At 47.9% G+C, this 138,973-nt stretch overlaps 8 protein-coding genes across 10 annotated transcripts; 4 read left to right on the top strand and 4 right to left on the bottom strand.

The window, feature by feature from the left end:
- Positions 1–8,225: 8,225 nt before the first annotated feature.
- Ppp1r3f (protein phosphatase 1 regulatory subunit 3F) lies at positions 8,226–23,813 on the bottom strand. Of its 2 annotated transcripts, none has more exons than XM_076918866.1 (4): positions 22,760–23,813; positions 13,630–13,682; positions 13,249–13,328; positions 8,226–10,170 (listed from the first exon to the last, which is right to left on the bottom strand). In XM_076918866.1, the coding sequence occupies exons 1-4, from the start codon at positions 23,758–23,760 to the stop codon at positions 8,896–8,898; spliced, it is 2,409 nt and encodes an 802-aa protein (XP_076774981.1). In that variant the 5' UTR covers positions 23,761–23,813; the 3' UTR covers positions 8,226–8,895. The 2 variants fall into 2 exon arrangements, with proteins under 2 accessions (XP_076774981.1, XP_034341762.1); XM_034485871.2 differs by having other exon boundaries at positions 8,226–10,167; positions 22,760–23,812.
- Positions 23,814–29,167: 5,354 nt separating this feature from the next.
- On the top strand, positions 29,168–43,312 carry Foxp3 (forkhead box P3). The gene is made up of 13 exons (XM_076918890.1): positions 29,168–29,225; positions 35,316–35,395; positions 35,896–36,123; positions 36,636–36,740; positions 36,836–36,974; positions 37,338–37,425; positions 37,500–37,604; positions 38,398–38,485; positions 38,613–38,693; positions 40,959–41,109; positions 41,773–41,849; positions 42,260–42,361; positions 42,527–43,312. Exons 3-13 carry the CDS (start codon positions 35,917–35,919, stop codon positions 42,668–42,670), a joined length of 1,287 nt encoding a protein of 428 aa, XP_076775005.1. The 5' UTR covers positions 29,168–29,225; positions 35,316–35,395; positions 35,896–35,916; the 3' UTR covers positions 42,671–43,312.
- Positions 43,313–43,433: 121 nt separating this feature from the next.
- Ccdc22 (CCC complex scaffolding subunit CCDC22) lies at positions 43,434–55,099 on the bottom strand. The gene is made up of 17 exons (XM_034485592.2): positions 54,936–55,099; positions 53,787–53,964; positions 50,372–50,504; positions 49,324–49,430; positions 49,131–49,197; positions 48,852–49,030; positions 47,038–47,232; positions 46,346–46,408; positions 46,091–46,210; positions 45,509–45,628; positions 45,316–45,432; positions 45,113–45,214; positions 44,923–45,030; positions 44,589–44,684; positions 44,306–44,365; positions 44,151–44,225; positions 43,434–43,793 (listed from the first exon to the last, which is right to left on the bottom strand). The coding sequence occupies exons 1-17, from the start codon at positions 54,983–54,985 to the stop codon at positions 43,680–43,682; spliced, it is 1,884 nt and encodes a 627-aa protein (XP_034341483.1). The 5' UTR covers positions 54,986–55,099; the 3' UTR covers positions 43,434–43,679.
- A 1,845-nt stretch (positions 55,100–56,944) lies between these two features.
- Positions 56,945–84,480, top strand: Cacna1f (calcium voltage-gated channel subunit alpha1 F). Of its 2 annotated transcripts, XM_034486243.3 has the most exons (48): positions 56,945–57,014; positions 58,649–58,904; positions 59,789–59,894; positions 60,110–60,249; positions 60,496–60,638; positions 60,720–60,872; positions 61,474–61,670; positions 61,773–61,876; positions 63,372–63,562; positions 63,794–63,886; positions 64,003–64,096; positions 64,236–64,262; positions 64,412–64,572; positions 65,548–65,773; positions 66,515–66,722; positions 66,817–66,937; positions 67,059–67,140; positions 68,229–68,274; positions 68,799–68,850; positions 69,536–69,692; positions 69,852–69,981; positions 70,571–70,630; positions 70,779–70,885; positions 70,973–71,060; positions 71,521–71,628; positions 71,709–71,761; positions 73,213–73,359; positions 74,620–74,821; positions 74,915–75,073; positions 75,813–75,923; positions 76,153–76,236; positions 77,087–77,107; positions 77,301–77,429; positions 77,722–77,787; positions 78,038–78,129; positions 78,828–78,987; positions 79,219–79,346; positions 79,599–79,695; positions 79,887–79,989; positions 80,250–80,351; positions 80,459–80,589; positions 80,770–80,913; positions 81,197–81,366; positions 82,001–82,108; positions 82,215–82,342; positions 82,428–82,540; positions 83,727–83,924; positions 84,169–84,480. In XM_034486243.3, the coding sequence occupies exons 1-48, from the start codon at positions 56,990–56,992 to the stop codon at positions 84,397–84,399; spliced, it is 5,952 nt and encodes a 1,983-aa protein (XP_034342134.1). In that variant the 5' UTR covers positions 56,945–56,989; the 3' UTR covers positions 84,400–84,480. The 2 variants fall into 2 exon arrangements, with proteins under 2 accessions (XP_034342134.1, XP_034342135.1); XM_034486244.2 differs by lacking the exon at positions 77,087–77,107.
- Positions 84,481–87,687: 3,207 nt separating this feature from the next.
- Syp (synaptophysin) lies at positions 87,688–102,268 on the top strand. Its single transcript, XM_034485544.2, has 7 exons — positions 87,688–87,836; positions 88,970–89,035; positions 90,109–90,233; positions 93,252–93,450; positions 94,134–94,325; positions 97,750–98,080; positions 100,848–102,268. The coding sequence occupies exons 1-6, from the start codon at positions 87,801–87,803 to the stop codon at positions 98,074–98,076; spliced, it is 945 nt and encodes a 314-aa protein (XP_034341435.1). The 5' UTR covers positions 87,688–87,800; the 3' UTR covers positions 98,077–98,080; positions 100,848–102,268.
- A 1,210-nt stretch (positions 102,269–103,478) lies between these two features.
- On the top strand, positions 103,479–112,173 carry Prickle3 (prickle planar cell polarity protein 3). Its single transcript, XM_034485618.2, has 9 exons — positions 103,479–103,635; positions 104,744–104,829; positions 105,672–105,855; positions 108,166–108,279; positions 108,572–108,709; positions 109,272–109,475; positions 109,571–109,757; positions 110,558–110,857; positions 111,413–112,173. Exons 1-9 carry the CDS (start codon positions 103,594–103,596, stop codon positions 112,036–112,038), a joined length of 1,881 nt encoding a protein of 626 aa, XP_034341509.1. The 5' UTR covers positions 103,479–103,593; the 3' UTR covers positions 112,039–112,173.
- An 88-nt stretch (positions 112,174–112,261) lies between these two features.
- Plp2 (proteolipid protein 2) lies at positions 112,262–115,544 on the bottom strand. Its single transcript, XM_034485620.2, has 5 exons — positions 115,310–115,544; positions 113,938–114,093; positions 113,737–113,832; positions 113,203–113,293; positions 112,262–112,826 (listed from the first exon to the last, which is right to left on the bottom strand). The coding sequence occupies exons 1-5, from the start codon at positions 115,403–115,405 to the stop codon at positions 112,807–112,809; spliced, it is 459 nt and encodes a 152-aa protein (XP_034341511.1). The 5' UTR covers positions 115,406–115,544; the 3' UTR covers positions 112,262–112,806.
- A 3,242-nt stretch (positions 115,545–118,786) lies between these two features.
- Magix (MAGI family member, X-linked) lies at positions 118,787–125,198 on the bottom strand. The gene is made up of 6 exons (XM_034485730.2): positions 125,040–125,198; positions 123,953–124,099; positions 121,539–121,621; positions 120,506–120,742; positions 120,247–120,415; positions 118,787–119,347 (listed from the first exon to the last, which is right to left on the bottom strand). The coding sequence occupies exons 1-6, from the start codon at positions 125,086–125,088 to the stop codon at positions 119,055–119,057; spliced, it is 978 nt and encodes a 325-aa protein (XP_034341621.1). The 5' UTR covers positions 125,089–125,198; the 3' UTR covers positions 118,787–119,054.
- Positions 125,199–138,973: the final 13,775 nt, after the last annotated feature.

The following is a 138,973-nucleotide window of genomic DNA, read 5'->3' as shown; positions in this document are numbered from 1 at the left end:
CCCAGTTCTGACACCCAAAAAGTGTCTCCCCAGAAAGTGCCAACTGTCTTGTAGGGACAAAAATTGCCCACACTTGAGAAACACAGCTCTATGTGTTTCTCTAAGGAGATTTTTTCATACATCCACCCTCATCTGCATCAGTTCAGACATAACAGAAAGGTCACACATGTCTTCGCAGAGCTGCCTTCGGCTTTGGTAATCTTATTCTCGGGAACCATTTGAGAGCTAAAGTTCAAAAACAGATGTCATGGTGGTACACAGTCCCAGAACTTGGGAGTTCAACATCTTGTCATAGGGTGGGGAGGGGCTCGTAGAGCCCCTTACTCCTCCATGAAGGTGTATCTGGTTACTCGTCTTAAGCTTGAGCCATGGTTGAACTAGGAACTGCTTAGAGAGAAGGCTCAATTGAGCTGTGTGTCATCATTATTCGGATGTGATGTTTGTCCTTGCAGAGGCTCAAGCCTCTGTGATGAACATGCACAATGGTTCTTCATTCTTGAGCTGTGGGAGAGGGGCTTCTACAGTGTGGAGACATGAACAAGGTAAGCTGGGATCAGAGAAGTGGGGACAAAGGCAGCAGAGACGCTCTAGCTATACTGTCCATGTTCTCAACTGTCTGATGGTGGTCCTTGAACCAAACAAGTGTGTAAATTGGGGAGCTTTGCTGGGAGCTAGGTCCTACTCCCCCATCTGGCTGCTTTGGATGAGAAAGCAACAGAGGAGCAGAGCTTTTAGGCCCCCGAGTTTCAAAGATGGTTTTTGTTCTGGTCTTTTCTTTGCAGGGTAATTAGAAAGGCCAAAGAAGACAGATGAGCTCTGACCTTTGTCTAGACAAGAATCTGAGGGTGCTCGTTAACTCATCACAAGAAGCCTGTTTTATGGTAATAAGGCCTTTCTTCCTGATTCCAACATCCATCCAGCTTGCCCCACTTTTTAAACTGAGGTTTTAATCTTTTCAAAATACAGTTACTTCCTATAGTTTCACAGGGCTTCTAAACGTGGCCATGGACACATACGCACACAATAAAACCCGAACTTTAAAATAAAATTTTCAAATGAAAAACGTAAAACGAAAAAAGACTGACCTTCCTCTGTGGTCTCTGAAGCCCTCCCTGTTTTGGAAATAAGATGTGCCCCTCCCCGCAAAGGTGGACATCACCTAACATGGCCTGTTGATGGCTCAACCATGTCTGATGGCGCTACAACGTCACTAAGGGTGCACAACCACCGTGGGGCCACAGGCTTCCCTGACCCTCCTGATAAGTGAAAGTGGCCTGTCCTTTCCTTTCTCACCCTGGACCACAGACACCCAGAATGCAAAGCAGAAGGTTTGAAGGCTAGCAGCAAATGGCAGCTTGGGTGAAATCTGAGGCTGGAGAGAACAGGGGCCACTATGAGATTCAGATGCCGGCAAGGAAGAGAAGGGAAGGGAGCATCAGGAAAGGCCAGCAGTGGACCCTGCACAGAGCTGATGAGAACACAGAGCCCCGGGGCCTCGGTTTCTTCGTCTGTTAGCTAGCCTGCGGAGTAGACTGCATTCCTGTGTTTGATATAAAGTATGGCTCATGGGGAGTACTCAGCCACTGCTGGGACAGAGGAAGGGTGGGAGGACGCTCACAGGATTATTACGACTAGAATCACTTCCCCTCAACTGGCTGTGCCATGTTTTCCACCCCGGCACCAGAGGGTTGTGCTTGACTGGCCATGACTGGCTCAGGCCACAGAAGAAGGAAACATGAGCTAACGACTACAGAGAATCATTCGATCCCCAAGTAGCGAACCACTGCCATAGGTCCCCCAGAAGGAACAGACTACAAACCTGTGGGACCTCTATTAGAATTAGCCTTGACTGATAGGCAGTGGTGACACATGTCTTCAATCACAGCACTGGAAAAGCAGAGGCAGGCGGACCTCTATGAGTTCAAGGCCAGCCTGAGCTATAGAGGTAGTTCTGGGACAACCAAGGCTATACAAAGAAACCCTGTCTCAAAAAAAAAAAAAAAAAAAAAAAAAAAAAATATATATATATATATATATATATAGCAAGTTTTGACCAAACTCTGCCAGACCCTGATCAAGGCCCTATGTTGAAACTCCAGCCCCTCCCTACTCACTGCTATTGTCTAACTCAGTCAGCCATTATCGCCCCCACCCTGGTAGCCAGGACAAGGCAATTTCTAAAGATAAATGGCCTTGTCTGGACAAACAGCCCCATGAGGGATGAACAGCAGGCTTGCATGCGGCTCCAGAAGTTAGATTCCATTTTCCATTCTCCAAACCTCTCCTAGAAACCCCAAGTATCCCCTTCCCCTTCAGCAGACACCCTTTTCCTTCTGTGTCTGCTCTTCCGTGTTTGAAAGAAACAGTCTGGTCTTGTTGAGGTCGGTCCCTAGTCTCTCTTCTGCCTCAGAAATTTAACATCATGCTGCTCCCGAAATCTAAGTAACGATTTGTTGTTGATGTGGGCCTCTAAGTTTGTTATAAATCTACAACAGCAACAGAAAACTAATTTAGGCAGGAACATGAGTCAATTTCCCATCCTGCCCTGCTTCTCTCCCTGCCTCCAGGCCATCTATGTCAGAAACACCCGGCCTACCATGTGATGCTCCTGTCCTCTAATCAGCCTCAGTGACAGAGATACTGAGAAGGTGCTGTTCCCCTAGACAGGGTTTGAGGAACCCAGTGTCTCATGAGAGAGCAGGCCAGAAATGTCTCTGAAGGTCTCCGCCCTACATATCACTCACATCGGAACAATCCATGCACTGGTCTGGGGCCAACGTTGTGGGCCCATCAGCTGTAATCTCTCGTGAGGAATAACAATGGCAAGCTTGAACTCAAGCTTGGTCTGTGACAGATGCCACCATCAATGGCTGTGGTGGTTTGGATAAGATGTGCCCCCACCCCCATAAATCTCTGGCATTTTTATACTTGGTCTCCAGTTGGTGGCTGTTTGGGGAGGATTAAAAGATGTGGCCTTTCTGGAGCAAGTATGTCATTGGGGGTGGGCTTTGAGGTTTCAAAAGACTTGTGCCATTTGGTGTGAGCTCTCTGTGCTTCCTGCTTGTGGTTTGAGATATGAGCTCTCAGTCTGCTGCCCCAGTGAGCATGCGTGCTGTTGCTCTCTTACTGCTCCACCATGATAGATTCTTATCCCTCTGTAACTGTAATCCCCAAGTAAAGCCTTCCTTCTCAAAGTTGCTTTGGGCATGGTGTTTTTATCACAGAAATAGAAAAGTAAGTCAGCGGCTTGCAGGTTGTCTCTTTTTAACTTCACAAAGCCTTGTGAGGAGGAAAGTCACTAGCCTCACGACAGATGAGCTGAGGGAGGCAGAAAGAACTAAGTAACTGACCCATTGTGCGATGGCTGGGAAGATTCAGTCTGGGACCTTACCATTCTAGCCTTGCCCTTGCCAGACGTGCTATGCGACATCAAATACTACACTAAATAAATGTGGGTCTGGGTAATGTTACGTTATAAGTGTACCCCCAAGTGTGCAGCCACCCTGCCCAGTGGGTACCACATCCCCTTTATGAAAAAAAGAACGGAGGCTCTGAGAGAACCCATCATTTGCTTATAGTCATACAACCAGGCTTTTATGAAAGGAGTGGTGAGGCCCAAGGGAAATGAACTTCATCTGAGGACAAGATGGGTATATCCCATGGCCTGGAAGATGGGAGCCCCCCACTGTAATACCATTTTAGGATACAGACTAAATAATTCCTCACAACATCCTCTGCCTAGCCAGAGATGAGGATGCTCCAGGGCCAGCCAGGAAAGAAGGCAACAGACTGAACAGAGGGGAGCTTCAGAAGGATGCAAGTCACTTATACTTCATGTCTTTGGCCAGGAAAGGGGATTCCTGGGAACCTTGTGAAGGAGGCCCACACTGTACCCTCTTCTTACTACACCCTGACTTGATTTGGCTTGCTGCCTGAGACTAGAAAGTACAAGTGAGTTCGAAGCCAGCCTGGTCTACAGAGTGAGTTCCAGGACAACCAAGGCTAACAGAGAAACCCTGTCTCGAAAAACCAAAAAAAAAAAAAAAAAAAAAAAAAAAAAACAAGTGTACAATTTTAAGATTTACTACTTTTTAATTATGTGTAGGTATATGTGAGTGTGTGTGTGTGTGTGTGCTCGAGAGTGCATGTGGCTCAGCTCATATACATAAGCGCATCAGATCCCCTTGAGCTGTTTGATGTAGCTGCTTGGAACTCAACACAGGCCCTCCGAAAGAGCAGCAAGTATTCTTAACCACTGAGCCTCTAATGCACATTTTGAAAGTGAATAAACAAAACGAGCTGTACATCCACAAGCCACACCCAAAATGAACGGCATTGAATGATGGACATCTAAATCTCATAGATACCTTCCGAGCCACAGCCCTCCTTCCCACCAAGGAAATGCTTAGTGGCTTTATGATCATCCCCTCGCTTTCCTTACATTATCCATCATGGGATACTGCATTCGTTTTACTTGTCTATAAACGTTGCTTAAGTTGTTCAAATAACATGAAATCTTTTATTCAGCTCCTTGTGCTCAGCATCCCAGCTGTGAGATTCACCCAGATCATGCAGCTGTAGATCATCCCTTCCTGCTGCTCAATATTCCATTTACTGAATGTCACAATTCATTGGTAAACCTATTTGGGCCCTGGCTTACACGCTAGGATTAAGTCCTTTATTCGTTAGAGGTACTTTCATTGTCTTCTCCCAAAATGTTTAATCCCAGCACTTGAAAGTCAGAAGCAGGCAGATTTCTGAGTTTGAGGCCAGCCTGGTCTACAGAGTGAGTTCCAGGAACTACCAGTTCCACCGAACTACCCTCCCAGCCCAAGCAAAAAAAAAAAAAAAAAAAAAAAAAAAAAAAAAACAAAAACAAAAAAACAGGGAGGGGTGTGTTGAGAAAGGGTTTCTCTGTGTATCCCTGGCTGTCCTGGAACTCACTCTGTAGACCAAGCTGGCATCAAACTCAGAAATCCACCTGCCTCTGCCTCCCAAGTGCTGGGATTAAAGGCGCGTGCCACTATGTCTAGCCACACACATAAACACAACTTTTAAATAGAGATTTTTGTATTCTGAAATGTTTCTAACCATCCTAAACTCTTCCACAGATTATTCTGGTTTTTCTGCATACATGATGGTATAACCTACAAATCATAATTTTGTCCCTCGTTTCCAATGTTTTAATGTTTTCTTCATTATGAATTTTATTACGTTTATTTATGGGAACATGTGTTACATATGTATATGGAAGTCTCTCTTTCTAGCACATAGACCCCAGGGATTAAACTCCTGTCATTAAGATTCGTTAGCTTTAACCATTGAGCCATCTCACTGGTCCCTAAATGTTTTCTTTGTCAACTCTTAGCCTTGTCGCTGTTCCGGTGTCAAGTGCTAGTGAATATTTCAGTCTAAGTATGCACTTCATTGAAAATCATTCTAGATAATCTTTCTGCCAAGAACATTCATTTGACTGTTGTGCTAAGATTTGAAAACACAGAAATAGATGTTGAATTTTATCTAACTCTAAATATTGACACAATCGTAACTTTTTTAAAAACTTATATTGTGTATAGGTGTCTTGCCTGCATGCATGGCTGTGCACCATCTGCATACCTGGTAAAGGCCAAAAGACAGTGCTGGATTCCCTAGAACTGGAGTTACAGACAGTTGTAAGCCACCAGGTAAGTGCTTGAACCAAGGTCCTCTGGAAGAGCACCAAGTGCTCTTAACTGCTGAGCCATCTCTCTGGTCCCTGTAGTTTTACTCCTTTAATATGCTAATGAGATACTTGTACTGTTTCAAATATTAAAATACATGACATATTAGAGATCAGTCCAATTTGTTCTCTTTTTTTTCCCAAGTTTTTTGAGACAGTGTTTTGCTAGATAGTCAAGACTGGACTTGAAAACATTGTGGAGCAGAGGTTGGTTTCAAAGTTGCAGTCCTCCTGCTTCAACTTACAGAAAGGTAGAGGCATATATCACCATGCCTGGCTCAACTTGGTCATCTTAGACTTTTATTTTTTGAGGCAAGTTTACTATGTGTAGCCCTGGCTGTCCAGGAACTTGCCTGTACACCAGGCTGGCCGCAAGCTCACAGAGATCTCCCTGCCTCTGCCTCCTGAGTGCTGGAATTAAAGGCATGTGCCACCACTGCCTGGCTATCTTAGAATGAATATATATATTGGACTTAGCAATCATTTGATTTAGAATATTTTTGTCTCCATTCATGAGATGGTTTTGTTGGTATTCATTGTCAGCTCTTCGGGTTTTAAAGACATCAAGACTATATCAGCCCCTTTAAATGAATTGAGCATGCGCTCCTTTTCTACATCATGGAACTACTTTTGGAAAAGTGGAGTTATTTGTTCTTTGGGTTTTAAAATAGCAAAGCCATCTGGGCCCAGAGTTTCTTTGTAGGGAAACTTCTGTTTCTTCAATGGTTATAAAACTACTTAAAATTTTCTGTTCCTATCAGTGATGCATTTCATAAGTTATATATTGATAGTAATTTGTCTACTTTTTTTCAATTTTACAGAAGGAAACTTTTCAAATAATTATAAATTATCAAATCAAAGCCAGGCATATAGTCCTAGTTAGTACCTAAGAGGCTGAGGCAGAAAGATGAACAGATCAAGACCAGCCTGGGGCTGCATAGCAAGAGCCCATCTTTTTTTAACAAAAAAAAAAAAATCAATGGAAATCCATAGATATCTGAACACTAATATTTGAGAAAGTCAAAATACTTCCTTGAAGCCAGGCATGGTAATTAATGCTGTAAGCCCAAAACCCAGGAGGCTGATGCAGGAGGATCACAGAGAAGCTATATTTCCTTGCCAGGCATGGTGGTCCACACCTTTAACCTGTGAGTTCGAGGCCAGCCTGGTCTACAGAGTGAGCTCCAGGACAGCCAGGGCTATACAGAGAAACCCTGTCTCGAAAAATAATAATCCTTGAAAAACAGGTGTGTTGAACTTCTTCCTGACTGTTTTTTGCTTCCAAACAACAAGGCTATTCCTTCGGACTGGTCTTTTCCTCCCCTTCACAATCTGTTGGACTCTGTCTCACTTTTGGGAACTCAGGCCAGGTACCATATACTCAAGATTTCCAGAGTTCCCAGCTAGGCTAAGCACCTGTCCTGGGCTTTCCCAGCCCACAATACTTAACAGTGTTAGTGCACTGAGCACTCTACACAGAGATTTCTTTGTGCCTCTCACCCCCGCTGGACTGGGAGCTCTATACTCTGTGTCCACAGGGCAGAGACCAGATGGCCAGTCGGTCAGTATTCATGAAGCTAAACTGAAATTGCAGCCACCTGTCTCTGGATTTCCTCCACATGTTTCATACAATGGGCATTTACTGGGCAAATCTACTTGATGGGCACAGCTCTAGAATAACCAGTATGAAATAAGGTACAGTAGGAGAGTGTGGCATCCTGGGAACCAAGTGAAGAAATGGCTTGGAACAGAGATAACCAACTGTCAAATGCTGCCAGGAAGCCATGTAAGAAGACATGACATACAAGTTTAACTGTTTCGACAACAGCACCAGCATTTTTTAACATTGCTGGAAAAAAAGTACAGATTGGAGCCATTTCAGAAAGGCATGGGGTATTGGAGGAATGGGGGAAAATGGAAAAAGCTCTCAACGATAGTTCTTAGAAGTTTTGTGGTACCCGTAGGCATATGTGCTAGCACATACCCATAATCCTACTGTTAGGAGTTTGCAACGGAAGACCTGTGAGTTCCCAGTCTGTCTGAGACCCTGCTAGATGAATAAAAATAATCACCAAAACAATTACCACTTTTTTTTTAAAGTTTTGCTGTAAAGGGAAGTAAATAAATATATTGTGTTTTATTTTGCTATGCCAAGAGTTTTTATTTGCATGCAATAAATGTATCTAACCTTTGTTTTTAAAGCTTCTGGGTTTCCTGTTTGGAGTAGAAATGCAATGTCTGTGGACAACAAATCTGATACAAATTTTTCACAGTACATTAATTCTTTTCTGGGGCCTTCCCCATTTGGGGGCTTGAGGGGTCTCCCTGCTAGTGTCAAAAGCTGCTTTTTGCAGTCACCTCCAAACCTTGTGGCTAATTTCATGTCTCTGTATCTACAGGTGACCACAGCTACCCCTGCAGCCACATGAGTAACACCAATACTCTTCCTCTTGGCTCCCACCAAAACCACCCATATACACAGACACAGGCTCCCACAGACAAAATATGCACGACCAAAGGACCACATATATTAGGACCACAAGGCAAAGAGATACAGATCCTCAAGGACACATTGAGGAGGCAGCAATAGACATGGCCATGGCCATCTCCTCTCCCAGCACGGACCATGGCCATTCCCCAGAATGTGACCACCCTGTACACTCAGTCCCAAACAGGAGACCAGCACAGCAAGACACATTATTTCTCATAGAGCTCTATTGTGGCATATAATAATATGTACTCTATATAAATTAAATTAAAAATAAAGCTCCAGCAGGTTGCACAGGTTGGTTGTTAATAAATATATCTCTGGGTAATTGTGCCCCAAGACCAGCTCATGACCACTCTCCCTCATCCAGAGAATTATACAAAAATAAATACAGGCTTGGGGTTGGGCAGGTGGGTGGGTGGGTGGGGGGCATGCCTGGTTCCATTCTAAAATTTCTCACACCGTCCACCATTGTGTTCCACTCCACAAGTACTACTTCGGGAAGCCTGGTGCGGACTGGAGAGCTCAGAGACGGGAAGTCTTCTCTCCAGTCAAGCACTCTCAAAATCAAAGTCCCTCAGTACACAGGCCCTGGGTCTCATCTAACACTCTGGGGTGACAGAGGGACTGTAAATCTCCAGATCCCAGAGAGGAGGAAACCTGCTGTTGCTAACCCTACAGGCAGCCCCTACGAGAACCAGGCCAGAAAGAGGCACAGCACAAGCACCAGAAGGGACATACCACTGTTCAAAGCCACAGGGACCATAACTAGCCCAGCCAGGACACCCAAAGTTTGGGTCAAGGGCCCCTGAAGCTGAGGAGCCAACCCACAAGCACATTCTGCAGGGGCTACTGGCATGGGAGACCTGTTTGGGAACTCAAGATTCAGGCTTCGACCCTCTTCATTCTGGGAGTTCACCGGAGGCTTGGCTACACTAGACAGACAGACTTCAGTCCCCGTGGGACCACGGAAGGCAGGACTCTGCTCTTGCTGAACTGGGACAGGCAGCTCTTTCTCAGAAATAGGTATCAGGCTGCTTTCCCGCTCAGTAAGGACCTCCATCTGGCTTTCTGTCCCAGCCTCCCCAGGGGACTTGGTCACCCCAACTATTACCCTATTCATGTGCAAAGAGTTGGTGTCCTTGCCCATCCCTTTCTCTGGATTCTCAGTAAACTGACCCTGTGTTCCCAGAACCACTGGGCTGTCACATCTAGAGCGCTCAGCCCATGGAACCCACACATCTCCCATAGTAGCTATCACAGAGCGGGCTCCAGAGAGGATTTCTGGAGGTGATTCCTTAGGGCTGTCCCCTTCAGGGCTAGAAGGAGTGATGGAGAGTCCCTCTTCACCCTCCCCCTCATCATCCGGGTCTTCAGTGTCCTTGATGAGCTCCACGCCACACCCTAGGCGCGCATAGTGCAGCGTGATCTCCTCCGCCAGGGCACTGTTCAGGGCCCTCTCGGGGCCAGGCCACTTCAAGATCAGGTCACGGTCTGTGAGTATGCCCAGGGGATGACTGGGGGAAGTGCTGCCATCTGTAAAGCCTTCCCCAGCACTCCCTGCTGCCACAGCTCGCAAGCGGCTCAGGTGTGACAGGTAGAGCTGCTCCAATTCCTGGTCGATGGTGTCTTCACCAAGCAACTCATCCAAGCCGCTCACGATCTCCAGACCCCTGGCGGGCTCATCTGCCATGGCCCCTACCATGGGGGCCTTTCGACCCCCTCCACTTTCCCACGAAGCCTCCATCTGCTGCTGAGTGGGTTCCAGGAAGGAGCCAGCAGCTCTATCACTTGCATCTGGCCCTGAGGCCTGGTCCCTTGGGGGGCCACCCAGGCCACGAGTTGATGGGAGAATCCTGAGGGCTGGTGCCTGGAGGACCTCTGTAAAAGCCACAGGTGGGTTGCTTCTGGGGATATCGCCTTCTTCTTGAGGGTGGCTGGTCAACGTAACTTCGGACACCTGCTTCCATTATGTGGATGGGAGACAGAGAGAATGGAATAAAGCAGAAGGAGGGGTAGACAAGAAGACATAGTAAGAACTGGTACAGCCCACGGCCATTCCCTAGAGTTTTCTCAGCAAAAATATGTTCAAGAACCCCATGTAATTCTCTCACCACCAAAGACTTGGTCTTGTATATGCAAAGAGCAAAGCTCAAGCAAGTCCTGAGTGATTTCTTTTTGCAGGTGATTCACTGGGCATCAGCACTCAGTGGATGACTGTCAGTAAAAAATGAATTCTCTTTTTAAAATATTGAGTTCTGGGCTGGCAGGATGGTTCAGAGGATAACAGGCACTTGCTGCCAAACCTGATGATCTGAGTTTCATCCTCAGGACCCATACACGTGTTGGAAAGGAAAAAGCCAATTCCTACAAGCTATAGTTTGACCTACACACACACACACACACACACACACACACACACACACACACACACGCATGTACACACACATGCGCACATGCACACACAGACACACATAGCACACACGCACACCACACACATACACACATGCACGCGCACACAAATAAACATAATAAAATGGTAATTTTACTTCTTAACTGCCTTTTAAAACAGTGCTCAATCTCATAGCAACACTCACATTGAGCCCCTATCTTAGTCTCTAGACATGATTCTCCACTGAAAGGAACCAAGGTTTCTTAATGAAATAGCTTTCTCCAGTTTTAGAGCAGGCAAAGTACAAGGCCATGATATACTGTCATAGCAAGATATGAGAACAGGCTCACAGAGTAATGGGGAGTGTTAGTAAGTAAAAGGAGACAATAAGAGGGAAAAAAAAACTCCACCTGGCTACAGAGAGATAGTTCTATGCAAGCATCAAAATAAACAAATACAGTGGATTCAAAGTCAACTATTATGTTTGGATTCTGAGTGACACACTGAACCCAAAGCCCTTCTGATGACCTGTAGAGAAGACAGCATTTTAATGCAAATGGACAAATCAGAAGGGAGTTAAATATTTACACCACTTTTCTGTACAAACTAGATTCTCATTCTCTCTCTCTCTCTCTCTCTCTCTCTCTCTCTCTCTCTCTCTCTCTCTCCCTCCCTCCCTCCCTCCCTCCCTCCCTCTCTCTCTCTCTCTCTCTGTCCAGCCTAGAATTTAATCTAGAATTTAATAGAACTTAATGGAATTAGTTCTGTTTAAGTCAATTTTATAATGATAGACGGAACATTTAATAAATATATTTAGCAAACTTAATGGTTTAGTAAATTTAATTTAGTAAAACACTAAAGTAAATAAGATTAATGAATGAATGGAAGTAGAGGAAGCAGCAGGGGGACGGCTCAGTTAGAAAGGCCCTTGTGACCAAGCCTCACGGCTTGGGTGTGACGCCCAGCACCTACACAACAGAAGGAGAGAACTAACTCCCACAAGCTGTCCTTTGACCTCAACACACACATGCACACGCACCCGCGCGCACACACCATGATGTGTACCTATACCAGATACACAGACAATCAATAAATATAATTTAAACTATTTTAATAGAGTAAGAAATGTATTTCAACCTGAAGCCAATCAGCCAAACTCAGACTTTATCGAACTGTAGACAAACAGGGTTTAGTAAACCAACTGCAATGAAGAAACTGAAAGACTATTAAAAAGTAAAAAGACATATTGATGAGATACAATGGATCAGTCTACCGAGTGGCGCACGCCTTTAATCCCAGCACTTGGGAGGCAGAGGCAGGTCACATCTCTGAGTTCGAGGCCAGCCTGGTCTACAGAGTGAGTTCCAGGACAGCCAGGGCTGCACAGAGAAACCCTGTCTCAAAAAAAACCAAAGGACGAAAAAATAAAAAAAGAAAAGAAAAAAGGAAGGAAGGGAGGGAGGAAGGAAGGGAAAGGAAAAAGAAATACAACGAATCACCTTGTCTGGGTCCTGGGAATAGTTATAAAAAATTGTATCACTAATCTAATCATTTGATGATATGAAGGAATACTGTTAATTTTTGGAGCTATGATTATGATAAATCATTGGTGGTTTTGTTTTGTTTTCTTCTAGGATTATTTTTCTAAGAAACAAACTATAACATTCATCACTTAAACAGTGTCCAGCTCTCTTTTTTCCACAATAATTCCATAGGAAATGGGAAGGGAACGGGGTACACTGTAAGTAGGAATTGACACAGGCCAATATGTATTGAAGCTGGCTAATGTGGGTTCATTATTCTAGTCTCTCTTATATATATATATGTTTACTTTAAAATGTTTATAGACAGAATAACATTAAAGCACAGCCATTTTAAATGTCTCCTCCTCCCCTGCTGACAGCATCATGGTTCACCAGCTTTCTCCTCCCTGGTGCCCCTGTCCCACCCTCCTCCAACAGTGTCCCACAGCAAGCACATTCCTCTTCTGCTCATGCCCTTCTGTCCCTTGACTCCTCACTAAGAGTGACAATGCCTAGGTCCTCACCTTCAGTCCCATGGCCCCACCCCATCTGTCCCCTGCCACTTTCCTGACCTCGGCTCCCAACCCCCCTCTCTACTTCCTGCCTCACTTCACTTGCTCCTGCTCCTGTCACAGGAGTCTTGTTTCTAACAGACGGTAGCTGAGGCCCTGCCTTAGGGACTTGCCACTTGCCTGGAATGCTCTTCTCTCAAGCCTTACTTCTCAGGCCCCTCCCTCCATTCTTCTCTCTCTCTCCTTTCTTCCCTTCCTCTCTCCCTCCTTCCCTCCATTTTACCTAAGCATTCATCTTCAGCTCAAATACCTCACATTTAAACCATTATTACAATATGTCTCTACCCTATCATGTAATCCCCATACAGATGTCATTTGGGTTGAGTTTCCAGTGTCCATCACACATGACAAGCCTTGCCTAAATGTTTACTAATTAACTGTTAAACCCAAGTGAATAATTTCATCCTTCCCTTACCCCCATCAAATTCTGGTTTTTGTGATATCACTCCCCACCTCCACCCCCACTTCTAGGATAGGCAAAAGTAGGTCCAATTGTGGTCTTGCTGTGAGCTCCTATCTGGCTGCTCACGCCAAGGTTACAAGGGCCTGCTCACCTGAAGTGTCATCTGGGGCCATGGACGGAGAGGGGTAGGGGCCAACAGGGGACCCAGTGACTCTCGAACATCAGGATGTTCTGCGAGAGAGAAGAGAAAGGCAATGTTGAAGCAAGACAGGTATAGAAGCACCCTAATTCTGCTTCTCTCTGACATTAACTGGAAGTTCACATGGGAAGCTTTTTGTGACAGTCTAAGGAAGAGGTGACCTTTTTCTTTTTTAGATAGAAACAAGGAAGAAAGAAGTGGTAAAAGGCCAGGAGAAAGGTTAGGAGACATAGCCCAGTAGCAGAGCATTTGCCTAGCACACATTGAGCCCCGGCACTATGAAAAACAAAGTATCAAAAAGGCTAGAACTCTCCAAGCTAGCCCGATGCTTACCTGCTAGGGTATTATCATCTGCGCTCCGCATCTTCGGCTCTTCCTCAAGTGGCCTGTGAGGCAGACAAGACAGCACATAAATATGACATCCTGAGAGGTCAGTTCCACCACCCACAGAGATACCTTCGGGGCCTCTGTGATGACCCATCTTCACCTGACAGCTGCTATTTCCTCTTTCCCTGCTTTTCAGTCCTTGGGTCATAAGAGCCCTACGCAATCATGGTAGAGATTTTACAAAACACAGAAAAACGTAAGGATTCAGGAAAGAAAACAATCACAGATGAGCCAGAGGCAACAACAGTTACTTCTGGAAAATTTCATTCCAGACATTCCCTGAAACCATTTAGATTCTGCAAACATACTTTCACAGCTGGCTTTGTCCATTAAACAGTAAGAAACATCATTATAGACTTTTGCAAACATTGAGATAACGGCTGCTTTGTGCTTCTATCAAATGGCCATTCTCGTCCTACTGAGTAGCTAGCTTCTTTCCTTTATTTTATAGTTACAAACCAAATATCAACAGGCACTTTTGGATCACTTATTTAGGCTTTGTTCCTGGTTATCACAGAAGCCTTTTTTTTTTTTTTTTTTTTTTTTGAGAAGGGTGGACAGAAAAGACTGAGAGACACAGGAAGCAGCAGAGGGAGGAGAGAAGGCAAATGGAGATCCAGAAGGGAGTCAGAACGGCCTGTGTCTTCTACTCCACACTTCCTTGGTCCCTATACCAGCTTGCCAGAATCCATCACCTCCTTGCAGGCAACATAGAGCATATAGGGAAGTCAAGAGGAATAACGATCGAAAGCCAGCTATCTGGCCTGGAACAGTGCAGTAACTAAATCAATGGGAGAAATCTATTGGTCCAACTGTTCCTCTGCCAGCCAAGTTAGATCCCTGAATGATAAAAGCCAAGTACTTCGGCCAGATCCTACCAGGAGCCAGACTTTATCATGTGATCACTTTTTTTTATTCTTACTAGTAAGTATCAATTGTTCACAAATGAGGCAGAGGGAGAAAGCAATGATTACAGGTTCAGAGACCTGAGGGAAACTGAAACAATCACAATTTTTTCTTCCTAAGAGGTGACAGGACACTGTTGACACTTCTTTTAAAAAAAAAAAAAAGTTGTAACTTTGAGAAAAGACCTAATCAGAATCACCATCATAGAAACAGAATGCTGCTAGCAGGCCTGTGCACAGTACTGTGGTGTTAACCAATGGTCTATACGTCTCACATGTACTGATTTAATCCTCGTGGTGACTGCAAGGGAGGTATTTCTAAATCCTTTGAATCGGGGCCAGTTCCACTATTGCCATCTTATGGATGATGAAGCAGAGGCTAAGGAAATGACTCAAGATTATGCAGACAGGATCAAAACCCAGATTTTTAACCAACAAGCTGATGCTGTTTAGATAAGAGTCTATGTGACTGTACCCAACTCAATCTCCAGCCCTATCTAGAAAGAGAGGGAAGAACCAATAACAGACACATATGTATGTCCCCTCCCTGTCTTTCAGGAAGGCTTTTCACCTGCTCTCTACTCTCGTATTTGCTATGTGTACAGTTCCACGGTACATGTGGCTAGACCACTACCAAAGTAGCTACAAGAACCTTTGATCAGCACTTTGGAGGAAGAAACTTAAACTGTATATAAGGACCTAGAGTCTGGAATCTTTGGAAGGCACTCTGTCTTCCTCTGTAGTCTAGGGCTCACAAATCCCACCAGAGGTCTTTCAGTCTGAATATTACAGAGCCTGGGGCAGGTGACTCTAGGAGCCAAGCCAGCATCTTCGAACAACACAGATAAGAAAAGAAGATTCAGGAAAAATTACCTTAAATCTAACCCGGTCTCTTCAGTGGGTCTAAAATCCAGACCTTTGAAACTACAGCTCGTTATGACTTTCACCTAGCAGAGATAACATCCTTTGTTTTGGTTATTTTTTTTAATTGTCTTATTAAAACTGGGCAGTGGTGACACACACCTTTAATCCCAGCACATGAAAGGCAGAGGCAGTCAGATCTCTGTGAAGTCAGGGCCAGCCTGATCTACAGAAAGAGTTCCAGGGACAGCCAAGGTTACACAGTGAAACCCTGTCTTGAAAATCAAGACAAAAAAAAAAAAAAAAAAAAAAAAAACCTACTTTATTAGGATCTTCTAAAATAAAACTAAAAGAATAAAAAAAAAAAATCTTTAGTTTTCAAGAACACTCCCAACTGGACAGAAGGCTAGCTCTTCCTCCTGGAGACAGGCCTATCCAAGCTTGTCTGTAATCTGGCTCAACCCTGACATGTACGACAACCAAGCTTCTGGTAAGTCATAGATGCTAGTGAAGAGAACTAAGGCAGCAGCCCCAAGCAGGAAAGGAGACTTCTAATCAGATGCAGAGAAATACATTCCAAAACTGGGCTTCAGTTGCCACACCCCTCCCACAGCTGAAGCCATCCAAAGAGCAGCCCAACTCAAGATCCACAAAGTCAGCAGAAGCACACAGCGTGTCTTCCCAAGCTCTAAGAGTTGGAAAGAAAAGCGGGGGGTGGGGTGGGGGTGGTGGGGGGGGAGCAGGGGAGACTGTTGCTCATCTCCTCCATCGTGGGCCTTTTTGTTACTACATCAAAGTCATTTAAAAACATTACATGTATCCTTCAAAACAGCAACCTTTCCATCTTCCAAATGTAGAAAGTAAGATATAAGGAGATGTCTCTATCCCCACTAACTACACTGCATACTGATAACATCCCAAAATGTCCCCACTTTGAGACAGTGCTTCAAACAGTAGGCAGAGGGGTGTGTGTGTGTCTGAGAGAGAGAGAGAGACAGAGAGACAGAGAGTGACAGAGAGACAGAGACACAGAAAGAGAAACAGAGAGAAAAAAAACCTTTGAACTGTCTTTTACAGTAAAGTTTTGGAAGGCGCTGCAACTGCAATCAAAATAAGGAAAGAGAGTCTAAGTGTACAGACTCACCGATCAGTAACAGTTCTTAGAAAAATGGAAGGAAATTAAGAACAAAACTGTACATACGGTGTGCCTGTTAATTTTCAAGAACAAAACCTGCTCTTTTGGCACCTGTCCCACAAACGCCATGCGGCATCTCTCAGGGCCAATGAACACACAGTGGGCCAGGACACACAGTGCTGGGAATGTGTTGGCATGCCTTGAGTACTTGTGAATGAGTCCAGCCCATCTTACCTAGAAGGGACCACTCTACTGGGTGTAAAAATTCTTCCTGTCATAAAGAAACTCAACAGCTACTTGACTTCAGACAGTACCTGGAGACCAGGGGATAAGACTTCAGAAAGGGGTGGTAACAACCCCAGCCCAGGCCAGCCAAGATAGAACAGAAAGATGAGTTAGCAGGGCTCAAGAATGAATAAACAAACAAGGGCTAATAAGTGCCTAAGAGAAATGCAAAGTAGAGTCAGTAATACCACCGCCACCATCATCATCTCGGTCCTACGTGAGCACTCCCAGCATGCCAAGTTTCAAAGAAATGTGCTTGCCCAAAGTGGGTCATGTGCTGAACCCCAAAGGGAAACACGCACAGTCCAGCTCCCATGGAGACAATCTGATGATGCTGTCTGGAGAAGGGGGAGGAGAGGGGCGTGGCTTCCAAAAGTTGCTTCAAGATACGTGGAATTCTGGTCACCTTAAGTCATGTGCTTTGGAGGGGGGAGGAGGCTGTGAAATCAAGGTATACAGGGCTCTGTCCTGCCTTCTCCCAGTGTCAGCCTCAACTCTAGGACTTGTGCACTGTGGGGCAGCTTCCCATGCCTCAAGCTTCATCTCACTGACAATCCTATGGCCACAGCCAGGGTGAGAAAACCATTTTACCTCATAAGCCAGCACATTCACATGAGTAAATACAGACACAGACACAAAGAGAACTGAAACACTTGCACTTCAAAGTAATACTTACCTCTACTGCATGTCAAAATGTGCTGTGCTAGTTCCTATACCATTTTTCAATGTTTGTTGGAAGCTATCAAACTGATTTTGCATCTCAATAAATGGCCAGAAAATGCAATGTTGAATAGTCTCAGCTCTCCCACATACCAGCTGTGTGACCTGGGACAAATTACCTCACATCCTGGGCCCTGGTCTCATTTATAAGGAAGAAATGATAGTAATACTTCAGTGAGTTTTAAATGGACTGAGGAAACATGCAAAGCACAAAGAAAGTGCTTAAAATGAATTCTTTCAGAATGACACTGGGGCTCTGAAAAAGGAAGCAATTTGTCCAGCCATTCCCAGAGGTAGGACCCATCTGACAGCCTAGTGCCGCAGTTCTGAACTGGAGCACTAACAGAACTACAGAGGCTCAGATCCCTGCTCTGCCACTTAGGTGTGCAGCCTCCAGCCCACAACCTTAACCATGATGGCCCAGCAGTTCTCTGTAGAACAAAGGGACACTTTCTCATGAAATCTTCTCTCCAGACCACTTAGATGATCCCCAACCCACCCCGGTTCAACTCTATTGTTCTTGTTTCTATAAGGTCGCCAACTTAGCTACCCATTCAGTTACAGGTATACCTAAAACCTGTGCATCAGGGATAGTGACAGGAGACACACTGGTGAGCAAACCCAACAATGAAATTTAGAATTTGATGTGGAGACATTTGAAAAAATACTCAAACTCATTATTTCAACAAATATTTATTGAGCACCTACTAAGTGCCATGCACTAAGGCAGGCCTTTGAAAATACAGTGGTCACCAATGCAGAACATGTCCCTACCCCTCACGGAGCTTACAGTCTAACATTGCAGTCACCCAATAATCCCCTAATAAAGGTCTTACTACAGACAGAAGCCAGTGCCTTCAAAAAAGGAAGGAACATGCTAGAACACTAGGCCCTGGCACAGACTAGAATCTGCAAGGGCTTAAGGATGCTTAGAAAACAAGTGTGGGGCATGCATGGCTATGGAATCTGAGGGTGGTTGGGAACACTGTGTGGGAGACAGTCAAGTTTGAGAAAACTAAGGACTCAGTCAAGCAGAGACACTGAGTTTAGTAATTGAGGCTGAAAGAACAAGGAGAACGGGCCAGAGATTTTGAAGAATGCAAGTAGAGTGTGGTCCTAAAGCGAGAGGGGACCTAAATAGGAGCAGTTAGCCATTTCAAGAAGAAAGCCTCGAATGTCTCAGTTTGGCCAAAGCCAGAGACTAATAAAACTGCATACAAAGCAAATGCTGTTGACTCTTCAGGTGAGGGGACTAACCAGAAGCAAAGGGCAAGGTGGCTCAGCAATTAAAGACAGAAGCCCTGGCCTGAGGCTAGGTCAACAGAAAGGATCAGGTGAGAGGAACAGGGAAAAAGCCTGACAAATGGGGCTTAGAGTCTCTGACTCTGGAGCAAATGGCAGGAAATGAAGCTCTAGAGCAAAGAACAGGGACTGGCCTCAAGTGGGAACAAAGGACCCCACACACACACCTACAATGTGAGGGGTGCTGATGGTCAGATGTGGGGGCTCTAAAGGGTAAGCATTCCTTTCTTATGATTTCTATTGTTTGAAGAAGCAAAAGGCAAAGTCTAAAGGTAAAGAACACTTAAAAGGATCCCATGAAAGAGGAGCCAAGGGTGGATCAAAGGACACACAGGACAATGGGGCAGGATGGAAGATGGCCCTTAACTTGGGGTAAGGCTCACATGCTAGCCTATGTGGCATTTTCCAACATTTCTTGATTTATGCCAACATCTATGTGGCATTTCTTGATGTGCTAATCAGTGCTATGAATAAAACTGGGGACTTAAAGAGACTAGGCCGTACAAACTTCCCCGAGGATACCCTCTTAGAACCGAGGAGTCTCCAAGAGGAGAATCTGAAGAGTACAGGAAACACAATTCTTGGTGAAGCAAACAGTATGAGCAACAACCCCAAAGCAGGAGTAACAGAAGAGATGTGGCAACAAGAGCTCGGGAGCAGAAACCAACATAAAGCCAGACTAGATGAGCCAGACTAGATGCATAAAGCCAGACTAGACGCTAGCAGAAGCCAAAGCAGGCACCAGTGAGGGTGTTTAAGGGCCAGCCAGATTTCTGTTGATCTTTATTTTTAAGAGGAATAGGATACCTTCTCACAGTATAAAGCCAAGACACACCAGGACTCCTTCCCATATCAGTCCAAGCACCGAGGACACAAAGCCTCTGCACTCACCCAGAAGAGGGGGATTTAAAGTAATCTAACTCACAGAAACCACTGTTGAGAACAAATGAGACTATACAAAAATAATCAGCAAAGTGCCCAGCGAGGAAAAGGGACTCTTCCACGTGTCACTTGGTAAGGTCTCACTCACATAAGCCTTGCCACCTGGCTCTACCACAAGCCCTTGGAGTCTTAGAACCAGTCTGTATCTTCTCCTCTGCTTATTCCTAGCACTGTGCTCAGCACAAAACAGGCCCTACCAAAAATGCTGCTGATGGATTATCTCTAAACCTATTGGGTACTAAAAACCTGGTCCTGCAACCCAGGAAAAGCAGCCATTTGAGCCTCTGGACTACATCCTCATGACTGCCAATCATCCCTTCTGACCCCACCTGACAAGCGCCAGCTGCACAGTGGGCCTGCGGCCACCATTTCTGAAGCCCTCTATAGCAGGCCTCCCACAGATAAGAAAAGGGTATCCCCTGAGGTCCACCGCCATTTCCCCAGAGGGCTAGATCACAGGGGGTAGCTGTTCTTCAACAGCACTTCAAATCAGCAGCAGCACATGGGCCTTAAAACAATAATAAGTTGAAATGTATTTGCTAGGAAAGCCACCGACCTACAAAGCAAACCTTCTCGCTGATCTAGCAGTGCACACCAGCCTCCCCTTTGCAAGAGCTGAGATCAAAAGATAAAGAAGCTATCAAAAAGCCATCTGCCCACTTAAAATAACATCTCAAGTCACGTTGGGAACCACAAACATGGGGCCAGCTACCAAAACAATTGTCTAAATGAACTACTTCAATTTCTCCTTAAAACCACCCATGTATTTTAAAAGAAAAACACCCTCTCCACCCACCTTGGCACGGCAAGGTTTTGATTTGTCTGTTCCCTTCCTTTCGCATTCTTGAAAATGACCAAACTTCAGTACCCAACTGTCCTATCTTACAGAAAGGGCTCCCACAGCTGCTGATGGGATGAGAAGTGATTGAAATGCAGGCGATTCTGGGGGCACTGGAACTGGGTGTTGGCTACACCAGTGCATACATATGTGTCAATCTTCTGAGCCATGCACTCGGGGTCAGTACAGTCCGCTTCTGTATATCTCAATAAAACATGAAGCACACATAACAGGTACAAGGGGAAAAGCGAAGAGCTAAGAGCACCAACAGTGAAATTCGGAATTTGTTTTTAAACTAGTGTCGCTAACATTTCCTCCCTGGCCTAGCTATTTACTAGCTGAGTGACTCTGAGCAATCGGGAGCACCTCTCCAAGCTCCCCAATTCCCATTAACTAGGACTCAATATAGCGCCTACAATCAACAGCACATGCAGCTGGCCTCAGGAGGAGACCGTCCCTACCAGAGATCAGGAAATGCTGACCACCAGACCTTTTACAGCTACAATTATGCCTCAGTTACTTTGCCTACGGGTGCTACATCCAATTCAACCACACAATGGGAAAGCCATTCCTCTCTGACAACTGAGAAAACTGTGACAAGACCACACAACAAAGCTGAGCTTGGGAAAGGACTACATGGACTGCATGTGAGCATCTAAGCATTAATGCTAACATCACTTTGGCACCACTTTGAACTAGGCTCAACCTGAGTGCTTCTACTCATCCTGTGCGGAACATGCCATAATTACCTGTTTTACAGATGAGGGTAGTTATTTATGGCACAACACAGTTAAGAACTGGATATGGTCACACTAGAAAGTGGCAGGCTTAGGGTCTGAATCCAGGTAACCTAATGGCAGGAATCCAAGTTCTTACTGCTTCAAGGTCCATCCACTAAGAGCTAAACCTTTCCGAACCACTCACAGCCTAAGCCCTTACCACAACCAGCAAGTCCCACAGCACCCTGCTTCATCATGCAGCTTCCAAGGGCCAAAAGAGCAACCTCCCATTCCCATTTCTCCTAGGAGCAGAAAAATGTATGCATTGCATAGGGAATCTCACTGATCCTGAGCACCGGGCCTGGCTGTTGCCCTTGACAAACTTAGAGCCCTGGTAAAGACCTAGAAAAGCATTATATCAGTCAGTTTATAAGAGGTGTGCAAGAGAGAGAAAGAGAGAGAGAGAGAGAGGTGAGCTTCGAGTTCAATTCTCATCAGTTCCCGCCTCTGCCAAGGCTAAGATTTTAATATAGCCTCACTCCCTAAACTCCACAGGAGGCCTCAGACTACCAGAGAACAGTAAAAAAAAGTGTACAGACTTCAAAGCCAGAAATGGTTGAAACTAAAAAGCCAAGTACCACCACTTCCTCAACCAGTGTCTCTACTCTGTAACTCTGGCTTCCTGCTGTCGCAGATAGGAATCAGATTCGACTCCCCACACCGGGAGAGCCTTAGTCCACACCATCGCAGCGCATGTTCTCTCCACTCCAGCACACTGGCTGACATTCATACGAAACTCATAGCCACCTCAGGACCTCTGAATCTGCTGTTCCCACTACCTCCTTCCATGTATGTACACCACTGCTCCGTACCACTCTGGACTCAAGTTTAAATGCCACCTCCTCAGAAAGAGTCCTACCTGGTCCAAATTCTACCAACTCGCTCGTCCATAACTCTTCGTTATCACCGTCTGGGACTCTTCACAAGAGCTCACCCTCAACACGTCTGCAGCAGCCACTCCCTCCAGAGCCTTACAGTATTTTCCTCTCAGCACTAACCTTAGCCCTATTTATCTTATCTGCTTGTTTGCTTTTGCATTCTGTTTCCCAGAGGAGCCTTGCGGGATGGTTGGGGACAGGGAAGGTGTCTTGTTCAGGGCCTTATAGTGGGACTCAATAAACGGATGATAACCCAGTATTTAAAACAGTGCCTAGCACGTTTGGACTCCACTACTCTTTGACCAAATGCACCCTCCTGCCTGTCCTGGAGAGCAGGCCTGGGGGAGGGGGGGGGACTTCTGGGATGGGAGGCTTGTCCTCCATTCTACATCGAGCCCTGTGTTGGTGGAGGTGGCGCTGGCAGACATTACCTGCGCCTCACCGGCTTCATGCAGCTCTTCAGCTGCCTGGCCTCAGCCTCCACAGGACCCTGGCACTCAGGCTGTGGCTCCAGCTGCTGCAGCTGCTGCTGCTGGGGCAGCCCTTCGGCATCAGTGGGTGTGGGAGCGGGTGCGATCCGGAGCAGGACAGTGTAGTTGCGGCCATGGTTGTTGGCCCAGAAAGTGCCCTCGGGGGTCTCATAGCGCACCACGAAGTCGAGGCGCGCCCCATCGCCCGCGCCCTCAGCAAAGGGCAGCTGGAAGGCAAAGCGGTCAGTGCGGCCACCGTCGTCGGGTGAGGAGGCAGACATCTGGCCAGGGCCCAGACCTAGACCCGGATCCAGGAGGGGATCTCCTGCTCCTGTTCCTCCCACTCCTGCCCCAGGCGGGCTGCGTGGGACATAGCGGGCTGGGTGGTCGCAGAAGGTAGCCCAGCCGTCGTGTGAGGCCCGCACGTGCACCGCCTTCTCGAAGGAGCGGTTCAGCACGCGCACCAACCCGCGCACCACTGGCGGGCGCCCCCCAGGCACCCACACCCCGGAACCCCCGGGAACCGCTCCAGGAGGCGGCAGCAACGCCTCCAACTCCACCATCACGCGCCCCAACCGCTCCAGACGGCCCGGCGCGGGCGGCAACGAAAATGTGGGCACCAGGTAAAACCCCCCGCCAGCGGGAACGGGGCACAGCGGAGAGGGATCGGGAAAAGCCTCCTCTTCCTCCTCCCCTTCATCCCCATCCTCGCCATCGTCGTCCTCATCAGCCCCGCCACCGCCGCCATCTTGCCCGGTCGCCGCCGCCATCTTGCCCGCCCCGGGCCCGCCCCACGGCCGGTAGCGGCGTAGCTGCGCCAGAGGCAGCCCCAGGGCCTCGTCAGCGAACAGCACCCTCCGCGGGGCCACCGCTGCCTCAGCCGAGGCGCGGGGCTCTCCCGCAACCGGCGACGGGGGCGCGGGATGCCGCAGCGGTGGCTCCACAGGGGCCGTGCGCGCCATATCGGCGGCGGCGGCGGCGGCGGCACCGACGGCACCGGCGGTGGGACCGGCGGGGGCAGGGCCTGAAAAGGCGGGCAGCCAATGAGAACGCTAGAACGGGGGGGTGGGGGCTCCAGTGGAGCGTAGGCGGCAAGATAAAGACAGGTACGGCAACCAGCCAATGGACAGCCACGCGGGAGTGACGTAGCGGTGACTGACAAGCAGGAGAAGCTAGCAACCAATGAGGACGCCCGAGTGTGGGCGGTATGGGAGGCGGGAAGATAACGGAATCAATGGAGAGGCCTGAGTGGGGTTAATGCGGGACCGAAGATGTAGCTAGCAGAAGTATGACAGTTAGTGGGAAAGTCTGAGCACGAGCGGCATGGTGGACAGCGGGAAGATGAAATGGCTACAGGCGACGGGGGCAGTGGGGAGCGAACCCAGAGGTCCAAAAACTGGGAGATCCGCAGGTTGCGTAGGCGGTGAGACGTAAGAAAGATAAAAAGAACAACCAATGGAGAACTGCACGCGAATGATGTAGAGACAGAATGACGATAATGGTTGCAATGAGCCAATGGGGAGTCTTATGAGCGCACACTATGGCTTCAAGAGGCGGTAACAGGATGGATCTAGCCAATACAGAGAGTGAACAGAGGCTGGAAGACAGTGTGTGAGCAGACACGGAGGCGGGACTGGGGGGGGGGGCACTAGGGCATGTGAGGAGTGAAGGTGGGTGCAAGAAACAGATGGGGAGCCAGGGTGAAGGCTGTGATATCTCAAAGGACAGTGCTAGTATGGGATTAACCAAAGCCGAAGCTAGAGAAATGTAGCAGGAAAGAAACTTTGGAGGCAAGATGGGAAAGCACACTCAAGGATGGTAGTGTAGGTGCTGTAAAGGAAAGAAAGCGTGAGTAGGCAATAAATAGGTTAAAGTGGAAGAAGGTGCATAGGCTGAGCCTGAGCTATTAAGTGACTGAGCACAGAATCAGAATTCAGACAATAAAATCAGGCCTCTGGGGGATGGCTTTACCTTTCCTTAATCTTCCATGACTCCCCATGGCCCCACGAATTCCCAGAGCCCCTAAAAGCCCAGACTTTATTGTGAGACCAAAGCAAAACAGTTCTCCTATCAGTTCCTGGGTGTGTCCTGCAGCCGAACACCACCACACACACCTCCCACCCTTTTTGTGACCAATGCAACGTTCTTGACTGTTCCTTAAAGTCCTCAGTTGAGCGCTGATGTTCTTCAGGACTTGGCACCATGCATGATCAATCAGAAAATAGGAAATAGAGCCTTTGGCGGGGGGGGGGGGAGAATTAGCTTTTTCTAAGTCACACTTAGTACACATTGACTCTGACAGTCTGTCATCACGAGCTGACCAGCTAATGTACATTCAAATCAGTCCTGCTCTTCTTGCTCATTTTGACACTTTGCACCCCACAGTGGCCTTCTTTCCCCCTTTCCCCATCTCCTCTGTTCAGAGTGCTGTCCCATCTGTTTCCTTAACCTAGTGAATTCTTTTCATTCTCCCTCTGAGATTGCACCTCCTATGGGAATGGACTGGATTTTGCCAGCGTGTTCATTCACACATCCCCCACTCCCATTTACTAACTTATTAGGACTTACTGTCTGCCATATGCCAGGTTCAGGGAGAGCTTTTATCTAATCCCCATAACACCTCTAACAGGAAGGCCATCCCTTGGCCTTCATAGTCTCTCTACTCCTCCTGTCTGTGTCCAGGGTCGTGAAAGGAGTATGTCTAGCTACAAGTAGCAGAAGAATAATGACATAATGAAAGTAGAACTTTTTTTCTCATCTGAAAGTTCAAGGCAGCAAGGGATCTCAAGACTACATCCTATCTGCCCATTTTAGGTATCAACTGTGCCCTGGTCTTGCCTCGGAGTCTCATTCTTCAGCAAATCCTGTAGGTTATCTATCCAAAGCACTTCCCAAGCAGGACATGGTGATGTATACCTATAATTCCAGCACTCAAGGTGCTGAGGCAGGAGGATCACTGAATTCAAAGCCTAGGCTACAAAGTGTGTCCTTCTCTTAAAAAAAAAAAAAATGAAAAGGGCTAGCTGCATCTCAGTGGAAAAAAAAAAAAAAAAAACACTTCCTAGCAAAGGCATGGGTCCCATCCCGTCTCTAGCATCATTTTTTTAAAATCCCAAATCCACCTTTTCACTACCCCTCCATCAACAGGATCAGCACCAGTATCAGTCCCCTGGACTACTGCAGTCATCTCCCCCTGGTTGATCTCCATCCCATGTTCCTATCCCCTATTCCACATTCAGCCATCTAAGAGATCCTCTTAATGTCTCTCCTCTGCTCCCAACACTCCCTGGCTTCCTGTACACTTAGAGGAAAAGCCAAACCTTCACCATGTCATAAAAGGCACAAGCCAACTAGTTCCTCTCTGACCTTACCTCCTGTTCCTCTCCCTTCCACTCACATCCCACCAACCACACCAGACTCCTGGTTAACTCTATAAAACTCCAGTGCACTCACCTCAGGGCATTCACATATCCTTTCCTCCCAGCATAACTCCCCATGGCTCTCTTCCTCTCCTATGCCTGTTCTTTGTCAAAGATCCCTTTCCCTGGGGATGTTTCCCTTAACCTATTAAATCCTGCCCATTCATCATCAATTCCTAGCCCTCCCGGTCCTCTTCCCCAGAAACCTATGTGAGCCGATATAGTAATGGTAGAGAGGAGATACCACCCTCTAACAAGCGGACCCATAGCCACCATGCCTCAAAGACCCTGGCTTTTACGCTTCAGTAACCTCAACACTCCCACACCCACGGCCCCACTCAAGTAGCCTCCTGGAAATCTGTGTCACTTACCCCTCATTCACTTTTCCTGCCACCTCTCTCACCAAGCTTTCTCACAGAGTGGCGGGAAGATGGTGACAAGGATATAAAGAAGGATGCAGACCAGACCATGAACCCTGAGAAGATGAGTGCCTATTCCAAAAAGAGACAGGTGCCAGGGCAGGGGACTAGAACTGTCTCAGAGACATAGAAGATACAGGGACTAGTTGGGTCCAAGCATACAGGGAGCAGGGATCATTAACTTTGGGGCATAGCTCTAGTCAGCTGCCCAAGACTCCCTCTTCACCCCTCCTCTATCCCCTCCCACACACAACCACAACTGTTAAGCTCCTAGGATCCCTGCAGACCTCCAAAGTAAAAGGACCTCATCCCGCCTCCGTTTCTCCCTCCCTCTCAACTCAGGACCTCCCCCGGCTTCCAGCCACCACACAGGCCATGTTTGGTCTTAGATGTGTCCCACCAACTTAGAAGCCCCAACCAGTGAAAGTTTTGCTTTGAGCTAATGGTAGGAAGGGTTGAGGTTTTTTTTTTTTTTTAATTGTTGTTGTTGTTGGCTGGTATTTTTAGGTCTTTTTTTTTTTTATTCACTTTTTTTCACTTTGTTTTCCCCTCTTGTCTTTATAAAGCCAGGCCATCAGTTCTAGTCTTGTCTTTTCCAAAAAGGTGAGTTAAGATGAGGAAAGCCACTCTCTTTTGGGGGGGAAGGCTCAGAAGACAAGGAGAAGGAAAAAAGTTGCAAATGAGGGAAAGAGCAAAGGAGTGTGGGTATTGTCCACTAGGGTAGCATCATGTGAATAAAAACTTATTTCTACTTTCTCTTCCTCAGGCCTGAAGCCAGTCTTGCAAAGAGGTTGCAGTGGCCATGCAGCTGGACACCTGGAACTCTTAGCTCTGCAGGATACCAGGACACCAAAGGCTGGAAGCCTTAGCCTTGCCTTGTCAGGAAAAATCTGTGGAGGCTGCTCTGGGTTAAGCAGTGGTTACAGGGAGCAGGTCTGTGCCAAATCGAGGAAATTCACCTGCCAAATCTTGAATACAAACCTTAAAACCTCAAGCTCCAGAAGAGTCTCCAAGTCCTAAAACTTCCCTGCCACCAAATCCTAGAAATTAAAACCTGACACTGTTGGCTTCAGGAAAACTGGTCACTTCAGAGCCCAGTGCTAAGGACCCCTATTTTTCAACTTTGTGATCTTGAACAAGCTGCACCTCCATTTTGCCCATCGGTCTAATAGCAATACAGTCATGATGAGATGGACCTCAAAGGGTGAGAACTGAACACAACTGTTTGTGAGAAGTGTTCGGCTCTGTCTGAGATGTAGAAAATTCTAGATAAATGTTGGCTACCATAATTATGGCGGCTGTTTAGAATCCTAAACTTTGCAAACTGGAACTTTTCTTTCCTTCTGTTGTTTGCGGTGGTTTTTTTTTTTTTTTTTTTTTTTATACAGAATCTGGCTATATAGCCCCAAGCAGCCTTAAACTCTTGATTCTTATGCCTCGGTTTCTGGGGTGTTGGGATTACTGGTGTGTGAAACTGGGACTTTTCAAAGTAGAATGCGGCAAAGTTTAGAATCATCAGGATATGGTTATATTGTTCCTGACAGGACAGGGACCCTGGGCTGCTTTGTGTATTTTTTTTTTAATAACCCAGAGCCGTGTGTATGTTAAGCAAGCACTATGGCCCTGAGCTGCATGGCCAGCCTTTCTTCCCCTAGCCCTTCTTGGTGATACTGGCTGCATTAACAGCCGTTAGGGCTGTTCCCAGGTGGGTGGCTGCTGGGTCAGGGTACTCAAGCAGAAACATGATGTACAGATACTTTCCTCCTCACTCAAAGACTCTCAGCAGATTCTGGGAGCCAGCGATTCTGAGACTCTTTGATTCTGTGAATTTGGGGGGAGGGAGTACAGCCCACTTTTTTCTCCATGAATTGCCTTCCATGCCTTTTGCCTTCTATGGGAAGAAAGGCTACAGGAATGTCCAAGTCTCCCAAGCCTCGGCAACAAAAACGGTGGTGGTCATACTAATGCTCCCTAAGGAAACACTGAGGCTTGGAGTAGAACGAAGCCTCTGGAGATCAAGCACTGTCCCATCTCCCCCTTTGCTGCTTCCCAGTCACATGGCAGGCTTCAAATCCCATCCTCTGGCCAACCCAGCGATCCCCAAACGTCTCACGCACAGAATGGTGTCTCTACCTTCTCTACCTGCCCCGGGATGCCTTTGTGATTTGACTTATTTTCCCTCAGTTTTTTTTTCTAACTCTACACACTTTTGTTTAAGAAATTGTGGTTTCTCATGAGCACTGTTATCTCATTGATACCTTTTACCTCTGTGGTGAGGGGAAGAAATCATATTTTCAGATGACTTGTAAAGGGCAAAGAAAAAACCCAAAATTTCAAAATTTCCGTTTAAGTCTCATAAGAAAAGAATAAACAAAGCGAGAGAGCGAAGAAGAAAAAAAAAAACTACAAGAACCCCCCCACCCTGCGATTATCAGCACACTCACAAAAAAAATGGATTATTAGAAGAGAGAGGTCTGCGGCTTCCACGCCGTGGTTTTTCTTCTCGGTATAAAAGCAAAGTTGTTTTTGATAATGTGGCAGTTTCCCACAAGCCAGGCTGATCCCTCTCTGTCAGTCCACTTCACCAAGGTGAGTGTCCCTGCTCTCCCCCACCAGACACAGCTCTGCTGGACAAAGTGGCAGGGAAGTAGGGGGGTGTCAGGAGCCCTCCAGTACAGCTGAAAACACCCGGCCACTCCAGGTAAGGACTTTTAAAACTAATACCACTCATCCTAAATGTCAGATAGGTGGAGCAGTTGGTCCTTAGATAGGGAAGTACATTGACTGTTTGATACACAGATAGACAGGATTTTTTTAACGTGTCTATCAACTGTTGGTCTCCATGAGTGCCGGAGCTTTGGACAACTCAAAATGTTGTCCAGCTAGAACTAGAAACTAGAACTGTATCTCTTGTTTCTTTTTTCTCTGCTTTCCTCCATTTCTTCTCCTGCCTCACTCTGCTTCTTTGCCTGTCTGTCTTTCTCCTTTGGTGCCCAGCCTCTGGCTGTCTTTCCCAGGCTCTGTCTGTCTTTCCCAGGCTCTGGCTAATATTCCTGTCCGTCTCTTCCAGACTGGTCACCCATGTTCTATTTCTTTCCTCCACCTCCCTGACTCTTGGCTCACCTTCCTTCAGCTGCTTTTCTACCCGGTATCCAGCACAGAGATTTGTACACCACTGGCACTTAATAATAATGGCTCAAGAGCTCTATTTTCCAAGAATGGGTGTCAGTTCTGTGTGTCTTCGGAGGATTGTGAGCTGTCAAGTCTGTCTTAGCATATAACTGAACTTCTGCTTGTGTCACATAAGAGAACACTCTCGATCAACCACAGTTTAGCAAAGGACTGTAAAACTGTGACCAGAATCTATGTTCAAGGAGAGCAGGCAGTTAAGGACTAGAGTGAGCTGGTCTCTGCAGGATTAGTCCTATGGTACTATGCCTTGTATATGGTAAGTTCTCTCGCTGTCTGCTATTAGTATTTTAAAACAAATTAGAATCATGCTGTATATTGGGTTTGTTTCTGCTTTTATTCAAGCAATGCCATTTTTGTAGTATACTAAAAAAAATGAACACGTGATCTTCTATGTCTGCCATGAATTTTGATTGCCTGAATTAAGTGCTGATGGTAGGACATTCGGGTTTCTTCTGATTCCCAAAATCCACACCTGACTGCCTGGATCCTTAAAAGTAGAGCAGCCCGGGAAGAAGAGGTGTGTATCTGAAGGGGTTTTGTCGTCTCTACAAACTGCTTTTCCAAAACATTGTCTTATTTTCTGGTGTCTCCATTCAAGCTAATTTTAGGTGTGTGTTACCATTTGTAATCCTTCCCCATCATAAGAAAAATGACAGTTAAATTTTACATTTGGGTTAATTATAATGAGCACTGGCCATCTGTGCTCTGTGGGCCAGAGTTCCATGATCAGGTTCTTTGTCCTACTACAGTGCTCAGGATTTTTCAAAATTGTCAATAGCTTTAATTTGGAAAGGATACCTTTCTATTGGCTATGTGTATATGGCACACATTTCCCTGAAATTCATCATTTGTGTGTATGTGTATTTCAATTGTATTCATTTTACTTAGTTTATGGGCATGCATGTTTCCCCTACATGCGCACCATATGTGTGTCTGCCCACAGAGGCCAAAAGACGGTGTGAGATCCCATGGGACTGGAGTTACAGATGGTTGTGTGGGTGCTGGTGCTTGTGTGGCTTCTTTCCATGGTTTTGTGTCTTAAAAGTCTTTTGCCACTTGAAAATGAGAAGCTACCTCCTCTAGAAGAGCAGCCAGTGCTCTTACCCATGGCGACATCTCTCCAGCACTATTTGTGTGCTAGAAGAGGGGGTGGTTTTTGTTTTGAGACAAGGTCTCACTCTATAGCCCTGGCTGGCCTAAAACTCACTGTGTAGACCAGGCTGACCTCACACTCACAAAGGTTCATCCATCTGCCTCTGCCTCCCCAGAGCTAGGATAAAGGACATAAGCCACCACACCTGGCTATCACTTGCTTTTTCCCATTTATTGTGCTTTGTAATGCACGTGTCTTTTATGTATTCAGATTACTCTTTTCTGGTGTGGTTTCTGTCTATGGTTTTGTGTTTTAAGTCTTTTGCACTTGAAAATGAGATAACTGTTCACCCCGTATTGGCTTCCAGTCTCCTCTATGGCTTCATTTTTTCCATTTACTGTAGAGGTCAAAAGTGTGGGTACAGGAGCCAGACTGTCTGGAACAACCTAGCCTCACTTCAAGTCATCTGTGTGAATTTTAACCAGGCACTTAACCTCTCTGTACCTCCATTTCCTCGTATGTACTGTGATGATTATAACAGGACCTACCTCAGAGGATCTTTCTGAGGGTTATATCTATTAATCATGGCAGGCGCTTAGCACAAGGCCAAACAGCAATGATGGGCATTAAAATGTATCTCCTTAATGGATCTGGAAATTACTCTAGAGCATCTGATGACAGTGACATTTCAAGTGGGCAGAGAGGTATGGGTGGGAAAGTGGGCTCTCATTCTACCTAGTCACTTGATTTTCCCCTAACTCTGAGAATCTGAGAATCATTTGGTAATCTGTCCTGCACTCTTCCTCATGTTGAAATATTGCGTTCATCACAAATTCCATTCCCTCTGTGCATAAGTCTATGCCAAGGCTTTCTACTCTGATCTTCTCAGTGTTTATTCTTGTACAAAGCCCACACTATTTTTTCTGATGTTACTTTGCAAATCAATTCAATAGCAGCCACGAGTGTCTCTGGCACCTAGCAGCATTAGCCAGAAGCCAGGGATTATTTGGATCAATCAGCTGTCTCCCTCTCCCTCTCCTTCTCTTTCTCTGTCCTATGTCTTGTTCATTCTTTTGTTCATTATTTCTCTATCACTATTTCTCTAAACTGCTCACAGTGTCTGTCTGTGTGCTCTATTCCATCTCATGTCTCTCTCTACATCTCTATCTGTATCTCTTCTATACCTGTATTCACACACATGATATATATATATGTATGTATGTATATATGTATATATATGCATATATAATATATATATATATATATATATATATATATATATATATATATATCATACATACATACATACGGCAATATATATATATCCAAAAAATTTACCCCAGACACAGGACAGAAAGACTCCGGCCTTCCTCCATGCCATTCTCTTCCGTCCCCAGTCTAGAAGGGAAAACTGTGCTCACAGATGGGTAGGAAGGCCCCTCCAAGGCCTCACAGAGATGTTGTGTCAGGATTAAACCCAAGATCAGACCTCAGAATTCTCAGACACTGGCTCTGACCATCCTCCACTGCCGGCCTCAGTTTATCTCTCAGTATCCAGGAGGCAGTTTACAGGAGACCTGAGGTGCCATTCCCTCTTCTACCTTCTCAGGAGTTGGATGCAGATTTACACAGGACAGTCCACAATCATCTCATGGGGCCAAGCCGCACAAGCTCTCGCCTGTGTGAGGTTCTGGGCCCCATGAGTCAGAAGCCTTAGCTGACCAAAGAATACTAGTAATGATGGAGAGCTATCAGTTAGGTATGAACCCTCTGGGTTCCTTGGGACCACCATTATGGGAGCCTTCCAAAAGCCTGGTGGTGTGTTCTTTCAATGAGGGCCAGGCCAAATGTCTTCTTCTTGTCCCCATATCTGGAAGAATGCTGTGATTTGGGGAAAGTTGTCCCAGGAGAGCGGGTCTGGAACCATATGTAAGTGGCCATTTATTTATCAGTCACTGACATTTGCTCACCATTTTATATGTACTAACTTTGCAAGATGGCTCCTGTTACTGTCCCAAATTAGAAAGGAGGACAGAAAGACCCCAGCTTTCCTCCATCTTCCTTCCCTCCCCAGTCTAGAAGGGCAAACTGGGCTCAAAGATGGACACAAAGACCCCTTTGTCCCAGGAGGGCAAAGCCTGGCCCCAGATCAGGACAGTAGAGGGTTTTCCAATCCTCTGCCTTAATGGAGCTCAGGAGGGAGAGTGAGGAGAACATGCTGACAATCCAGACCCAGCAAGAGGCCTTATGGAGTTTTAAGCTTCCTGGCTTTAGGTGGTGCCCACTTCTTTGGGCTCTGGGACATCGATCCACATAGTGAGAAGGTGGATCCATGCACCCTATAGAGTCTGTGTTCTTGAGATTCTGAAATCCGTTGGCCCCACAGAAATGATATCCTACAGTTCTGGATTTCTGTTACTACAGCATTTGAAGACCCAAAGGGGTCTCAATATCCATGAGGCCTGCCTAATACTCACCAAGCATCCAACCTTGGGCCCCTCTGACATCCAAGAAAGACAGAACCTATAGAACTTGGGTTTCACATGGTAGCCAGATGGACGTCACGTACCACATCCGCTAGCACCCACATCACCCAACCTGGGCCTATCCGGCTACAGGATAGACTAGCCACTTCTCGGAACGAAACCTGTGGGGTGGGTTATCTGCCCCCTTCTCTTCCTCCTTGTTGCCGATGAAGCCCAATGCATCCGGCCGCCATGACGTCAATGGCAGAAAAATCTGGCCAAGTTGGGGTTGTGACAACAGGGCCCAGATGTAGACCCCGATAGGAAAACATATTCTATGTCCCAGAAACAACCTCCATACAGCTTCTAAGAAACAGTCAAAAAGGAACGCCCCAACAGACAGTGCAGGAAGCTGGCTGGCCAGCCCAGCCCTCCTGGTCCCTAGTACCACACTAGACAGACCATATCCAATTCAGGTCCCCTTTCTGAGAATGTACTGATGCTTCACACAGTCACACTAGATGTATTTAAGGAGGAGATTTCTTATAAGTTCTGAACAAATATGCAGAGCGCTTCAAAAGTGACCATGGTCCAGCCATGTGGGCTAAGCCAGTATAGTGGAAAATTCTACTCACCAAACTTGATACACATTTGCTTGGGCTACTGTAATGACGTATCACAAACTGGGTGACTTACATAGCATAGAATTATCATGTTATAATTCTGGAGGCTATAAGACCAAGATGAAGATGTCAGCAGGGTTGCTTCCTCCTCTAAGTCCTGACCTTCTCACTTCTGATACTTTCCTTTGCTGGTCTTTCTTGGAGAAGCATCGCCTCATGGCTGCCTGCCTTCAGTCTTTCAGCTCATCGCATCACGGTTCTAGGAAGCCAGTCTCAGCCTCCACAGACCCAGACTCTTCATGCTGTTTTAACCCATGACACACTAGTCTTACTACCTAGGTTCTCATACGAATCTCCCTCAGCTCTGATGAGCCCCAGACAAGATAGCAAAGAAGATGCAATTGCCTTCCAAAACTCTTCCATGTTTCCCCAGGCTGTTTTCAGAAGCTATATACCCAACCCATGTAGTATAGTAGAACGGAGAATGACATATTCAAATGCACACATACACAGAGCAGGGGAAACGTGGATATATATACTTCCTAGAGAAAGATGAGGCAATATCAGCCTGAAATTGTGGCTTGTAATCCCAGTACTCAGAAGGCAGAAGCAAGGAGTTCAGGGACAGCCTGGGTATACAGTAAGTTCCAGGCTAGCCCAGGCTATATGAGACCCTATCTAAAAAGAAAAGGAGAGCCCAGGCTATGAGAAGACTATAGAATTCTGGACCTGGCTATCCTCTTAATTAAAATGAGGGTAGAATTCTATAGTCAGTTCAAGATCTGGTTTCCTCTCTGACTGGAACTATAGGATCCTGAAAAACTAAAGCCACTCTCTTAAGGGGCTGTAAAGTACTGGGGCGCAGCACAGGGACCTGGGTCGCCGTGTAGGGCTTTTGAGAAGGAAATCAGAAGACTGGCTAAAGGAAGAAGAGGTGGCATAGGAATTACAAGCTTGAAGGGCAGAAATTGGGGCTAGTTTGAGGAGCTCCCAGGGGCCCTGGATCAAGAAACCCTGTCCCTCTTTTTTTCTGGCACCTGCCATGCCAACTCCATACCAGACAAAAGCATAGAGAAGACAGACCCGTGCTGTGGCTCTGAGCTCTGCAGTGCTGAATTCAGCTATCTACCTACGAGTCTACCCTGCATCTACTGCTTACCTCTGCATCTAGCCACATCTGACTATCACTGCAAAGTCTGCTCCCCCATCCTCTACCTTCCATCTCCGGTAATGCCCGCTGCCATAGCTGCTTATGCCAAAAACCTAGATGTCATCTTGACCCTTTCTCTCATCTCCTACATCCAAGCTTCCTGCAACTTCTGACTCTGCCTTCAAACGAGACTTGGAAGACAGCCGCGTCTCAGCAGCTCCTCTGCCGTTATCCAGGTTGGTAGCAGCAGCACCACTCGCCTCACTATGGCAGTAGACTTCCTACTAGTACAGATCCCTGGAGCCTTCCCGCTCGTGGAAACTCTGGAGGCCATGCCCAAGTCACTGGAATAAAATGATGGGAAGAGAGTCCAAGATACGCCCCAGCAGAATCGACAAAGACTGTGTGGCCTGTGCAGAGTGCAGGGGGCACTGGAGGGCTGAGGTCCCACAAACCAACTCCCATTGCCACACATTTGTGACAGGGCTGTGTGGTGTATGTAAGCAAAGTGAGGTGCTGAATATGTGCATGTGTGGGATACATATATCTGTGTTCCTGCTATCAGGGTAGCACATATGTATGTAAGACAGACCAGAGGTATAGTTATGGGGCCCTTTGGGACAGGTCCTAGCCATCACCTACTCTGACCAGAGGCTATCTGTAATGCTTCAAGTGGTTGACTATCTAACACTACCCCTGGAATGCATGTGACTCCACTCCACTGTTGTCCCTGCAGCCTGCCTCTGACAAGAACCCAATGCCCAACCCCAGGCCAGCCAAGCCTATGGCTCCTTCCTTGGCCCTTGGCTCATCCCCAGGAGTCTTGCCAAGCTGGAAGACTGCACCTAAGGGCTCAGAACTCCTAGGGACCAGGGGTCCTGGGGGACCCTTTCAAGGCCGGGACCTGCGAAGTGGGGCCCACACCTCTTCTTCCTTGAACCCCCTGCCACCATCACAGCTGCAGGTGAGGCCCGAGGCCCAGAATGGGGCAAGCAGGGTGGGGTACTTGGGCCTATAGGTGTCGACCTTTACTGTGGCATGTGGCAGGAGGGAGGGCTGGCTGGGGCACAGGAAGTGGTTTATGGGTCCCAGGCAAGTCTGACTTATGCAGATATTGCAGGGCCAAGAAAATCCCCACTCTCCAGGCTTCAGAGATTCGAGGCTTTCCCCACCACTCCTAATCCTTGTCCTGATAGGAGACCTTATTATGATCCCAGGGGCATAGCCATGTTTTCTCATCCCACTGTGACAAGAGGCTGAGGCCCAAGAAGGTAAAGTGACAAACAGTGTTAGGGCCAGCTCTACCCCTTGTAACTTTTTGACCTTGATGAATTCAGTTTCCATGAGCCTCAGATTCCACATCTGTGAACTGGGTATGTCCATAGTTCCTACCATGTGGGACTTTAGTGAAAAGCTGATGGATGAGACACAGAACTATGAACACGGCATCTCATGGCATCTCCCTTCTCCCTCTAGCTGCCTACGGTACCCCTAGTCATGGTGGCACCCTCTGGAGCCCGACTAGGTCCCTCACCCCACCTGCAGGCACTTCTCCAGGACAGACCACACTTCATGCATCAGGTATGGAATCTAAACAGGCTGGGAGGAGGGAAAAACAGAACAGCTGTGAAGCAGACCCCCAAGCGCAGCTGAGCCACGGTCCATATGTTCCACAGCTTTCCACTGTGGACGCCCATGCCCAGACCCCTGTGTTACAAGTGCGCCCACTGGACAACCCAGCCATGATCAGCCTCCCACCGCCTGCTGCTGCCACAGGGGTCTTCTCTCTCAAGGCCCGGCCTGGCCTGCCACCTGGTAATACCTTCACAGTATCTCCAAGTTCTCCAGTCTTTGAATATACACAATGTAAACTTTTCTGAATTATAGCCCTATGGAGGTCTAGAAGGGTCTTAAGAGTCATGGAAACTCCAACCTCCAAAAAATGTCAGCCTTAGAACCTTGAAGACATAGAATGTAAAAAAAAAAAAAATCACAAATTGCTATCACTAGTCCAAATGCCCTCACTTACCAACAGCCATCTTTAGGCTGCTTCATCAGACTGTGGGAACAGCCGAGTCCTATGACAGAGTCTTCAAGGCTCAGGAAGGGGAGGGACCTTCTGGGACAAGCTGTAGAGTCTGGCCTGCAGCTCCAGAAGTACCCTGTCTCTACTCACAGGGATCAATGTGGCCAGTCTGGAATGGGTGGCCAGGGAGCCAGCTCTACTCTGCACCTTCCCACGCTCGGGTACACCCAGGAAAGACAGGTGAGTTGGCAGGGCTGGCAACCCCCGCCTTCTGCCTACTCCTCTGCTGACATCCCATATTCTCCCACCCCCAGCAACCTTTTGACTGCACCGCAAGGATCCTACCCACTGCTGGCAAATGGAGTGTGCAAGTGGCCTGGTTGTGAGAAGGTCTTTGAGGAGCCGGAAGAGTTTCTTAAGTGAGTAACCTGGCCCTACCCACGGAGTTCTGCTGTCTGAACAAAGGTCTGGGCTGCATGCCCCAACTCACCATCCTCTCAGTGGGTGATAAGACTTGTAAAGGTTGACACTCCATCCCTCCCTGGCTCTGTGATCTTCGGCAAGTTACTGGTCTCTAGGCCCAGGTTACCTCAAATGTAGGAAGAGGCATGATAATAAAGGTATATGCTGATAGTTACCTTCATTTTCCACACAAAAGGATCTAAGGCCACAGAAAATTAAGGTCAGTCGAGCTCACACAGAGTGATGGATCTTGAATATGAATGCAGGCAGCCAGGTTCCAGAACCCGCATGCCTAACTGCTTTGTCCCACTTCCCCTCACGCAACACACATTACTGATCCCCAAATGTCTGTTCCTCTGGATGACTAGAGCTCTTTCCCCTCTGCTTTCTATCTGCCATCCCTCCCCTTGTGTACTTTGCTAATCATCCCTAACTCTTGGCAATGATGCATGTCCTGCATGGCCAGGCCTTTGCATAGGCTGCGCCTGTCACCTGAAATGCCATTCCCTATGACCTCCTTTCTAATGTCATCCCCAACACTTTTTCCAGATTCAAGGGGTAAATAAATAAGCTCAGGCCTGGAAGGCAGTAGTTGCTGAAGAACATGTGTTTAAGGCAAGCAGAGGGTGGGGGTGGGGGGACACAGCATAGGGACATCTCCCAAAGGGTCTAGGCTCTCCCTAACTGGTATACCAAGCCAAGAGGCCTGGCCCACCATAGTCAGCTACATGGAATCTTCTCCTTACTCAGGCACTGCCAAGCAGATCACCTCCTGGATGAGAAGGGCAAGGCCCAGTGCCTCCTCCAGAGAGAAGTGGTACAGTCTCTGGAGCAGCAGGTAATGCCTGTGGGGTGTGGCTGAGGGGAAAGAAGGATGTGAGGGAGGACCTTTGGAGGGAAGGCCTTGGTACAATGTGGCTAAGAAAGACCAGGAGGAGGCCTCACTTTAGTGTACATCCTCACAGCTGGAGCTGGAAAAGGAGAAACTGGGAGCTATGCAGGCCCACCTGGCTGGGAAGATGGCATCGGCAAAGGCTCCACCTGTGGTGAGTACCCCAAGTCCAGAGGCAGCAGACTTCAACTACGGAGGGTCAAGAGAGGAGCCCTTAAGGACCAAGTGTCCTCACATGCAAGCCCTGCCCTGTACAGACCATTCCCACCTCATTAATATGCCCAATCTGAAGACACGCCCACTCGGCTTAGAAACCCTCTGACCTTATGACCTCCAAAACATCCTGATTCTGCCTTTTCAGAGCACTAGTAAATAGCCACATACAGAAGGCAGTGACCCCAGTGTACTAGCAGCAGAACTCACAGGGGGCGTTGCAAAGAAAGAAAAGGGAGGGCCTTATGTTCAAATTTCAAGATAAACTCAGAACATCAAACACTGTAAGGGTCCTGCGTAACCACACATTTAACATACCCAGTCAAAGGCTGATAGGAACTTACACTATAACTGAGGTAGCTACCACTATCATTCTAATGCACAAATGAGGACAACTAAGGTCAGGAAGATTTAGTTGATGCTCCCAAATTCACAGTTGGATGCTAGGGGATCTGAATTCGGCCTCTGCTCACCCCCAGCCCCAGCATCTATGGCTTCATAGCATGCTCATGCCTGTACTCTAACTAAGATGCTGCTTTATGGAGTTCCACCACAGCCTGCAATTGACTAAAGGATGGTCCCCTTCTCAAAAGCATTGACCTTACTGGACACAGTGGTATGCACCTGTAGTTCTGGCTACTAGAGAGGCCCAAGGAGGATCACTTGAACCCTTGAGCTCAAAACCAGACTGAACTACACAGAGAGACCCTGACTCTTCTAAAAGACAAATAAACAGGAGTTGGGGAGAAACTTCAGTGGGAAGAATGATCACCATCCAAGTATAAGGACCTGAATTTTGCTGGGTGGTGGTGGCGCACACCTTTAATCCCAGCACTCAGGAGGCAGAGGCAGAGGCAGGTGGATCTCTGTGAGTTGGAAGCCAGCCTGGTCTATACAGCTAGTTCCAGGACAGCCAGGGCTATATGGAGAAATCCTGTCTTGAACACCCCTGACAAAAGAAGGACCTGAGTTTAGATGGCAGCACCCACACCAGATGCAGTACTGCAAATCTGTAATCACAGTGCACTTAGGTGGAAGCAGAATTACCTAAAATGCTGTGCATGATAGCACAGGCCTTTAATCCCAGCACCCTGCATGTATACACACATCACACACATACAAATCAGACATAAATATAACCAAATAAGTAAATGCAAACTTTAAAATAAAATGGGGTTGGGGGACTGGAGAGATAGCTCAGGGACCCGAGTTTGGTTCCCAGCACCCACAGAGCAGCCCACAACTATGTCTAACTCCAGTTCCAGTGTGGCCAATGCACATTTCTGCCTTCTACAGGCACCAGGCATGCATGATGCCCAGACACGCATGCAGGCAAAACTCCCATATACCTAAAATAAAATGCAAGCTGATTTGGCAGTGATTTCAGCTCTTGGGAGATTAATACAGCAAGCAAGAGTTCCCCAAGTTTGAGGCCATCCTGTGATACACAGTAAAATTCAGACTAGCCTTTACTACAGAGTGAGAGCCCACCTAAATAAGGAGCCAACTAACCAAGCAATCATTTTTTTTAAAGTAAAATGGTAAGCCTGGTATAGTGGCATATTGTCTTTAATCCCAGAACTAGGGAGGCAGAGGCAGGTAGATCTCTGTGAGTTCGAGGCCAGCCTGGTCTATACATTGAGCTTCAGGACAGCCAAGACCACGCAGATAAACCCAGTCTGGGAAAAAAATTTATTTATATATATGCAAGCCAGATGAGATGGCACACACTTATAATCCTAGTACTCCAGACATGGTAAGGATAGAAGGTACAAGGCCAGCTAGAGAGATATAGTGAGAGTGTCTCAGGAAAAAAAAAAAAACAATGAAGTAAGACAAAAAGAAAATGAATAGGCAAGCCTGGAGGAATACTCAGGAGACTGAGGCAGGTAAATCTCTGAGAGGTGCAGCCCAGTCAGGGCTATGTAGTAAGACCCTGTCAATAATAATTATTATTATTTTAAAACCAAAATGAATAGACATGAATGAAAGAGAGAGAGAGAGAGAGAGAGAGAGAGAGAGAGAGGAAGAAGATAAGCAATGGGAGAGGAGCCAGGGTCAAAGTGGTGTGTGTGTATTACATACATGTACAAAATTGTCTAAAAACAAATTTAATTAATAACAAAATTGCAAACTAATGTTTGAAAGGATAAATGAAATGACCAGCTTAAGCATCTCAATCACCATGCTCTTCCCAACCCCTCAGGCCTCAATGGACAAGAGCTCTTGCTGCATCGTAGCCACTAGCACCCCGGGCAGTGCTCTCCCAGCCTGGTCTGGTCCCCGGGAGGCTTCAGACAGCCTGTTTGCAGTGCGGAGACACCTCTGGGGAAGCCATGGAAACAGCACCTTTCCAGGTCAGTATAGTCGACACCCCATCTGATGACCCCAAGCTTCTAATACCAACCGGTGCCAGGGGGTACGAAGGAGCTCCCCCATTCCCCTCACCCCCACCAATAATACGAGGAAACTGCACCTGAGTTTATTAGGCCTAGAAGCCCCCAAAGATTACAAATGATAGCCCCAGCCCTGTATCCTTTGGGGACTGGAGCCAGGCCTCACCTACTTGACATCTGCTACTTCATTTGGTCATCATGAGGGAAGGGCCTGGCTAAGTGATTCCAAAGAACCCTCTCTTCCACCCCACCTCAAGGAAATCGGGTGGATTCATCCAAGGCCGCCAATCCTCTCCCACCGGCAAGGCCTGGGTTGTGAATTTCCCAGGGACCACAGTTCTTTGGTGTCAGGCTGGCTATCCCACTTGAGCTGCTTACATGCCCTTTGATGTGCAAATTACTTGACTCCTTCTTAAAGTGAGGAGAGCTATTTTAGCAGGCATGCTGCAAAGAGACAGCTTATGGCAGGTACTCAGTAAACAGTATCGTATCAGTATGTGAGCACAGACCCCCTCCACCCTTGGTGCTAATGGGAGGATTTCAGGCCTTGGAGTCACCACACAGACAAAGGTGGGGTAGGGTGTAAGGAGGCCATGGGGTCTGATCTATGCCAACCTTCTGCAGAGTTCTTCCACAACATGGACTACTTCAAGTACCATAATATGCGGCCCCCTTTCACCTATGCCACCCTTATCCGATGGGTAAGCAAAGCACCCTAGGCCTAGCAGCTGGGGGTGGCAGTGGAGAGGGAAGCTGGGAGGGGCTGCCTGCCTCCTACACTACACCAAGAGTGGAATTCACCCATTAACAAACCTCTCTGAGGAGCCGCAAGATGTGATCCTTCTTGGTAGCTTCACCTCAGATCTATCCCTTAACTCAAAACTACTACAAGCCAGGTCAGTGCAAAGCAAACTATAACACTAAAACCTACCCAATCCTTTGTCCACCCCATCTCTAGCACCACCCTTGACCCCATGCCTCACCCTATTCTCTCTCCTTCCCTTTGACCCACAATTACAAAGCTACCACAGCTCAGAGGGCCTAGACTAGGCTGTCCCTCAGCCCCAACCCGAGGAACATGCCCCTCATTCCACCTGACTCCAACTTCCAGGCCATCCTGGAAGCTCCAGAGAGGCAGAGGACACTCAATGAAATCTACCATTGGTTCACTCGCATGTTTGCCTACTTCAGAAACCACCCTGCCACCTGGAAGGTGAGTACCTCTGTACACACTGGCGGCTGGGAAGGCTCCAAGGGTGGTTAACCTGGGGCTAGACATGTGGGGAAGGAGCAGGTCAGGCTCAGCCTCAGGTCTGATCAGCTCACTGGATGACTGTCCACCCCATCCCTGTCTGGGGTCCCGTTCCTTCTTCCACAGAATGCCATCCGCCACAACCTGAGCCTGCACAAGTGCTTTGTGCGAGTGGAGAGCGAGAAGGGAGCAGTGTGGACCGTAGATGAATTTGAGTTTCGCAAGAAGAGGAGCCAACGCCCCAGCAAGTGCTCCAACCCCTGCCCTTGACCTCAAAACCAAGAAAAGATGGACGGGGGCCAAAACATGTGACCTAGGCTGTGGAGGCAAGAAGACAAGTCCTGGACATACCTCTGGAGACCAGGAGATGATGTTTCTGCCTCTCAGGGCCTCTGCCCCCTAACTAACTGCCCCCCTGGATCATATCATCTGCCTTAAAGCTAAGAGGGGTGCCGATCCCAGCCCCTAGCCCCAACCTATCCCCAAAATGAGCTTTTCAGCCAAACAGCCCTCACAACCAGCTATACATACAGTCTGCCTTGGTGACTACCAAGCAGAAAGATGGCAGACACAGTCATAATAATACTGTCCCTTGGACTCAACCCAAACTCTAAAACACGAAGAGCCTGTCTTGGCTCTCAAAGTTACAGTCATGCAGTCGCACACGATTGCAGTCCTACTGACTCACGCCAGAGCACTCACCCACAGCATCTGGAACCGTGGGCACTATCACACATAGCATAGGTCTATGTGCAAACCCTTGCACAGTGGCAACACCGGAACCTTCAGAATTACATCCCAGAAAAGCACACAGGCATAACTGATCATACACAGCCTCAAGCAATGCCCAAAAATGTCAAGTCAGACAGCTTGTCAGATCTCACACATGTACATGTACGCACATGCAGCCCCCTCCACTGTATCTTGTGAGTTCCATGAATATACACCGACTCTCCAAAATGTACCCCATGTCTCACTTGCCACTGACCCCAGTCCCCTACCCCCAAGCCCCAATCCATGCCTAAGCGTGGCCCACAGAAGAACTTCTCTTTTATTTGGGATCCAAGGCCCCTAGCCCTCAGTGCCCGTCCAATAAATTGTGGTTGAGCTAAACAATCACCCTGATCAGATATGGGAACAGATAAGCAGACAGCTGGGTTTAAGGTCCCAGCGGGAGAAAGTGGATACCAAATGGAAGAGAGCGCTAGAGCAAGTGCTTCAGCACTGTGTCCAGCACCCCCAAATTCCTGCCTGTGGTTAGGAGACATCCATCAGAGCTCTAGGCCTCTCGGACCCGGCCCAAGAGGCCAGCATTCTCCTGGCGAAGGGCTCGGTAGTCCTCACAGATCTTCTCCAGGTTGCTCAAAGTCTTCTTGCCCATCTCTGTCTCAATCTAAGAAAACAAGATGCACACAGCTTCAGCCCCTGCAGGCTGCCCCTCTATTGCGCTCCTCCCTGCCCCTCCCATCCTCATAACAGTAGCCTGTTCTTTCCCATCACTGGGCTTCTGTGTGCATCCTTCCCTCCACCTAAAGCAACAGCTTCTGCTGTGGGCTCTGGGAGGCATAAGGGGCTTCAAGCTAAAAGCCGGGGCTCAGAGTAGACAACTGACCAGCTTCAGGTCCCAGGCACAGCAGGCACTAAGGCCGAGCCTCTAGCTGCTGGTTGTCTGGTTTCAAAGACTCTCAACACAAAACAAGGAACTATCCCCTGGCCTGTCTCCATTCCCCTTCCCATTCCCAGGTCTCACCTGCTCCTCAAGATCTCGAACTTCCCTCATGATAGTGCCTGTGTCCTCAATGGTCTGGATGAGCTGGCTGCAGTTCTAGAAATAGCAAGAATACAAGGCTTGCACCTGTGCTGGCCCTCTACAGCCAGCCCCACCAGGCGCATGGCTCCCCTCACCTCATGCAGAGCAGCTAGGTATTTGTAGGCTTTCCGAACAGCATCATCCTTCTTAGCATCCTGATAAGACAAAGGGGACCTCAAATATATCAGCAAGCCATTGGCCCCTTTTCCACTACTCTATGCCCCTATAAGACCACCCTTTACTACTACTTTGCCTTCACCCTCCACAAAGCAAAGCTAGGCCCAAGCAACAGTGTACCAAAGGGACTCACAGAGGGGCAAGGTGGCCCATGGCAGATGGGCAGGCAACAGCCCAGCCCCACCTCCACCCTCCCCATACCTTGAATACAAGCTCATCGGTCACTGCAAAAGTCCGGTCCAGCTTCCCAGAGAGAGAGTTGATTTCCTTCTGAAGTTCTTTTGTGTCTGACAAGATCTGGCAGAAACCAGGGTAACTATCAGTCCACATCTTGGGCAATGTGGCTGACCAGTGATAACACTCATGTGCCTATACTTACATCCAGTCAGGGCCTATGTCACTGTGTTGGGGTGACCATTTATGTGTTGGAGTGTGCCTTGAACGGGTCTGCCTAGTCGTAGGCATAAAGTCCCTGTGTGACTACACTATGCCTGCCTGCCCACATGAGCCATCCATCAGAGCCACAGTGACATACTTTAGTGATCTCTTCCTTCTGCTTCCGGATGTTGCCCACAATCTCCAGGATGCGCTGGGTATAGGCCAGCCGGGACACATCTTTTGGCAGAGTCTCCAGCTCTGACACCTAGGCAGGCACATGGCAGACATGAGTTCAAGCCCTGCACAACACCCACCCTTACAACCCAGAGCCCTGAAGTGGGCCTTACCAGCTGCTTATAGACTTCCTCCTTCCTGCGAGCATCTTCTGCAGCTGCCCGGACACTCTGGTGCAGCTCCTGGATTTCTGCCAGCCGTCGAGTTGATTCCAGCTACCGGGAACCCATAGGCAGAGGGCAGTGAGCAGAGCTCAGAAACAGCCCCCTATCGAGGCAGGACATCTACACTCATGGCCCAGGACTGTGCCACTTACCTCCCTACATTCCTGAAGTTTTCTGAGGTGGCGGTACTCAGCAAGAAGTGGGACCCGGTGTTTCTCCCATTGACTTGCTAGATGGATGAGCCTCTGGGCGCTACTCTCCACCACAAGCTGGTAGGGGTCAGGGAGTTATGTCAGGACAGGCTGGATCCACCCACCCACCCCTCTCGGCCCAATCCCAGCCCACCTGCAGCTTGGCGAGGTTGGCAGCCCCATCTGGCAGCAATTCCACCGTCCTGCTCTTCAGGCGCAGGGCCTGCTCCTGCTCGGCCACACTGAGTTCACTTTGTCGACACTCGGTTTCCACCTGGTACACTCACAGCCAAGCTCCCAGTCATACACACAGCCTACAACCCCGGTGAGCCCATTATGGCCCTGGCTCAGCTCAAGACCTCACACAGAACTTCAAGACCTCTACCTACTACAGGCCTCTAGATCTTCAGCTCTGTGCTGACCCAGAAGCTCTGAGAAGCCCTGCAAGGCCCTGCCCCTACACACCCACCTTGCTCCCCTGATGCCCATAGCTTCTATGTCCCCTACAAAGCCTGACTAATGCCAAATGCACCTCTAACAAGTCTATGAGTCTAGCAAGCCATCACTCCAACATGTTTCTTTGCCTCACAAATTCTCCTGAGCATTCAAGAATTCCAGAGGTCTCCAGGATGCTCCATAAACAATTATGGTATCTATAGACCTCTAGATGCCAGATCACCTCTCAAGGCCCCAGTTCCCACCTGACCCAGCCCAAGTCCCTCTCCCAAGCCCTCACCTGCACAAGGTTGATTCCGAGGGTCTTCATGTCAGCTTCCACCTCTTCAATGTTGTGGTTCACACTTGCCAGCTGTTCCCGAAGGGATGCTAACTCCTGCTCTTGAGTTGCCCGTGTGTCCTGAGAAGCACAGGCCAGTCTAGGTGGAGGTACCAAGTCCAGAAGACAGGCAATAGCCCAGCTGACTCTGTGTGTGTGAGTGTGTGTGTGTGTGTGCCTGTGTATGTATGTGTCTGTTTATCTTGGTCTTCTTACCTGTTCAGGCTTTTCAGAGGTAGCTGGTACATCTGCCACCTGAGCTGCCTGGACCTGGGGCTCCTATGGGTAGAAGAAGCAACCTGGCTATCACGCAAAGTCTTATCCCTCACAGGCCAGCCTCAAAACCCCAAAACACTCTCAAGGACTATACCCATGTCCACTTAACCACTGACAGTTTTCAGACTGTTACTACAGGAGAATAAAGCACCACCATCTGTAACTGCAGATTAGGGTGCCTGACCACAAGGAAACCTCCCTGGTGCTAACCCTGACCACCCTGCCCCTACAACCACAATGACCCTACAACCACCTGACCATCCAGACCCTATATCCACCCTGACCCTATAACTACTCTGACCCCATAACGAACCTGCCCAAAATGTCCACAAGAAAGATGAGTATCTAAGGAGAAAAGATGTTCCCAAAGGAAACAAATTTCCCAATGGAAAGCCCAAGGAAAGATGGGCTTTGTGCTGGGAGCCCCGCACACTCTTACATGAGCCCCACCTATCTGCCCTTTCTCCACTAAAGTCTCAAGAAGCTAGGGGAGCCCTCTGGACACCCTGTCCCATTGGAAGAGGGCCTACTCAGTGGGCACCAGATCCTGTGTCAATAACAATGGTGTTCATACAGAAAGCAATCCTCAAGTAAGCAATCCGCACACGCCCTGTCCACTCTAGCCTACCCACCAGATGGAAGGTAAACTTCTCTGAATGGGTGAAGCGGGAGCCTTTGGGCACGCCAGTCATAGCCCTAGCACCCCAGGCCTGTAGCATCTCTCCTAGGTCTCGGACTTGCGTCGGGGCTCCAAGTGGGCCCCAGCTCTGACGCAGATGTTCAACCAGCTGCTTGTGCAGTCTCTGCTGTGGAGCCCGGGGATCCTCCTGGAAAGAACAGAGGGCAAGAGGAAGGTATACCTGCTGGTCCCTAGGACCGTGACTTCCCACCAAGGCAGGTCCCAGCCCTACCAGCCTAGGAGCTCCCCAAAGACAGAGAAGTGCCTTTCTCCACAGCTGCACTTCTCTACCCAGTTACCCCTGACCCTGTGGAAAAAAAGTGACTAGAGAGAGAAGTGAGACTGAAACTTTCAAATCAGAAACAGACATAAAGAATGGTGGATGGTGTAGACACACACAAAAAAGGTGCCAGGCAAAAAAAAGGTCTAGAGTTGGGGACAGGACAATAAGTAAGAAGAGTTAACAGTAGAGATTGTTTCAGTGTTAAGTGGTGCTAAGAAATCATTCATTTCATTCACTATAAAAACAGTACAGTGGCTCCATTAGCAAAAAATGTTCCTGTGAGTAATGACACGTCTGAGTACTCAGAGCTGAAGTCATGTGACAGTTTCAGTTTGCTAGGATTTGATCCTGAACATGGAACCAGGTTCGACCATGAAACTATAGTCCAAGCTTTGAGATTTGCTCTAAAACCACAGGGGGGAAAGTTAAAGGAGAATACAAGACAGACTAGAAGATAGGCATCATCAGAGTGGTCCTTCTATATTTACACATCAAAATTCCTGTAAGTGTGAAGAAGAGACAGGATCTGGGTGTGGTGGCACATGCTTTTAGTCTCAGCACTCAGAAGGCAGAAGCAAGGGGATTATAAATTTCGATGCCAGCTTGGGCTATGTAGTGAGACTCTCAAATCTTCCCCTCAAAAAAAAAAAAAAAAAAAAAAAAAAAGAGTGGCCAGGCGGTGGTGGCGCACGCCTTTAATCCCAGCACTTGGGAGGCAGAGGCAGGCGGATTTCTGAGTTCGAGGCCAGCCTGGTCTACAGAGTGAGTTCCAGGACAGCCAGGGCTACACAGAGAAACCCTGTCTCGAAAAACCAAAAACAAAAAAAACAAAAAAAAAAAAAAAGAGTGGGCAGGGACAGAGAAAGAGTAAGCAAATAACAACCAAGGTGGCAGGGACAGATAGAAAGAGACAAAACCAGAAGTGGATGGGAGGAAGCTGAAAAGAGACCAGCAGAGAAGTAGATATGGAGGAAGAGAGGACAGAGAAAGACATGGACAGAAGCAGAGAAAGAAAAGGAAGAAGTAGGCAAAAGTGAAACAGAGAAAGATGCAGTATACAAACAGGGAGACAGAGAGGTTGATAAAGTGGGGCAGGGAAACTACAGCACAAGACAGTAACAGGAGGAGATGGTGCAGATGCCTAGGGGCAGACAACAGGAAGATCACTGACAAATGCAGAGACAGACAAACTGAAAGGCTCAGGCCCTGCCCCCACAGGGAATATACCCAACAGTCCCAGGTAAGACTCATGCAAGGTCACTACTCCACACCCCCATTTCTCAGAACAGAAGAGCAGGCAGGAAGGACCTGCTGCAGGTTCTGCCCTTCTTATTTATCCATTCCTTTAGGCAGGGAGCCAGGCAGGTGTACACAGAGGAGAAGCAATGAAGAGAGGGACGGAATGGGGGGAAATGAGATACAGAGAACAAACAGGAACCACCAGAAGCAGAAGCCTCTCTGGGAGAGCTGAGCACAAATGGTACCTGGGATGGGACGCGGGATGCCCAGCGCACTCGGTCTTCATCTCCTGGGCAATCCCTGTTCACATGCTGGCAGAGCTGGATGGCATGATGTTCAAGGAGTGAGGCTGCCCTCCCCAGAAGCTGGGGCACCTGTGTGGGAGCTGGTAGCAGCAGGGGACTGGCCTGGAACTCACGTGGCTCTGAAGGCAGAGACAGTGTCAGCCATTTCCCCTCACACACCGATGCTCACACAAGCCTCTCCCCTCCTCGCTTAGATCTACACAACTGCAGCCTCCTCACCTCCTCTGGAATTCATGTCAGGCAGAAGCAACCTGCTGGAGTGGAAGGGCTGCTGGAGGGCTGAGCCCTGTGGGGAGAGCAGAGTCGGTGTCCCAGAATGAGGTGCTAGTGAAAGGGGTTAACAACCTGAGCAAATAGATGACCACAAAGAAGGCAAGGAGGGGAAAAGTCCAAACGGAGGTGGGGATCCCACCTGGAGGCGCTGCACCTTGGGAGTTCGAAGGAGAGGTGGGACCCAGGGCAGGGCCAGCTGGTCCCGGATTTGGCTCCCAATGGCCCGAAGGAAAATAGCCGAGTCACCTATGAAGGGGCGAGGGGGGTGGGTAGGGAAGGAGTAACATGCTACAAATCTAGGAAGCCAGCCATAGCACCTGATCCCTCACCTCCAGATGCAGATGGATCCAACTAACATTCTCAGTCACTCACCACTTACTGAGCCTTAACTACGTAGGAGGTACCAGTTACCAGGTTAAAGACCACCTCAGGAAAAAAAAACTGAGAAGGTCTCCATCTCCATTGGTCAGCAAGATAACAGAAAGGAAACTTCAAGAATAGGACCATTAGCACCATCTACTCTAAGCGGGAGAGAGAAGGATGGTAAAGGCGGGGGATGGGGGTGGGGGTGTAGGTGTAGGGGTGGGGGCTGGAATGTTTCAATGAACATTTGTTGAGATAACAGAGCAGAAGCCACAGAAAGTTGAGCATATATTTAACCTTTTGACATTTTGGCATGATGTTATCATCTACGAAGTTCATGCTCAAGAATAGTGTAACCAAGTCACACCAAAAAAAATAAATAAATAAAATAAAATAAAAAAATCTCCTAACATTTGAAGCAAGTTTACAGTTCCGGGTTGGGTGTTGGTTAGAGCCATTTTCATCAGCATGTGCCCCATGCGTTGGACTCACCCGGTAGGGAGCTGACTATGAAGAGAGCTAAGGGAAGAATCATCTAGGGACCAAAATACCCTGAAGCTAGAGCTCCCCTGACACATTTGGAGACCACCAAGAACACCCATGTGAGAAGACTGGAGTGAGTGAGGATGCGAGGGACAGGGGGTAAGCTGGGAACCTAATCCCTAGCCTCACGCTGCTTGCCTTGGGTCCATCTGTTCTCTGACCTCTGATCCACCCAATTCTCCGGAATATATGCCCTGCCCCCTATCCTTCCTGACACTTCTCTCAGGCCCCTATCACCCTGGGAACACAGTCCATTTCCCAAGTCCTACAGGACCCCATACCTGCAGGCTGGTCTGCATCCTCAGAGGCATCAGTGGGTAGCCGCTCAGCCAAGAAGAGAAGCAGGTCTCGGAGGTCAGGCTCACTGGGATAGAGGAAGTTCTGATAGCCAAGCTCCAAGGGATAGCCCAGGTCCTAGAGGTTAGCAAGTATGAGCAGATAATGATGCTGAGGATGATAATGGAGGCCCTGTGACTTCCACACTGGCTCTGACTCCTTCACCAGCCATCACCGTTCCACGTTCCCCCTGCATCCCGAAGGCATCCAGGATCCAGGCCCCAGTGACAGCCACAAAGACATCATAGACAGTATTACAAGATTTTAAAAAAGATAGACATTAAAGCTCAGAGGCTACTACCTGGTGGTGGTGGTGCATAACCTTTGATCCCAGCACTCGGGAGGCAGAGGAGGTCGAGCTGTGAGTTTGGATCTGTGAGTTCGAGGCCAGCGTAGTATACAGAGCAAGTTCTAAGACAGCCAGGGCTACACAGTAAAACCCTGTCTCGAAAAGCAGAAACAACAACAAAAGCAAAAAAGCTTAGCATTGCTCAGGAACTATGACTCAAAATCCAAAGGCCACAAGAGAATGCAGAAAAGTGAAAAGACACAAATATACTTAGCAAAGTCAAAGGAGCATCGACAATATCCAATAGGAAAACAATATTCAGAGCCTTGGAGAGGAAAGCCATAAACCAATCTATTATATAAGCAGTGCCTAAAAAGAAACAGAATGGGGAATGTGGCCCAGAACATAAGCAAGGCCCTGGGTTCCACCCCTAGTACTAATACCATCATCATCACCATCATCATCATCAACAACAACAGACAAAAAATCAGCAAATACACAGCCAGAAAGAAAGGGCTGTCATGAGTTCAAGATAGGTTCAAAGATGTACAGACCCTGAAAGCAAACTTCCTGGACTCAAACTCAAGCTCCGCCTGTCACCAACTGTGTGACTCAGGCCAATACTTCACTGTACTTCACTTCTGTCATGTAAAAAGAAAAGTATACCAGAGGCTAGAGAGATGGTCAGGAGCACTGGCTGTTCTTCCAAAGGACCTGTGTTCTGTTCCCAGCATCTACATGGTGGCTCACAACCATCAGTAACTGTAGTTTCAGGGGAGTGATACCCTCTTCTGACATCCAACGTTATCAGACACACAAATGGTGCCTATACATACACGCAGGCAAAAGCATTCATATGCAGACATTTTTAAAAGATAAATCTAAATAAGTAAAATGTTTTCAATAATTTTTTTTTAAAAATACTAAAAGTACTCATCTCGGCCTGTTGTCACAAAGATTGAGTTATCAGCATGTCACCACAGTGCCTGGCACAGAGTACTGGCTCAAAAAAATCACTAGGAAGAGTATTTATGTATTCTGTTGTAACAGAAGTTGTATCCGAGGATCATGGTCACACAAGTATAAAAACAACTGGCTTCTATGCTACATTACTTAGAAATGTTTTTTTTTATCTGATATCTGCGATCAAAGACTTGTGATTGATATGAAAACTCATGGCAGGAGTGGGCTGGTTTGGCGGTTTGAATAAGAATAGCTTCATAGGTTCATAGCTTTGTATGCTCGGTCACCCTGGGAACGGTACTATTTGAAAGGATTAGAAGGTGTGGTCTTGTTAGAGAAAATGTGTCACTGGGGGGCTTGGGCTTTGAGGTTTCAGAAGCCCATGCCAACCAAGACCAGAGTCTCTCTTCCTGCTGCCTTGGGATCTGAGTATAGAACTCTCAGCTACCATGTCTGCCTGTGCGCTGCCATGCTTCCTGCCATGATGATAATGGGCTAAACTTCTAAAACTGTAAGCCCCAATTAATTGCTTTCTCTTATAAGAGTTGCCATGGTCATAGTATCTCTTCACAGTAATAGAGCATGGACTAAGACATCCGTATATAGTGGGAGATACCAAAAATAGAGAGGTGGCTTAGGTACAGAAATAGATACCAGAAGCAAGGTATATGCAGAGGAAGACACCAGTGCACACAATGCTGAATTGGAGAGCCTTTCTGGTTGTTCTGGCATACCATGGCTACTGAGCTAGACAATTGCATGTCTCCCTTAACCACCAGGTCCTCTTCCCCACACTGAAATGAACATGAGCCACACCATCCAAAGGCAGACAGCACTGAGAAGGGGACATCAGAGAAGGCCTCACCCCACCACCTTGGTGCTTCCCACTGAGTACACTTCATGCCCAGTAGAAAACATAACCTCCCTCTTAGAAGGTCGTCTTCCAGAGCATGGCCCCAGAACAGGGGTGGATTGATAGCTTCCTGGGAGCATGGTCTAGACCATGTCTAGAGTCCTAGACAAAAGAAAGTGAGAACACTTGGTAGCTAGGCAAATCTGAGAATAATGAGCTGGCTAGGCAGAGCCAACAGGGGTACCACTCAGACCAAAACTGCATAAACAGCGGTCCAAGGCAAACAACTGTGATAACCTGTCCCTTTTAGTCTACAAGGAAGTTCTCACTGGATCCTCTACAGATCTACCACCATAGACTTATAGCAACTTACTGAGTATTCTCGAAGAGTCTACAATCACTCCATAGCCACAGGCTGCTGGAATACATGCCTCCAAGGTTTGTGATCAACTCTTCCCAGAGCAAGTCAGTTTTTGCTTTGTGCATACTAGAGGCTGAACCGGAGACCTCGTACGTATGAAGTACACACTCTAAAACTGGGCTACACCCTGACTCAGTTTAGCTTTCACATGCAGTCAACACAGAGAGAAACTGAGGACCAAATAGGTTAAAAGGCAGGCCCACAGCCGCAAGGACGTGAGCTACAAGAAAAGCTAGAACTCTCTGCTCTTGACCACAGTGAATGGACACAAGCTCTGAAATGGAGAGGGGCGGGTACTTCATTAGAACATCATCTTTGGAACTATGAGAGGCACAATACAATGTAACAGACAATGACCTTCCTCTGGGGAAGCATCCCTTCCCCAGTTCCATAGGACAAAACAAGTCATCACAGGGTCCTATAGGCTATCCATGTGATCTGAGCAGAGCTAGTCAGAGCTTTATTTAAGAGTATGCAACCCAATCAAGGTCTTTCTTCAGCCCAAATAAATAGGTAAATGGCCTACTATGTGACAGTGGGGTAAGATTTTGATGCCAAGCTGAGAAGGTGACTGCTAACGATAGTCCGAAGACAAACGGAATCAGCTCATTTAATCCACACAACCTCAGTCAGGGTCACACAGCAAGCGTGAGTAGAACTAGGTAGGGTCTGAAGTAGTCACACAATTTGGCTACAGAGGCAGCAGCTTTAACTATGAATGAACGCTGAGCTGAGCTATACAGAGGGACAGAGAAGAAGGCAAGTGTCGAAGAGCTTGGTGACTTTGTGAAAAAGGAAGGAAGACAGTGTGCACACTGGGAGAAGGGCACTCACCATGCAGGCCTGAGCCAGACTCATGGCCAGGCGGAAGCGGGCAGACATGGCTGGTGGTAGTAAGTGACTAAGGCCAGAGCCCACATCAGGATTGATCACGCGAAGGCATCGGACCACAGCCTCTACGACCAGCTCAGTGGTGAAAGCTCGCAGAGTCTGCACTTCTGGAGGAACTGCCCTAAAGAGGAAAGCACCAGGCTTGAGGGGCGGTAGTTAGGAAACAGAGTACAGCCTTCTAGAGAGGGAATGCTCTAGAATCTAGGTCGGGGCAGGGAACAATCTAGGCTTCAACAGACCCAGGGTGTTAGTGACTACAACTTTTACTTAGTCCTAAGACCTCTGAATACAGGTAACCCGAGTTCAGAAAAGTCTCAAAAATCCCCTGTACTTCAAAGTTTCAAACCTCTGGGACCTGCAAAAGCGAAAATGGTCCAAGTGGCACAGTCTCCATATTTTTGGGCACCAAGACATTGTGTCCTTTGCATGGCAAGGCCTCCTAGATCTACTAAGGTTTGGAGAAACTGCACAGTAAGAGGCTGCAGTTTTCAGAAGTCTCAAACATCAGGGTCACTGAATAGAAACAAATTATCAGGCATCCTAAATTTTGGCACCTGGGGCTTTTAGGGGCCCTCAAATAGAGGATCCTGTGTGTGTGTGTGTGTGTGTGTGTGTGTGTGTGTGTGTTTGTGTGTTACCAAGTGCTGCTACTGTCAGAATTTAGGGTGACTCCCTGGTGTTTTAATAACCCCTGGGAGTTTACAGAGTTATTGTTCGAAGATCAAGTATCCAGTCTCAGGAATTCTGGAGACGTTGAGTACCAGACTCCTGTGTTATCAGTTTCCTGGATCTCAGAGTACAGGTAGGTGTCTTACAACCTCTAGATATCAGGGTCCCAGCATATCCAGGTCTCAGTTCCTGGGGTTCCAGGCTTGTAAGGTGTCTGAGTCCTCTAGGTTTACCAAATGTCCAGATCAAAGTATTTAGGAGACCTGTGATGTTAGAGTGTAGGCGGGGGGCTTCGGATCCTGTAAGTTTGGGCCTTTGGGTGTCAAGGTCTTGATTTTAAGGTTCCCGGGTAATGGGGGGGGGTCCTAGGATTTGGAGTCCCGGATGTGAGCAATTGGAGACGACTGGGGGTTGCGTACTTACGTGCCCGCCTGGCGCAAGGAATGGATGAGGATTCGGTCAGCCTCCTCCATGGTGGAGTTAATTCTAACTCTGGGGCTGGGTCTAAGACCAGATCAGAAAGTGGAGCAGCGTTGTAGTAACTGCTCTCCGCCCGCCGAGGACGGAGCGTCACGTGCCGCGCGAGGAACATTGGGAAGTGTAGTTCTCGGAGTGAGCAAGGCGCAGGCAGCGCCTGGGGGCGGGGTGTGAATTATGTAATGACTGCTGGAAGTTGTAGTTCTTTCGCTTGTAGTCCCATGTTCTTCTCCAAAAGAAAAAGGGGAATTGGGCTGGGGAGTTGAGAGACAGGACAGAGACAATCTTCATTTAAGGACATGTTCATCTTCCAAGTTATAAAAGGCTATAAGTGTACAAAATGACTGTTCCCTTGTGTCTTGTTATCATCTGTAAAGTGAGAATTTTGATACCTATTTCCTAGGGTTAAGACGTAATTGCTACTACTGGGGAGGTGGCTCAGGATAGCCTCACAACCTGAGTTCTATCCCTGAGAGGCATACGGTAGAAGGCAGGAAATGACTTGATAAGAGCCAGAATTCCACGTGTGCACTGTGATACATGTGTGCATTCGAGCACACACAAACGAACAGATAATAGATCTTAAATAAACAAACATAATTACCCGTGTAAAGCCACTTACCACCAACCACTACAAACTGAGTTCGATCCCATGACAGAAAAAGAGAGTGGACTCCTACAAATTGTCCTCTGACATCCACACATGTACAGCAGTACCACTAGTGTGCACACACAATAGATGAAAAAAAGCAAAGAATTACTAAACCAAGTGTAGTGGCAAACATCTGTAATCTCAGCACCTGTCTCAAACATAGGCTGGACTATTGAGGGAGATAACCTCCAAAGAAAGAAAGAAAGAAGTAGGGGAGGGAGAGAAAGAGCCATCAGTTATACTTACATTCATGCAATCAATAATGGACCTTTTTAATATGCTGTACATGTGTGTGATCCAATGAATAGTGACACAGAAAATATTTATAAAACCATTACTTATTGAACAGCCTATTTTGTCTCTACTATCCAATAGTGCTAACATTTGTCATAAGTCACACACACATCACGTACTTGGCTCAGTTTCTGAACTAATCTCTCTTCTCTTCTCTTCTCTTCTCTTCTCTTCTCTTCTCTTCTCTTCCCTTCCCTTCCCTTCCCTTCCCTTCCCTTCCCTTCCCTTCCCTTCCCTTCCCTTCCCTTCCTCCTCCTCCTCCTCCTTCTTCTTCTTCTTCCTCTCTCTCTCTCTCTCTCTCTCTCTCTCTCTCTCTCTCTCTCCTTATTGTTGTGCTGTCCTGTCTTCTTGGTTTGGTTTGGTTTTGAGACAACAAAGTCTTGAAATGTAACCCAGTCTGGCCTCAAAAATGTAATAATAATATTTCTCTTTCTCCTAGGTGCTGAGATTAAAGGCTTGTACCACCACCCCTGGCTGTATTCTGCTTTTAATTACTGTAGATTTACAATGAGCCTTGATATCAGATATGGCAAGTCCTCCCATCTTGTTCTTTTTCAAAAACGTTTTGACTTTTTTTTTTTTTTTTTTTTTGGTCGTTTGTATCTCAAAGAAAAATATGCTGAGATTTTGTTTGGTATAGCTAATGCAAAATGCCAAGCAGATCACTTTGGGGAAATTTACAGCGTCATCACTAAATGTTATGTATTTCTCCATTTTATATCCCTTTGATATTTACTATCTGACTCTTTTTTCATAGAGATAATATACATATTAGGTTTCTCCTATGTAGCTCAAATGTTGTATGCTATTGGAAAATTACGTAATTTTTTCTTATTTTGCTTTCTGCCTGCTTAGTGAAGGTATCTATTTGCTAAACACTTAACCGGTGTCTTTTCCCTTGCCAATCTCAGGTCTGCAAATATCCCATTTGCTCTCCCCGTTCAACCTCCCAACTGACACTATTTTTCCCCGCCCCGTGACCTTAATCTTTCTAAGGCTGGGAGAGAAGGGGGGGAGGACTGTGTGCAGATGGTCCTTATATCTCCAGAGGAGGATGTCGGAATCTGAAGTCGGGAAAGGTGAGAGCAGCCATCCACCCCTGAAGACCCTTGGAGTCACCCTCGTCCACCCTCACCCTCTCACCCACTGCCCACCTGGATCCTACTCCTGGAGAAGTCTCTGGAGAACTAGAGTATCATCCCCCTCTTCCTGTCCTAGCCTCCCCTTAAAAGAGCTTCTTTGCCACCTGATCTCAGATGCACCACAACCTAGCCTATGTGTTATCCTCAATAGCCTCTAACCTTATTCATAACCTTAGTTCCCAAATGAAACCCAGACTAAACCCTGACCCCAGGCACTCACTCCACATCTAACTCCAAATCCAGCTCCACACTAAACATTAATCTAAACCTTGCTAACCAGAAGACAATCCCCTACCTCCACGACATGGGACATTAGAATCCAAACCTCTTGAAAGCTACAGACCTTATCATGAAATTGAAGGTCATCTAACATCTAGATGCCAGCACTGCTATGGAGTGATTTCCCTGGCTGTCTAGAAACAGCACAACCCCCTTTTTAAATTGTTACTAATTTATCTTATAAGTATGTGTATGTGCCTGAGTTTATGTCTGAGTGCCGTGTGTGTGTGTGTGTGTGTGTGTGTGTGTGTGTGTGTGTGTGTGTGTAGTGACAGCAGAGGTAACCAGATCTCCTAGAACTTGAGTTTCAAGAGACTTTGAGCTGCCATGTGGGTACAGTGAATTAAACCCATGTCCTTTGGAAGAGCACTCTGAACTCTTAACCGCGGAGCCAATTCTCCAGGTTGAGCAGACCCTTTTACAAATATAAAATGAACGCCAAGCAAGAACATATAGCTAATGCTGTTGTAAGCTGCAAAGGGTCTAGAGTCAGAATGCCTTGGTTTGACTCCTGATTCAGCCACTTCAGCAAATTATTAACTCTTTCATTTCAATTTCCTCATTTTCAAAATAGTAATGATATCACATTCTAGACATTCGTATGAATATTGAGCTCAATTTTCTCCTCACAACATCCTTGTAATGCAAGCAACTATTATTATCCTTCCCATTATACAGATAAGAAAACTGAGGTTCAGGTGTAATCCCATAATTTACTCAAGGCACTACCCAACTTCTAAATAGTAGTCAGGATTTTAATCCAGACATCTTATTTCCTTCATAGCTGGGGATCTTAACCAGGCTAGTCTATTATCCCTCTTAGAAGCTGAAACAAAGCCACAAGAGTCTTGAAACTACAGGTTGAAAATCCCAATGCAAAATGTAAATTCTACTCAAAATGTATCCCTCACTTTGATCCTAATTCCAAGCCCAAGTCATTCAAATTCCCAGCTTTAGCCCTAAATAAAACCTCAACCAAACTCCATTCTTGCCTATATCGATTGAGGCTAGACCCACTCAGATGCAAAATCCACGCTCCAAATTTGACCTGAAGTTGAAATGCACAGCATGGTGATCATCTACTCAAGTCCTCGACCTCTTTCCTTAGCAAAAATCCCTCCACCCTATTCATTCCAACACTGATTGTCAGCCCGCAGCCCATAACCCAAGCATCCCCCACCTCCCCATAGCTTTGATGTTCTTCTCCAATCCAACAGAAGGATGGGACTGGATAAAAAATTGCTATGGTTGCCCTATGCTGCCCCTTTTCTGACTCCTGTTTCTCCACACAGACACCACCCCAGAGCCCAGTCCAGCCAATGGGACTGGCCCTGGCCCTGGCCCTGAATGGGGGCTCTGTCCTGGACCTCCAACTGTGGGAACTGATACCAGTGGGGCATCAGGCCTGGGGACCCCAAGACGAAGAACCCAGCACAACAAACACAAGACTGTGGCAGTGGCCAGTGTGCAGAGATCACCCCGAGCGCTCTTCTGTCTCACCCTAACCAATCCCATTCGTCGGTCCTGCATCAGCATTGTGGAGTGGAAGTATCCTGCAAGGCTCAGGGGTAAGGAAGCATCACCAGGGTACAGAAGAGTCTAGAGTCTAGAATTAAGTCAAGCCTGGAATGGAGAAAGCCTGAGATTACTAGAGACCAACAATCAAATATTGGGGTTTGGGGGGAAGATTTCTGAGGTGGGAGTGTAGCTCAGTCGTAGAGCACTTATTTAGTGTATTAGATACCCTGAGTTCAATCCAAAACATTGCAAATTGAGAGAGAGAGAGAGAGAGAGAGAGAGAGAGAGAGAGAGAGAGAGAGAGAGAGAGATCTAGAATAGAGAAGGAGTCCAGAGGTCACCAGGATCAAGAGTCTAGCACTAAGCTGGCCATGCTTGCTTATGCCTATAACTCAGAAAGCTGGGCAGGAGAACTGAAAATTCAAGGACAGCCTGGGCTACATAGCATGATCGTGTCTACACACACACACACACACACACACACAAGTCAAGTTGGGACTGTAGCTCACTCAATAGAGTGTTTATCTAGCATGCACAAAGCCCTGGGGTTCAATCCTCAGGACCCCCAAAACAGGATATGGAGGCACACACCTGTGAGTCTTTCTCTCAGAAGGTGGAAGCAGAAGGACCAGAAGTTGAAGGTCATCCTCACCTACATAGCACAAGCTTGAGGTTCAAGACCAGCCTGAGACTCTTCTCAAAATTATAATAAGAAGAAGGAGGAGGAGGAGGAGGAGGAGGAGGAGGAGGAGGAGGAGGAGGAGGAGGAGGAGGAGCCAAAGTCTTGGTCAGGGCAGGGCTGGGAATGTCCAAACCTTGAAGTCTAGAATTAGCTCTGGATGGAGAGAGCACTAAGGGAATGTGGGGTTCTCAATGTCACTCTTCCTGGGTCCTTAACTGTGTGTTCGCCTGAGGCCTTTTGATATTCTCATCCTCTTAACGATCTTTGCCAACTGCGTGGCACTGGGGGTATATATCCCCTTCCCTGAGGACGACTCCAACACAGCCAACCACAACTTGGTGAGGTCTACCCCATCCCCAACCAGACTGCAGTTTCCTTTAGACCCATAGCTTAAGCCGCCCAGCCAGACCCCACCCCTCCGGGGCCCTACCCTACTCCACTCTTGATCCTGGCAAAAGCAACCCTAACCTGTGCCTACAACTCACCCACAGGGTCTGACCCTGCCCCGAAATAAGTCCCGGCCTTCACGCCCCGCCCCCTGCTCCACCCTCAGGAACAGGTAGAATACGTGTTCCTGGTGATTTTCACCGTGGAGACAGTGCTCAAGATCGTGGCCTACGGGCTGGTGCTCCATCCCAGCGCCTACATTCGCAATGGTTGGAACCTACTCGACTTCATCATCGTCGTGGTCGGGTGCGCGTCTGCAAGGGGAGGGCACCCCACCCTAATTTGCAATCCAATGAATTCTGGGGCTCAAGGAAGGGACTGCTTCAGACAGCCCCTATTCAGAAGCTTAAAATCTGAAATCTTAATGTATTTAAAACCATTTGCGTTTCCAGTTATAGGGGGTTGTGCTTTCCTGAAGAGAAAGGGGGGGGGGGAGAGGGCGGGAACCAAAGCCCTGACTCTCCGACTCTCCGTCCTATGCTCCCCCATCAGGTTGTTCAGCGTGCTGCTGGAGCAAGGACCTGGGCGGCCAAGAGATGCCCCGCATACTGGAGGAAAACCGGGAGGCTTCGATGTAAAGGCACTGAGGGCATTTAGGGTGCTACGACCACTAAGGCTAGTGTCTGGGGTCCCGAGTAAGTATCCCCCGCCACCAAGTTGGAGGAGGGGCGCCAGGTTGATGGCGAACGCGCTGAGCCTGCCCCTCCCCGCCACAGGCCTGCACATAGTGCTCAATTCCATCATGAAAGCGCTTGTGCCGCTGCTGCACATTGCCCTGTTGGTGCTTTTCGTCATTATCATTTACGCCATCATCGGACTCGAGCTGTTCCTCGGACGAATGCACAAGACGTGCTACTTCCTGGGATCTGGTCAGCCAGCAGCACCCTTTCACAGGACAGGACACGCCCCTTGCCCTCACTTCTGGGTCCCCTCTTGCTTCTAGAAAGCCCACTCAGTTTTCTCAGGACTCGATTGCTAGGCTCTGAGTCTAACCTTGTTTAGCCAAACCCCATCCCTGTATTCAAGACTCCGCCCTAAAATCCCAGAATACAACCCCTCCCTCAGTAATGACTGCAGGCAGGTATCATCACAAGACTCCACCCACAGGCTCAGACTGCAGCATTTAAGACTGCAAACTCCACATCTCGCCCATAGACGTTTATGCAGACCTGTGCCCAAGCTTTTTCTCTACCCTCTTTTCAAGAGACTCAGTCTCTTATTCACCAGACTCTGTCCCCAGGTTCATTCACATTCACTCTACCCAGACCCATGTTGGAAGGACTCAGCCTCCCAGTGGTTCAAATCGATCTATACTTCCAGGGGTTTTACTCTAGCAGAGAAGCCCAGGGCTCCTTTTGCCTTAAAAATATCCAGGGCATTAAAACAAACTAACCGTGAGAATAGGGCTTCAGAGTGACAGGAACTAGTGTGTGACTTGCTTCATAGCCCCAGGCTGCAATTTTCCTGCAGATATGGAGGCAGAGGAGGACCCGTCGCCTTGTGCATCTTCTGGCTCCGGGCGTTCATGCACACTGAACCAAACTGAGTGCCGCGGGCGCTGGCCAGGACCCAACGGTGGCATCACGAACTTTGATAATTTTTTCTTTGCCATGCTAACTGTGTTCCAATGTATTACCATGGAAGGCTGGACAGACGTCCTCTACTGGGTGAGGTGAACAAGCCTTCACACAGCTTGAAGGCTGCACCTGCCCTTCTTCCTTAGCTCAGATTGTCCTCTCTGCGTGCTATGGAATATGTTCTCGCTCCAGATGCAGGATGCCATGGGATATGAGCTACCTTGGGTGTACTTTGTGAGCCTCGTTATCTTTGGGTCCTTCTTTGTCCTCAACCTTGTGCTTGGAGTTCTAAGCGGGTAAGAAGCCTGGATAGTCTCCCTTACAATCCTCCCCATCTCTCCACCCCTTTCTGTTGCCAAATTCCCAGGCATCTTCTATAAACCCCATCTGAGCTGGGCTTAACAGCACAACCCTGTACTCCTTGCTACCTGGGAGGCTAAGACAGAAGTATCTCAAGTTTAAGGCCAGCCTGAACAACTTAGTGAGACCCTGCCTCAATTTTTTTAAAAGAAGATACGAATAATAATAACACATGATAAGTAAATGTGTGCACATCACACACACGCATGCATGCACACATGCATGCACACATGCATAAACACACACACAATATGCACTGTGCAGAGAAAAGAAAAATAAAGAGAAACAGGGAGATTTTGCAATTACAAATATCCACATCTGGGGATGAGGAAGTGGCTGAGTAAAGAATTCTTGCTGAAGCTGGGTGTGGCGGTTCACGCCTTTAATCCCAGCACTCAAGAGGCAGAGGCAAGGGGATTTCCTGAGTTCGAGGCCAGCCTGGTCTACAGAGTGAGTTCCTGGACAGCAAGGCCTACACAGAGAAACCCTGTCTCAGAAAATAAAAACAAAAAGAGTGCTTGGAGAAGATTCAGGTTCAGTTCCCAGCACCCACGTGACAGATCACAACCCTCTGTAACTTCACTGTTGAAGGAACTGATCTCGTCTTCTGGCCTCTGACAGATCCTGAAGGCAAGTGATGTATGTATATGCTCAGGCAAGCTCACACACACACACACACAAATAATAAATACTTTTTAAAAAAAAGAATAACTGGAAACATCAGAGCTAAATGTAGTGTTACATATCTGTAGCCAACATCCAGAGGCAGGAAAGATTGCAGGTTTGGTGAGGCCCCGAGCTAATAATGAGACACGCTCTCAAAATTATATAATCAAGCCAGGCCTAGAATGTACACCTGTCATCCCAGCACTTAGAAGGCAGAAGCAAGAGAATCACTTTGACTACGTAATAAGTTCAAGATCAGCCTGGGCTGCCTGGAAAGTTCAAGGTCAGCCCAGAGTACATGAGACCCCTCCCCCTCTCCAAATACAAACTATATATATATATATATATATATATATATATATATATATATATATCCCAGAAACATGGATTTGTGGGTAAAGATGCTTGTTGCCAAGTGTGATGATCTAATTTTAATACCCAAGACCCACATGGTAGCAGGAAAGACCCATCTCCCTTGGACTGTCCTCTGGTCCACAGGCCATGACACCCACTTGCCACACATATAAATGGATAGATAGATAGATAGATAGATAGATAGATAGATGTAATTCTTTTTAAAATCAGGAAAGACCTCTTGAGAAAGTGTTGATGGTATTCTAAGTCATAGGAACGGCCAGTGCAAAGGCTTGTGAGCTAGAATGCCCTTGGCATATCCTAAGAACAATTAGAAAGCTATTGTAGCTGGAGTACTAAAGGCAAGGTTACTGGGGGTGACTTATGTAGTCTGCTCCCCTCTTCCTCCAGGGAGTTCTCCAAGGAAAGAGAAAAGGCAAAAGCCCGAGGTGACTTTCAGAAGCTTCGGGAGAAGCAGCAGATGGAAGAGGACCTTCGGGGCTACCTGGACTGGATCACACAGGCTGAGGAGTTAGATCTTCATGACCCCTCAGTAGACGGCAACTTGGCTTCTCTTGCTGAAGAGGGACGGGCTGGCCATCGTAGGCAACTCAGTTCTGACCCAGCTTCATTCCTACCCTGGAATTGTGATTGCCCTCCTGAGACCCAGACCAAGCCTGCAGCCACCCTAGGCTTTGCCCCAAATCTGGCTCAGGACACAGAATCTCAACCCAGACTCAGATACAAAGACTCCAGCTAGCTCTTTGTCCCTTAGACTCGACCCTAATTCTGCCCCCAGGCCATCCTTCTCAGTTGGAACTCTCTGTCCACAGGGCCACAACTGTCAGAGCTGACCAATAGGAGGCGCGGACGGCTGCGCTGGTTCAGCCATTCTACTCGCTCCACACACTCCACCAGCAGCCATGGTGAGGACTAGGCCAGCAAGGGGCGGGGCAGAGCTAGGGTGAGGGGACAGAGGGAAAAACCAAAAGTGGGACTTGGAGTCTTTGGGTCCTGACTTCTTTCCTCACTTTGCCTGCAGCCAGCCTCCCAGCCAGTGATGCTGGCTCCATGACAGACACCCCTGGAGATGAGGATGAAGAGGAGGGGACCATGGCCAGCTGTACACACTGCCTGTGAGGAATCCCTGCCTTTAATCCCTACGTAATCCAGACCCCCCATTCTTATTTTAGCTACAAACACCTGACCTCCAGTCAGAGCTGCTGATTCCCTCTCAGCTCCTTATGACAGCCCCCACCCTCCAATCATTTCTAGAAACAAGATTATGAAAACCAAAGTCTGGTAAGTTGTGAAAGGTTGCGCAACCTTTTGGCCCCATGAATTGGAGACCAGTCCACCTCCATGGCCCATGTGACTTCTGGGCTCCCCGACCTGCACACCGGGCTGACATAGGCCAATCTCAACGATGTAATGGGCTCTCCTCTGCCCAGCCGCCACTTCCGCCGAGTCAACCGGGGTCTCCGTGCACGCTGCCGCCGGGCAGTCAAGTCCAACGCCTGCTACTGGGCTGTACTGCTGCTCGTCTTCCTCAACACACTGACCATCGCTTCAGAGCACCACGGGCAGCCTGTGTGGCTCACCCAGACCCAAGGTGAGCCTCTGCCTGCCAGCCATCTTCTTCATCCCTTGCTCCCTGCACCCCAGAAGTTCAAAGGCAGGCTCTCTAGGGAGTCTTTGACCCCAGGTACCACCTTCCAATCCAGATGAGTGCAGAAACCTTAACTTGTCCTATCCCACCCTGCAAACCACACTTATGTGGTGCCTGCTCTGTGTACCAAGCTCTGGTCTTGGTATTGCACATGTCCTAATTCAAACTTCATTCCACTAAAACTTTAGCACCTCAGTGCTCAGGTCGAGGGTCCTGATCACCATGGTATTGATGTCAAGCAACTAACCCCAGGATTCAGTTCCTGAGGGTCAGAGCAGGTAGTACAATCCTGGCTCTTAACATCATGCTCTCTGGACAAGTTAACCCCTCTGTGCCTCAGTTTCCCCATGTGCAAAATGGAGACCGTGTTAACTACTCATGGCATGGAGTGGTTTCGAGGATTAAGTGAGCTCAGCTGTAAAATGCTTAGAATATTGTTTGGCCTACATCAAGTACCAACTGTTATGATTCCTTATCATCTTAAACCCAAATTTATTATTGGTCCTGCTCCTAACTCCACCTCAAACCAGTTCAGTCCCAAAGAAACCCTAGGCTTGGAGATAAGGCTGTATCTCAGTGGAAGAGTGCATGTGTGAAGCCCTGGGTTCCATCCCCAGAACCAAAAACATAAGACATAAATATAAAAAAAAATCAAAAGAATAAATCCTAGATGCTAACTGTACCATTGAGTATGGAGTTGTCTTGAACTCACAAAGGGTGACTCTAGCCCCCTGCCTCCACTCTACCCTCTGCCCTAGCTCCAAACCTCATTGCTTTGACCTACAAACTCACTTCAGTCCCTAATCCCAACCAAACTCTAGCCTATACCTGGCCTGCTCCCTGCTATCCACCAAAGTTCCTGGCTTCCTAAACATGTTGCCATGTTACATGCACCTTGCCGTGCCCCGCTCCCGACAGAGTATGCCAACAAAGTTCTGCTCTGCCTCTTCACCGTGGAGATGCTTCTCAAACTGTACGGCCTGGGCCCCTCTGTCTACGTTGCCTCCTTTTTCAACCGCTTTGACTGCTTCGTGGTCTGTGGGGGCATCCTAGAAACCACTTTAGTGGAGGTGGAGGCCATGCAGCCTCTCGGCATCTCAGTGCTCCGATGTGTGCGTCTCCTCAGGATCTTCAAGGTCACCAGGTGTGTTTGCATGGGACCCAAAATGCAGCCCCAAGTCTACATCCCAGCTCTGAAGATGATTCCCTCAGCCTCCTCATTGAGCCCTACTGCTGCATGCTGACCTTTGGGCCAAAGCAAAGCAAGCAGATTCCTACCCTCACCAGGAGTAGTGCCTCCTCCATCTCCATCCCAATTCCCAACCTTTTACCCCCAAGCCCATCTCCAAGCTTATCCTCCATCCCAGCCACAGAACCTCTCTAAGCCCAGCCCCAACCCTATCTCCCACCTCAGACCTAACTCCCAGCCCTAGCGCCATCACTGAGCACCAACCATAGTGGTATTCCCAATTCTCTGATGATGCATCCCTCCTCCAGGCCAGTCACCTTTCTTCGACTGCAACCCCATTCTGCTCTCCCTAGCCCCAAGCTCCTCTGTATCCCCTTTCCTATACCAAACTTTCAACCATAACCTTCTCCCAACTCCTCCAACCCCAAATCACTATGGCCCCATTCCCAATTCATCCCAGTCCCAACATGAAACCCAATTCTATCGACGCCTCCCACCACACCCTGGATGCCAACTCTAACTCCAAACTTAGCGATCCTCCTTATTCGTACTCCTAACATACTTCAGTTCCAAAACTCCCTTCCAACCTTGACATCACAGCCTATTTTAACCCCTTATGCTCCAATGTATCCCAAACAAGAGGCCTACCTGGCTCCTGACTCCTGACCAACCCTGCACTTTCTATTTCTGTTGCAGGCACTGGGCATCTCTGAGCAATCTGGTGGCATCCTTGCTCAATTCCATGAAGTCCATCGCCTCCTTGCTGCTTCTCCTCTTTCTCTTTATCATCATCTTCTCCCTGCTTGGCATGCAGCTGTTTGGGGGCAAGTTCAACTTTGACCAGACCCACACCAAGAGAAGTACCTTTGATACCTTCCCCCAAGCCCTCCTCACTGTCTTTCAGGTATGGCCTGGACACCCTGAGATGTGTACACATGTTGGTAGGGCCTGGAGTTATAGGGAGTCCCAAGAACTTTTTGGTGACTTCCTACCCCCAGATCCTGACCGGTGAGGATTGGAACGTGGTCATGTATGATGGTATCATGGCCTACGGTGGCCCCTTCTTCCCAGGGATGCTGGTTTGTGTTTATTTCATCATCCTCTTTATCTGCGGCAACTGTATCCTCAGAGCTTTTGGGAAGTGGCTAGAGCGTGATGAGGGGGGACAGGGTGAGGGTGTGGGCCTGGGCAACACACAGGCAAGCTGCTTTTTCATCTTTGCAACCTGAGCTCACTCCAGACATCCTACTGAACGTGTTTCTTGCCATTGCTGTGGATAACCTAGCGAGCGGGGATGCAGGCACTGCCACAGACAAGGGCAGGTGAGCTCTGGCTTCATCTCCAAGACTTCCTTTCCCTAAGATCTCTGAGGTGGATCTCACAAACAAAAAAGTTCCATGGGACTTTTTTTTTATGCTGGAAAGCCCCAGCTCCAGATACGGTCCTCAGTAATTCATTCATTCAACACATATTCATTGAGCACACACTGTATGCTAGGCCCTGCTGCAAATGCTAGGGAGAAAGCATGGATTGATATGCTGTCAGCAGCCAGACACGGCATGCCAGTGTGACAACAGACAGAGTCTTTGCTGTTTGTAGTTAAGGAATACAAGCAAAATTCAAGATCATTGATATGTAACTTCAAGACTATGTTAGCTAGCCAGGTACTGTAGAACATCCCTTTAATGGCAGCTCACAGACGAAGGTTTATCTCTTTGAGTTAGAGGCCTTCCTGGTGTGCATAGTGAGTTCCAGCCCTGTCACAGACTTCCTCAAAAAAAAAAAAGACTATGTTAATAATAAGTAGCGAAGAAACAGAAAGCAGAACAAAGCAATAGTGAAAAAACGAAAGCAAGTCTGGAGGTCCAAACCTACATTCCCAACACTTGGAAGGCTGAGGCAGAAAGATAAGGACTTCAAGGCCAACATGGGCTCCAGATTGAGACTGGATAGATGAGGGTCAATCAGATTGCTCCTTTGAAGTGGTGGTAGTGTTAACCATTCTACAACAAAACATCCGGGCCTGAGACCTAACTTAGAGAAAGAAAATGTACCTGTTTGAAGTTCTGGTTTCCATCCCCAGCACCATAACAAGCAACCACAAACCACCAGTGAGACAGGGACGCGGCTGGGAGGAAAATGGTAGGAAATGGGGGTTACATGTTGGGAGGAATAAAAGGACCAGACTGGGGATATTCTGGGTCAAGGCGAAATTTTGGCTTTTGTTCTTGGTAATGATAGGCATGGAAGTGTTAGGGTTCCATGGGCTCCTTCTGGATGCCTCGAGGATAGACTATAGGCAGAACTGAAGCAGGAAGCCCCAAGAAAAGTCTGTCCTGACAGCGGTGCTCATCCCTGCCTTCTCCAAGTGTTAGTACCTGCAGCAATCAGCCCTTATTTCCTTGAACAGAGAGAAGAGCAGTGAAGGAAACCCTCCGCAGGAGAACAAAGCACTGGTGAGCTAGAAGCTTGGGTGTGCTGATGCACATCTTTGATCCTAGCACTTGGAAAACAGACGCAGGGGAGTCTCTGAGTTTCAAATTAGCCTGCTCTACATAGTGAGTTCCAGACAGCCTGGACTACAGAAGGAGACTCTGTCTTTTATAAAGGGTGGGGAAGCTGGAGAGGTAAGAGTACTTGCTGATCTCCTAAAGGACCTGAATTTGGTCCCCAGACCCATGTCAAGCAGATCACAACTTCCTGTATCTCCAGGTTCAGGAGATCCAACTCCCTCTGGTCTCCAAGGTCACCTGCATTCACACATGCATACCCACACATGGATACACATAATTTAAAATAATAAAAATAAATCTTAAAGAAAAAAAAAAGCCTTGTCCCCCATACCTATCAATGTGTGCACAGCTTTAACCCCATCCTCTGACAATCTATTTCCACGTTATCCTGGCTCTTCTATGCCCCCATTGTGTCTGTTTCCTGGTGTCTCTCCCACAATTGATGACTCCTATCTTCCTGTCTCCAGGTGCCTGGTGAAGAGAATGAAGATGCAGAGGGCACAAAAAGTGAAGAAGCAGGCAAGTAGGCATATCAAATGGAAGTGACAAAGAGTATTGGAAAGAGAACACAGGCAGAGAACTCCTGACCCTAAAGGAATCCTCTCTGGCCAGCAGACTCTTCCAAGGTCATCCCGTAGGCAATAGACACAGTGGTACCTGCCTGTAGTCTTAACACTCAGGAAAGGTAGCAGATTTAAGGACGCCCTGCGGTGAATAGTGAGTTCCAGGTCAGCCTGGATTTCATTAGAGACACTAGACACTATGTCAAAAAAATAAGGACTGGGACTATGACTCAATGGTAAAATGCTTGCACAGCATGGGGAAGACCCTAAGTACAATCTTGAGCACTGCAAAAATAATTATTCTGAAATGAATGGATGGGCTTGGTTTGTAGCCAGCAACATTTGGGACATCAAGTTTAAACAAAAGCAATGGACGTTTGATTGTACTGTGAGTCTCCTCGGAGCCTTTGTTATCAAACTATGTGTGTGCATATAACTAACACTCGCTAAGCACGTTCACCAGGTGCTCACTGTATCCCAGCACTGTTCTAAGAGTTGAGTGTATCATATTAAACAAAAGAGATGTAAGATCCGTTCGCTGAGGAACTGAGATTCTGGGCAGGAAATGAGAGGAATTCATCCTGTGTCAATCACAGTTCCAGGAGCTTTCCAATTGAGTTTTCTCATTGCTCTTTTCCCAGCACCAGGCATGGAGGAAGAGGAGGAGGAAGAAGAGGAGGAGGGGGAGGAGGAAAATGGTGCAGGACACGTGGAACTCTTGCAGGAAGTTGTACCCAAGGAGAAGGTGGTACCCATCCCTGAAGGCAGTGCCTTCTTCTGCCTCAGTCAAACCAACCCGTGAGTGCTAGGAATGGCAATAGGGCAGGGCAACAGGGGCTGGCCAGATGGGGAGCCCCAGAACTACCCAGGAGGCAATGGGGCACAGATGTATCTTCATGGATCTCCTGGGAAACACTGATCCTGGTTTCTAATCACTGCGTTTTCTCCACTCCTTAGACTTCGGAAGGCCTGCCACACTCTCATACATCACCATATCTTCACCAGTCTCATCCTGGTGTTCATCATCCTCAGTAGTGTGTCCCTGGCTGCTGAAGACCCCATCCGAGCCCACTCGTTCCGAAACCATGTGAGCCCATGGCTGAGGGCTGAGAGGAACTCACAGAGGACATTCAACTGGGCACAAATCTAGAGCCAGAATAGAGAGAAAACAGAAGATGCCTCACTGGGCTGGGAGAGAGGATCAAGAATGATGGCAGATAAAGTGCCAGCAACCATTTCCATACTCTGAGAAGTGTGGGGCAGGGGATCAGGCTTTGACTAGGGGTAGGACAAACGTACTCGTGGAGGTCAAACAGGCCAAGGGCACTTATGCAGCTAGGCAGACACAGGAGTCTAAATCTGAGCCCTTATCTTGGATGGGCAAACCTTTGGCATATATAAAAGTCTTTCCTAATGCCAGGGTGGGGAGCAAGGCTTACACTGAGAGGTGCACAAGCAAGCTGGCATGGTCGTACTTGCCTGGATTTCTAGTCCTTGGGAGGCTGAAGCAGGAAGATTACTGCAACTCTGAGGCCAGCCTGGGCTGCAGAGTGATGTCTCAGATGATAGATAGATAGATAGATAGATAGATAGATAGATAGATAAAAAGAGAGAGACCTATGCCTACCAATCCCCTTTAGTTATGACAGTGTTCCTCATCTTTCTTACGTCTCCAGATTCTAGGATATTTTGATTATGCCTTCACCTCCATTTTCACTGTGGAAATTCTACTAAAGGTGACTACTGGGCCTTCAGCCATACCCTCCGTTGCCCCAAGCCATTCTCAGCCCACCCCCACCACCTATCTCTCTGTTCTTCCTCTGTTTTTACCCACCAGCTATATCCTCAGGTCTGAGGTCTAATCCAATATAATGTGATCCCCAGATGACAGTGTTTGGGGCCTTCCTGCACCGAGGCTCTTTCTGCCGTAGCTGGTTCAATCTGTTGGATCTGCTTGTGGTCAGTGTGTCCCTCATCTCCTTCGGCATCCAGTGAGTGACACCTTCCCCTGCCCACCGCACTCTTCCCAGAACCAGGACCAAGCCCTAATTAGGGCCTGAAACCTTCCCACTCCCCAGCTCCAGTGCCATCTCAGTTGTGAAGATTCTCCGAGTCCTCCGAGTCCTGCGGCCTCTCCGAGCTATCAACAGAGCCAAGGGACTCAAGGTAAACCCAGCTCACCCAAACCCACAAGACCCAGGCCCTGGCTCAGGATATCTGATCCAACTGACTGTTGCACAGAGACATGACTGACTGCATGCAACCTAGACCTAACATGTGACCACATAGTCTTGCCTAATGGTCATGTGATCTGACCCATGTTCCTTACAAGTGACTATACCAATGGCCACATTCTTCTAATTCATGTCCTTGGCATGTGACTACATATCCTTGCCTAGAAACCCCTTTATTCTTTGCTGATACCATACATGCTATGGTAATAATAGCTATGGGGAATACTATTCCAGCACAGTACCTTTTGACCGTTTGTTCCTGATCACACATCTCTAACTTGCAACCACATACCCCTGGCCCAAGTCCTTAAACTGCATTCATCATCCAAGTTCCCGCTACATGCTATGTATGGCCTGTGATGTCCATTGGTCATGTGGGGGGTGTTTTGCAGCATGTGGTGCAGTGTGTGTTTGTGGCCATCCGGACCATTGGAAACATCATGATCGTCACCACCCTCTTACAGTTCATGTTCGCCTGCATTGGTGTTCAGCTCTTCAAGGTGAGGGAAATCCAGAGGGAGGTCCAGGCAGGGGCCAGGGGGTGGAAAGATGAACCTGCTTGACACATTTCCTCCTATAGGGAAAATTCTACAGTTGCACTGATGAGGCCAAACACACCCTGAAAGAATGCAAGTGAGTATTTGAAGCCTCACCCTCTACTGAATCCAGAACCCTTCCCAAATTGCATAGAGAAATCCAGACCTCTCTAAGGTCCCTGAAGCAGCTTACACCTTCTTACCAAGAACTCTAAATATGTCTGGTTTCCTGAAAGTCCCCAAGACCTCTAAACTTCCCTAAATGCCCCCCAAGATACACCCCAGAATTCCCCTATTAATTGTAGAGGCTCTCGTTTCTCAGCAAGCCCTCAAAGTCCCCCCATAACCCTTTTCTGCATTTTCCAGTGTTACCTACATTCCTCCTCAGAACCTCTTGCAATTTCTTGCTCTGAATGCCAGCTTTCATCTAGAGATGTTTGTGGATAGAGGTGGTTTCAAGCAAAGCCAGGAATCCCTGACTCAAACCCACTTCATGGGGTTGGAGGCATTGATTCACTTTGCCTAGTCCTTGTTTGCTCACCTGAAAACTAAGGATAAAGAGTGTGCCCATTTCACAGGGCTGTTAAGAGAAGTAGAGAGGTGGTGCATGGAATATGCATACACAGCAAAGCGCCTGCATGGTAAGCTAGCACGGTGCCTGACATAGAGTCACTGCTAGGAAACTTTGGTCACTTGGAGAACTACGTTCCCCTAGATGGCAAAAATGTTCAATGACAATGGTGATGGTGATATACCAACTGTGTTCCAGAGATTAGTTTTGTTTGTTGGTTGTTCTTCTTTCTTTTTTCTCTTTTTGCATTAATGTATTTATTAATATGGAAAGTACGCATGTCACTGCACATGTGTGGAACATGTGTGGAACTTCAGAGAAGAACTTGCAAGGACCTTTATCCATCGAGCCATTTTGCTGGCCCTTGTTTGGTTTTTGAGCCTTGATCTCGATATGCCTCAAGACAGCCTTAAAACTCTCAAGATAGCTCTAAACTCACAAGTTTCTTGTCTTCTGCCACCTGAGTTGCTGGGATTATAAGCATGTGCCACTATATCTGACTTGATTTGGTTTTTTGTCTGTCTGTCTGTCTGTCTGTCTGTCTGTCTGTTTTGTCTGTCTGCTTGTTGTGAAACAATGGTCTCTGGCTGACCTGTAAATCACATAGACCAGGATGCCCTCATTTAGAATATTGCTAAATTCTTCCTGCCTGTACCTCACAAGTAAAGAGGTTATAAACATGTGCACCACCATGATTAACTGTCATTTATTGACTTACTCCATCCTTGTGACAAGTGGGAAATGGGTTCTGTTAATATCCTCGTTTTTTTAAAATAGAGAGTGAAGACAAAAGTCAACTACACAGATATTGAATATTTACAATAACCCAGCCAGGAAATCAAAGGGCAGGATGTGAAGCTGTCTAGGTATAGCACTATGCCCTGCTACATCCATAATAAAGACCCTAGACCCTTTGCCACCACTCCTCATTCCTCTTCCCCCCCCCCCCCCATCTAACCTGTCTACAACATCCACAGGGGCTCCTTCCTCATCTACCCTGATGGAGATGTGTCACGACCTTTGGTCCGGGAGCGGCTCTGGGTCAACAGTGATTTCAACTTTGACAACGTCCTTTCAGCCATGATGGCCCTGTTCACTGTCTCTACCTTTGAAGGCTGGCCTGCGTGAGGGGCAGGGCCTTGGGGATGACAGAAAACTGGGCAGTTGGTTCTAGATAATTCCTGGGATCACGTGGGAATGGATGGGAGTCTGTCTTAGGGACTTAATGAACGTCTCAAGACTGGATAGGCCCCGAACCAGTGGTGGCATAGCCTGTAAGGCGTCCGCCTGCAGAGGGCTCAGGTCCCTCTGTGCTCTCTCTCTACCCCATGTGTCCGAATCCCGCTCGTCTCCTCCTACGTCTCGTGGGGGAAAAAAAGACTGGATAGGGTTTTCTTTCTTGCCTTTTTTCTCTTTTTCCAATACCTGAAAATTGAACCCAGGTTTTGTATATGCTACGTAATGATATTCCAATAAGCTGCATCGCTACTACCTATTTTCTTGAGTCAGGGTCTTGTATGTAGCCCACTTTGAGCTCAACCTGATGATCCTCCTTCCTTATCCTCTTGAGTACTGAGATTCAGGTTTGTGCCACTGTATTCAGTTGGATATAGCTTTCTAGAGACTGGTGAGTGTGTTAGAAGCCTGGATAGGGATTTCCCAGAACCTTGCAGGGGATTCATTGGAACTTTGGAGAAAGGTCTCTAGAAAGTGGGGAAAGGTCTCTGAGGGAATAGGTGAAAATCCAGAAAAGACTAGGTAAGCATTGCAAGGGGTTAAGTAGAGAATGGGGATTCAAAATGGGTTCGATGGGAAGATGGGGTTCAGAAGTTTAAAAAAGAGCTAGAAAAGCTTTGGGGTATACTAGCTAGATATTTACTGTGGGGATTTGAGGAGAGCATTCAAGACTGTAGGATGGGGTTTCAAGATGTTTAGGAGCTTGTGGGGAGTTCTAGAAAACCACATTGGGGAGTGCTCCAGGGCCTTATATAAGGGGATTAAAGGGCTGCAGGAACATAGAGGATTTTAAAAGGTCATTGAAGGTCTGGATAGGTTTCTTTTGAGGGCTGCATAGGAGTCTCTGGGGGTTTCTGGGATAAAAGGTTTGGATCCTGGCCTATGTAGATGAGTTCCAGGATCACCAAGGCTACATGGTGAGACCCTGTTTCAAAAAAAGGAAAACAAACAAACAAAACATGTAAGCCCCTTTAAAAAGCCTTGTGTGGGTCTCTCTGAGGATGTATAGAAGTCCCGAGTGATTAGGTTGCAAATTTAGGGGGGGTTGGAGATTTGGGGGTAAAGATAAGTAGCCTTGGATGAAATCGGAGGGGGCTGGGATTCCCCCTAAACATGTCCTCACTTCTACCTCCCACTGTCTCCCACAGGTTACTATACAAAGCCATAGATGCAAACGCAGAAGATGAGGGCCCCATCTACAATTACCATGTGGAGATATCAGTATTCTTTATCGTCTACATCATCATCATCGCCTTCTTCATGATGAACATCTTTGTGGGCTTTGTTATCATCACATTCCGTGCCCAGGGAGAACAGGAATACCAAAACTGTGAACTGGACAAGAACCAGGTGACCTCTCACTCCTGACCCATGGCCACCAAACTGTCCCCCCATTGCCTTGGAAACCTCCCCTGATCACCCACGCTCTATACCACTATGCAGCGCCAGTGTGTGGACTATGCCCTCAAAGCTCAGCCACTCCGTCGATACATCCCCAAGAATCCACATCAGTACCGAGTGTGGGCCACTGTGAACTCTGCTGCCTTTGAGTACCTCATGTTTCTGCTCATCCTGCTCAACACGGTTGCCCTAGCCATGCAGGTCTGAATCCCCCATCTTGATCATTGTTCTCTTCACACAATGTCTTTGAGGGTGATTAGAAATAAATTAGGCTGCAAGTGACAACTCCATACCCCACCTCCCCCACATCTGCCTAATTGATAGAGCCTTAATTTACCACATTTTGGGGGGGAACCTTTCCTCAAATCTAAGGCCAAAGCCTGCATTCTGCTTTTAAAGATGCTGAAATGTGAGAGCAATGGTCCACAACTGTTGCAAGTTGTCATGGGTTGTAAAAAGCACTCCAGACTCGGATTCTAGGATGAAAAATGTCATGCATCCCAGAGTTTGCTTATTTGCCTCGAATGTTGAAGAACACTAATGTAGGTTGCCTTCCCATTGTTGGTCAGTGAGCCAGGCTCTGTTGATCTTCCTGCTACACCATTCCACTGTAAGTTGATGGTTGCATCATGGTCACAAAACAACGAGTCTAAACGTCAATACCACACCCAAGCATGAAAAAAAAAATGAATTGCATCAAGCAGCAATTCTTGCATATTTCAATGAAATTATTTCCTCACAGAAGCTGTCAACCAGCAGGAGATTTATGTTAATGCTTCATTCCCAGAGTGATCCTTGCCCCAATGCAAGGCACTCTGAGAGTCAAGAGCCAGTTTTGTCAGCCACAGCGTTTCCAATCCCCAGACTCCTCAGCTCAGGCCAGGGACTATGTGTTTGTGTCTCTGCCTTAGGCTCTGTCCCCATCTGGTTTTTCCCATAGCACTATGAGCAGACTGCTCCCTTTAACTATGCCATGGACATCCTCAACATGGTCTTCACTGGCCTCTTCACCATTGAGATGGTGCTCAAAATCATCGCCTTTAAACCCAAGGTATGCCCTAGACCCACACCCTACGGAGAAACTCCTTGGGGGAGGAAACACATTCCATAGCCTGGCCGAGGACTGGAGGGCAGCAACCAAGTAGTCATACGACTAAGTAATAAGAGGACCCAGGTACAAGCCAGGCCCTGTCTCCTCAATACCATGTATCTATTACTGGCCCCCTACACTGGTCTACTGGCTAAAAGAACACAGCACAGTGCTTTCCTCCTGTCTACAGCATTACTTTACCGATGCCTGGAATACGTTCGATGCTCTTATTGTAGTGGGCAGCGTAGTCGACATTGCCGTCACAGAAGTCAATGTGAGAACTGGGCTTTGTGCTAACCCCTCTATCCTCTCCCTAGAGCCTTCTAGAGCCTTCTTTCACTTGGATAGGCAGCTCCCACTCGCATTCTCCTGAGTCCTGGAGACTGAGCATTTTAGATCTATTTGGTTTGGTTTTTTTTTTTTGTTTGTTTGTTTGGTTTTTTGTTTTTTTTTTGTTGTTGTTGTTGTTTTTTTTTTTTTTTTTTGAGTCCTTGCTGGGCTCTGCCAACATATTCCTCCCTCTACCCAGCTAACCTAACCAGCTCCCCTGTTTCCTTTTGCAGCCTACCCAATGGCTCTGCTACCTCCCCAAATCCCTCCCTTATTATTTCTGTTATCTTTTTCATTGTCTCTACCCCATTCCAATGGCTCCATCATCTCCATTGACACCTGCTTTGGCTCCGTCATCTCTCTGACCACTTCGTTGACTCCATATTTCACCAACTCCACCTCCTATACTGGCTCTTTCCCGGCTCTGTCACCACAACTGACTGCATCATTGGCTTCATCATTTCATCCAATGGGTATACATGGTAACAACCTTGACGGACAATGCTGCCGATTGCATTTCTGCATCACTGGCTTCTCCAATGATCACCCATTGTTTCTCATTTCCATGATGCTTCGCTCCACTGTTTCCTTCAATGTCTTTGCTCCACCATCTCCTTTACCTGACCCCTTCATTTCTACTCCCATTAAAACTTTGTCTACAACCATCTTGATCTGCTACCATTTAACCTTCCCCACAACCCCCTGAGTATGCACCATCATTTCCCCTTATCCATTTGGGCATATGATTAAACCATCTCCTTTATCACCTTTGTTTTGCCCATATGCCCCACCAGAATGGAGGCCATCTTGGCGAGGTAGCTTCTCACCCCTACCAGGAATTTTTTTTTCAACCATACCTTCCCAGCCCAAGAGTCCTTAGAAATGACCCCTGGCCACTCTTGGGCCTGAGTTCTGAGATATTTGGGGACTGGGATGGCTAAGGCATGAGGACAAGAAGCTGCTAGAGCTGGTGCATACTGAGTGCCCCCTCTCCATCCCTAACTCCAGAGCTCAGAGGACAGCTCCCGCATATCTATCACGTTCTTTCGCCTCTTCCGAGTCATGCGGCTGGTCAAGCTTCTCAGTAAGGGTGAGGGCATCCGCACACTCCTCTGGACGTTCATCAAATCTTTCCAGGTAATTCCCCACTCAGAACTACAGTTTCCGGTCTTCCATACCATTTGTAACCTAATGTTTCCAACTTTCTCTCTTTCTCTGCACTCTTAATTTGAAACATGCCTCTAGCTTCGCTGACTTTACCCTATTCTATTGAATATTGTGTCCACATTTGGAAGACACGTGTAATTCAGGACACTTTGAGCGTAGACTATGTCTCCCAGCAGCCCCATGCTAGGGGAGAGGAGTGCATTCTGGGATTTATAGTTCTCTGGCTGCACCTGAAATGTCTGTCCCCTTCCCATTCTTCCAGGCCTTGCCCTATGTGGCACTTCTCATAGCAATGATATTCTTCATCTATGCAGTCATTGGCATGCAGGTAAGTGAAGACCCTAGAAAATAATCCTTCTGTCTGAGAGGCTTGGTAGGGATAGCCCCAGTGTGGGTATGGAGGGACAGAAAAATAGTCAAATTAGATGACCCTGGGTAAGTCTGCATGTGTAAAATGGGCTTGTTAGTAATTGCTTTCAAGATTATAAGGATCCCTTAGGTATTAGGAAACACGAAGTGAATGGGAACATGTGGGAACATACGTTCACTCCCAGCACAGAGCCTCTGTATGTCTATAGATGTTTGGCAAGGTGGCTCTTCAGGACGGAACGCAGATAAATCGAAACAACAATTTCCAGACTTTTCCGCAGGCTGTGCTGCTTCTGTTCAGGTGATAAACTCCCACTTTCCTGCTACCTTGCCCCTCAGAATACCTAGGGTACTCAAGCACCCACTATGGGCCCCAAGATGCCTAAGCTATGGAAATATCAGGGCAGCCTGAGTTCCACGTAAGCGGGGGCCTTTTCTGGCTGTGATCTGAGGGAGTCTTTCAAAATATTCTAGTCTAAGCCATTCTTTTTCTGGCTGTAAGATGTGCTCCGCTTTTAGGCCCTAATCTGTAAGAGACATTCTATAACTGCCATCATCATGGTCATGCTAGTTGTCAAAGTGTTGAAATGGAAGCTGGTGTGATGGCTCAGCAAGTAAAGGCAGTGGCTGCCAAGCCTGGTAATCTGAGTTCAATTTCCAGAAGCCACATGATGAAACAAAACCAAAAGACTTCCGCAGGTTGCCCTCTCCCATGTGTGTGTGTGTGTGTGTGTGTGTGTGTGTGTATGTGTGTGTGTGTGTCTTTCTCTGTCTCTCTCTGTCTCTGTTTCTCTCTCTCTCACACACACACACACACACAGAAAGAGAGAGAGAGAGAGAGAGAGAGAGAGAGAGAGAGAGAGAATAAATACAAAATGTAGCCCCTGATAAGAATAAGAAGTAGGTCATTCTCTCCCTTCCCTAGACCCCCCACACCTGTACTTGACATGACTTTATAGCCTCTCCTTCAGAATACCATCCCTCTGTGTCCCTCCCCAGATGTGCCACTGGTGAGGCATGGCAAGAGATAATGCTAGCCAGCCTTCCAGGAAGTCGATGTGACCCTGAGTCTGATTTTGGCCCAGGCGAGGAATTTACCTGTGGTAGCAGCTTTGCCATTGTCTACTTTATCAGCTTCTTCATGCTCTGTGCCTTCCTGGTAAGAACCATTTTCCCACAGGCACTATCATTGCCACGGCGGCTGGCCTTGTGTGGTTCAGAGATATCCAAATGGATTGGGCAGCCTAGCTCTTGACAACACTGCCCCAACAATAAGATCAACCAAGGAGCTTGTGACCCAATGACCATAAGATCATCCCAGCCCCTATCTGCCCCCCCCCAAATCCAACTCTGTTTCTTTACTTAACTCTGATTGCCCATTGACCCACAGATTATAAATCTCTTTGTGGCTGTAATCATGGATAACTTTGATTACCTAACCAGAGATTGGTCTATCCTGGGACCCCACCACCTTGATGAATTCAAGAGGATCTGGTCTGAATATGACCCCGGAGCCAAGTATATCCTCTAATATCTTACCTAGAATCCTAGGGTTATGTGCTGCCCTCCATGGCCCTCTAGTTCCAGAACTTCCAATTCACCCATCAATAAAGCGGTTTCTACTGTCCCATCCTCTGCCCACCCCATCTGTGCTCTTCCCTCAAAGCCTTAAGGTGTTGGTATGGGAGGTAATGGTTTGCTGGAGATGGAGCTTAAGAAAGGCCTAAAGGAGGACTGTTGATCCAGTGACACCTCTCTGACTGCCCCCAGGGGCCGCATCAAGCACCTGGATGTGGTTGCACTGCTGAGACGCATCCAGCCCCCACTGGGATTTGGAAAGCTCTGCCCACACCGAGTGGCCTGCAAGGTCTGTTTCCCTGCCTACCCCAATCACCTGCTGATCTCCAAGAAGGCTCTATACTCCATGGGAAAGGAAAGGGACTTGCCTTTGGTAGAGATGGGTATTTGATTACATCCACAAAAGTATCATCTGCCCTGGGCATTCAGAGTATACTTAACATTCTCCCAGAGTGGGTTTTCTGTCTCTGGTGTTTATAGAGACTTGTGGCAATGAATGTGCCCCTCAACTCAGATGGAACAGTGACATTCAACGCTACACTTTTTGCCTTGGTGCGGACATCCTTGAAGATCAAGACAGAAGGTGTGGGGGGGGAGGGAGGGCCAGGAGTGAAATGATCCCTGGGGAGGGTTAAGGGAGCAAATGCAAAGAATGACAGACATGCATCTCCTAAGTCTGAACCTCAAAATGGCTGACTGGCTTCTCCAAGGCTCCTTTATCCGATAGGAGTGAAGTGAAGCTTCAGGTGAAGCTTTCAAAGCAAAGCCCTGCCCCTGTCCCCAGCAGTTGAGGAGCCACTTCTGCATTCTATTTCCCCTGCCCCATACACTCCTGCCTTGCAGGGAACCTGGATCAAGCCAACCAGGAGCTTCGGATGGTCATCAAAAAGATCTGGAAGAGGATAAAGCAGAAATTGTTGGATGAGGTCATCCCCCCTCCAGATGGTAAGCTGCCCATCCTCAGCTCCTTAACTATCTGCCCAGATTATTGCTGGTAGGTAGTAGCAGTGTAGAAGACCCCTGTGTAACTTTGCCCTCTTTCTTGTCCCCAGAGGAGGAGGTCACTGTGGGAAAATTTTATGCCACATTTCTGATCCAAGATTATTTTCGGAAATTCCGGAGAAGGAAAGAAAAGGGGCTACTAGGAACGGAGGCCCCAACAACCACATCGTCTGCCCTCCAGGTCTGAAGGACAGGGCCTTGGGTGGCCATGTGTATAGAGGCTGACCTCCTTCATGATCTCCTGAAACCTATGAAACAGAGCCCTGGCACACACACTGTTGCATGGGAAGCAAGCTGATAGAGGGGCACTTTAGATAAGCAGGAGTTACCGAGTTCCTTCTTTCTCTATCCATCCCCACAGGCTGGTCTAAGGAGCCTACAGGATTTGGGTCCTGAGATCCGACAGGCCCTCACCTGTGACACTGAGGAAGAAGAAGAAGAGGAAGAGGCAGTGGGTCAGGAGGCTGGGGAGGAGGAAGCTGAGAACAAGCCAGAAACACACAAGGTGAGAACAAGTTTTCACTCCCCTGCAAAGCACTTGACTGAAAAAAAAAAAAAAAAAAAAAAAAAAACCGCTCCCTCAGACCCTTAAGTGAATTCCATCCTGTGTCTGGGAGAAACCTCTACTACAGAAGAAAACTATTCAATACCGATCACTGGCTGTTGGGAAACAAGACCCAGATTCAGCCCCTAGGGAGTGATGCTCCCATAGACCAGTGAGCAAAACATTGATAAAGTAACTTAGCCATTACATTGATGAAACACTAAAGCCAAATGACTCTCCTCAGGACTCCATAGACTCCCAGCCCCAATCTCGATGGAGCTCTAGGATGTCGGTGTCTCTACCTGTTAAGGAGAAACTCCCAGATTCTCTCTCAACTGGGCCTAGTGATGATGATGGAGTGACCCCCAACTCCAGGCAGCCCAGTGTGCTACAGGCTGTATCCCAACCCCACAGGTATGGTCGAGCATCTGGGGAAGGTAGTGAGAATGGAGAAAGATTAGACACTGTGTTGAATGACATAGGAGAAGCGCTAGTGGCCTTCAAGAAGAAATTCGGGAAAGAAAGATGTGTTTCAAGGGCTTAAATGAGCATCACATGTGGTGGGTGGGCCACAGGAGTAATGCCCGCACTGGAGAGATACAGGCAGGGGGGATCCAGAGTGCAAGGTTGTCCTTGGCTATATAGTGAGTTTGAGACCCTGTTGTTGTTGTTTTTTTAAACAAGACCAAGATAAATCAAGGGCTCAAATAGGAATAAATGGTAACAAGAGAAATATGAAAAATGAAATAACAAGAAAATATGAGAAACACAGTGCAAAAAGACTAATGCAAACCAAGGATGGTGACATATGCCTTTAATCACAGCACTCAAGAGGCAGAGCAAACAGTTGTGTCTGTGAGTTCAAGGCCAGCCTGGTCTATGCAGTGAGTTCCAGGTCAGCCAGGACTACATAGTAAGATTCTGTCTACAAGTAAATGTAAATCCTAGTGTTTGTACAGGGGATGGGGCATGCATGGGATGAGAGGAACACAGAGTTCAGAATCAGATATTGGGGACCTAGTCTAACTAATATGTATCATTTCTCTAGGAGAAGCTCCGGGGTTTTCATGTTCACTATCCCGGAAGAAGGAAGTACTCAACTCAAGGGACTTCAAGGGCAGGACAATCAGAATGAGGAACAGGAAGTCCCTGCCTGGTACACTGGTCACACCACATGGGCCATGCAGGGGAGGGCAGGAGTGTTGGTTCCCTAACTCTGAATCCCAGTCCTGAGTTCACTGCCAGCTCTGCCTTCTCCACAGGACCCCCGACCAGGATGAGCAGGCAGGGACTCCCTTTAACCCAGTCCTTTTACCACCTCACTGGACCCAGCAACATGTAAACGGGCACCATATACCACGCCGACGTTTGCTGCCCCCCACACCTGCAGGCAAGCAGAAAAATAGACCCCATGGAACCCTAAGGGCTAACAGAACAGAACAGGACAGGGATTGCCATTGTCCTTTGCCCACCAGGTCGGAAGCCCTCCTTCACCATCCAGTGTCTGCAACGCCAGGGCAGTTGTGAAGATTTACCCATCCCAGGCACCTACCATCGTGGACGGACGTCAGGACCAGGCAGGGCACAGGTGAGGAAAAGGGATGCTGTGGCCTTTGAGGAAATAGCATCTTAGGCTGAACTTGACAAACATACTACATTTCAGGGCCTTCAGAAGAATGGGGCACTTGAAGGAACATATGTAATCTCCACTGTACTTGTGAAATGGGTTTGCTGTCCCCACTTTACGAGAGGTCACTGAGGCTCAGAGTCTATCCACTCGTGGTCACATAGCTAGTACACAGCACAACTGACACTTTTGCAATATTTAGCATGTATTTCTTCATTTATCAATTTTTATATGTGTATATGTGTCTTTGTGTGTATGTTGTGTATGTGGATACAATTCCCCATGGGAGTGTGCCGAGTCCAGAAGAGGGTGTCAGTGCCCTCCTGTGTCCCTCTCCACCTATTACTTTGAAGTAATGGCTCACATTTTCTTGGCTAGGCAGAAAGCCAGCAATCTCCAGAGATCCTCCTGTCTCTGCTTCTCTTAGTGTGAGGGTTCCGCACGTGTGCGTGGGGGGCCTGGATTGCTACGTGGGTCATGGATGCTTGGATTTGAACTCTAGTCCCCACGATTGTGCAGAAAGTGCTCTTGACTGCTCATCTCCCCTTTCCAGCCGCCCCACAATTGACATTTAATTCCAGGGTTTTTGGGTCAGATTTTATGGCAACACACCTGTATTCCTATCACTTGGGAAGTAGGCATAGGAGGATCAAGAGTTCAGAGTTATTCTCAGCTACATATGGAGTTGAGGCTAGCCTGGGCTACATGAGACTTTGTTTCAAAAGAACCAAAACATCTAGATGGGGTGGTTTGTGTCTATAACCCCAGCCCTTGTGAGGGCTGCTCACAAGAGGATTGCTAAAAAATTGAGGCCAACCTGGGCTATATAGTAAATTACAGCAAGGCTCTGTCTTAAATAAATAAATACATAAATAAATCACACATGGTGGATGCAAACAAATGCTTTCTATACTCTGACATAAACTCAAGTGTGGAGCTGGGGAGCATTGGCTTAGCATGTTTATGGCTCTGGCTTTGATCCCCACAAATAAAGAAGTCGTTCATTTGTCCTCTGATTTACACCCATCCATGTGACTCCAGCTGTATTGTATCTATTAGAGGAGATGAACAGAACTCACGAGAGTGAATGGAATATCCTCATTCTCACCTATGATTGCCCATCTGGTGTTTGTTTATTCTGATCCAGGGTTCCTGGGCAGCCCCTCCTCAGAAGGGTCGGCTGCTATATGCCCCCCTATTGTTGGTGGAGGAATCTACAGTAGGTGAAGGATACCTTGGCAAACTCGGTGGCCCACTGCGTACCTTCACCTGTCTGCAAGTGCCTGGAGCTCATTCGGATCCCAGCCACCGCAAGAGGGGCAGTGCTGACAGTTTGGTGGAGGCTGTGAGTCCAGATGGATGTGGGAAAAGGGGCTGGGTAGAAGGAAGCAGAGGTGGGAGCTGGGAAATGAGGACCAAGAGTGGCCAGACTCTATGTTAAGCATGTGGAAATTCCTCTTCTCAGCATACTGTACTTGACCCTGTCCCCCTGCAAGCTGCATGTTCGTCATTTATTCACAGTGACCTGCACTGTGCACATTGTGCCACTGATCAACACTAATCCTACTTGGACCCCCCACCCCCGCCAGGTGCTCATCTCCGAAGGCTTAGGTCTCTTTGCCCAAGACCCACGATTTGTGGCCCTGGCCAAGCAGGAGATTGCAGATGCATGTCACCTGACCCTGGATGAGATGGACAGCGCTGCCAGTGACCTGCTAGCACAGAGAACCACCTCCCTTTACAGTGACGAGGAGTCTATTCTCTCCCGCTTTGATGAAGAGGACCTGGGAGATGAGATGGCCTGTGTCCATGCCCTCTAAATTCTTACACCTCATCTACTGGTCAATAAACTCCCTGCTCTTCCTTCCCCCAGAGGGAGGCAAGCATGGACCACACACTGATGAATCTTAGTATCTTTGCACTGGCAGTCTGGGGCAGCCCAAAAGCTTCTATCCATCCCTTATTGCATCCCTGAACCACTGCCCACACATGAGTATTTCCAGAAACCAGGACAGCTAGGCCTGATTATTCAGCGTCAAGGAAGGAGGGAGGAGGTGGAGGGGAAAGAGACAGCAGCCAAAAAAAGCTGGAGACAGAGCGGAGGTGGGGGGAGAAGGAGGGCACTGGGCAGATGAGAGGAAGGAAAGAGAAGAGATACTGTCTGGATAGTAAGGGAAGGAAGAGACGTCACAAGGGGTCAGTTGGGTCAGTGTAAAGAAGGACAGGCTATAGAAGAGTCTTGACAGGGCAAGGGCCTAGAGGTTGGAGCTGACCTGGAGGCTTAAGCAGACGTGTCGCTGCAACACAGCATCAAGAATTTCAGGGTTGTTAAATTAGTATCATAGGTGTCTCCCATTTCCCACCTCTGCCCGAGAAAGACGAGAAGAGTCTAAACCCATGGGTAGAAACTCTAGATGACATCAAACAGTGGTGCTTCTAGCTCTATGGAACCCATTCTGAGTCTCCCCTCCTCCAACCCATCCTCCCGAACCACCCGAGAGTCATTCTCTTCCCACAAAGACCACAAAGATGCCTGAGCTCTCCTTTCTGCTTCTTGCTCTCCCTTTGGGGTCTCATTCATTCAAGGAAAGTATATCGGACATTTAGTGTGGGCCAGGTACCTTGCTGATCTCCCTCGGAGCAAACTAAGGTGACTTGGAGATATGACAACGTTTATCCAAAGTGGGAGTCAGTTCCATTCCACAGGAATTGAAGCAAATGATGACAAATGGGACCACCACTGGGGAGCGTTTGAAGTAGAGCCTTCCTTGCTCTCCAATGAGGCATTTCTTATTTATATCTTTTGAGTCAACCAAGCCAGGAAAGTTGAGGGGAGCCACAATCAAAGACTGGGACTCGAAACACTCAGTTACACAGGGGCCTTGAAACAAAGGCTTGGAGTAGTCGGGCTAATGTCTGGTGAAAGAACAAGTTAGGGGAGAAGCACAGAGACAAGTGAAAACTAAGGTTGGGGGCCTTACCATGCAGTCCTGAATGCCAGGCTCTAAAAGTACGGGGAACCATAGGAAGGCATTGAGTAAGGTAGTGACACAGTTAACTGTGCATTTTAAATAGATGCTCTGGTGGGATGCTGAAAACAGAATGGAGGGGAAGAGACTGGAGATGCTAAAATTAGCAGAAATGATGGTTACCTTAGCCAGGGAAGGTAAAGGAGGACATGGTGAGAAGCCAGTGGCTTCCAAAATAGGAAAATAAACCGTGTGCTAAGTGCACTATAGTTGATTACCATTTTTTTTGACTTTTTGAGACAGGGTTTCCCTGTACAGCCCTGGCTGTCCTGGAATTCATTCTGTAGACCAGGTTGGCCTCAAACTCACAGAGATCCACCTGTCTCTGCCTCTCAAGTACTGGGATCAAAGGCATGTGCCACCATTTCGTGGAAATTATCTTTTTTAATCAGTATTATCATACACATAATATTTTAAAGCATTTTACATGACCAAGATCAAACAGAAATAAACATTAGAAATGAGATTCAAACAGCCCAGAGTCAAGACTCAAACAACTAGGAACTATCTATTATATATTTGTGTTTTTTAAATAAATATAGGAGCCAGACATGGTGGCACATGCCTTTAATCCTAGCACTCTGGAGGCAAAAGCAGACAGATCTCTGTAAGCCCAAGGCCAGCCTAGTCTATACAGAGTAAATTCCAGGACAGCCAGGGCTACACAGAGAAACCCTGTCTCAAAAAAAAGAAAAGAAATATAGGGGGTAGGGAGATAGCTCAGAAGATAAGCATGATTGCCAAGACTGAAGACCTGATTGGATCTACAGGACCAACATGATAGAACAAACTGACTCCAAAAGCTGTCTTCTGACTTCTACTTGTGCAGCCACGCATACACAGAGTAAATAATTGAATGTAAAGAAAGGTATAAAAGCCAGAGCTAGCTGGACAGAGGTGGTACAGGCCTTTAGTCCCAGCACTTGGGAGACAGAGGCAGGCAGATATCTATGAGTCCAGCCTGGTCTACAGACCAAATTCCAGGACATCCAGGGCTACAGAGACAAACTCTGTTTCAGAAAAAAAAATATGCCAGAGCTAACATGATGCAGAGATAACATTCTAGCATCTGGGCAGTGGAGGAAAAAGGATAAGCTGAGTGATAAGGTCATCTTCAGCTGCCTGTGAAGGTCGTGGCCAGCCTTGGCCTTTATGAAATCCTATCTCAAGCATGCATACATACATACATACATACATACATACATATATATATATATAAATGGTATCCATTCAAATGTTTCCAAATTCAAGCAACAGAGGGGTATAAAATTGTGTTCTTAACCTCAACTATATTTTATCCCTTGGGTTTTCTAACATCGCAATCATCCCTGAGATTGATGGGCCTAGTTTTAGTATCATGAAAGAAGGCAGTCCTTTAAGAGATGGCAGGACCCACACAGTGAGAAGATCGAACCTACTCTGGCAAGTTGTCCTCTCATCCCCACACCTGTATTGTATTGCCCCCCTCTTCCCTCCCTCCCTCTCTCTATGCTAAATAAATGTATTGTTAAAAGAAAGGGAGCTATCACACAATAAATACATGTATTTTAAAAAGAGGGCCAAGGAATAGGCAGAAGGTAAAATATATAGTCGGCAATAATTTGACCAAGAAGAAGAGAAAAAAAATGAGATGGTTAGAGTTTGGATGTGCTTAAAATGCAGATTTTCCAAAAGGCATTCTCTAGACCTTGAACTGTCTTTAAACTGTGGGGACGTTTAAAGTGCAAAGACTCTGAACACTTCCATTACCTAGCTTTGTGACCTTGTGCAAGTCACTTAATCTCTCTAGAGACTCATTTTCCTCATCTGTAAAAACAAGACTAATAGTCACTGCTACAGAGGGATTAAATGAGCGAACACATTTAACAAACAGCACTCGGCTTGACAAAATGTCATCCATTAGAACTGAGTAGTCCTCCTACCCCCAGAGCTACCTGTTTTCTGAAAAGACCCTTCACTCTGAGACCCACAGTCTCTATCTAGCCTCAGGGATGGAATGGCCGCAGGCGAGCTAAGACGGACGAGGGGTAAGAAGAGGGGGAGCCACGGTGCGCAGGCGCTCGAGCAAAAGATAGACAGGGTGCAAGGGGCGGGGTTGCCGCCGACTGGGCTGTTCCGACGATTGCGCACCGCCCCCGCCGCTCCCCGCGCCCGCCCTTGCTACCAGGCACCTTCCGCCCCCCGCATTGCTGATGCTGCTGCTGGCAGACATGGACGTGGTGAATCAGGTACGTGCTCCAGCACCGTGGACAGAGCCCGGCGCTTGCAGAAACCTGGGTGGCTTTGGCCCTAGAACCCTGAGAGGTGGTGGCGAGGGTAGCAGAGATCCGATCGCCGGGGCTGGGGTTGGGGCTGGGGCTGGGGCCAGGGGTCTGCAGCAGGCAAGGGGAAGGAGGGAGGTGGAGAAAAGGAGTGCGCTCTTTGCCGCAGCGAGGGCTGTCCTCACTGCCGCAGAGGGGGCCTCCAGATGCCCCAAAAGAACTGTCGACCTGGAGGGGAGAAAAGGGACTCGGGTCTAGGAAGAGGGCAAAGGTATAGAAGAGGGGAGGGGAGAATGAAAAAAAGACTTGGGGGGCTGCAGATGAGCTAGGAAATAGAGCGACAGACGGTGTGGGGGCGGGGTGGGGGAGGGTTGGCACCCGCCCCTCCCAAAAAGAATGCACCCCGGTAGATGACCACCCTTTGACCCCCCCGAGCAGATCTAGAAGGGGACGATCCAATTTTGCCTCTCCAAAACGCCCCAACCTCCTCGTTCCCAGAGCGTGTCCAGTAAATCCATGCCCCAGCCATCTCCCACCTTAAGAGATCACCTCCGCCATCTCCCTCTTCTTCGTCACACCTCAAAATGGGCTTCCTCCCTAACCCGTAGAGACCCTTCCCCATCCCCATCTCCTCAGATGCAACCACCGTCATCTGACTCACCTTTACCACTGCAGACCTCTCCCCTCTGCTCTTGTGACTCACCTTCAGCACTTGGTGCCCCCTCCCCCACTCTAATGAACCCCATCTTCTTCCACTCAACCTTTTCTCCTATCTGACTCACCTTTAAGCAATCCAGACCTTCCTTCGATAAACTAGTTTGGACCCCCATGTATTTTCTACACCCAACCTCCTCTGCCATGTGACTCATCACCTCACACTTCACCACTCCTGAACCCTGGGGGGGGGGGGTGCTGAGACCCTGCTGTTTACTCCTTCCCCAAAGTGCCATTTTTTCTCCTCCTCCCTCCCTCTCCATATGTCACCCACTCCCGGAGGGTCACATGCCCTAACCCTAGGGATCATTGCCTGGCAGCCTGGCCCCTCACCTCCATCCCTACTCCCCACATCTCTTCCCCCTCCCCACTGTTTTTCTCCTCAGCTGGTGGCTGGGGGTCAGTTCCGGGTGGTCAAGGAGCCCCTTGGCTTCGTGAAGGTGCTGCAGTGGGTGAGTGTGGTCCGGGTTATAGGTGGGGGAAGTACAAGGGGAGATGGTGATGATGGGGTCCAGAAAAGCAGAGGGGTGAGACAGGAGGTGTCCTACTGAAGTGGCGGGGTGGAATGATGGGAGTGGAAGGAGATGAGGGAATTGGGCTCCAGAGGAAGGTCCCAGGGATTTAAGGACAGGGAACAGAAGGGAACAGAAGGCTATGACGTCACATAAGGCCGAGGGTACCCCTGTTGTGAAGTGACAGATTGTGACGTCCTACCTCTTCTTGAACTAAAGGAGAAAGGGATGGGAGGTGGAGCCTGAAGCCGACTGCTGAAAGAGAGATGCAAAACCAGAAAAATCCAGAGACAGTGAAGGAAACAGAGGCAAGGAATGGTAGTAATGGCAGTGTTGAGCAAAAGAGATGAGATGCAGGAAGCTGCTCACGAACAGGAAAACGTGTAGGGGAAAGGAAGGACTGCACACAGATATAAAGAGGATCTCAAAAGAGAAAACAGAAGGCAACAGACATAAGGCACAAGGGAGCCAGAGAGCCATAGAGACCTTGTGAGAGACAGAGCAGAACAGACAGACAAGCAGAGCAAGAAACAGGCGTGCAGGAATGAGAGAGAGAGAGAGAGAGAGAGAGAGAGAGAGAGAGAGAGAGAGAGAGGATTAATGGGGGAAGTGTGTGTATGTGTATGAGGGGGGAGAGCAGGCATAAAAACACACAGAGAGATACTGAGAGACAGAGATACAGTGAGCGTGAGCAAAAGGGGAGGGGGAGGAGAGAAAAAGGAATAGAGGGGAGAGGAAAGAGGAGGGGAGGGGAGGGGAGGGGGAGGGGGAGGGGAAGGAAGGAGAAGCCAGAGCACCTAGAGGTAAAAACAGAGACACATTTAAAGAGAAACAGCCACACCCCTGTAATCAGCTTGTGCTAGGACCTGATGAGCCCTGATTAGGGGGGTGGGGGTGGGGACCTCTCCATCTGCTATGGCTGTGCTCCCCTCCCCTCAATCTGTCCAGAGGAGGGCACTCCCTCCCACATGCATACAGGCTCACTACAGCCATCCACCTCCCTGCTACCCAAGGTCTTTGCCATCTTCGCCTTTGCTACATGCGGCAGCTACAACGGAGAGCTTCGGCTGAGCGTGGAGTGTGCCAACAAGACGGAGAGTGCCCTCAACATCGAAGTTGAATTTGAGTACCCTTTCAGGTGTGCTCCTGCCCTGGTATCCTGAGACCTGGGAGAGGCAGGAGTAGGGTGGGTCTGGGCAGTCCTTCCCAGAGTCCTTTGCACAGCTCACACCTTTGAGGCCACAGCCACTGGGATCACTACCCATGCACCGAACACTTGCTGTGTAGCTGGCACTGCTCTAGTTTTCTCTGACAATGGGTGTGCAAGCTACACACAGGGTGTCATGTTCTCTGGCTAAATCCTGACAAAGGAGAGTAATAGAGGACAAGAGATAAGTAAGATTCATAAGTAAGTGGCAGGGCAGCGGTAGAGAACTTGCACAACAATGGCAAGGCCCTGGGTTTCAGGGGGAGTTCAAGGGGATGCACGAGAGACCATCACATGTATGTACATCTTAAAGCAGTGAGTGTGCAATTAATATTAGTCACTGGGCATGGTGACAAATGCTTGTAATCCCAGCACTTAGGAGGCTATGCCAGAAGAATTGTGATGAGCTCCAGGCCACCCTTGGATACAAAGCGAGATCCTATCTCAAAACTAAACGGGTGCTCAGCAGATAAAAGCATTTGCCACTGAGCCTGACAACCTGAGCTTGATCCCTATGTCACACATGGTGCAAAGAACAGACTTCCCTGCAAATTGTTTGTTCTCTGACCTCTACACATGAGCTGTGACATACATGCACCTACATACACACAGGTATGCACACACTAAATATATAAAATGCAATCTTTTTTAAAAAAAAAAAAAAACGCTTTAAAATAATATTAGGTAGCATCATTTACTTCTCCAGCAGACCAAGTTCCTATCCTCATAGCTCTACATCAGAGCAAACAAAGAGGATAACTGCAGGCGCAGATAAATACTAGAAGCATATCTTCATGCAGGAATTTTGCTAGAAAACAATGAGGGTACTATATAGATGTGGGAAATCAAGGAACCAAATTAGATGATCCTGATATTTACTAAGTTCCCACCATGTACCAGGCACTATGCTTGGTACTACGTATACATGAGTAAGGACAAGCTGCAAGAGTTACTATCTATCTCTTACGGACAGGGAGACAGACTGGGATACAGACTCATGGTTTCACTTAACTTTCCTTGACTACTGAACTAAAGCATATGACAGTTAGGGTCTTCACATCCTCATTGGTAAACCAAGAAAATACTGATGCCCTGCAGGTGATAAAACACTGTCACCCCATTGATACTTGTAAAGCACTCAGTGCAGGGTCTGGGGCACAAGAAGTGCTAGGCATAAGCTTAACTATAAGAATTCAGATTTAGGGGGAAAGTTGGAAGCTGGGAGTTGGGGAACACCGAGGACAAATAGAAGCCCAAAATGTTGCACAATAGGGAGAGGGAAGCCAGTTCAGGCTCTGAGCAGTGATAGAAACAGGAAGTGAAAGAGGAACACAGCCAGGAGTAGCCAGGTCCACACAAGCCAGGGAGAAAAGAGTTTGAAAGCTGAGGGTGTAGCTCAGTGGCAAATCACTTGTCTAGCATGCTCTGGATTCTAGCCCCCAGTACCTTGGAGGAGGAGGGGACACACACACACACACACAGTGGGGAGTGAAGGGTAATCAGCAGCCTAAGAGCCAGCCTTTTGAGAATTTACAAGGTCACAAAAGCCCTTCATGAACTCCCCCTAGAACCTTCCATGCTCAGGACCACTGCTATACAAGGACATCGATTCTATTTGCTCCGTCACAGGATCCTGTCTCCAAGCTGAGGCCAGAGATACGGACCCCAGGCCAGTTCCATTTCATCCATAGATGAGCCCCCCATCACAGCATAGGAAAGGAAGGCCATGCATTGTCTTAGAGCACCTTCCCAGACTGTCTCTCACACATCCTGTTCCAAGATCCCTTCTCCCCTTCTGCCTTCTCCTATTTCATAGCTGTTTGGCTTCTCCGCCATGCATGCATTTGTTTTCTCTCTCAGGTACCTAAAGCAGGACATAGAAACCAGTCAACATGATTCAGGAGAGGACAGGATTCATACAAAAGTTCTGTCCTTTCTCTACTAGTTGCTGACTTCATACAAACAAATGCACTTCTCTGAACCTGTTTCCATCTCTGTGCATTTCATCCCCCCCCAAAAAAAAAATTGCTTGAGAAGCATGATTTCAGATCCTTAGGATCTGTCAGTAAATGAAAAGAGAGGAATAAAGCCTACCCCCTCGTAGATAGAGGGGAAAAAAGCAAGATTAAAAAAAAAAAAAAAACTAGGGCTAGGGAAATAGCTCTGTCAGTAAAAAGAATTTGCCTTACAAGTGTGAGAACTTGAACTTGGAGCCCAGAACCCACTTAAACAAGGCCCAACATGGTGGCTCAGGCTAGAATCCATACAGCCAGCTCAGGGTAATTGGCAAGTTCTAAGCCAGAGAGAGACCCTGTTTCAAAGGGGGAGGGTGGCACCTGAGGAACAAGACATGAGGTTAAACTCTGGCTGTCACAAGTTGGTGCAACTGCATATACACCAATGTGTGTGCACAATCATTTGCACATACGTACACATTCACACACACATGAATAAGGTCCAAGTTTTAATCATCAGCACCAAAAAAAAAAAAAAAAATGCTTGCTTTAAAGCGAAATGCAGGAAGTCTTTAATGAGAAGCTGATAGTTAAGCAAAGATTGAGGGGGCTGAAAGAATACAGCATGAAAGCTATCTTAAGAAAGAGCATCCCTACACTTGATCTTCGCCAAAAGGCTGAGAAACAGTAAGAGAGCATTCCTCTTAAAGAGATCACCCAGTGCAAAGGCCCTAAGGTAGAGAGATACCGGTCACATTCTACGATGAACTCAGAGGCAGGAGTACCTGGGGTGCAGTGAGGGAGGGGTACCACACAGTAAGGGAGGGATGCCACAGATCTTACCAGGATGCTTTTGGCAAACAATGGTACATTGCAAGTGCTCTGTGAATGGTCATTTCCTCCTCTTCCTGGGACCTCAAAACAGTCTGGGATACCCTTGGCAAGGAAGGTGAGAAAGGGATTCTGGACCACACCTGAACACCTCTCTCTGCAGGCTGCACCAAGTGTTCTTTGATGCACCCTCCTGCGTCAAAGGGGGCACCACCAAGATCTTCCTGGTTGGTGACTACTCCTCCTCGGCTGAATTCTTTGTCACCGTGGCTGTGTTTGCCTTCCTCTACTCCATGGGGGCCCTGGCCACCTACATCTTCCTGCAGAACAAGTACCGAGAGAACAACAAGGGACCTATGATGGTGAGTCCCCACAGCTGATTGCCATGCAGTGACCAAGGACATGAGGCTGCAGAAGCCCAGTTCATTTGGCCCACAGGCCAGACTCCCAGATAGGCCCATACCCAAGCAGCCCAACACTGCTGCTGTTGCTGCTGTCTCCAAGACTTCATCCACACTGGGCATCATAGAATCATGAGGGCATACTCCCAGCCCACACAGAATACCAGACTGGCCCACATACCTAACCATACACATCCCACACATCCACACAGACTAGATCAAAAGAAGGAGTACAGAGGTTCACTGTGACAGTCATGCATGTCACCCTGCCACACAGACGCTGAGTCCTACACAGAGAGTTTCTCACACCCTCATCCCAGACATCAAATGACACATATTCCCACATGCAAATAAAAGTGGTAAGACACCCTTCTCACAGATTCGGAAACATCCCACGGAGTTACTTCCTCCCTCAACATCTGCACCCACTCGTCACTAGCATACTCCCTCTGTATCATAGACACGCACAGACGCTCAGGCTGAGACCTTCAGGTGAAAACATTGTGAGCTTCAGAGCTGCAAAGGCAGAAAGAAGGCAAGCCTCTTCTAGACGACTCCTCTCACAAAGGCTTGGGATGTGAAGGGGCTCAGGGTTCATCATGAAGCAGTTCATTCACAGTGACATCTTCCTCACCCCTGCCTAGGACTTTCTGGCCACAGCAGTGTTTGCTTTCATGTGGCTAGTTAGCTCATCTGCCTGGGCCAAAGGCCTGTCGGATGTGAAGATGGCCACGGACCCAGAGAACATTATCAAGGAGATGCCCATGTGTCGCCAGACAGGGAACACATGCAAGGAACTGAGGGATCCTGTGACTTCAGGACTCAACACCTCAGTGGTAAGCCCTGGGAAGCTGGCTGGGCTGGGCTGGAAGAGAAAAGCTGGGAGACACAGCCTGGCGCAGGAAGTGGTGGAGACAGAGAATGGGAGGAGAGTCAGGAGATCCATGGGGGCTCCCAGGAGGAGGCACAGCAACAAAAGTAGGTTGAAAAAGTATAACCACTGAGATACCACATACTATCTGTCTCCAGTAGGGAAACATGAGGTCTTTCAGATTAGGTGGGGAAAACTGGGCCCAGCCCCGTCAAGCGTCAAGCCAAAGCTCCTGAAATTCAGTATCCTTTTGCTTACTTCCTTAAGTGCAAAATAACAGGATCTTGAAATGTTTTCCTACTTGGACGCCCCCTAGTGGCCAGAAACGGTCTGAACATAGATCCTGTCACTTGGCAAGCCTGTGACCTACAACTGGTAACAAGCTTCTCCGGGATCATTTTGAGCATGCAAACTAAAGGCTAACGATAGATCCTGCTCCAAACATGAGTATCCACTGAACTCAGAACACACAAAATACTTTGGGGAAAAAAAACACAACACAAGATTACATCCTATATCGATGTTACAGATGCTAAGATTTGAACTCTTTTTTTTTTTCCTGCCACTTGCTGATCGTGTAATCTTGGATAATTTAGCCTGTCTGAACTTGTGTTAAAATGGACATAACAAGGGCTGGAGAGGTGGCTCAACACCTAAGAACATTTGCTACTCAGCCAGGTGGTAATGGTACACACTTTTAGTCCCAGCACTCTGGAGGCAGAGGCAATCCAATCTGAGTTCCAGGACAGCCAGGGCTACAGAAAGAAACCCTGTCTGAGGTAGGGGCTAAGAAGGGACAGCCCTTGCTGTTCACGCAGAGGACCCATGTTCAGTTCATAACATCCATAATTCTACTTCCAAGGGATTTATGGGTATGCAGGTGACATACATGCATGCATGTGGGCAAAATGCTTACACACATAAAACAAAATGTAAAGACCTTTTTAAACACAAAATAAAATGGAGGTATCAGCCCAAATGTGGTGACACGGGCCTGTAGTTCTAGCACTTGGGAGGCTAAGGCAGGAAGACTGCTAAGAGATTGAGGCCACTCTGGCTCTATAGTGTGAGTTGTAGGACATCTGAGGCTACAGAGGCCTTGTCTCAAAAATAGAAAAATAAACTAAATATGCTAAAAAAAAATAGAATGGGGATATCAACTGAAGGTAGTGGTACAAGTCTGTAGTCTCTGCTACTCAGCAAGTGGAGGCAGAAGATCAATCACATAAGACCAGGAGTTCTGGGCCAGCCTGGGCAACATTTCAAGACAGTGTCAAAACAAACGGAATAAAATGTAGGTCCTACTTTTTGTTGATACATGGACTTTTTTATTTTTTATTTTTTATTTTTATTTGTTTTTTTATTTTATTATTTTTGTTTGTTTGTTTTCTGGCACAGGGTTTCCCTGTGTAGCCCTAGCTGTTCTGGAACTTTCTCTGTAGACCACCACTGACCAGCTCAAAGGTGGAACTTTAAGGAAACTACTAAGGTGCTCAGAAGAGGGTATAACATATGTAAATGGCATAAAGAATTTTGTTTTTAAATATTTCACATAAGCTCCATATTTATGTATAATTTTTAAATTGTTTTTTTTAAATAGCGTATACTTAGCCAGGCACATGGTAGCACATGCCTTTAATCCCAGCATTTGGGAGCAGAGGCAGGTGGATCTCTGAGATTTTGAGGCCATCGTGGTATATAAAGAGAGTTCCGGGCCAACCAGGGCTGCAGAGTGAGACCCTAATCTAAAAAAAAAAACAAAAACAAACAAACAAACCAACCAAACAAACAAAAACCCATATACTTAGAACCAAGGATGTTAATATATGCCTGTAAACCTAGCACTTAAAAGACTACTTTTTAAAATATTTATTCATTTTTATTTTATGTGTATGAGTGTTTTGCTTAGATGTGTCACTTGCATTCCTGGTGCCTGCAGAGGTTAAGAAAGGGTGGCGAATATCCTGAAACTGGAGTTACAGGTGTTTGTGAGCCACCATGTGGGTGCTAGGCATCAAACCTAGGTCCTAACCTCTGAGCCATTACTCTATCCCCAGGGCTAATTTAAAGCCAGACTGCCCTACAGAGTAAACTCCAAGTCATCTTTGGATAAATGGCAAGACCCTGTCTCAAAAACAAACAAAACAAATAAAAATCAATTTAAAAAGAAAGGAAAAAGAGGGGCCAGAGGGATAACTCCATGGTTAAGAGCACTTATTGCTCTTCCTCAGGATGGGAGTTCAATTCCTAGAACCCTTTAATCCTATCCCTAGGAAGGCAGAGGTCAGCCTGGTCTACACAGTGAGTTCCAGGGCTGCCAAGCTACGTAGTAGAACCTTGTCTCAACATCCTCACACACAAAAAAACAAAAAACACTTGAGAAGCAGAGGCATGTAGATTTCTGTGAATTTGAGGCCAGCCTCATCTATATAAAGAGTTCCAGGACAGCCAGGACCTCGTAAAAAGACCCTGTCTCAAAAAACAACCAAAAAAATTTTATACGTGTACATGACTAAGTTTTATACATATGCATCTATGTGCTAAGTTGTATATACGTACATACATTTATATATGCATCAATTACTGATGGCCATTTTTTTAAAATGTACATTTTTATATTTTACAAATTTAAATTTACTATATTTTGTACATGTATACTTAGCAAGTATGTACTCAAATATATTTTTTAATTAGTTTTTTTGGTTTGTTTTTTGTTTTTTTTTTTGTTTGTTTGTTTGGTTGGTTGGTTGGTTTTTGTTTTTGTTTAAGACAGGGTCTACTTATGTAGCCCTGGCTATCTGGAACTCACTATGCAGACCAGGCTGGCCTCAAACTCACAGAGCTCTGCTTGCCTATGCCTCCTGAGTGCTGGGCTAAAGACTGTACCACCACACCCAGCCCCCAAAAAAATGATTTGTTTGAGGCTGACTTTCATGTAGCACAGGCTAACCTCAAACTGTGAACTTAAAGTTAGACTTGAATTTCTGGGCAGTGGAGGCAGAGACAAGCGACCTCTATGACTTCCAGGCCAGCCTGGTCTACAGAGTAAGTTCCAGAACGGCCAGGTAGGGCTGAACAGAGAAACCCTGTCTCCAAAAAAAAAAAAAAAAAAAAAAAAGGCTAGCCTTAAATTGATTGCCCTGCCTCCAACTCCCTAGGATTACAGATGTGGGTCACTAGGCTCAATAAATACGTGTACATGTAAACAATGATAGAATCTAAATCCTAACAAACTGCCCCACTCCCAAGTTTCTCGATACGCTGGTAGTCACAGAGGCCCACGAATTTACGCCCTAAAAATGCCCATTCCTGTTCACTCAGCCTCAAAGTCCCTGTGGCTGCCAAGGCAATGGGTAAGCGACATAAGCTTTGGTCATGTCTCCTTGCAGGTGTTTGGCTTCCTGAACCTGGTGCTCTGGGTTGGCAATCTATGGTTCGTGTTCAAAGAGACAGGCTGGGCCGCCCCATTCATGCGCGCACCTCCAGGCGCCCCGGAAAAGCAACCAGCACCTGGCGATGCCTACGGCGATGCGGGCTACGGGCAGGGCCCCGGAGGCTATGGGCCCCAGGACTCCTACGGGCCTCAGGGTGGTTATCAACCCGATTACGGGCAGCCGGCCAGCGGCGGTGGCGGTGGCTACGGGCCTCAGGGCGACTATGGGCAGCAAGGCTATGGCCAACAGGGTGCGCCCACCTCCTTCTCCAATCAGATGTAATCTGGTGAGTGACAAATGGGCGGATGTGGTAGGCAGGGAGCATACAAGAAGTGAAGTTTGAAGGAACCAATAGATAGGCAGAACTACAAAAAAAATTGAACTTGGGAAAACTAGCCAATGAGAGGAGACCATGAGAAGGAAGGGGCAGGAGCAGTGCTCAGAGTAACCAATGAAAGGAGTGTAGGGGCACTTGCGCAGTGGAAAATCACCATAGTAGTGGTGTACGTTTTCAGGAAGGGAAGGGGAGGTGGGTCTTTGAAATAATTGGTAAACCAATAGGAGGTAACGCCGGTAGGTGGAGGAAGGTAAACAAGGTGGGTTTTGAAGGTCACCAGTGCGAAAGCAGGATGTAGGTCAGCTGCTACCTCCTTAACCCTTTAATGAAAGAGATGGTTTGGAATTTCAAGTGAGGAAAAGGGAAGGCGTGGAGACCTTAGACACAGAATATGCCTTCTTGTTGGGCCTTTAAAAAAAATGAATGCCTGGCATGATGGAGCATATATATAATCCCAGCACTTGAGAGACAGAGGCACGGGGATTGCAAGATCTGGAGTCCTGCTTGGTCTATATAGCCCAATCCTGTCTTAAAATAGGAAAAGATAACAGCACCTAGGTGGGAGTAGACGTGGTCATGGGTGAGCCAAGATCTTGAGTCTTCTACAGCATCCCAAATTGAATGGTTCAAAAACTCCGTGGCCAGGCTTTGGGACACACCTTTAAGCTCAGCTCTGGGGCAAGCAGAGACAGGCAGGTGTCTTATGAGTTCAAGACCAGCCTGGTTTGAAAAGCAATTTCCATGCCACTCGGAGACCCTATCCCTCCCCACCCCCACCCAAAAAAATCCAGTTCTGTTGGTTCCTATTTTCAAAATCTCTCCAGCCTTTTCCATTTTTCACAATTATCTTCCTTAGAAACCTTCCCAAGTGCCTGTCCCATTTACAACCCAGCATCCTCGAGGAGTGTACTAGGCCACTGTCCTAAACTCAGAAGTCACTGTCCTTTCCTCAGACGTCCGTTGTAGCATCTCACTTAAAGGCAAAACTATTTCAGTGTGCTCACAGGCCGGCTCGGCAGCACTACCCTACCTTCCCCACAGACATTTAATCTAACCTTTGTCTGTCAGCACACTGTTTCAGTTAAACTGGCCTGGGCCAGGTCTAGATGTACTGCAGAGCCTTTGCACTTGCTGTACACATACACACTATTACCTAGCCATTGCTTTGGTCACTCACTCAATGAGGTTTTGTTGTTTATCTGTCTGTCTGTCTGTCTGTCTGTCTGTCTGTCTGGGGGGGGGTCTTACAAGTACTGAGAATTGAATTCAGGTCAATGGCACACTAAGCACGTGCTGTACAACTGAGCTATATAATTGGGCCTCTTTTTACTTCTTATTTTGAGACAGAGTTTACTAAATTGCCCAGATTGTCTTGGAACTCATTGTATAGCCCAGGTAGGCTTTGAGTTTGCAATACTCTTGTCTCCATCTCCCATGTGGCTGGGATTCATAGGTCTGCACCACCACATCACAACAGCAATGTTGTTGCTGTTGATATTATTTTTGAAACAAGATGTCCTGTAGTCAAAGTTGGCCTGGAGCTCCTTATGTCGCTAAGGATGACCTTGAATTCCTGATTGTGGCTCTACCTCCCTGTTTTGCTTTTTGTTTGAGTTAGGCTCCTATTATGGAACCCAAGCTGGCCTCAAACTTGTTTTCCTCCTGCCTCTGCCTCCTAAATTCTAGGATCATGGGCATATACCACCAACTACATATCAGTGGTTGTATGTCTAAAACAACACCCCCCTGTTATATCTCTCATCATACCCCGTGTTTTTTCTTCTCACAATTGGTAATTTACTAATTTATGGTTCATGACTGCGTTACACTAGATTGGAGGTCTAACTAGACATATTCATGCTATGCATATATCACTTAGAGTACTTTTTTAAAAATATTCTACTTTTATTTAATTATGTGTATGTATGTGAGTATGAAGCTGTGTGTTCAAGTGTCCATGGAGACCAGGAGAAAGGTCAGATTCCTTGGAGTTAAATTTGCAGATAGTTGTAACCCACCCAGTCTGGGTTCTGTGAGTTAAATGTGAGGCCTCCAGGAGAACAGCAAGCACTCTTACCTTCTGAGTCATTTCTACAGGCTCACTTAGAGAATTTTTTGTTTGTTTGTTGGTTGGTTGGTTGGTTGGTTGGTGATAGGGTCTCTCTACATAGCCCTAGTTGTTCTGGAACTCACTGTGTAGATCAGGCTGGCATCAAACTCACAGAGATCCACCTGCCTCTGCCTTCTGGGTGCTGGCATCAAAGGTGTGCACCACCATGCCTGGCCTATTATCGTCTTATATTAGATAATCTACTAATATATGTCATGTTCATTGTGTGAAACCTGTTTCCTCCCCTGATATAATGTAAGCCTCACAAAGATAGGGATAGTGTTGTTGTTGTTGTTGTTGTTGTTGTTGTTGTTGTTGTTTTTGCTCAGTATATTCATATTGAGCAAATGTAGACTAGAACAGAACTGGTTAATGGGCTCTTTGGGTTAAGAGAGGGAACCTTAGCTGTTCCTTTGGTTTGAGCAATATCTTCCTAGTGAGAGCGCTGCTAGGATGATGCTGACTCCAGACCTGTTAGAGAAGAAAACATGGCAGGCAGAAGAAAAAGCATAGTGGCCTAATCCCTTCCTGGGGGTACTACCCTCCTCTGTGAAGGCTCCGTCCTCATCTGACCCCTTCTCCTTTCTGTGTCTTTTCTCTCTACAGGTCAGTGAAGTCCACGAAGACCCCACGGGTGGGCAAGAGCTCAAGAGAAGACCTGCCCTCCCCTTCCCATCCCCATATCCCAGGTCTCCACCCCTCAACCCAGGAGACCCTAACTGTCTTTGCTGTTTATATATATATATATTATATATACATATCTATTTATCTGTCTGAGCCCTACCTTCACCCACTTCTCCATGCACTAGGGGCCCAGTCCTGAATGGGCTCCTCCCTAACCCTGACCTTGCATTCCTCAGCCCCTTTCTGTTCCTCAGCCCTGTCTCTTGAGGTAAGGGGGCTCTAGAAAGGGGACAGGAAGGGGACCAGACCTTGGCTGCATGGAGTGGGTCGATGGGACTTCCCCCCCCACCCCCCACTTCCTTCTCACCCCCTGCTCCTCCTAACTCTGGCCTTGGTTCCTTCAGCATTACCTGAACTTCAGAAGCTCTCCAATGGAAATCCAACTCCAAGAGTTGGGCAGCAGATTGGGTGAAACAGGTGGACAGGAGATGGCCTCTGTAGAGAGGACTAGTCAGCCGAGAGTTGAATTCCAGATATACTGGATATGGAGCCGAAAAAGGAAAGTGGTGTCCTACAGCATTCTGAACTGGAACTGAAAGGGACTGGAGAGAGTGGTACTCAGAGAGGTGTGACTTACACACACACAGTGGGCTCCAGAGTGTTTGGCTTGGATCCAGCATCTCTAGAAGGGGTGTTGCCTTGGAACGTTCAGGGGTTTGAGCTTGATTCCAAAGAGCTTGAGCAAGGATAGAAGCGGGGTTCAGGGATGATCTAAGCTTGAGATAAAGGTCAGGATTCCAGACAGGCATGTGAAGAGATGTGAAGAGGAATGTGTGGTGGTCTCAAAAGAGGAAGCCCATTCTGTAATGGGGCAGAAAAGAAAATACATTTTCAACTGAGTGGAGTTCGAGAAGGTGTAGGAGGCCATGGTTAGGGGCTATGAGGTGAGTTTTGCTAAAAGTAGGAGGGGATACTCCTGGCCCCTGGGAATTGAGGTAACCTAGGAAGAGTCAAGTATTGTGGTTTGGAGGGTGAGTGAAATATGCCTTCCTGACTTCCTCAAAAGAGGGCTAGATCATCAGAAGACAGGAGTCTACATACAGGCCTATGGGGCTGGCCTACCTTCTCCCCCTTTCTCTACCTTCTCCCTCCATACTCCCTTCTGTCCCGGAATACTTAGAGGCTGGTTCTGGAGCCCCGATCCTGTACCCTCTGCTGTGTCTGTGATGTTGGTAGTGCCTGTGATCGTGTGTTGCCATTTTGTCTGACTGTGGCCCCTCCCTCTTCCCTCCAGACCCCCCTACTTTCCTGTGCCCTTCGGTATTGTTTGAAGACCCCCTCCCCAAGGAAGAGCAAATATGAGAAATTCCCCTCCCCCAAATAAACTCCTCAACTACCTAGTCCCCCTGGCTCTGATTTCTCAGTGCGTCCTTTTTGGGGTGGGGCATGCAGAAGGGAGAGGAAAAAGCAAGAGGAAAGGAGACTAGAGGAAGCTCAGACCCCTGTAGCATCCTGCTGAAGCCTCGCCTACTAAGCACTCTGGGTCTCATTCTGCGTTAGAACTGTTTACTATTCCATTGCTGGCGGTCAAATCATTCTTTTCCTGGCCCACAAGGAAGTCTTCTCCTCAAATCCTCAAGGCCTCCCCTACTAAGGACACTCCACAAGACCTCACCTTACTGGAACCTTTGTTTCTGAACCCCTTTAGGTCCTGTGGTATCTTATCTCCTTTCTCTTGCCTCAGCCTTAGCAGGAAAACCGGAGGCCTACCAGGTGGAGAGAAGAGACTGATTAACTGATGAATAAATGCCCCCCTCCCTCAGCTTCCCTCTGGACAAGGGTCAGGAAGTGACAAGGTTGTAATGGGGTTGAGGTGAACAGAAGGAGGAGTTCCTGGGCGCCCAAGATGAAAGGCCTGTCTGACCGTAGCCGCCTCATGCCTAATTAAAGACTCAATTCGGGCGCCTGAGTTCTGAGTTGTAGCTGCAGATGCTTGACCTCTTCCTAGCCCCAAGGCCCAGAGATGCAGAGAGCAGGAAAGAGAGACCCAGCTCTAGAAATGAGCTCAGGAAAGGAGTGCTACCTGGAGACAGAAAAGTAGGGGAACAGTAAGGAAGGCTCTAAGACCTACTTCTTTGGACAGAGGTGCAATGGGGAACCTCGCCAGTGATTTCAGACTTTTCCACACAAACCTCAGCCCTGACTCTAAAAATGAGATGAGAGCCACAGAACACCAGCTACGACTGCAGATGAAGTTGGAACGGTCCTTGTAACATTCATCCCAGGAAAAGAGAACCTGGGAAGGGTCCAAGAGGTGGCTTTGACCCCTGTCCCCCAAAGCTTTCAACACCCTATTCGTAGAAACAAGCACTGTAGTTTAACACTCTCGCCATGTCTCCACATCCAAACCTGCTTGCTTCCGGCTTTCAAACTCTAAAGGCCATGTGGCACCGAGGGATACTGAAGGCTCAGCCTTCTGACACCCTGCTCTGGCTCTAGCCCTGGGATGAAAGCCAACAGCAGGCTCTCCAGCAAGGCACTCACTCACCTTTAGATAGGGGACACCGGGGTGACTGAGACACTACACAGGCCGCGGGGCGTGCCCTAGAAAGCGTGCTCCTCCCACCTCGGAGTCAAGTTTACGGAACAGAGCTGCCAGGCCCGACGCGCCGTGGCAGCTGACTCCATTCGTCTGACCCAGCCGGGCTTGACTCTGTCTAGGCGCGCCATGTTCGCGCGTGGGTCCCGGAGGCGCCGCTCCGGGCGTGCGGTGAGCAGGGCTCAGGGCAATGGTGGGGGTCAGAGGTAAACTGAGATCCAGGCGAGGGGGCAGGACACCAGGTCAGAGGGGAAGCAGCCCAAGGGAGGATCTGGGAACTCCCTTCCCCAGCTTTCCCAGACTTGGGCATTGGGACTGAAGTACAATCGTGGATGCAGAAACGTGTAGATATGGTGGCTCAAGCCCCTAACACATCTCACACTTTTATCACTGTTGCAATCTGGGGATGCCCCTTTACCTGTGAAGTAATCCGAAAGGTGAAAAGAATAGGGTGTTGAGATTTGAGGTTGAGCAAGACTGGGACATGCTGAGTTTCTGATTAAGGGACCTCATACACTGAGGGACTGTAGAACGAGAGTGGGGGTCCTTCATCCATGGGTACCAACAGTCAATAAACTAAGATTTAGGATCAGAAGATTTCCAGGCTTCTATCGGAGTCTGGAAGCTGACTTCCCAGATAGGATGGTTTCTCTCTTCCTTTACAAGAAAGGTGGAATCTGGACCAAAGAAGACAGTAGTCCTAAAATATGAAGGGTAAAGGCAAAGTTTTTTGGGGGCTAGGGCTTTCTGAATGGAGCAGGGATGACCTGAGGTCCTGTCTACTCCTCAGTTCCTCAGGTAGGAGAGATGGAGCCAGGATTTGGGGGAGGGGCGAGAGAATGGCATTACCCAGAGTTCATGATGGATCCCAGAAAAAGGCTGGGTTCTTGGATGCCTACCCTGTGGGACTGGGGTGCTGCTGAAGCCCTGGGTGTTGAAGGGAGACTTGGGAGGGAATGCCCAGGTTAGGAACTCTGCCCTGGTAGGTAGAGGACTCTCTCTGACAGACCTGTCTGAGAACTAAAGAGGGACAGACTAGCCCAGACAGGAGAATTCCCTGGAAAGGGAACATACAGGAAAGTGGTCTCAGTTGCCCTGCCTCTGGTTTGCTTCCTCCTCCCCTGCGCTCCAGGCGCGGTCTCAGCCTGCCCAGTGCTGCCCCCAGTAAGACAGGCCCCAGCCTGCGGTTGTGAGCCTGAGAGTGGAGTAGCAGGCGTTGACTTCTTCCTCCCTACTCCCGTACTTTATTTCTTCTTGCATCTGCCCCCACCCACTACAGCCTCCGGAGGTAAAGGACCCTGCCCACGGCCAGCCTTGCAATTCCTGCAGGGAACAGTGCCCAGGCTTCCTACTGCACGGCTGGAGGTAAGTGACCCTAGCCTTTGTCAGAGACTCGCCCCAAGGCTTGAGCTCCGCCCACAGAGAGCTCAGTTGGGAAAGGAACCTCAAAGTTCATTCCAGGGCCCCTCCCCTGACTCATTCCCAGGAGACTTGTTCCCAGGAGAGTTCCACAACCCTGAGCCCCAAAAGAATCTTCTCTCAAGTTTAAGTCCCATCTCTAGGGCCATCTTCTAGCCCTGTCCACAGGCCCCTTCTAGGCCCAGAACGTTTTCCCATACCCAGTGTTTTCTCCTACTGGAGCCTTGCACCCAAAGTCTAAGAGCCCATCGTCGTCGCCCCCCCCCCCCTGCAAACTCCTAATTGTGTCCCCACTCCCCCTACACATAACCTAGAGACCTGCCTTCAGGGCTAGTTACCCCACAGAGCACAGGCTGGTTTGCCTGCAGAAATCCCTTGATTTATGATACTAGTCTCAGCCCCAGAGTCCCGCCCCTGCCAGGCCTGTTGCCCAGAGGATCTGACCCAAGTACCAGAGCTGAAACCAAAGCTCCACCCCTTCACATCCTGTACCCAGGATTACACACAGCCCAACCCCCAAGTCCTCTAGGCCCCTATTTTCCAGACAAGTCATCATCCAGAAGCTGAGCCTAGCACAGCCAGTGTCCCATGGCCTGGTCACAAGGCAAAATCAGAGCCTGGCTCTTAGCCTCAGGTCCTGTCAGCTCTGGCCTCAGGCCCTGAGCTCTGTCCCAGCTCTGAGTCCTTTGGTGTTAATCTACATGTCCTGCCCTTCAGTTGGACCTGGGCTGCCTAGAGATCTGGGTGGCCCACTCCTTAGTAATTGACTCCTATCCTGGCTCTCACAGAAAGATCTGCCAGCACTGCAAATGCCCGAGGGAGGAGCATGCTGTGCACACTGTGCCTGTGGATCTAGAGCGCATCATGTGCCGGCTCATCTCAGACTTCCAGCGCCACTCCATTTCTGATGACGACTCAGGCTGTGCCTCAGAGGAGTATGCCTGGGTACCCCCTGGCCTTAAGCCGGAGCAGGTGACCAAAGGCTGGCTACCCACTCTCATTCTCCAATGGGCGCGCACATATGCAGGCACATATGCATTTGAGTGCAAACCTATTTCTGGAGTAATGTTGGCGTGTGGTCCACCCACCAGTGTCTCTCTGTTCTGAGTGATCAATGGGCCAGTTTCCTCTGGGTCTTGTTCACTTTTCATCCCATTTCTTTTTTAAAGATGTGTGTGTGTGTGTGTGTGTGTGTGTGTGTTTTCGCGCGTGCACACCCGTTCCCGCGCATGCATGCACTGGGTGTGTACAGGTGCCTGAAAAGACTAGAAGAGGGTATCAGATCCTTTGGAAGTGGAGTGATAGAGGTTGTCCGCTGTCATGTGTGTGCTGGAAACTGAGTTCCAGTTCTCTGGATGAGCCGGAGAGCACTTTTAGCCACTGAACTATCTCTCTCACCCCGTTTCTAGTGTATTCTTTACTCCAGTCTTTATCTCAGCATGCCATTCACTACGTCACCATTGAATTCTGCGTTCATTCCGTTGTTACTGAACACTCACTGTTTGTTGGACACTTCTAGGCACCGAGGACAGTAAAGAAACCATAAAACAAAGGCTGGGGGTATGGTTCTGGCATAGAGCATTTGCCTTCGCATGCATATGACCCTGGGTTTCAACTCCAGCACCAAATGGCGCACACATACACACACATGCTGGCACTTCTATTCCCATGGGGGAATACCAACATTCAAAAATGCTCAAGTCTCCTATATAAAACTGCAGTGTATCTGTGTAGAACCTACACCTTATGTAAAATGGCATGCTATTTTTTATATAACCTAAACATCTTCCCATATACCTTAAATCTTCTCTAGATTATAAACCATGATACACTGTAAATGCCAGATAAGCCGTTGTATTGTTTCTGGGCTGGGATTCGTAGGTCTGTTGTGAAGAATGTGCCTAACTTGTACAAGGCCTTGGACTCAAGCCCATAGCCGGGGGTGGGGGTGGAAAGCATTCAGGAAAAAATAGCTGGGTGTAGTAATACATGCCTGTAATCATAGCCCTGGGAAGGCTGAAGCAGGAAGATTACCACAAATTTGCGAAGCTGTATGATATATACATATATATGTATATGTATATATATAATATATATATATATATGGAGGGAGAAGGAGAGGGAGGGGGAGGGGGAGAGGAAGGGAGAGAGAGAGAGACAGAGAGAGACAGAGAGAGAGAGAGAGAGAGAGAGAGAGAGAGAGAGAAGACTGAGAAGTGAAAGATAACTCTAAAGATGAATGGGTGAATGAAGTAGTATGGAAAAGCCAGCCAGGCAGTGGTGCTGCACATTTTTAATCCCAGCACTTGGGAAGCAGAGGCAGGTGGGATCTCTGTGAGTTGGAGGCCAGCCTGTCTACTACATAGTGAAACCGTGCCTGTCTTGAAAAACCTAAAAAGAAAACAAGAAAGAAGCTAGGGCAAACCAAGCCCAGTCGTGCATACCTGTAATCCCAGCCCTTAGGAGACCAAGGCTGGCCTGATTGAAATACCAAGGTCCAAACCAGCCAGAACTATATACTAAGGCCCCCATGTCAAAGAGGAAAGGTCAGGGAAGGAGCAGTTTTTTTTTTAAAGCCAACCAAGAGCAAGTTTGAATAAGAGTTGATGGTGCTAGTTACATAGCTACATTGCCTAGGACATGGGGGGAGGTCTCAGGGCTGCAGTTTTTGGCACCTTAGCCAACAGATGACCATTATAACCAATGTGAATGCAATTTCTAAGAAGGTATACATAGACAGAGGCAAGGGGACCAAGCACTCAGCCCTATAACCGTCCCATATTCAGGTGTCCAGTAGTTGAGGAACAATTTAAAGAATGAGACAAACAGCCAGTGAGGAAGGAAGGAAGGAAGGAAGCCAGGGCTTTGTGGTATTCTGGAGGCCCAAGGAAGAGACTGTTTTCAGGAAGCAAGAGTAATCAGTGGGGACCTGGACTAAGGATGCTTTAACCACTGAGGACTAAGACGAGAACAATGGTTTATTTTTTACAGGGCAGACATCCCAATGACCTGAGTTGGGTCAAGATTCAATGGGGGCAGAGGAAGTGGAATGGGCAGGAATACTCAACTCTTTTGAGAAGTTTTGCTTTAAAGGGAAGAAGAGAGCAGAGTTTCCCCTGTAGGTCCCTTCAACCATTCAGGAGTTTCGAGAAAGAGACTGGTACCAGGAAAAGCACCCTTCAGATGACTCTAATTTTCCCATAGAACCAGGTACCCATGACCTCGCTGTATCCTAGCTTATCCCTAACTGTTTCCTCTCACCTTTTCACGTCCTCCTCCCAGGTTTACCAGTTTTTCAGTTGCCTTCCAGAGGACAAGGTCCCCTATGTCAACAGTCCTGGGGAGAAATACAGGATAAAGCAGCTGCTGCACCAGCTACCCCCACACGACAGTGAGGTGAGGAGGGGAGAAGGCTGGGTGGGCATGCCAGGAGTGGGGTACACCTGGACAAATTCAGGGCAGCTAGCAAGAAATGGGCAGGGTCAGCTAAGGAAAGGTGAGCTGAGCTGAAGTGAAAGGCCTGGAGAAGCAGGAGCCAAAGGGGTACATTCCTTGACCAAACTTAGCTGAGTCTTGAGAGAAGAGTTGAGCGATAGGTATCACCAATGGGAGGCACCATGCAGACAGTGGCCTAGAAGTAAATTTTGTGAGCATAGATGGAAGTCCAAAAGACTCCTTCTTTCCCCAGGCACAGTACTGCACGGCCCTGGAAGAGGAGGAGAAGAAAGAGTTGCGAGCCTTCAGCCAGCAGAGGAAGCGGGAGAATCTGGGACGGGCCACTGTTCGAATCTTCCCAGTGACCATTACTGGAGCCATCTGTGAGGAGGTAACATTTAACACCCAGTGGGGTGTCTCTAGAGCCCTCTGGTGAATATGATGTGTCTTAGATATCCCTATTGGGTCTAATTTGTCTCTAAGGCCTTGACAAATAGTTCTGTAGTTTCCTCTCCCACATGCAGAAGGGACTGCCTCTTTTGCTCTTCTTGTGATCAGGACTTGTTCTTAAGATCTGATCCACATAGCTGAGCCTAGTGGCTCACACGTGTAATCTCAGCAATTTGGGAGGCTGAGGCGGAAGGAGTGTTAAGTTCAAGGGCATCCCAGTCTACATAGTAAGACAAGCAAAGTAGTCTTTTATGTGCCCCTCCTCCTTTTGAGTGGGAACTATCTCAGATTTATCCCACGAGAGGTGCTAGTTACTGGAGAACTGGAGACTTAAGGCCAGTCATAGCTGTGTATTAAATTCAGAACCAGCCTGGGGCTACATGCGATCCTGTCGTTAAAAATACACAGAGCTTCCCCATAGGAGAGGTCAAGTTCTCTCATGCTTGGCTGACCCCATCCATCTGACTATCTTGGTGACTGTGATGGTGTCTGTCTTTTGGCAGTGTGGAAAGCAGATCGGAGGTGGGGACATTGCAGTCTTTGCCAGTCGCGCAGGCCTTGGGGCCTGTTGGCATCCTCAGTGCTTTGTGTGTACGACATGCCAGGAGCTTCTGGTTGACCTCATCTACTTCTATCATGCTGGCAAGGTCTACTGTGGGCGCCACCATGCTGAATGCCTGCGCCCTCGCTGCCAAGCGTGTGATGAGGTCTGTGCCTCCCCGGGGCCAGAGGTGGGAATGGAGGGGTGGACCAAGCCGGAAGCGAGCTCTTCTGACAGCCCCGGGTGATCTGTGCCCCGTAGATCATCTTCTCCCCGGAATGTACGGAGGCGGAGGGCCGACACTGGCACATGGGTCACTTCTGCTGTTTCGAGTGTGAAGCGTCGTTAGGAGGGCAGCGCTATGTCATGCGTCAGAGCCGCCCCCACTGCTGCGCCTGCTATGAGGCCCGCCATGCAGAATACTGTGACGGCTGTGGGGAACACATCGGTGGGTGAGAACATGCTGGGGCAGGACAGCAGGGCGTATGCACAGCTAGGCCATGGCCCCACCCACCTCTCCCTCCTCTCCACAAAGCTCCTCCTTCTCCTCCTCCCTTCTTTCCTTTGGTGCTGGAGATGGGACTCGGGCCAGAGCTTCTACCATGCCCAACAGATTTTCTATCACTGATATCACTGATCTATCCCCTCCAGCCTATGTCATGCTTTCTAAATTCCAGCAACACATCAGACGCCCCGCTACACACCTAAATGAACCTACAGAGCACCCTCCGATTCCACCAGAGCTATATTCTCTTCCTTTCCACCTTCCTCCCTCCCTCATCCTACCTTAAGTCCTGCCTTCTAGCACAGCCTACCTTTTTGGACACCCTGCCTTCTTAAACTGCCTTCTTTCCCACCTAATCTGTCTCTTACCTAAGTCCCGCCCCCACCAGCCACGCCTCTTTTCAGGTCCAGCCTTCTATTTATTTTCCTTCTACCTAAAGCTGACTGGCACTCCTGATGACTACGGATTAGAACTCAGTGCACATCTATGCTCCTTAAATGAGCATCCTAGGAAAGAAAGAGAAAGTTCCATTGCCAGTCAGTCCCTCTCCAAGAGATAAGGAAGACGAGGAGTAAATCTCACATTGTCTGCTTTCTCCACAGAAAGGGCCCCTTCTGAGAGTGGGGAAGAAAGTCAGGGTACTCTACTTCAAATCCCCGACCTCTTCCTAGGAAAGAGCCCACTTAGGTAGGGTAGCCTATGAGTGGCTGCCTCAGTTTTCCCACGTGTGTTGGTCCTCACAGGCCTGGACCAGGGCCAGATGGCTTATGAGGGCCAACACTGGCACGCATCAGATCGCTGCTTCTGCTGTAGCCGTTGCGGTCGACCTCTGCTGGGCCGCCCTTTCCTGCCACGCCGAGGCCTAATATTCTGCTCACGAGCCTGCAGCCTTGGGTCTGAGACCACCACTCCAGGGCCTGGCCGACGCAGCTGGAGCGCCGGCACCGTCACCGCACCGCTCACATCATCCACAGCTTCAATCTCGGCTGTGGAGGGGACATCAGAGACAGCCAGCAAAGGCACTTGTACCAAGGCAGAGCCTGGTGAGCCCCGCCTCCACCATGCCTTTCCCAGGCTGCCCAGTCTTGTCCTATAGCATCCTGTCTCCCCAGATAGCTGGGCCCATCTCTCCATTTCAGGACTAGTCTCTTGCCCTGTCTCTACCGGTCCGCTGACCCTGGGTCCACCCTGTGCCTGCACAGAGCCTTTACACACCTCAACTCGCCCCTTCTTGAGCCCAAGTCATTCCCTCACTTCAGGCTACTGGTCCCAGTCTACCCACTACAGCCAGGCTTCCCCTCCATTCTATCCCAAACCAAATCTACTCCAGTCTTTGATAATGCCCCAATCTGGCCAATCCATCAGCTCATTTCCGAGTCACAGTCCGTATACCAAACCTCATGTTAATTTACTCCCTACCCTTCTCACCACCCAGAGTCTGAAGCAAAAGCCAAACTTTAGGGTATCCAATGTTTGACCCCTGCCCCACTTCCCAGTCCCACTAAGGGGAAGAAGGCATTCCCAAATCTTTCCTCAGGCAAGGGTCAGACAGAACAAGCACATATCCTGTGTCTTCCATCTTTCCTTCTTTTTTCTAGCTGCAGACCCTGAAGAGCCCTCCCATTTTTTGAGAGGGGCCCCCCACCGCCACTCTATGCCTGAACTGGGTCTCCGCAATGCTCCTGAGCCACCCACAGAATCCCCTGGCCATCCTGCCCTGCACCCAGATGATAACACCTTTGGTCGCCAGAGTACGCCTCGTGTCAGCTTCCGAGACCCTCTGGTATCTGAAGGAGGTCCACGAAGGACCCTTAGTGCACCTCCAGCCCAGCGCCGCAGACCTCGAAGTCCCCCACCCAGGGCCCCCAGCTGCCACCACCACCACCACCACCACCGCCGCCGCCGGCGCCAGCGGCACCGTCGCCGAGGGAGCCACCATCATCACCACCATTCTGGCAGACATGGCCACCATCGCTGTGACTTGGGATCAGGTTCAGATTCAGGATCTTGTTCCAGCTCACCCTCCAGCCCCAGTTCAGAGTCTTCTGAGGATGATGGCTTCTTCCTAGGGGAACGTATCCCACTGCCCCCTCACCTCTGCAGGCCCAGGACCACTCAGGACACAGCAACTGAAACCTTTAACTCCCCAGCCCAGCCACTTATCCAGGAGTCTCCCCCTGCAATGCCTCGCCAGACCCGGGACAAGAACTGCATCGTGGCTTGAAGGAAGGCAGCTTTAGAAGGAATTCTACTTTTCTAAAGTCAGTGTAAATGATGATTGTCCTAAACTAAGTCATGGTCCCCTTCTGCACTCCATCTTGTTTGTATTGGCAAAGCAATGTAATAGTTGTTAAAGAAACGCCTGGCTTCTTTGTTCCAATGGTTTTACCTCAATATCCCTCCTCCTGATGCTAACATACATTTGATCAAAAAAATTAACTTATTCATTGTAGACTTTAACAATATTTTTATTGCTTATTTAGCCCTTCACAGCTCACCCCACACAGAGAAAAAGGTTATTTGTAGTGGGTCACTCATTTTGTAGCTTATGTGGGGCTACAGTTCAAGCAGAACTCTTGTCAGCTGCTGGTACTGCAGAGCAAAGAGGAATCTAGGCACACACATAAAGGTGACCACACCCAGGTGGGTTGATTGGCAGGCTGGAAGACAAAACTCCCAATAAAGGCACTTTTACAGGAACGTAGCTCAGTGGAGAGTGCTTGCCTAGGATGTACATGGCTCTAGGTTCAATCTCTTGTACCATAAGCACTTTCAATGGGGTCAGAGAATTGGCTGGAGACTTGTGGAAACCGGAGGAGGTATTGTTTTAGAGACAGAATCTCACTGTGTTGCCCTGGCCTCAAACTCACAGAGATCCACCTGCCTCTGCCTCCTGAATGCTTGGAGTAAAGGCGTGCACCACCACCACCCGACAAGAGGAAGTTTTTGATGGAGGAGCTATTGACAGGTAGCAGAGACAGCTGAAAGACGATCACGGGCCATCTGTGGGATCTGCACGAGGAAGAAAGCATTGATGAGTCTAGGTGCCCATTTATATAGACAGGAATGCTGACACACGACATTTCATGACACAAAAGGCATTAAGAATCAATAAGGGACACAGTTGGCAGTCGTATCTTTCCCTAGGAAGTCCTTTTTCTTTCTTTCTTTTTTTTTTTTTTAAGTTTTTATGTACTGTAACTTACTAACTATATTGACCAAGCTGGCCTTGAACTCACAGAGGTCTGCCTGCCTCTGCCTCCAGAGTGCTGGGATTAAAGGTGTTTGCTACCACCACTAGCCCTTTTTCTTTTTTTTTCTGCTCTCAGTGTGCACACAAGTGTACACACACACACACACACACACACACACACACACTCTTACTTACCAGTGGGGGCTGCTGTATGTCTTTGCTGCTTTAGAGGGAAGGTGATGTATGCATCATAGCCAAAGAGCAACGTAGCAAGTAAGCCCAGTATCTGGAAAGACAGGAGTGAAGAGACTGGATTAGAGTGCGGGCATTCTTACTCAACCTCCAAGTCTTTGTAGCCACCTCCAGGGAGGGGCCCTGTGTAAGTTAGTGACACCAGCCTCATGCTAGGAAGCCAGGAAAGCTCAGGGAATGGTCAGGAGTCTGAATACTTACTACCTCAGCATCCCCCTAGTACCTCTCAGAACAGGACATCCACCCGCATTGTCCCATATGCAGAGGGCTTGCTTCTTACTCCAGTTTGAGACAAAGTTCTAGCAGATGGTAGCCTAACGTGTTGACAAAGGGGCTGCCTTTGCCCCTCACAAGATCTGGGTCTGTCAAAGGACGGTGTTTTTACACCAAATGATCTCGGTGGATAAAACTCATTGCGGGGGCCAGATGTTGCTGTAACTCCTGAGAGAGCTTTGGATCTGTTTCTTGGGCCCTTACCCCAGCAACGATTCTAGAGCTGCCTCTTCCTTCTACAAGGACAACAATGGAGGTGATCAGGTACAGGATGGCTGCTATGAGGGATCTGAAGAAGTCCTGTGAAGTGGACAGAGAAAAAGGTGACCTCAGAACCCGGAGCTGCAGACCATTCCAACTTCCCACCCCCATGCCCAGCCTCGGCACTGCTGGCCCCTTTCTCACAGTCCAAGGCCAGTTGATGAATGACAGCTTGGAGTGCAGGTCACACATGTAGATGACAAATAAAAGAGCGGCAAAGATCATCTCAATCACCGACAGGGAGGAGTAGGCCGACGTGGTAGACGCACTGAAGCATATCAAAATCACCAGGCACAGTATCTGAGAGGGGAGAACAAGGAACCTCAATCCGCCATGGGTTAAAAACAATGGTTTAAATTAGAAAAGAGGGATCTCAAACTTAAATATCCATGGGAGGTGGGGGAGGAAATCTACTTTCCAAGACATAGCTCGGTGGCTGAGTCTTTGCCTAGCATGTGCAGGGCCCTAGGTTCCACCCACTCAGCAGAAACAGTTGGGGAGGTTGGGAAAGAAAGAAAAAAAAAAAAAGAACATTATTTTTCTCAAATAACTACCAGGAGTGAGACACTGACATCCGATAATTGCGAAACACCTCTCGCATGCTCACTGTTCTCCAAGCACTGTCTAAGAGCGTCACAAGTCGTGTTTCACTTACTCATCACAAGAATCTAATGAGCTCCGTACACTTATTTTACACACGAGGAAAGTGAGTCACAGAGAAGTTAAGTGGCTTGCCCAGGGTCACCCAGTAAGAAAAGAGCAGAATTATGTGCTTCAGTTCTCCTTTCCCTGAGGGGAGTGGCTCTGCCAGGTGTTTTGTGAGCGCTGGTGGCGCCAGCGTCCATGCCTTGAGGGGGAGGGACGTTCGGTTCCCCAGGCAACCCCTTTGGGAAGGAGTGAGACTAGCACTAGAAGGGCAGGGCTCCGTTAAAGGAGCCGCACCTCTTTTATAAGTGACCCAAAGGCGGTGCCCACTTGAAGAGGGGGGGATGGAAAACCAAGGCTCTCTATAACCATCCAAAGAGCTAAGGACCTCCCATCCAGTCCCAAATGGGCAAGGAAGAACTGGCGAAGTGTGGAACGCCCTACCCTAGAGGGGACTAGCTCTACCCCACCCCAACAGGCCCCGCCTTTGGGCGCACTTCCAGCCCGCCAGCTAGTGCTCAGGCCGGCCACGCCCTGCCACGAGAGGCTCCCACTCCCCAGGACCCCTTCTCTCCGACCACTCTGAGTCTACACCCACACACGCACCCACACACCCACAGCCCCCAACATTAGTTATAGATAACTCACCTTACCAGTGAAGCACCCGCTCTCCACCCCTTCGCCCATGCCCCACCGATCGCCCTGCACCTTGGCTGGCGTCGACCCTCCTCTACCAACTCACCCACCTGCACCTCACTGCCAAGCAGCAAGCGGCTGGACCACGTGCTTGCCTCAACCGAAACGGTCCGGTAGCGAGCGGTCCAGCCTGCACACCCGGCCTCTACCCACCCTCCGGCCCGGGAACACTCACAATCTCAGCGAACAGGAGAATTCCCTTTTTGGTGCGCGAGAAGCTGGTGCAGGCTAACCAGCAGCCGGGGGCCGAGAGACGCTCAGAGTCCGCCATGGTGTGTGCTGGAGTCCCTGGGACGCAGAAGCTCTGCTTTCTGGCTCACGGGTTCGAGGTCGCTGCACACCCAGCCGTGTGTCCCGCCGTCTGGCCGGGAAGGGGGCCCCCCGGGCAAAGGAGGGAATGAATCACCGCGCCTAGCAAAGCAGGCGGGGCCGGAGGGGGCCGGGCCAGGTGAAGGCCGCCCCGGAAGCCCCCTTTGCCCTTCGGCCGAAGACGATACGGGTCCCGCACACTGCCTTATCTTCAAGGTGCCTGGAAACTCCAGGTACCAAGAGCTGGAGTATGCAGACCCTTCACTTTTTTTTTTTTTTTTAAATGCAAAAGAGCTACCGAGGGAATCTGGCTTTGGAAGGGAGTGACTCGATTTTCTACTTTTTGATTGTAGCCAAAAGGCCAAGAAGTAATAGAGTCACTCAGTTTCCTTAGCTTGAAAAAAAAAAAAAAAAAGGTGGCTGAGGCCCTGTTTAAACCCGAAATTTTTGAGGCCAGGTATGTTTCCTGAATTCGGAGTGCTCTGAATTTTAGAAAGTTTTCCCTTTGCATATAGAGCAGTAGTTCTCCACCTGTGAGTAGGGACCCCTTTGGGGTCGAACGACCCTTTCACAGGGGTCACCTGTGATCATCAGAAAACACAGATACACTGCAATTTATAACAGTAGCAAATATGGAGTTATGAAGTAGCAAGGAAATATTGTGGTTGGGGGTTCAGCACAACACGAAAACTGTATTAAAGGGTCTCAGCATTAGGAAGGTTGAGAAGCACTGCTATCTATTAGTTACCTGGCAGGAGCTGGGGTATTAAGACTTAATTACACCCAAGAACTGGTGTAAATGATCACAGTAAGTGAGATGAATAAAAATAGAAAGGTGTTCCTGATTGGGTCAGGTCAGGTTCTGTAGACAACTGGTACCAAACTGGGGTGGCCAGGACACAGTCAGTTTCCAGAGTTTGGTTATAAATGGTAGCGCAGTGGGCAGTGGTGGCGGTAGTGCTTCAAAGACTGGGTGGGAAGGGGACCTGGTGATCGACCTGGGGAATGCTAGTGACTATCATCAATCTGCTTTGAGCCTAGGCAGCCAGTGCCCTGTGCTGGGTAATTCCAGAGAAGTCTTTGGCCTTAGTGCTGGACCTCAGTTTTCTGATTCTGAGAAAAGAGGCCAAACCAGCTTTAGTGGGGAAGACTGGGGAAAGCACACATTTTTGCTGAGAGCTGGGCAAGGTAAGGGGGGGTGGTCTTCAAGTATAATTTTGGGTAAGAAAGTTGACATTTTGAGGTGTGTTCCTAAGCAATTAATTAATTCCTCCTGGCCACCACAGTGTTTTACTCTGAAACTTGTGCCTGATTACCTGAAATTAGTACACACACACCCCCAACCCCGGATGTGTTCTGGACATTGGTTTATACTCCAGTGTAACGCAATCGACTGAAAGGCCAGCCAGAATTCAACCTAAGGTTGTGCCTGCCCCTCTGCAAACATAGGTCCCTTCCAAATTAAGGGATTCCCTTTCCCAATAGCCATTGTTGAGAAGATGCCAGAGTAATGGAAAGATTGAAACATTTTCCCCAGTGTCGAGTGCCTGCATTCAAGCAGGGAGAAATACCTGAACTTGTGGAACATGACAGATGTAGCTCTGGCTTCTGTACTTGCTGTTCTCATAACTATTAGCGCCCTTCCCCCACAGCTTTGCCTTCATTTGGCTTCTGGTCTTTCAGGTTCCACTTCAAAAGCCACGTCTTCAACCTAGACTAGCAGCCCACCACCCCTCCCACAGTAGAGCCGGTCCCTTTCTTTTTTTTCTTTGATGTTGTTTGTTTGAGACAGTCTCTCACAGTCTCTCAGCATGGCTTAGAACTCGTGATCCTCTCGTTATAGCTGCCCACATGGAGAAATTACAGGAATACACAATATCCAGCCATAACCTTTTTTTTTTTTTAATTTTGTAACTATCACTTCTCTTGGAAGTTATCTTTTATGGATTCTTGTCATTCTTGTGTGACACCGGTCTGCTTTCACTATACCAGCTCCCTGGCATCTGTAGAACTACTCTCCAGCAGGTTTACAGTCGAGGTTCAACTGGGACTTGTCAAATACGGGATTGTAAGATTATGATGAAAGGCTTCCAAACCAAGCCTTAACTAATCTCCCTTTGAGCTCTCCCCCTCCGGTCTATTGGCAATCTCTGGGCCTCATTTTCCCCCTTTCTGAAATGATCTGTGTTGTTGAGTAGGCAGGTAACTAGATAAACATGAAAACCCCCATTAAAGCTAGTAGCAGGGTAAAGCTAAATTAAACTAGGTGGCTGAGGTTACTATATTAGTTCCCTGGGTGTGACTGTTTAAGAATTGTGTGCTAGAGCCCTTTCCTGACTTCTGGGGAACCATACTCCCACTATACTCTGAGTCATAAGTCACCACACACTAACACTTCAAGTGTTCACTTCTTTATACTCCAGCAGCTAGCTGTCCCTGTTTGGATTGCAGTCTGCCCCACCCCACCCCCACTGCCACCTGAGACTCTGGACCTGTCATTTCTCCCCCTCCCCCCTCCCCCCTCCCCCCATCCTCCTTATAGGGGTGAAAGTTGCCTGTTTAGACCACAACTTCCCTCTTTGGGGGATGGGATTGAGTATTCAGGATGTGGTTAACAGCAAGGTGACTGGACATTTGTAGCATTGGGCAGCGCCTGCTTTGTGGCTCCCCGGGTTGGAGGCTTCTGTCCATATAAGCTTTTAAGGACTCAGCTCCCAGGGTGGAGGAAACTTTAGTCTGGTCCCAGACCGAGGCCGCTCGGTGCAGTTTGTCACCGTCTAAGGAAAAGGGGAGGCGTGGCCCAAAGACTTCTAACAGCCCTTTTTAGCCTGGCCTATCCGGAGCGCTGACTCACACCTTCCTCGCTCTGCCTCTAAGTGGGGTCCAGGGCCCCAGCCCCTGCCCCTGGGATAGCAGTCTACACGCCACGGTTAAAGTTAGGTTTTTTTTCAAGCCGGAAGTGGGAGACCACAGACTCTGGGCGGAGGAAGGGCGCCAAGCTTCTAGATTTGCTATCTTGATGTCGGCTAAGGGTCTAAAGAATTCCATGCGGGAACCCTGAGCTTACCGGGACACTCCCACAACAGGCCCACTTCTGCCTTCCCCGTGTCACAAGCAATAATGTGCGTACGCCGAAAGTGAAATGAATGAATGAAGGGCAGGGGTTAGCAAAGAAAACTGGGGAGTAAGGAGAAATAAAGACTCATCTGGAGGCATGAAGGAAGCTGCACGTAGCTTTCGGGTGGTTTCAAAGGGACTTCATCGAAACCAGATCAACCTACCCCTCCCTTCCAGGGTGGACTGGGAAGCCTCACCCCGCCTAGAGCACCTAGCAAGTCAGAACTGGATCCAGCTATTTTATTACCTCCCGACCGGGAAGGAACTTGGAGAAGCTGCGCGCACGCGGATGTGGGGGTGGTAGGGTGCGAGCGCTCTGGGCTCTGGAAAGGCCATACCACTGGCGTCTTGAAGGGGTGGGGACCAGTCCACTGTGCAGTGTGCAGTGGGAAGATCAGGTTAAAGCTCTAAGGGAAAAACTTAGAGCCTGGCGGTCCGGCATGCTGGAATCTTGTGGGACCTCATTTAGTGAGCACAAAGCTGTCTGTTGGTGCTCAATGCCTCCGCCTTCCGGCTGCCACCTCCTGAGCGAGCTGCACGCCACCACCCCGAACCCCTAGAGCCCGTGAGAGCCGATCCTCACTCGGCACCAGCCAGGGCCCAGGGGTACCAGGGATACGGTCTTCCAGGTCTTCTGTGGGGTGCTCTGCTGCGCGAACCACGTGGTCAATAGCCACTGCCTCTGGACTAGGTCCAGGACTGGTCCGTGTCTTGGGCCGGTGGTGAACTGGGGAAATGGTGCTGCGAGACTCCATCATCCTGCTTCCCCTAGGATCTGGGCTGCGATCTGGAGATAGCAAAATGAGGGGTTAGATTGGGTAGACAATAGAAATCAGGGCCTTAGCTAAAAGTGACCAGAAAAGCAGTTAGAGACAATTCCCTTCAAGGCCTAGAGGTGTCACTCCATCGCAAACCTCAACATTGCCTGCCTCCAGATAGACCCCTTCAAACTAGGACATGCCCCACAGAGATCAGTGCCCAAAGGCAATCAAACCCTGACCTTAGCCTTTGAACCACGAAGCTTTCCCCGTGTGACTGTTTTGAATCTCTTCTCTCTCACCTCTCCTCCTTTGATTCCTTGCTCTTTCGGTTACTGATCAGTTCTTAAACATTGGGGGAAGGGGTCATATGGAGGTCAGAGGACAACTTGTGCCCAACTTGTGCCTTGTGCGGATCAGGTCTCTCCTGCCACTGTGTGGGTTCTAGGGATCGAACTCGATGTCATCAGGCTTGGTGGCAACCTTCATCTACTGAGCTGTCTTGCCAGCTCCCTTTATTTATCTCATGAGTAAACTCCCTACTCTGTAAAAGAGGAGATGGAAGCCACGTGGCCCACTGAACCACGTCTCAAACGTCAACATTCCCAGTCTCTATATCCCATGCAGCCTTCTCTAAGGACTAAGACTTTTCTTTCTGGGGGGGGGGGGGGGCACTTTAAGGCTTTAACCTGGGACTCTCCTCTCCCAAGACCTCAAAAGCATCCTCTATGAAGTTTTTACCCTGGGATGGTTTACCTCCCTGTTCCAGACTTCGTGAAATCGTATATAGCCCCATCCAGACACTGGACCTTTACAGTACCCCACTGAGACCACCAACTCCTTTCTACCCAGGATCCAGCTTTTCCCCTCTCGGAGCCACCCCTTCCCCTCTCTGATCTCTGCCTCTCTGGGAAATCCACCACTTCACCTGTCTTCTGATGCCCTCCAGCCTCCTCACTCCTACTGCCGTCCATCTGTTGAGGCCGTTGGAGTACCAGGCAAAGGCGGGGGCCTCCAGTTCGAATCCGCTCCACCACCTGGGCATGAGTGAGCGCCTGTGTCGACTGTCCATTGATATAGAGCACGAGGTCACCAGCCTGCAAGAACACGATGCGGTATGAAGGGCTGATGGAGACTGGACAAGAATAAGGAACATATCTATGGATGGACCGTTGCTTGGAGCTGACCTGCAAACGTCCACACCGCTGTGCTGGCCCATCCTTCAACAGTCCACTCACGGCCAATGGAGCATCCCCAGATAGGTTTCGGCCTCCACTTAAAGTGAGACCAAAGCCTGCAGGACCTCGGACCAGATCCACAGAAAATCGGCCAGTGGCTTGGGGTAGTTTCAAAGCATAGCTTGCCTTATTCTGGGTGACTGGAAGTGGCTCCACACATGTACCCAAAGTCTCATACCTTTGGTGCTGGAAAAAGAGCAAGAGTATACATAAATTAGCTGGGTGTGTACCTTAGTCAGGATTATAATTGCTGTGACGAGACACCATGACCAAAGCAACTTGGGGAGGGAAGGATTTATTTGGCTTACACTTCCACATCACAGTTCATCACAAAAAAGTCAGAACAGGAACTCAAGCAGGGCAGGAATATGGAGACAGGTCCTGATGCAGAAGCCGTGGAGGGTGCTGCCTGCTGGCCTGTTCCCCATAGCTTGCTCAGCCGACTTTTTTTTTTTTTTTCGTTCTTCTTTGCAAGACAGGGTTTTTCTGTGTAGCACTGGTTGTCCTGGAACTCACTCTGTAGACCAGGCTGGCCTCGAACTCAGAAATCCACCTGCCTCTGCCTCCCAAGTGCTGGGATTAAAGGCATGTGCCACAATTGCCTAGTCGGTCTGGTCTCTTTATGGAATCTAGGATCACCAGCCCAAGGAAGATGACACCCACAATGGGCTGGGCCTTCTTCCATCAATCACTAATTGAGAAAATGTCTCACAGCTGGATCTTATGGAGGCATTTTCTCAATTGATGTTCCTTCCTTCCTGATAGTCTAGCTTATGTCAAGTTGACATAAGACTAGCCAGCACAGTGTAGGAAGTACATGCCTATAATCCTAGCATTGGGGAGTCTAAGGCAGAGGGATTACCATGAGTTTGAGTATAGCCTAGTCTACCTATCAAGTTCAAGGCCAGCCTGGGCTATAGAGGATGCCCTGTCTAAAATTCAACAAAAGCAAAAGGTTAACACAGGACATTGCATTGAGTACCTGGGGTCGATGTTCCACGAGAGTGGCATGAGGCAAGCGACTGTCTGTGACTTCTATATCTGCAGAGTCCAGACCACTAACAGCTTAGATATGAAAGAGATAAAGAGGGACATCAAAAGATGTGACATGGAAACCAACTTAGGACTCCTGGATTAACTTTGTAAATATTCTTTTCATTTTATGTGTATGGGTGTTTTGCTCACAGGTATGGTTATGTACCACTTGTGTAACCTGATGTCAGATGCTCTGGAACTGGAATGACATTGTGAGCCACCATGTGTGCACGTGTGCTAGGAATTGAACCTGGTTCTTCTCTGTGAGCAGCCAGTGCTCTTAACCACAGAACAATATCTCTCTAGCCCCGCCAATTAACATTTCAACCTCATCTATTTGCCCACTTATACAACTCACACAGACTGGCCCACCATTTAACTATTTAGAAATCACTCTCCCATTCTCCTCCTCTAGTAATCTCTAAGGCTGAGCCTATAGAAAAAGCTGTCCTGGCTCCTTCTTCTTCTTGTGCCATCCATGAGAACAGTCCTCCATAGTTTCCCTCCACATGTGAAGAACATATAGACTGCACGCATTAAGTAACACCCTAAGTGTGACTGTAGCTTATTGGTAATGGGACTAGCATGTGCCACACCCTGAGTTTGGTCCCAGGACCCAAAGAATCAAATAAATACAATATATTTAATTTAAAAAAAAAGTAAAGCCTCCTAGGAAGGTTGCCATTCCAAGATTTTTTTTTTCTGAGAATGTAGACCACAGCCTCTAATTAACCTGCAAATTTCACTTCTTTTCTCACATGTCAAGATCCACCAACAGCAGAAGACTAATCCCAGCGTTCTAGAAGCTGACGCAGAAGTATTGGCTCAAATTTGAGACCAATGTGGTCTCCATCATGAGACCTAGTCTTGTGAAACAAAAGGGACTGGAGAGATAGTTCAACAGTTAAGAGTTCCCACTACTCCTTCTAAAGACCAGAGTTCAGGTTCCAGAACACACATGGTGGCTCGCAACTGCCTGAAACTGGTAAATCTGATATGCTCATGTGTATATACCTACCTACACACACACACACACACACACACACACACACACACACACACACACTTGAAAATAAGTAAGTAGGGCTGGAAAGATGTCTCAGTGGTTAAGAGCACTGACTGCTCTTCCAAAGAACCCGGGTTCAATTCCCAGCACCCACATGGCAGCTTACATCTGTTTATAACTACAGTTCCAAGGGGCCTGCCACCTTGACACCAACGCACATAAAATAAAGCTAAATAAATTATTGTTTTTAAAAAAAGAAAGAAAATAAATAAGTCAGATGCGGTGGTGCATGTCTTTAATCCCAGCACTCAGGAGGCAGAGGCAGGTGGATCTTTGAGCTCTAGTCCAGCCTGGTTTACATAGTAAGTTCTGGAACAGGCAGGGCTACATAGAGAGACCCAGTCTCTAAAGTAAAATTAAATAAAAATTTTATCTTTAGACACACACACAAAACCAAGCAAACAAAAATCTGCCTCTAATGTGTTCAGAGCTTCCACACTTTGACTGGCATTTCAGACTCACCTCTTTTTTTTTTAAATATTTGTTTATTTATTTATTTATATGAGTACACTGTAGTTGTCTTCAGACACACAAGAAGAGGGCATTGGATCCCATTAAAGAGGGTTTGTGAGCCACCATGTCGTTGCTGAGAATTGAACTCAGGACCTCTGGAAGAGCAGTCAGTGCTCTTAACCACTGAGCCATCTCGCCAACCCTCAGACTCACTTTTTTTGCAAAGAAATCATTTCTTCTAAGTGCCTCCTCTTTGGAAATAACATTGGGTACAGTTTCACAGATGTATAAAATGTATTGAAATCAACCTTACTTCCATTATGCACTTTCTTTGTTTGTTCGTTTGTTTGTTTTTCCAGACAGAGTTTTTGTTGTAACTCTAGCTGTCCTGGAACTTGCTCTGTAGGCCAGGCTGGCCTCGAACTCACAGAGATCCATCCACCTGCATCTACCTCTCTTGAGTGCTGGGATTAAAGTATTACTGCTCAGCCCCATTATGTACTTTTAACCTGCTCCCACTCCTGCTAACTCTTCTTCCCAATTAGGCCCCCTCCTACACCCAGGTTTGTTTGTGTATGTGTTGCCGGTGGCTACAGCTGCCAAATATTCAAGATTGCGAATGCCAAGTCAGAGCCCAGCTGACTTTAATAACCATCCAACCCAGCACTTTCCACAAATCTTCTGAAACTCAGCTATCACAATAACCCTAAAGGAATACACTCTAATTCCCAAGGTCTCGCTCGTTCCGAACCCCTCCAGGCGGAATCACACTATCTAACAATCCTTGGGCTAGCTAGAAGCCCAGCCCCTCCTGCCCCGCCCTACCAAGTCCATGTACCTACCCTCCTTGTGGCGCAGGCGCAATGTAGCGCCCGCCTTTCGTACTAGCGCTGACAAGTCTGCGGCGGCTCGTGCCGCCAGGGGGCGCGCATCCAGCCGCTCCAGGAGCTGCCGAGCTCGGGGGCTCCCGGACCCCTGTAAGCCAGCTCCTGCCCAGGAAAAGGAGACAAGTCATCTTGGACCCAGAGCGGTGGAGTCCCGACCTGAGCGATTTCTTTGTCCAAAGACCTAGAAATGCCCCTCCAGATATCAAGAGACCCCTGGTCACTAGTTCGGGGGTGGCCGACAGTCCCCTCCTCTCCTGGAACCCCCTACCGCCGCGAGTGTACGCACTGCCCGCTGCCTTACCCCGTAAAGTCCCCGAAGGTAGCCATTCGACAGCAATAGACCTGGATGCCTCTGAGCATTCAACAGATTTATTTGTTTGGAGCTCACCATACTGTCCCCTAGTAATAATACTAAATGACAAACTTCTTTCGCCATGTATCCAGGGACCCTGCTTCTCCCACATAAACTCCTCCTCGCAAACAACCTTGAATTCCCAAATTTCACCTTCAGTATACTAGTGAATCCCAGCTCCCCCCAAGAGTTCCCTTAAAGGCCCAGTGTCTCCTCAAGGTGCAAGCATCCCCAGATTCCCCCTCCTCAGATCCCCAACCCACCCACTTAATTCCCTACACACCCTGCCTGCCTAGAATAAGCAGATGCCTCCAGGTTTTTCTTCCTAGACACATGAGATAGGTCTTCGTGAGATAGGTCTCCTGAGTCTGAGTCTGATGTGACACCTCTCTCTCTCTCTCTCTCTCTCTTTCTCTCTCTCTCTCTCTCTCTCTCTCTCTCTCTCTCTCTCTCTCTCTCTCTCTCTCTCTCTCTCTCTCACACACACACACACACACACACACACTTGAGACTGTAGGTAGGAGACCTAAAACAAGGTTTCCATCCCTGGGCTCCTGGCTATTGCCAGGAGTGCATGGTCACCAAGGCTTCTGTTTACCACTTGTGAGGTGGACATGATTAGAAGTCCTCAGGCAAAGAGTGGGTGGCCTGGGACGGCTCCTTCCCTTTTTTCTCCACCCAAGCCAGTACCTCTTCTGCTCCCTCTAGGATCTGCGGTGTTCCCAGCGCGAGAGTCCATGGCTTGTGGTGAGCCTGGTGGACTCAGGGCAGCCCGATGACTAGTTTTTAGCGCAGGGCCACGCTCACCTGGCTCCTAGCCCAGGCCTGGACGCTGCTGTTGTCTGGCCAGTCCCAGGCCTGGCGCCGGGACCAGGAGGTGACCTACCTGGCTGCAGGCAAGGAGGCTTGGTTATGGGAGCTGTAAAATCAAGAGTTTAGCCTCGCTCTGCCCCAGGCACATCTGCTTCTCTTAACTGGAAACTGGTTAAAACTGCAAAGCCTGAATTAAACAAGATATGCAGGAAATGGAACTCAAGTAGCCAGCTAGATGTGTACAATGGGACACTAGCTTCAGAAAACAACTTGTCGGGATTTTTCCATTTTAAACAATAAGCTATCAGAAAGAAAACTAACAAAATATGCACATATGATCTACCCACATTTGGAAGTGCTTATCAAAAGACTTGAGTACAAGTGTTTATGAAGCTGTTGTTTCTTGTCGGTTTCTCCTTGGGCAACCAGAACAAAATATGACAGAGTGGGTGGCTGAAACCATACAAATTTATTTCCTTTTGTTCTGGAGACTGGAAAATGAGAACTCTTGGCCAGCCAAAGCTATATGGTAAGACGTTCCCCAACCCCCACAATCTCAAACAACAACCAAAACGTAAATGTTGGGTGTAAGTGACACAGTCCTGAATCTCAGCTACTTGGGAAGCTGAGGCAGGATCAGGAATTCGGGGTCATTTGGCTACACAGCTTGACTACACACTCAGAAGAGAGCAGGGGCCTCGGGAGACTTTATCAAAAGATGTGGTTGAGGTTAGAGGTTGGAGCAAAGAGGAGAGTGCTTGTCTAGCAAAAACAAGACACTGAGTACTACCTAGCTCTCTCTCTCTCTCTCTCTCTCTCTCTCTCTCTCTCTCTCTAATGCACACACACGACTTAGCAATATAAAAGGATGACTAATTTGAACTCAAAAATGATTATGGTATGGACTGGAGGTACATAGGTCAGTAGTATAAAGTACACATTTAGCTTGAAGTCCTGGGTTCCATCCCCAGCACTGCAAAAAAGAAAGTCACCAAAATAACTATAGTATATAAAAGAATCTAGACAACCTCTATAAAGAGTACATGCTATAAGACTCCACTTTATATAATAGTCTCGTAAAATACAAACTGATGTATGGTGTCAAATTGTGGGCCAGAGATTGCCTCAAGAAGGATCCAGGGCGGGGAAGCAAGAATTAGAAAGAGCTAATAGAAAACACTTGGTTGGGATGACTGTGTTCAGTATCTTCATTACAATGATAGCTTCATGGTTATTAGCATACTGTATTCAAAACCTATCAAGCCTGTGAAGCCAGATGTGGTGGTGGTAACTGCCTATAATCCATAACACTTGGGAGGCTGAAGCAGGAGAATCGTGATTTCAAGACCAGCCTGTGATACATAAAAAGAATCTATCTCAGAAAATAATGTTTGGGGCTGGAAAGATGGTTCAATAGCTAAGAGTACTTGTTCTTCTAGAGGACCCAGGTTTGATACCCAGCCCCCACATGGTGGCTCACAAACATCTAACTCCAGTTCCGAGGGATCTCATACCCTCTTCTAGCCTCTTCAGCACCAGCATGCATATGGTGCACATACATACATACATACATACAGGCAAAATATCCATACACATAACAATTTTTAATTTTGTAAAATTAAATCATGGATGGGGCAAGGAATTGTGGTGCCTTTAATATCAGCACTCAGAAAGCAGAAACAGAAGGATCTCTGTGAGTTTGAAGTCAGTCTGGTCTATATACTGAGTTCCAGGACTGACAGGGCTACATAAAGAGACCCAATCTATAAATAAATAAATAAATAAATAGTGACAAGATAGTTAAGTGTATAAAGGTATTTGCTGACACCAAGCCTAACGACCTGGTTTTGTAGGCCACCGACACGACTAGGCCAGTCAAGATGGCACCGGCTTCGGCCTCTGGTATCGGCTACTAGTAAATAGTGCACTGCGCATGCGTCAACTCAGTTTGGCGCCAACCCCTCCCAAACGGGGTACGCTAATGAGGTACCAGGATCCTGACCAATCACCCCCTCCCGGGCAGGGGGTATGCTAATGTGGTATGCTAATGAGGCACTGCAATTCTGACCAATCACGCACTTCCACGCACCACCACCCCCCCAGGGTATGTAAGCAGCTCACCCTGGGCATTCGAGGTCTCTCCCTGAAAACTAAAAGAGCCCTTCTACAATAAAGGCTGTTGAGAAGGATCCGGATGTTCGTGGCTTCCTTGCTGGTCGAGTGGGCGAGACATGGTTTCAGTCTCCAGGACTCCACATGTTTGGCCTAGCATTCTCATACCTCCCCCTCAATTAATTAAATAGTTTTCTTTAAAAAAAAATAAAAGGAAGGAAGGAAGGAAGGAAGGAAGGAAGGAAGAAAGAAAGAAAGAAAGAAAGAAAGAAAGAAAGAAAGAAGAGAAAGTGAAGCACCTTGCAGGGGAGAGTGAAATGACTCGGTGGGTAAAGGCTGGTCTCTGGGACCCAGGTAAATGTGGAAGGAGAGGTGTGCCATGCAGGCAATTTACAAGCTATATTCCTAATTCTCTTGGCAGGCTTAACACACACATCCTCACCATCCCCACTTCCCAAAGGGGTACACTGAAGATCTAGAGGATGTGATGACTGGGGTTCCACTCTGTCTGTATTCCATTGAACTTTTCCTGGGGAGACAAATGAACATCTATTCACCCTCACTAATGACAGACCAAAGAAACTATTCCATTCTAGCTTGGTGACACAATGGGCTTGATTGGGATCGCTTTAAAGCTTAATTTAATGTAATGCATGTGGGTCCTTTGATTGCATGTAGGTCTGTGCACTATGTATGTGCCTAGTGCTTACAGAGGCCAGAAAAAGGAGGCATGGATCATCAGGAACTGGAGTTGTAGATGATCCCATCATATGAGTGATGGGAATTGAACCCGGTCCTCTGAAAAAGTTCTGAAAAATATTCTTAACCATTGAGCCATCTCCAGTCCCTGATTGGAGCTCCTTACAGGAACGAAGAAAAGAGATGGCTTGGTGATTAAACGTGCCTGCTGCTCTTACACAGGACCAGAATTCAGGTCCCAGCATCTATGTCAGACAGCTGACATCTGTAATTCCAACTCCAGGGAATCCGGTGCCCCTGATCTCTTAAAAAGAAAATAAAAATCTTAAAGAATTGGTGGGGTTTTTTTTCTTTCTTTCTTTTTTTCTTTCTTTCTTTTTTTTGTTGTTTTTTTTTTTTGTTTTGTTTTTTTGTTTTTTTCGAGACAGGGTTTCTCTGTGTAGCCCTGGCTGTCCTGGAACTCACTCTGTAGACCAGGCTGGCCTCGAACTCAGAAATCTGCCTGCCTCTGCCTCCCAAGTGCTGGGATTAAAGGCGTGCGCCACCACTACCCGGCGTGTTTTTTTTTTCTTAAGGAGCCAACAACATGTCTCTTTGGGTGAAGGCAATTGCCCTCCTGTAAGGCACAGAACCTGAGTTGTAGTCCCGTGACCTACATGATTTAAGGAGAGAACAGACTCCTGTCAGTTGTCTTCTGACCTCCCCACACACAAACACAAATAAAATATAGTAAAAATAAATCAATCCCTCTCTCCACCAACAATTCAACAATCTTAAAATCATTTGTGTGTGGTGGAGGGGGGGTGTACACATACCATAGCAAGCATGGGGTCAGAGGAAAACTAAGATTCAGCTTTCTTCCACCCAACTCAGGTTGTCAGGCTAGTCACCAAATGCTGTTATCTTCGGAGCTAACTCACTAGCCTAGCCATAGTTAATAATAGTCTATCAATCCTTCAGAGTCTATGGCCTCACAAGCCCCTCTTCCTAGCAACTATTAACCATAAATCCTAGAGAGGGGGTGTGTCCTTGTGAGCCCCCTCCTGAAGTAATTGTCAAGGTTAACGCCTTCATAGTTCATGAGGGAAATGGGGCCACTGAAATGGCTTAGACGGTGAAGGTATTTTCTAAGACGTCTGAGGTTTGCCTTCTGGGATCCACAAAGTGAAAGGAGAAAAAACCGCTTCCTAAGGTATGTTCAGACTTGCACACACACGCAGTGGCACACGTGTGCACACACAATAAATGTAACAAGTTTTTGGTTTGTTTTATTTGGTATGAGACAGGGTTCCTCTGTGTAGCCCTGGCTGTCCTGGAACTCATTCTATAGACCAGCCTGGCCTCAAACTCAGAGATCTGCCTCCGCCTCTGCCTCCTCTGCCTCTGCCTCCGCCTCCTCTGCCTCTGTCTCTGCCTCCTCTGCCTCTGTCTCTGCCTCCTCTGCCTCTCTGCCTCTGCCTCTGCCTCTACCTCCTCTGCCTCCCTGCCTCCCTGCCTCCCTGCCTCCCTGCCTCCCTGCCTCCCTGCCTCTGCCTCTGCCTCTGCCTCTGCTTCCCCGGTGCTGGGATCAAAGGCATATGCCACCACCACCCAGCTTTGTAGTAAGTTTTCTTTAAGAGAGCAACAGACATGTCATGCCCAAGGACAGGGTTCTACAGCAAATCTCCTCCCTTGCCAGGAGCCTCAAGTCATACAAGTGTCTCTCCTTGGTCACTCCTTGCCCTTGTCCCCTGAATCTCGGCTGCACTGGCATCAGCTTTCCTGGGCCCCTTGGGTAGTAATTCATCTCTGAGGATGACCTTGGAGCTATCCACTCCTTCTCAAACACCCAAGCCTAAACGTCTGCCAGTCTCCAAGTAGTTCTCCATTCTGGAACCCTTGAGCCTATTGCCCATATGCAAATGGGCATGCAAGCCCCCTAAGGTGCCCCCACATCCTTCACTGTCTCCACCTGTCCCCTTGGACAATGCCCTAACCTCCATGGAGCTAAAAGGTTTCAAGCCTCCCTTCTTCTGATTATAAGCATCCTGCTACCCATCCACAGGTTCCTAAAAGCCCAAGCCTTTAAGGAAGCCACCCTGCACAACACCTACATCTGAATATCTCAAGCAAAACAGCATAGGGGCTGGAGAGATGGCTCAGAGGTTACGAGCACTTGCTCATCTTGCAGAGGACTCATCTCAGCCTGTAACTCTAGCTCCAAGTGATCTGACACGCTCTTCTGGACTCTGAAAACACACACACAAGTGGCATACATACGCCAAAATAAAAGCAAATCCCTTCTAAAACATAGGCAAAGCCAGATATAGTGGCGCGTGCTTATAAATCCCAGCACTCAGGAGGGTGAATCAGGAGGACTGCTGCAAGCTTGAGGCAAGCCTGGGCTACAGAGTGAGATTTTGTCTCAAAAAGGAAAAAAATAGGCTTTACAAATGCCACCATCCCCTGTCACCACTTGCTGCAGCTATTGCCAACCCCACCATATACATCACAGAGATGGTGAGCACTTGAGCCACGTCTCTTTGAAGTTGTTTGCAGACAAAGTTCCAAAGACAGCAGAAGACTCTCATGCTCTGAGCAGTGGAAAGAAAGGGTTTGGATATAAGGATTCCTCCTTTCACAGAATCACTCCAGGATTCATATGCCAGGGTGGTGACTTCATAGGCCATGGTGGCACTGGTGACAAGGTCCATCTACGGGGAGAAATTTGAGGATGAGAACTTCATCCTGAAGCAAATACAAATCCTAGCATCTTGTTCATGGCAAATGCGGGACCAAACTCCAGTGGTTCACAGCTTTTCGTCTGCACTGTCGAATCTGAATGGGTGGGTGGCAAACACGTAGTCTTTAGTGAAAGAGGGCATGAGCCTTGTGGATGCCAGGGAGCATTTTGGGTCCTGGAATAGCAAGATCACCATTGCCGACTGTGGACAGCTCTACTATGTTAGACTTGGAAGCATCTTGTCCATTAGACCATTCCTTCTGCAGCTCAGGAGAGCGCCCCCACCTGCTCACAGTCCCCTGTAATCTCTGCTCCCACTGAAGTTCTGTGGGTTCCATATTTTCCTCATTCCCCTCCAAAGCTAGCTGATTGCAGAGTTGAGTTTATGATTGTGAATAAAAAGTAAATAAGAAAAAAAAAAAGGAATAATAAAAAGACCAGACCAAACCAAGTAGTGGGTCCGATGTGTCTTCCCTCACACATGGTCAGGTCAAAAACACAGGGCAAGGGACTGCAAGAAAGAAAGAAGAGACTGTTCAAGCCCCTGTCCCCTGGCAACACTTAGGCTCTGACAGTTGAACCAGAGAGGATGTTTGGCCAGCTACTATACATGTTTGGACCACAATGTGTCCCTGCTACACAATGAAATAGCCATGGGTGTAAGCTGACAGAGACCAACATAGTTCCTTAGTGTTGGTGCCCTGAGCAGGTCTATGAGCCTCTGAGACAAATCCCCCAGTGCCCCCCGCCATTTCTTGTGCAAAGTGGTGGTCATAGGACATCTTACTGCCGCTCCATTCTTCCTTCTAGGACAGTCTCACTGTGCCCAAGTCTACCTCCCAAGTCCCCAGATATGCCTTTGACAAAATGAGAGGGTCCCTGATCCTCCGCTGGTGGTAATTCATCCCGCCCCAGTACTCTCAAGACCCTCTAGGTCACCACCATTACTTACTCTTCAGCGGACCTGCCCTACTTACTTTCAGAATCCTCCAACCCCATGAAGCTCAGGACTCCCAAACATCTGGTGGCCTCCCAAACTCTGTGGGTATTCCTTAGCCCACCCCTACCATACTGATCCAATTCCCCAGGAGAAGGTTGCAGAATGACCTGATAAACCTGGCCTCCCATTTTACATGCCAATCTTTGGTTGTCAAAACTCAGAATGTGCCCTGACTTCTCTGGATCTCAATTTCTGCTTCCTGTGCCTGGAATAGCAGCACCTCAGCTGTGGAAAGAGGAGCCCTGATCCAGGCTCCTCTGGTAACGAGGGCAGCACCTGAGGCCAAATGAATCCCAGTGCTCCTACTGGTTCTCAGACAGGTCTCCTTGCTGGCAGCCAGGTAAGTCATGTGTTTCAACTCCAGGCATGGGACAGGCCAGCCTCAGTGTCTAGACCTGATCAGACCACCAGATGGTTACTCTAATCTTTGCTCAAAACATTCCACAGGTGGCCATATGTCCACTGGGCAGACGGCTAGCCATATAGCCCCATGCAGGAGGTACCAGTGCCTATGAGGAGCAGAGGAAGTAGCCATGTGAGCCAGGGAAAGGAGAGGGCCCATCTCCTCCCACCCTTGCCCTGACCTATCTGCTATCACCTTTCCTGTCCTACAGGTAAGAGAACAATTCTGTTGGCCAAGCAATGAAGGCAAGAGCAGGGTCCAGCACCAGTTGCTGGGCTCCAGGCCTCTTAATCACACGAACCTGCATACAAGCAGAAGGATGCTTCACAAAACAAGACAGAAGAGGCTCTAGGGAATCTCCTGGGATATGGATGTTCCAAGAGAGACCTACCTAGGTCATTCTGGATGTCATGGTCTGTTATGAATTGGTGGAAGAACTGAGGGCCTCTGGATTCTTGTGGAGGGAAAATTTGGAAGTACTTGGTCTTGGGAGGGACTGAAGCAACTTAGGGAACTTCTGGGGGGGGATAAGCAGGGCTGATTAAGAATATCTGAAGAAGTCAGGCATGGTGCCTTTAATCTCAGCCCTAGGGAGCCAGAGGCAGGAAGATGTGTAAGTTCAAGCCCAGCCCGGTCTACAGAGCTAGTTCCAGAACAGACAGAGCTACAAAGAGAAACCTAGAAACCTTGTCTTGACAAATAAGCAACAACAACAACATCTGAATCAGGGATTCCTAGATTTGGAGAGGGTGAAGGTGGATAGGTCCTGTTTTCTGGGAATATATGAGAGAAGCAGCCCCCCCCCCCCAAGACATGGTTACAGAAACCTGGCATCTCTAGCTATTAAGGAGAAGAAACTTCAGAAATAATTCACCAGATCTTAAAGTTGTCCAGCCCTACCCCCTCCTTTTTTGGACATTTCATACTACTCAGGCTGACCTCAAACTTGCTATATAGCCCAGGAAGACACTAAACTTTAGATTCTTCTGCCTCTGTCTCTTAAGGGCTGGCATTACAGACTGGTACCAGTACACCCAATACACTCGGTTTTATCCAGTTTTAGGGACTGAACCCCTAGTATCATGCATGCTACACAAACACTCTTCAGAGCAGGTGGCCAGTCCAAACCCCTACTAATTTCTGGCTCTACTGGGCGCCTGCCCGCCTACCATAGGAGCCACAATGCACCTGAGCTTCAAAGAAGTACAGTGACTGGGATCAGAGCCTCTCTTGGGTTTGGATCAGAGTAGGGGAGGATTCTGCAAATGAAGGCCCAGGATTGTTAGGTCCCTTGATGGAGCCAAGGGAGTGTGATTGGGAAGAGAAGTCTTGGGGGAGGGATTAAAGGGGTGACACCTTGGGGCTATCCTTGTGTAGTCCACATATTCCTTTAGGGTTTCTGTGATAGGGGACCCTCAGACTATTTGTTGAGCCGGGTGCTCAAAGCTGTGATTCTAGTACTCAAAAGGCTGATGCAGGAGGATTACCACTAGTTCCAAGGCAGCCTGGGTTACAGTGAGACCTTGAGACCTTGTCTCATAAACAGGGGGCAGGGTGAAGCAGGAAGAAGAGAATTTGTTGTGGGTGCTGCACTGGATGGTAATTAAGATTAGTGAGCCTTCATAGTTCTGTGTGGTGGCCACATAACCTCAGCACTTGGGAGGATAAGGCAAGTTCTCAGGTAAACTCAGGTTCCTGAGTTCAAGACCAGCCTAGACAGTGAGACTCTTGTCTTAAAAGAAAAAGAAAAAAAAAAAAAAAAAAAGAAAGTGTGATGAATAGCAAGATGGCTCTCAACCAGTAAAGGCCACCAAGCCTGACAACCCAAGTTTATTTCCCAGGACCCACATAATAGAAGAAGAGTGCACATACTGTGACATACGCCCATATAGTTACACATGCACACATACATATACATATGATAAATAAATAAATATTGAAAGAAGGAGGGGTGCTTCAAATGTCATTTGTAAATGACATTGAAAATGCCCCTGGAAAGTGGTGGTAGGGCTGGGCACTTGGCCTGAGATGCTAGTGTGCTAGCTTTGAGTGCATTGAGAACAGAGTTTGAAATCTGAGAATGGGGGTGACCCTTAGAGGCTACAGGGCTGGCCTGCATACTCAGGAGCCAAATCCTGGAAGAACAACCCCCAGAGTTGTTCTTAGCATACTATTTGAGGGAGGGGCCTGAGTGTTACTAGGGGCAGGTAGGAAAGTCTGGAGGATTATTTAAATACCTGGCCTGGGATGCTTTGTTCAGAAAAAGGAGCAGCCAGGACCAGTGGCTTGCACCTGTAACCCTAGCCCTTGGGAGGCTCAGACAGGAAGATCAGTGTATTACTCATGCCAGTCTAGGTTACAGAATGAGTTCCTGTCTCAGAGAGAGGTGGGGAGGGAGAGGGAGGGGGAGGGGGAGGGGGAGAGAGGGAGAGGGAGAGGGAGAGGGAGAGGGAGAGGGAGAGGGAGAGGGAGAGGGAGAGGGAGAGGGAGAGGGAGAGGGAGAGGGAGAGGGAGAGGGAGAGGGAGAGGGAGAGGGAGAGAGAACAACAACAGAAAAAAGTAAAGAAAGTGAAGAGGAGAAGGAGAAGCTTTGGGGATTATTCAGAGTTAGTTAACTAGTTAGTGTAGGAGACCTGGATGACAGCAAACAAACAATAGAAGAAAAGAGAGAAGAAAGACTGGAGTGAGGGAGAGAGAGGGAAAGAGGAAGGGAAGCTGAGAGAAGAGTGTTAATTTGATGGTAGGCCCTCCTAAAAGCTTCCTTGGTCTCTTTTGCTGGAATCTGAAGAACATTAATATCATGAATAATGACCTATTCCAAGCTACTTCTGCCTCTCAGGCAGAGAGGTTCTAGGATGGTGAATATGAATACCCCTAAGGCAGGAGAACCTTGATTGTTGTTCTATAACAGTTCATGGTGCTGTAGAAAGAGGATGGAAGTGGAGGGAGGGTCCAGGACCTGGCCAGCCAGCAAGTCCAGCACAAGCGCTGAGTGCAGAATCAGATAGCCAGGTATGCTTATGCAAGCCTGTAACCCTAGCACGCAGAAGCTGAGCCAGTAGAATTACCATAAGTTGAAGGCCAGCCTGGACTACAAAGTGTATCTGTGTCAGGAAACAAACAAAAAAGAAATAAATAAAAGAAGAAGAAATGCTGCCTCAATAGTAACAACTATTTAAGGTATTGATTGATAGGTATGTAGGAGCCCTTAGACATTTTACTAATTTTTTGTGTATTAGCTTTTGCCTACACCTATGTATGTGCATCACAGAAGTGCCTGGTGCCCTTATAGGTCCAAAAAAAGGATTAGACTTGGGTTCCTTGCAAGAGCAACAGATGATCTTTAACAGTTGAGTTATCTCTCCAGCCCCATTTCTAGTATTTTAAATTTCCTTCCTTCCTTCCTTTGTTCATTGGCTGGTTTGTTCGGTGTGCACCTGTGTGGATGAGCTCAGTTGGTCAGGCTTGGTGACATATGTACCTGAATCCATTATCTTTTTGGACCTGTCACTAATATATTTTGTTAAGAACTGAAACAAATTTTCTTTACAAAATTTTTCACTTACTGGGCATGGACTCTCATGTGTATAATTGCAGAGAGAGAGAGAGAGAGAGAGAGAGAGAGAGAGAGAGAGAGAGAGAGAGAAACAGAGGGAGCAAGAGAGAGAGAAAGAGACCACCTGGTAGTGCATGTTTTTAATCCCAGTATTTATGAGGCAGAGGCAGGCAATCTTTGCAAGTTTGAGGCCAGCCTGGTCCACAGAGTGAAGACACAAAGAAACCCTGTCTCAGAAACCCAAACCAAGCCAACCAACAACCAAAACACCTAAGATACTCTTTCTCAAAATAATTTTTTTAATTTATAAAAAGAATGACAATTCTGAGTTGTAGGAAAATGCTGAGAAACTCAGGATAGATATAGTGGAGCTAGAACTGACCCAAGAGAACTGGAAGCAACCCTGTTTGAAGCTTGGGACTGGAGAAGACTTAGTAACAGCCCTGGCTGTTCTGGAACTCAGGTTTGTAGACCATGTTGGCATTGAACTCACAAAGATCTACCTGCCCCTGACTCTCAAATACTGTGATTAAAAGACATACGTCACCACACCAGTTTTGTTTGTTGGTATGTTTGTTTGATTTTTCCCAAAGAGGGTTTCTCTGTTCAGCCCTGGCTATTCTCCTATGTAGACCAGGCTGGCCTCAAACTCACAGATCTGCCTGCCTCTGCCTCCTGAGTGCTGGGATTAAAAGTATGCACCACCACTGCCTGGCTAATAAAAATTGGAGAGAGAGAGAGAGAGAGAGAGAGAGAGAGAGAGAGAGAGAGAGAGAGAGGAAGAGAGAGGAAGAAGAAGAGGAAGAAGAAGAAGAAGAAGAAGAAGAAGAAGAAGAAGAAGAAGAAGAAGAAGAAGAAGAAGAAGAAGAAGAAGAAGGGGGGGAGGGGGAGGGGGAGGGGAGGGGGAGGGGAGGGGGAGAGGGAGAGGAGAGGAGAGGGAGAGGGAGAGGGAGAGGGAGAGGGAGAGGGAGAGGGAGAGGGAGAGGGAGAGGGAGAGGGAGAGGGAGAGGGAGAGGGAGAGGGAGAGGGAGAGGGAGAGGGAGAGGGAGAGGGAGAGGGAGAGGGAGAGGGAGAGGGAGAGGGAGAAGAGAAGAGAAGAGAGATCTTTTTTGCCTTGGTCTTTAGGAGTCATTACATCAGTTGACCATAAGATGGATGTTACTGCTTAATCCATATGCCTAATATTCAATCTCATTCTTTTGTAATCTTTATAATTAAAAAAAATGGAGCCAGAGAGTTAGTTTAGTAGTTAAGATTACTGGTTGCTCTTCCAGAGACCCCAAGTTTGAGTTCCACCTAGCAACCTTTTTTGCAGGCAAAGTACTCATACATAAAATGATGGTGACGGGAGCAGCAGCATTGTGAAAATACTTTATGATGGATTGGCAGGAACTGGAGTTACAGGGCTGTTATGAGCCTTCATGTAGGTGCTAGGAACCAGATACGGGTCCTCTGGAAGAACAGTAAGTGCTTAACCATTGTTTTTTTAGCTATAGCTAGCTGGCCTAGAACTCAGAGATCTGCCTGCATCTGTATCCCACATTCTGGAATCAAAGGCATGCACTATTATACCCAACTTTTTTTTCCTTTTAGGAAAGTGATAAGCTAGTTTCTTTTTGTTTAACTTTTTTTTAAATTTTATTGAGCTGAGCATTTCGATATACTCTTTTAAAAGAAGCATTTATTTATTTTATGTAAGTACACTGTTGCTGTTTTCAGACATACACCAGAAGAGGACATCAGATCCCATTACAGACGGTTGTGAGCCACCATGTGGTTGCTGGGAATTGAACTCAGGACCTCTGGAAGAACAGTCAGTGCTTTTAACTGATAAGCCATCTCTCCAGCCCCTCTGTATATTCTTTTAATCCAAGCACTTGGGAGACAGAGGTAGGAGGTTCTCTGAGTAGGAAGCCAGCCTGGTCTACAGAGTGAGTTCCAGGATAGGCAGGAATACATAGGGAAATCTTGTCTCAAAAAATTATTTTATGTCTATGGATGGTTTGCTACATCTGTGTCTATGTACCTGGTGTGTGCCTGGGGCCTGGGAAGGAGGCAAGAAGAGAGTATCTGATCCCTTGTGTGATGGCCATTCTTGGTTGTCAACTTGACTACATCTGGAATTAACTGAAACCTAAGCAGCTGGATGTAACTATGAGGGAGGGGTTTTTTCTTTTCTTTTCTTTTTTTTGTTGTTGTTTTCTTGGTTGGTTGGTTGTTTTGTTTTTTGTTTTTGTTTCAAGACAAGGTTTCTCTGTGTAGTCCTGGCTGTCTGGAACTCACTCTGTAGACCAGGCTGGCGTCGAACTCAGAGATCTACCTGCCTGTCTTCCCAAGCGCTGCACCACCACTGCCCAGCTGAGGGAGATTTTCTTAAATCATTTGATGTGGGAAGCCCCACTTCTAATCAGGATCTTTGAGGTGGGAAGATCCACTTTTAATCTGGGCCACACCATCTTCCTACAGTTTGTATAAAGGACAGGGGAGAAGGAAGCTTGCGCTCTTTGCCTGTGTTACCTCTGGAAGTAGATACCACTTCAGCCGTGACAATTTACCTCAAAGGCAATGAATGACATCATTGAGAATAAGCAGATACCATCTTTAAATCATCTGTAGCAATATCGTTGGTAGTAAAAATATCAGGGTAGTGAAGTGGCGCCACCTATGGTTCAAACTACATGAGAGGTTGAGCCAACAAGTGCTGTGAGCCTAGGAACGCCAGGCCAAAACAGAACCAGCCTCTTCAAGAAAAAATGAAAAGCTCTCTCTCTCTCTCTCTCTCTCTCTCTCTCTCTCTCACGCACGCACGCACGCACACACACACACACACACCCCAAAAAACCCAACCAAACAACAACAAAATAGCCAGGCATAGTGGGACAGACCTATAATCCCAGCTTCTAAAGAGGCTCTGAAGCAGGGTGATGACAAGTTATAAAACAGCCACCTGGGTTGTGCAGCAAGAACCTGTATTGTCGGTAGCAAAATAACAATAAAAAGCTAGTTAAAGAAATAAATCTTAGGCCGGGCAGTGGTGGCGCACGCCTTTAATCCCAGCACTTGGGAGGCAGAGGCAGGCGGATTTCTGAGTTCGAGGCCAGTCTGGTCTACAGAGTGAGTGCCAGGACAGCAGGACAGCCAGGGCTACACAGAGAAACCCTGTCTCAAAAAACCAGAGAGAGAGAGAGAGAGAGAGAGAGAGAGAGAGAGAGAGAGAGAGAGAGACAGAGAGAGAGAGAGAGACAGAGAGAGAGAGACAGAGAGAGAGAGAGAGAAAGAAATCTTAAAATAGATAAATTAAAAGGAATATAATAGCTTG

The sequence above is a fragment of the Arvicanthis niloticus genome, chromosome X (genome assembly GCF_011762505.2).
Source record: "Arvicanthis niloticus isolate mArvNil1 chromosome X, mArvNil1.pat.X, whole genome shotgun sequence".
Lineage (NCBI taxonomy): Eukaryota > Metazoa > Chordata > Mammalia > Rodentia > Muridae > Arvicanthis > Arvicanthis niloticus.
This window is presented reverse-complemented; position numbering and strand designations above follow the sequence as displayed.

What these genes read in the sequence shown, in the direction of transcription:
- Prickle3 (XM_034485618.2), top strand. Translation starts at nt 103,594, where the DNA reads ATGTTCGCGCGTGGGTCCCGGAGGCGCCGCTCCGGGCGTGCG. An exon ending in CTGGCCTTAAGCCGGAGCAG is followed by an intron (nt 105,856 to 108,165) that starts GTGACCAAAGGC and finishes TCCTCCTCCCAG; the next exon opens with GTTTACCAGTTTTTCAGTTG. An exon ending in CGGCTGTGGGGAACACATCG is followed by an intron (nt 109,758 to 110,557) that starts GTGGGTGAGAAC and finishes TGGTCCTCACAG; the next exon opens with GCCTGGACCAGGGCCAGATG.
- Syp (XM_034485544.2), top strand. Translation starts at nt 87,801, where the DNA reads ATGCTGCTGCTGGCAGACATGGACGTGGTGAATCAG. An exon ending in ACAACAAGGGACCTATGATG is followed by an intron (nt 93,451 to 94,133) that starts GTGAGTCCCCAC and finishes ACCCCTGCCTAG; the next exon opens with GACTTTCTGGCCACAGCAGT. An exon ending in CAGGACTCAACACCTCAGTG is followed by an intron (nt 94,326 to 97,749) that starts GTAAGCCCTGGG and finishes GTCTCCTTGCAG; the next exon opens with GTGTTTGGCTTCCTGAACCT.
- Ccdc22 (XM_034485592.2), bottom strand. Translation starts at nt 54,985, where the DNA reads ATGGAGGAGGCTGACCGAATCCTCATCCATTCCTTGCGCCAGGCGGGC. An exon ending in TCCTTGCGCCAGGCGGGCAC is followed by an intron (nt 53,965 to 54,935) that starts GTAAGTACGCAA and finishes TTTCCTCTTTAG; the next exon opens with GGCAGTTCCTCCAGAAGTGC. An exon ending in CCAACCTCGCCAAGCTGCAG is followed by an intron (nt 45,433 to 45,508) that starts GTGGGCTGGGAT and finishes GACCCCTACCAG; the next exon opens with CTTGTGGTGGAGAGTAGCGC.
- Plp2 (XM_034485620.2), bottom strand. Translation starts at nt 115,405, where the DNA reads ATGGCGGACTCTGAGCGTCTCTCGGCCCCCGGCTGCTGGTTAGCCTGC. An exon ending in TCATCAACTGGCCTTGGACT is followed by an intron (nt 113,833 to 113,937) that starts GTGAGAAAGGGG and finishes TCCACTTCACAG; the next exon opens with GACTTCTTCAGATCCCTCAT. An exon ending in ACATACAGCAGCCCCCACTG is followed by an intron (nt 112,827 to 113,202) that starts GTAAGTAAGAGT and finishes TTCCTCGTGCAG; the next exon opens with ATCCCACAGATGGCCCGTGA.
- Ppp1r3f (XM_076918866.1), bottom strand. Translation starts at nt 23,760, where the DNA reads ATGGCGCGCACGGCCCCTGTGGAGCCACCGCTGCGGCATCCCGCGCCC. An exon ending in ATGAAGCCGGTGAGGCGCAG is followed by an intron (nt 13,683 to 22,759) that starts GTAATGTCTGCC and finishes TCTGCCTCACAG; the next exon opens with GCCACTTGAGGAAGAGCCGA. An exon ending in GGCCCCAGATGACACTTCAG is followed by an intron (nt 10,171 to 13,248) that starts GTGAGCAGGCCC and finishes ACATAATGGAAG; the next exon opens with CAGGTGTCCGAAGTTACGTT.
- Magix (XM_034485730.2), bottom strand. Translation starts at nt 125,088, where the DNA reads ATGGACTCTCGCGCTGGGAACACCGCAGATCCTAGAGGGAGCAGAAGA. An exon ending in AGCGGTGTGGACGTTTGCAG is followed by an intron (nt 120,416 to 120,505) that starts GTCAGCTCCAAG and finishes GTGTTCTTGCAG; the next exon opens with GCTGGTGACCTCGTGCTCTA. An exon ending in TGGAGGGCATCAGAAGACAG is followed by an intron (nt 119,348 to 120,246) that starts GTGAAGTGGTGG and finishes TGCTATCTCCAG; the next exon opens with ATCGCAGCCCAGATCCTAGG.
- Foxp3 (XM_076918890.1), top strand. Translation starts at nt 35,917, where the DNA reads ATGCCCAACCCCAGGCCAGCCAAGCCTATGGCTCCTTCCTTGGCCCTT. An exon ending in TGGAAACAGCACCTTTCCAG is followed by an intron (nt 41,110 to 41,772) that starts GTCAGTATAGTC and finishes AACCTTCTGCAG; the next exon opens with AGTTCTTCCACAACATGGAC. An exon ending in ATGCCACCCTTATCCGATGG is followed by an intron (nt 41,850 to 42,259) that starts GTAAGCAAAGCA and finishes TCCAACTTCCAG; the next exon opens with GCCATCCTGGAAGCTCCAGA.
- Cacna1f (XM_034486243.3), top strand. Translation starts at nt 56,990, where the DNA reads ATGTCGGAATCTGAAGTCGGGAAAG. An exon ending in TTGCCGTCACAGAAGTCAAT is followed by an intron (nt 76,237 to 77,086) that starts GTGAGAACTGGG and finishes ATGCCCCACCAG; the next exon opens with AATGGAGGCCATCTTGGCGA. An exon ending in CAGGACCAGGCAGGGCACAG is followed by an intron (nt 82,541 to 83,726) that starts GTGAGGAAAAGG and finishes ATTCTGATCCAG; the next exon opens with GGTTCCTGGGCAGCCCCTCC.